This window comes from Bos taurus, chromosome X (assembly GCF_002263795.3).
Source record: "Bos taurus isolate L1 Dominette 01449 registration number 42190680 breed Hereford chromosome X, ARS-UCD2.0, whole genome shotgun sequence".
Taxonomy (NCBI): domain Eukaryota; kingdom Metazoa; phylum Chordata; class Mammalia; order Artiodactyla; family Bovidae; genus Bos; species Bos taurus.
The window spans coordinates 89,345,873-89,490,051 of NC_037357.1; the positions used below are offsets into that span (position 1 = coordinate 89,345,873).

A 144,179-nucleotide genomic window follows, 5' to 3' on the forward strand; every position below is an offset into this window, starting at 1 on the left:
GGTTGATATATGCATCAACTTGAATGAATCTTAAAGGTGTTATCTGAAGTAAAAAAAAAAAAAAGCCTGTCTCAAGAGGTTACATATTCTATACTTCCATTTAGATGATATTTTAGAAAATAATAAACTAGATTGAAAGAGAACATTAGGAGTGGGAAGGCTGTGTGACTTAGGGTATCAGGAAATTTTGGGAGTTATGGGATTATTCTGTATCCTGACTGTGGTTTGGTTACATGATCTATGCTGTACATACCATAAAAGTAATTTACTGTATGTAATTAAAAAAACCTTTTTATTTTGTTTTGGAGTATAGCTGAATAACAAACAATGGTGTGATGGTTTCAGCAGAACAATGAGGAGACTCAGCCTACTATATGTAATTTTTTTAAGTGACAATTGTCTATATACCAAGATGAAATTAATGCCCATAAAATATAATTAAATGAAAAAATAATGGTGCAAAATAATTTGTATCACATGTGTTGTTTGGTAAAAACATAAATATATATATATATATATGTGTGTGTGTGTTTATTTGCATATGTATAACATATCTTTTGGAGAAGGTAATGGCACCCCACTCCAGTACTCTTGCCTGGAAAATCCCATGGATGGAGGAGCCTGGTAAGCTGCAGTCCATGGGGTTGCTAGGACTTGGACATGACTGAGTGACTTCACTTTCACTTTTCATTTTCATGCATTGGAGAAGGAAACGGCAACCCACTCCAGTGTTCTTGCCTGGAGAATCCCAGGGACGGGGGAGCCTGGTGGGCTGCCGTCTATGGGGTCGCACAGAGTCGGACACGACTGAAGTGACTTAGCAGCAGCAGCAGCAACATATCTTTGGAAGAATAATTAAGAAATGCACTAGGTAGCTAAGGGCCAGGTATAAGATGGAGAGTTGGACTTCCCTGGTGGTTCAGTGGTAAAGAAACAGCCTACTGATACAGGGGACATGAGTTAGATTCCTGGTCCGGGAAGACGCCACATGCCACAGGGCAACAAAGCCCAATTGCCACAATGATGAGTCTGCACGACTAGAACCCACAAGCCACACCTACTGAGCCCATGTGCTCCATCTACTGAAGCCCATGCTCCACAACAAGAGGAGCCACCACAATGAGAAGCCCACTGTGTACAACTAGAGAAAGCCCATGCACAGCAATGAAGACCTAGTGCAGTCAAATTTAAATAAATAAATAGATGGAAAGTTTTTATCATATATCATTTTGTTTCTTTTATGGCAATTTAAAATTATTCTTTATATCTTTATTAAAATATATGATATATAGAAAATAATACATCTAATATATTTCCCATTCTAAACAATAGAATGGGGAAGACTAGAGATCTCAAGAAACTTAGAGATAGCAAGGGAATATTTCATGCAAAGATGGGCACAATAAAGGACAGAAACAGTATGGACCTAACAGAAGCAGAAGATATTAAGAAAACGTGCAAGAATACACAGAAGAACTATGCAAAAAAGATCTTAATGACCCAGATAACCACGATGGTGTGATCACTCACTTACAGCCAGACATCCTGGAGTGTGAAGTGAAGTGGGCCTTAGGAAACATCACCACAAACAAAGCTAGTGGAGATGACGGAATTCCAGATGAACTATTTCAAATCCTCAAAGATGATGCTGTTAAAGTGTTGCACTCAATATGACAGCAAATTTGGAAACCTCAGCAGTGGCCATGGGATTGGAGAAGGTCAGTTTTCAGTCCAATCCCAAAGAAAGGTAATGCCAAAAATGTTTCAAATTACCACACAATTACACTCATTTCACACACTAACAAAGTAATGCTCAAAATTCTCCAAGCTAGGCTTCAGCAATATGTGAACTGAGAACTTGCAGTTGTTCAAGCTGGATTTAGAAAAGGCAGAGTAACCAGAGATCAAATTGCCAACATCTGTGGGATCATCGAAAAAATAAGAGAATTCGATAAAAACATCTACTTCTGCTTCATTGACTAGGCTAAAGCCTTTGACTGTGTAGATCACAACAAACTGTGGAAAATTCTTTAGGAGATAGAAATACCAGACCACCTTAGCTGCCTCCTGAGAAACCTGTATGCAGGTCAAGAAGCAACAGTTAGAACCAGACATGGAACAACAGACTGGTTCCAAATTGGGAAAGGAGTATGTCAAGGCTGTATATTGTCACTCTGCTTATTTAACGTTTATGCAGAGTACATCACAGGAAATGCCAGGCTGGATGAAGCACAAGCTGGAATCAAGATTACCAGGAGACATATCAATAACCTCAGATACACAGATGACACCACTCTTATGGCAGAGAGTGAAGAGGAACTAAAGAGGCTCTTGGTGAAGGTGAAAGAGGAGAGTGAAAAGGCTGGCTTAAAACTCAACATTCAAAAAGCTAAGATCATGGCATCTGGTCCCATCACTTCATGGTAAATAGATGGGGAAACAATGGAAACAGTGAGAGACTTTATTTTTTTGGACTCCAAAATCACTTCAGATGGTGACTGCAGCCATGAAATTAAAAGACACTTGCTCCGTGGAAGAAAAGCTATGATAAATCTAGACAGAGTATTAAAAAGCAGAAACATTACTTTGCCCATAAAGGTCTGGATAGTCAAAGCTATGGTTTTTTCCAGTAGTCATTTATGGATGTGTGAGTTGGACCAAAAGAAGCCTGAGCACCAAAGAATTGATGTTTCTGAGCTGTGGTGTTGGTGAAGACTCTTTTGAGAGTCCCTTGGACTGCAAGGAGATCAAACCAGTCTGTCAATCCTAAATATTAATTGGAAGGACTGATGCTGAAACTCCAAAACTTCGGCCACCTGATGCAAAGAGCTGACTCATTAGAAAAGCCCCCGACGCTGGGAAAGATTGAAGGCAGGAGGAGAAGGGGATGATAGAGGACAAGATGGCTGGATGGTATCACCCACTCAACGGATGTGAGTTTGAGCAAGCTCTGGGAACGGTGAAGGACAGGGAAGCCTGGTATGCTGCAGTCCATGGAGTTGCAAAGACTGAGCAACTGAACTAACTAATTCCATTCTATTCCTCTACAAATTTAAGTGTATGCGTTTTTCCTTATTGTACTTTTTACTCTCACTGTACTTCTGTTATTTTAGTGGTAACTTCTGAATATTTCTTAATTATTTAACTTAACAATGTCTGAACTTCAAAAATATATTAACTTCTCTACCAATTTTATTCTGATCTCTATCTCTTCCTGAGTTGTATGATATTTTTGTTTAGAATCTTTGAATCACCATTTTTTCAACCCACCACTCAGTATGATTATGTTTTTAATACACACCATGTTTTTTAAATTGACATCCATGTTTATCATTTTATTTACTCTTAATTCCTTTTAGCTTTTTAGACTGTCCTTCTGGTATCATTTTCCATATCCTGGAGTACAATAGTTTTCTATCGTCTCTGTCCATCAGAAACACTTTTAAGGAGCTTTAAAAATATACATAAATGCCTGACCTCACTCCTAAGCTTTAGATTAACATTAGCTGGGATGGGGATCAGGGATTGGCATTTAAAAAAGAAGAAAGATGGAAGCTCTCCTAGTTATATTAATGGGCATCCTGAGTTGAGAACTACTGCTTTATAAAGTCCATATTTATGTTGTTTATTGTTTGTCTTCCTCACTAAAATGTAAATTACAACAGTGAAAGGACTTTTTTCCACTCTTATTTATGGTTTTATTTCTACTGCTTGGAACAGTGGCAATCACAGGATAGTTGACCATCAAATGTTTGTTGAGTGAATGAAAGTACTAAGAATAGTATACATGGCAGAAGCAGAGAAGGGGAGCAGTTGTCTGGTTTTGTTTAAGGAGTGAAACAAAGCATCAGCAGGATTTTGAGCTGACCTTTGAAAGATGAATATGAGTTAGCAGAGTGTGAAAGCACAGAGATCTGAGATCTTAGTGCAGTTTCCAAATTATAAGCAGCTGCATGAGACTTGGATTTAGGGAGAAGCTGTGTGTTGAGAGATGGAGTGAGAGAGAGACAGAGTTAGACTGTCAAGTGTTTTGTATATCATGGTTGGCATTTGGGGGAGAAACATGGAAGGTCTGAGCTAAGTGATCCTGATAAATTAGAAGTGGATGAAGTCTGTAAATGTCCAGTGAGTTTTTCTATAATGGCAACCTTCTCCCCCTTCACTACGTAATGTAACCCCGATAGTACATTCCTATCTCACTTTATTGTTGTTCAGTGTATGTCTCTTTTGTGACCCCCATGAACTGTAGCCTTCTAGGCTCCTCTGTCCATGGGATTTCCCAGGAAAAAATACTGGAGAAGGTTGTTATTTCCTTCTTCAGGGAATCTTTCCAACCCAGGAATCAGACCCTCATCTCCTGCATTGGCAGACAGGGTTCTTTACCACTGAGCCACCAGGGAAGCCCCGCTATTCCACTTACTTGGGTTATTTCTATACTTGTCACCTTTTAGCATGTATTTTCTAAAATATTTTATTATTCATGACACAAGAATGAAAGTTCTGTCAGAGCAGAAATTTTGCCCAATTTAGTCACAGTTCTATCCTCAGGGCCTGGTGCATATTAATTAATTTTTTTTTGCATGAAATAATCAAAATTTTGATTGCAGAGGGCACCAAGGAAAATGCTCAGGTTTCACTGCCTCTGGATTTATAATAATCCGTTGTTTTTTTCTTTCCAGCTCAATTCCAAACACAATTAATTCTTAATATCATAAACCCCCTCATTTTCTGTATGTGGTCACTGATCACCACAATAGCCTCTAAACCAATCTCTCTGTCTCAAGGTTGCACTTGTTGCTGTTCAGTCGCTCAGTCATGTCTTACTCTTTGCAACCCATGTACTGCAGCATACCAGGCTTCCTTATGCTTCACTATCTCCCAGAGTTTACTCAAACTCAGGTCCATTGAGTCAGTGATGCCATCCAACCATCTCTTCCTCTGTCGTCCCCATCTCCTCATGCCTTCAATTTTTCCCAGCATCAGGGTCTTCTCCAGTGAATCGGCTCTTCGCATCATGTGGCTGAATTATTGGAGCTTCAGCCTCAGCATCAGTCCTTCCAATGAATATTTAGGGTTGTCCCTTAGGATTGACTGGTTTGATCTCTTTGCTGTCCAGTTCAGTCGCTTAGTCGTGTCCAACTCTTTGCGACCCCATGAATCACAGCACGCCAGGCCTCCCTGTCCATTACCAACTCCTGGAGTTCACCCAGACTCATGTCCATCGAATCAGTGATGCCATCCAGCCATCTCATCCTCTGTCGTCCCCTTCTCCTCCTGCCCCCAATCCCTCCCAGCATCAGGGTCCTTTCCAATGAGTCAACTCTTTGCATGAGGTGGCCAAAGTACTGGAGTTTCAGCTTCAGCATCATTCCTTCCAAAGAAATCCCAGGGCTGATGTCCTTCAGAATGGACTGGTTGGATCTCCTTGCAGTCCAAGGGACTCTCAAGAGTCTTCTCCAACACCACAGTTCAAAAGCATCAATTCTTCGGCCCTCAGCCTTCTTCACAGTCCAACTCTCACATCCATACATGATCACAGGAAAAACCATAGCCTTGACTAGACGAATCTTTGTTGGCAAAGTAATGTCTCTGCTTTTGAATATGCTGTCTAGGTTGGTCATAACTTTCCTTCCAAGGAGTAAGCGTCTTTTAATTTCATGGCTGCAGTCACCAACTGCAGTGATTTTGGAGCCCCCAAAAATAAAGTCTGACACTGTTTCCACTGTTTCCCCATCTATTTCCCATGAAGTGATGGGACCAGATGCCATGATCTTCGTTTTCTGAATGTTGGGACTCTCAAAAGTCTTCTCCAGCACCAAAGCTTGAAAGCATCAATTCTTCAGTGCTCAACTTTCTTTATGGTTCAACTCTCCCATCCATATATGACTACTGGAAAAACCAGACAGATGTTTTTGTCAGCAAAGTGATGTCTTTGCTTTTAACATGCTGTCTAGGTAAGTTATAGCTTTTCTTCCAAGGAGCAACTGTCATTTCATGGCTGCAGTCACCATCTGCAGTGATTCTGGAGCCCAAGAAAATAAAGTATGTCAGTGTTTCCATTTTTTCCCCCATCTATTTGCCATGAAGTTACGGGACCAGATGCCATGATCTTAGCTTTTTGAATGTAAAGTTTTAAGCCAGCTTTTTCACGCTCCTCTTTCACTTTCATCAAGAGGCTTTTTAGTTCCTCTTCACTTTCTGCCATTAGGGTGGTATCATCTGCCTATCTGAGGTTATTGATATTTCTCCAGGCAATGTTGATTCGAGCTTGAGCTCATCCAGGCTTGCATTTCCCATGATGTACTCTGCATATAAATTAAATAAACAGGGTGACAATATACAGCCTTGATGTACTCCTTTCCCAATTTTCAACAAGGTTGCACTAGTACAACCCATTTCTATATTTTGATTTGAATCATTACTACATTTTTTCTTACTTAAAATTGTCTTTGATTTTCTGTTTTCCTCATAATTAAGCTCAAACTCCATAACATGGCATGCAAGGTTCTTCCTTGTCTGATCTCTTACATTCAGCCTTCATCTCTCATCACTGCTTCTTTCACACTATACTTCAAATCCACTATCTTTCTTCCTTTCCATTCATCCATTCCATCATGTAGTCAACATTAAACAAGTCTTCATTGAGTACCCTCTAGTATATAAGGAGTATTTTAGATTTTAATTATTCACCAATTGATGGAGTAGCCATAGTTTCAACACTGTCTTCTCTTCATCTATTATTATTGTCACATTATAGTGCTACTAGTTGTTTATGTGTTCATTTTGCTCACTGGTTGGAGGGTCTTGAAATCCAGGATTATATCTTAATCTTCTTCATATGGACAATATCAGAAACAGAACCTTACACCGAGTGGTTGTTCAAAATCTGTTGGTTGAATGACAAAACATGAGTCAAATGCTGAAATGAACTATACAAATACTAGCAAAAGTAAAGACCTTGTGCTAGCCCTTGTCATTACCCTGACCACATTTTGGTAATTTATTTATTCATTCCACAAGCATCTATAATCACCTATTTTATGCTAGACTCTTATGTGTTTAAATGTTGCCTTAGCTCCTAGGCTGTGGGCTTCTAGTGCCATGTCTCTGGGTCTAGCATAGTATTTGGTACACTTGCGAACTGGCTGAAAATAACCACAAAAGAGAAGAACTGGGGTATAGATTTTGGCCCTAGAGGAGTTTTCTGGAGGTAATAGCAATAGGTAACTCAATATTGAACTTTTAACCAAAGTAAGGCTTATTCTTATTATTGAAACTTTTTGTCATTTATCATTGTCTTCATTTGGGTGGGGGATATAAAAGTACACAAGAATGCTTTCTAAATGAGCTCACTTTCATTTGCAAATTTGAGTATGGAATGTCACTCTCTGGATACCATTTCAAGACAGAAATGATTCAGATTTAAGACTTTTTAAAGATCTTGAAAATTTTATACCAGTAATTAAAATGAACTTATTTTTTAATTCCAGAAAGCAGTTAATCAGTATGGTAAATATGTAACTGTAGACATCCGAGATTTAAGGAAGGAACAGTACTTGAAAGTCTGAATCAGCAAGGTGAGGTGACAAATAGGATACATAGAGTTTGGCAGAGATGCCTCAGTTCCTGGGATGACTAGGGCTAGTAGGATTTGTAAAAAATTACTGATTCCTTCTTCCAGACATTCTACGTCACTATCCAGGTGCGCATCTGGTGAGAGAGCCATTGAGATACAGTATTTCAAAAGCTTGCTAGAAAGGCACAGGAAGTTGTCTGGAGTGAAGGCGGAGGTGGGGGCGGGGAGTGATGAGGGCGGGGGTGAGGGTGTGGCGTCCCGGGCAAAAGCTTCCGCCAACAAAAGAAATTAGCACTTCCGGTCACGCCTTCATCTTGTCGCGGCGTTCTTCACTAAGGTGAGTGTAAAGAAAGGGATTGATAATTTTCACAAGTGAGTCCCCAAACACTTCAGGAACTCTTTCCTCTTTGTTTCATCACGAGGTGGAAAGAATTCATCTCCAGGGTACACTGAAGGATGTTTGTGACGCTTGTGGTTCTGATCTCTATCTCCACTCTCTCACTCCTCAGGAGATGGCTGGCCGTCGTCCCCTCCTTCTGACTCTTATGGTCCTTTTATGCCTGATTATTCTTCACTTCACCTCTTTATCTCGAATCCTCTTCCTGGTCTTTATGAATTTGGGTCATTCCCTGTACCATCGATTTTCTTTCCTACCTCTTACTCCCACCTTCCACCCCGCCCTCCTCTTAGCTTCAGAACTTTTGCTACCCTCTTCCCCGACTCTGGCTTCCATGATGGCTCAGACAGTAAAGCGTCTGCTGCAATGCGGGAGACCTAGGTTCGATCCCTGGGTCGGGAAAATCCGCTGAAGAAGGAAATGGCACCCCACTCCAGTACTCTTGCCTGGAATATCCCATGGACGGAGGAGCCTGATAGGCTACAGTCCATGGGGTCGCAGAGTCGGAAACGACTGAGAGACTTCTGTTTTCTTTCCCCTAGTCTGAGCCTACATTCTTCCCTTTTTTTTCCCTTTAGACCCCAGTATTTTATTCCCCCTGAAGGCTTTTGATTCTCTTTGGTCCTCCTTCTGCAGAGGACAGTGAATTATTTATTAATACTTTATAAAACCAGGTGTGGCTTCTATTTCAAGGGCAAGGCTGTTTTTGTTGTCTTTAAAAATAAGCAAAGGAGCAGAAAATTTTTAGAGCTCTCAGAGACGTAGGAACTTGTTCAGATTATGTACTTGTATTTATTTATTACCCTAAACGAAATCACATATCAGATATTGCACTGGTTTCAGCCTATGACATAAAAAAATTTTGGTATACAACTGAATCTCCAAATTTTGAGTGGCAAACATAGTGAGTTTTGCTTATAACTTGGTGTCAGCTTTAGAGGGTGGAAGCTTTCCCATCTTTAGAATTTCTCACAGGGCAGAAATGGTTGACAGATATGACATCCAATCACAAATTTATTAATTCATGTGAGTTGGGTTTATTATGTAAATATTTTCCTGGTGTTCAGTAGCAACATTGAAGAACAAGTTGACAGATTTTTAAGGCGATTTTTTTTTTTTTGGAGCTATGCGTGTATTATCTATTTGGTGCAATATGAATTTTGTCTTTTTCATTTGTTGCAATGTGAATTTATGTTTTTGCACCATTTATCGTGTGTAAACTGTCTTGCAAGACTATTCATTAATTATCACAATTTATTATTTCAATTCCAAGAGAGAAAATTAAATTTATAATGAGGGTGAGGGGTATTTCAGGTTATAAAGAGGAATTTAACTAGCAGTCTCCTTGAACAAGCAACTTATTCCCTCTTCTGTAATGTGTTAGACTTGCCAAAATAAGGGATGATTAAGTATAGTTGAGAGACAATGAGTGAATATATCATAAATATATAATAGGTTGTGATAGAGAGGGTTGTACTATGTTAGATAGGAAAGGCAGAAAGGCCTCCCTGGTATTGTGACATTTGAGCAGAAATCTAAAGGAAAAGAGGGCACAGACTATACATATATGAGTGGGAAGCTGGGATATATTTATGACAGCGGCTTTGCATTTGTTGGTCATTTTGCTTCCAGCATTCCCTCTTCTCCCCTCTACCTGTGGTCACTAGCCAATGGCAACCCACTGCAGTATCCTTACCTGGAAAATCTTATGGACAGAAGAGCCTGGTGGGCTGCAGTCCATGGGGTCGCAAAGAGTCCGGCACAACTGGGCGACTAACACTTACTTACTGCCTACTCGAATGATCTAATCTGTCCATGTAGGTTCCCCATATTGTCTTTCTCCTGGCTAGCTTCTTGCTACATTTAGGTGAATTGTCAGTTACCAGCCCCTCTGGGAAGACATGTCTGCCTCTATCCTCACCTCTTCCTCAATGTGTTAATTTGTGGTGCACTGTATGCTAACCTGCAGCATATTCGCTTTCCTCTCTCACTGCTCTTTTCTCTGCATGTTCGTAATGTTGCCCATAAATGTTTGGTGTGGTAAATTGAAATGAATTTAGTGCCTGTCTTTTATATACAACCTTTTTAATGTAGTTGGCTCCCTAATTAATGTTCAGAACCACTGTTTAAAAGTCAGTATCATCATTGTCATTTTCCTGATGACAAAACCCAGACTCAGGTGGGCAGTAACTTGCTAAATGGTGGTGGAGTTAATGGAGTTAAAGTCTGTCAGATACTCAGTCCTGGCCTGATTGTCTCTTTCTCTCTCTCTGTCTCTGTTTATTAATGAGAAGTAGAAAATACACAAAATTTTATTAGACATAGTCTGGATATAAAAATTTCATTTTGTAAGCTCTCTTTCACAAGTCTGATTATATCAGGTACTTGATTTACTTCCTAGTTATAAATGTTAAGAGCTGAAAAGTGTGATGACTTTTTACTTTATTTTTTTTCCCATTTTCAAACTTTTTATTCTTTTTTTCCTTTTTAACTTTTATTGGGGTATGAATACATAAGGGTACAGCTGAAAGCATTGTCACCACTGTGTAACCTACCACATGATCCAGCAATTCCACTCATGGTATATATCTGGAAAAAGTGAAAACACTAATTTGGAAAGATGTGTGCACTCCAGTGTTCTTAGCAGTACTATTTACAATGGCCAGGATATGGAAACGACCCAAGTGTCCATCAGCAGATGAATGGATAAAGATATGGTGTATATGTACAATGGAATATTGTTCTTTAGTCACTAAGTCGTGTCCGACTCTTTTGCTACCCCCTGTACTGTAGCTCGCCAGGCTCCTCAGTCTGGGGGATTTCCCAGCAAGAATACTGGAGTAGGTTGCCATTTTCTTCTCAAGGGGATCTTCCTGACCCAGGGATCCAACTCGCATCTCCTACATTGGCAGGCAGATTCTTTACCACTGAGCTAGCAGTGAAGCTTTGCAATTACTCAGCCATAAAAAAGAATGAAATTCTGCCATTTGTAGCAGTGTTGTATGTACCTAGAGAATATTATGCTTAGTGAAACAGAGAAATACAGATACTTTATGGTATCACTTATATTTGGAATCTAAAAAATAATACAAATGAATATATATATAGCAAAACAGAAACAGACTTGGTGATATAGAAAACAAACTAGTGGTTACCAGTAGGGAGAGGGGCAAATAGCAGGTATGGGGTTAAGAGATACAAACTACTATGTATAAAATAGATAAGCAATAAGGATATATTGTATAGCACATGGATTTATAGCTATTATATTGTAATAATTTTAAATGGAGTATAATCTGAGTCACCATGCTATACACCTGAAACTAATATAATACTGTAAATCAACTGTAAATTCATGTTGGGCTTCCCTGGTGGCTCATTGTTAAAGAATCTGCCTGCCAGTGCAGGCAATGCAGGTTCGATGCTTGGTCCTGGAAGATCCCCTGGAGAAGGAATGGCACCTTGCTTCAGTATTCTTGCCTGAAAAATCCATGGATAGAGGAGATTGCAAAAAAGTGGGACACAGCTTAACGACTAAACAACAGCATACTTCATTTAAAAAAAAGCAATTATCAGTATCTGAAATCCCTTGAATATATTTCCCTACCAGTTACAATCTAAACCTCAAATTAACCACATCTTGGCTTCTATCACTGTATAATAATTTTCCCGTTTTGGGACTTTATAAAGATTTGGTATGTTTTTGTGTGTGGTTGACTTTGGCTTAAGATTTTGTTTTTGATACTGAGCCAAGTTATCGAGTGTAGTAGTAATTCCTTCATTCTTATAGCTCTGTATTCCATTGTGTGAATATGCCACAACTGATAGGCAATTTGCAAATAGTACTATAAACATTCTACAACATGTCTTTTGGTGATATATACACAGATTTCTGTTGAACATATACCTAAGAGTAGAATTGATTAATTCATAGGTTATGGATAAGATTAGCTTTAGTACGTATTGCCAACCAATTTTCCAAAGCAGTTGTACTAAAAAAACTCCTAATAGAAAATTTTAAGAGTTCCAATGCTCTTGACTATTGCCAACACATACTGTGTTGTCTTTTTAAGGAAAAAATATGTAACCATTCTAGTGGTTATTAATAGTATCTTGTGGTTTTATTTTGCATATCTCTGCTGATAAATGTGCATCTTTTCCTGTTTGTTGGCTTAGATATCTTTTTTTCAAGGTACCTATTCAAGTCTTTTGACCACTTTTTCTCCTGGACCATCCTTTTCTTATTGTTCTGTAGAAGATCTTTCTTTAGTAAGGATGTGAATACTTTGTTAGATCTGTTTATTGCAAATTTTCAATTGCTTGCACTTTCAGACTCTTAATGGTGTCTTTTGATGAACTGAATACAACCACATTTTGGAGATATTGCAGGTTTGCTACTACCATTGCAGTAAAGTGAATATCACAATAAAACAAATCATACACATTTTTTGGTTTCAAGTGCGTTTAAAAGTCAATTTTGCACTATGCTGTAGTCAAGTAAGTGTGCAATGCATGCATGCTCAGTCGTTAAGTCTTGTCCAACTCTTTGCGACCCCATGGACTGTAACCCACCAGATTTCAGGCAAGACTACTGGAGTGGGTTGCCATTTCCTCCTCCAGGGGATCTTCCCAGCCCAAAATCTGTGTCTCCCGCATTGGCCACCTGGGAAACTCCAAGTGTGCAATAGCACTGTCTAAAAAAGAATATACCTTAATTAAAAAATACTTTATTACTAAAAAGTGTTAACCAGCATCACACAGGGTTGCCACAGACCTTTAATTTGTAAAAAATGCAGTATTTGTGAAGCACAGTAAAACAAGATATGCTTGTATCTCAATTTTAATATTGTTGAGTTCATAATTTTTCCTCTATATGGGTAGTGCTTGTTTGTCCTGGTTAAGAAATCTTTGCCTTTCTCAAAGTCATAGAGATGTTTTTCTATGTGATGTTATTGTTTAATCTCATTTATATTTCTAGTTCATTTGATACTGATTTTATTGTATGTTGCCAGTATGATATATGGATAAAGGCCCATTGTTGTTGTGTTGTTGTTTTGAAACAGACATCCAGCAATTCAATACCATTTATTGAAAAGATCATCCTTTCCCTCTAGCATCATCATCTTCTTCATAAATCAGATGATTAGGTTATATATGTGGGTTTATTTCTGAATTCATTTCATTTTGGTTTTTCTATTAGTACCACTGTCATAATTAATGTAACTTTATAATGTATCTTATATATGGTCAGTAAGTCCTACAATTTTGCTCTTTATCTTTAATAATGCTTTGGTTATTCTTGGCCTTTTGAATTCCATATACATTTAAAAAAACTAGTTAATATATTTATTTTAATTGGAGGCTAATTACTCTGCAATATTGTAGTGGTTTTTGCTATACACTGACATGAATCAGCCAGAGGTGTACATGTGTCCCTCATCCCGAACCCCTCCCCATCCCAGCCCTCTGGGTTGTCCCAGTGCACTGGCTTTGTGTGCCCTGTTTCATGCATCGAACTTGGACTGGTGATCTATTTCACATATGGTAATATACATGTTTCAATGCTATTCTCTAAAATCATCCCACCCTCACCTTCTCCCACCGAGTCCAAAAGTCTGTTCTTTATATTTGTGTCTCTTTTGCTGTCTCACGTATAGGGTCATTGTTGCCATCTTTCTAAATTCCATATATACGCATTAATGTACTATATTGGAGTTTTTCTTTCTGACTTACCTCACTCTGTATAGTAGGCTCCAGTTTCATCCACCTCATTACAACTGGTTCAAATGCATTGTTTTTAATAGCTGAGTAATATTGTATTGTGTATATGTACCACAGCTTTCTTATCCATTCATCTGCCGATGGACATCTAGGTTGCTTCCATGTCCTAGCTTCCATGTAAACAGTGCTGTCATGAACATTGGGGTACATGTGTCTCTTTCAATTCTGGTTTCCTCGATGTGTATGCCCAGCAGTGGGATTGCTAGGTCAAATGGCAGTTCTATTTCCAGTTTTTTAAGAAATCTCCACGCTGTTCTCCATAGTGGTTCTACTAGTGTGCATGCCCACCAACAGTGTAGGAGGGTTCCCTTTTCTCCACACCCTCTTCAGCATTTATTGTTGGTAGACTTTTTCATAGCAGCCATTTTGACCAGCATGAGATGGTACCTCATTGTGGTTTTGATTTGCATTTCTCTGATAATGAGTGATGTTGAGCATCTTTTCATGTGTTTGTTAGCCATCTGTATGTCTTCTTTGGAGAAATGTCTGTTTAGTTCTTTGGCCCATTTTTTGATTGGGTCATTTATTTTTCTGGTATTGAGCTGCATGAGCTGCTTATATATTTTTGAGATTAATTGTTTGTCAACTGCTTCATTTGCTATTATTTTCTCCCATTCTGAAGGCTGTCTTTTCACCTTGCTTATAGTTTCCTTCGTTGTGCAAAAGCTTTTAAGTTTAGTTAGGTCCCATTTGTTTATTTTTGCTTTTATTTCCATTCCTCTAGGAAGTGGGTCATAGAGGATCCTTCTGTGATTTATGTCGTAGAGTGTTTAGCCTATGTTTTCCTCTAGGAGTTTTATAGTTTCTGGTCTTATGTTTAGATCTTTAATCCATTTTGAGTTTATTTTTGTGTATGGTGTTAGAAAGTGTTTTAGTTTCATTCTTTTACAGGTGGTTAACCAGTTTTCCCAGCACCACTTGTTAAAGAGATTGTCTTTAATCCATTGTGTATTTTTGCCTCCTTTGTCAAAGATAAGGTGTCCGTAGGTGTGTGGATTTATCTCTGGGCTTTCTATTTTGTTCCATTGATCTATATTTCTGTCTTTGTGCCAGTACCATACTGTCTTGATGACTGTAGCTTTGTAGTATAGTCTGAATTCAGGCAGGTTGATTCCTCCAGTTCCATTCTTTTCTCAAGATTGCTTTGGCTTTTCAAGGTTTTTTGTATTTCCATACAAATTGTGAAATAATTTGTTCTACTTCTGTGAAAAATACCATTGGTAGCTTGATACAGATTGCATTGAATCTATAGATTGATTTGGTTATTATACTCATTTTCACCTGTATATATTTTTTAAAGGGCTTCCCATGTGGCACTAGTTGTAAAGAACCTGCTTGCCAATGCCGAAGACTTAAGAGATGTGGGTTTGATCCGTCAGGAACATCCAGTGGAGGAGGGCATGGCAACCCACTTCAGTATTCATGCCTGGAGAATCCCATGGACAGAGGAGACTGAAGGGCTGCGGTCTCTAGGGTTGCCAAGAGTTGGACACGCCAGAATTGACTTAGCATGCACACATTTTAGAATCAGCTTGTCAGTTTTCACAAAAATCCTTGGCATTTTGATTAAGATACCAGTTTAATAGGTCAATTTGATACTTTTCCCACAAATATCTCATTGTTCATCTCCTAATATTAGGAACACTTTGTAAATAATTTAATTGCCATCATCTTACTAAGAAAACTTAACAATAATTCCCTAATATCATATACCTACCTACTGCATTTTCAGATTTTTTTCAAACTGTCTTTTATTTAAAACTATTATCCAACCTAATGTGTTTTTATATTTCTTAAGATTTTATTGTTTTCTATATTTTATTGAACTTGTTATATATTTAGTACTTTTCAAGCCATTACTTCTTCTGTTGCTCAAACTGTCTGGTTTGGAAGTAGTCATATGAAACTCCTTCACGTTGGCTTCTGTTTTTTTTTTCTTTTATTCCTGAAATTTTCAAATAGTTTTAAAGAAGAAAGTAGTAAGCACACGCACCACACATAACCATGCATAATCCTTTCCCAAGCTTCAACAATTAATACTGTTTAACCAATTTCGTTTTATTTTTTCTCCTCACCCACTTTTCTCACTGGGGTATTTGAGAAAACGGCACTCAGCCACTATGTCATTGGACAGATAAATAACTCATTATGGATCCTTAAGTCATAGGTGTGTTAAATAAGGAACCACAAGGGGACGACAGAGGATGAGATGCGTGGATGGCATCACTGACTCAATGGACGTGAGTCTGAGTGAACTCTGGGAGTTGGTGATAGACAGGAAGGCCTGGCGTGCTGCGATTCATGGGGTCGCAAAGAGTCGGACACGACTGAGTGACTGAACTGAACTGAGGCTGTTATACTTAATAAGATTAACAGTAATGCTTTATATTATCTAATACTCAGTTCATATTCAGATTTCCATGATTGTCTGAAAAATGTCTATTTACAGTAGCTTTGTTAAATCTATATCCAAAAAAGACCATTTATTGCTACTGGCTGTTTTTCTCTTGAGTCTCTTTTCCTGTAAATCCTCTAAAGCCCCCACCCCCATGCCCTGCCAATTTTAAAGACTGTTGATTTATTGGAGAAACTAAGTCATTTGTCTGATTGACAAATGGACTTAGATGATTGCTTCTTTGATGTGGTTTTTATTGTTTTCTCCTTCCCATATTTCCTCTTCACTGGAATTTAGAGCTAGAGGCTTGATTAGCTTCAGTTTAATTATTTTTTAAAGGTAAGAATCATCTCAGGCAGTGTAATGCACTTTTTATTGCAATACCTCATGGGTGATTTTATCTTTTTAACTGATGCTGGGGTTGATTTGTGTTTTCAGGTGATCTCAGCTTGATCCCTCCATTGTAGCATTTCCTCCCAACCTTTCTCCTGTTGATTTTCAGAGCCATTGGAGATAACTGTCTAAATTCAGTATTTCAGTAGTGGTTGTAAAGTAGTGGTAGAATTCTACCAGTTATTCTGCATTTATTAGCTGGGATTATTTTATAAAGGAGAACTTTTCCTTGCCAGATATGTTTTTTTGTTCTAATTTATGTTTCATTAAAAGAAACTCAAGATTTATGAACAGAAATAGACTCACAGACATAGAAAACAAACTGACGTTTACCAAATGGGATAGTAGGATTAGGGGAGCAAGAGATAAATTAGAAGTTTGGGATTAAAATATACACTACTATTTATAAAACAGATAAACAGCAAGATCCTATTGTGTAGTACAGGGAACTGTGCTCAGTATCTCATAATAACTTACAATGGAAAAGAATGTGAAAAGCTATATATACATACACATATGTGTATATAACTGAGTCACTTTACCATACACTTGAAACTAACACAACAGTATAAATTAACTGTAGTTAAGTTAAAAACTGTTAACATTTAAAACAAAGGATAAATGCTTTTTTTCATATATCAGTTTTCAGAATTGATTTCCTAGAGACCTTCATTGCTTAATATCATTAAGAATTCATGGATTTTTATGTATTTAATGTGTATCCATTGTGATTAAAATTTTTCACGGAGGTATAGTTGGTTTACAATGCTGTGTTAGTTTCAGGTCTACAGCAAAGTGATTCAGTTACAGACATATATTTATTCTGATTATTTTCCATTAGAGGTTATTATAAGATATTGAATATAGTGCCTATGCTATACAGTAAATCCTTGTTACTTATCTGTTTTATATGTATATTAGTGTGTATTTATTAAACCCATCAGTTCAGTTCCATTCAGTCACTCATTCATGTCTGACTCTTTGTGATGCCATGAACTGCAGCACACCAGGCTTCCTGGTACATCACCAACTCCCAGAGCCTGCTCAAACTCATGTATGTCGAACTGGTGATGCCATCCAACCATCTCATCCTCTGTCGTCCCCTTCTTCTCCTGCCTTCAGTCTTTCCCAGCATCAGGGGCTTTTCCAGTGAATCAGTTCTTCACATCAGGTGGCCAAAGTATTGTAGTTTCAGCTTCAGTATCAGTCCTGCCAATGAACACTTAGGACTGATTTCCTTTAGGATTGACTGGTTGGATCTCCTTGCAGTCCAAGGGACTCTGAAGAGTATTCTCCAACACCCCAGCTCAAAAGCATCAATTCTTTGGTGCTCAGCTTTCTTTATAGTCCACCTCTCACAGCCATACATGACTACTGGAAAAACCATGGCTTTGACTACACAGACCTTTCTTGGCAGAGTAATGTGTCTGCTTTTTCATATGCTATCTAGGTTGGTCATAGCTTTTCTTCCAAGCAGCAAGTGTCTTTTAATTTCATTGTTGCAGTCTGCAGTGCAGTTCGCATCTGCAGTGATTTTTGAGCCCCCAAAATAAAGTCTCTCACTGTTTTCATTGTTTCCCCATCTATTTGCCATGAAATGATGAGACCAGATGCCATGAACTTAGTTTTCTGAATGTTGAGTTTTAAGCCATCTTTTTCACTCTCCTCTTTCACTTTCATCAAGAGGCTATTCAGTTCTTTGCTTTCTGCCATAAGGGTGGTGCTATCTGCACATCTGTTTTGCCCTGCTTCATTTTGTACTCCAAGGCCAAACTTGCCTGTTACTCTAGGTATCTCTTGACTTCCTAGTTTTGCATTCCAGTCCCCTATGATGAAAAGGGCATCTTTCTTTTGTTGTTAGTTCTAGAAGGTCTTGTAGCTCATCATAGAACCTTTCAACTTCAGCTTATTCGGCACTGGTGGTTGGGGCATAGACTTGTATTACTGTGGTATTGAATGTTTTGCCTTGGAAACCAGCAGAGATCACTCTGTCGTTTTTAACATTGTACCCAAATACTGCATTTTGGACTCCTTTGTTGAATGTGAGGGCTAGTCCATTTCTTCTAAGGGATTCTTGCCCACAGTAGTAGATACAGTGGTCTCCTGAATTAAATTCGCCCAAAGTGGGAGTATGGGTTTAATGGGGATTATTCAAGATGGTGGAGTTGAAGGATGTGCATTCATCTTCTCCTGTGAGAACTCTAAAACTGCAACTCACTCTGAACAACCATTGACAGGAGAATGTTGGATCCCACCAAAAAAGATACCCCACGTCCAAGGGCAAAGGAAAAACCCCAACAAGGCAGTAGGGAGGCAAAATCATGTTTAGAATCATACCTCACACCCGCCAGAGATGCTCAGAGGGATCAAACAAATTGTGCCATTTTAGAAATTAGAAGTAGTTTTCATTTGTTTCCTGTATCATTTGACAAGAATTCATTAGATCTTGACTTCATTGCTCTCTGATACATTTTAGGCTCATCATGTACACTGTCTGCCCCAGTGCTGGAATCAGTCATTTTGCAAGGAATCGTGTATTCTTTCAGTAAGGATTGGTACTTAGAAAACAAGATGTGAATGCTCAGGAGATTTTTTTTGTCATGTGCTCTTTTCCTCTCTATTTTGAATACATTTGAATGGCTTTATTTATGTAGTTTTTCATTCATTCAGCAAAAATTCACTTACAATGATATATATGGTGTTACGTTTGGTATAGGAGATGTGAAGGTAAATCTGACTAGTTTCTTGTCCTTGATGAAGGTTCATTATAGTGGTAATATGAATAAACAGTGACTAAAGTATGATCGGTACTCTGGTGGGCATAGGCAAGTGGGATTGACAGTCTGTGGCAGCAGAGAGTGGGCATTTGAAAATGCCTTGGAAAGAGGAGATCAGATCAGATCAGTCGCTCAGTCGTGTCCGACTCTTTGCGACCCCATGAATCGCAGCACGCCAGGCCTCCCTGTCCATCACCAACTCCCGGAGTTCACTGAGACTCGCGTCCATCGAGTCAGTGATGCCATCCAGCCATCTCATCCTCTGTCGTCCCCTTCTCCTCTTGCCCCCAATCCCTCCCAGCATCAGAGTCTTTTCCAATGAGTCAACTCTTCGCATGAAGTGGCCAAAGTACTGGAGTTTCAGCTTTAGCATCATTCCTTCCAAAGAAATCCCAGGGCTGATGTCCTTCAGAATGGACTGGTTGGATCTCCTTGCAGTCCAAGGGACTCTCAAGAGTCTTCTCCAACACCACAGTTCAAAAGCATCAATTCTTCGGCGCTCAGCCTTCTTCACGGTCCAACTCTCACATCCATACATGACCACAGGAAAAACCATAGCCTTGACTAGACGAACCTTTGTTGGCAAAGTAATGTCTCTGCTTTTGAATATGCTATCTAGGTTGGTCATAACTTTCCTTCCAAGGAGTAAGTGTCTTTTAATTTCATGGCTGCAGTCACCATCTGTAGTGATTTTGGAGCCCAGAAAAATAAAGTCTGACACTGTTTCCACTGTTTCCCCATCTATTTCCCATGAAGTGATGGGACTGGATGCCATGATCTTTGTTTTCTGAATGTTGAGCTTTAAGCCAACTTTTTCACTCTCCTCTTTCACTTTCTTCAAGAGGCTTTTTAGTTCCTCTTCACTTTCTGCCATAAGGGTGGTGTCATCTGCATATCTGAGGTTATTGATATTTCTCCTGGCAGTCTTGATTCCAGCTTGGGTTTCTTCCAATCCAGCGTTTCTCATGATGTACTCTGCATATAAGTTAAATAAGCAGGGTGACAATATACAGCCTTGATGAACTCCTTTTCCTATTTGGAACCAGTCTGTTGTACCATGTCCAGTTTTAACTGTTGCTTCCTGACCTGCATACAAATTTCTCAAGAGGCAGATCAGGTGGTCTGGTATTCCCATCTCTTTCAGAATTTTAATGTTTGATATTGGATGAATGAAGAAGTATGAAGGTAGAGGAGCTATGAAGGGTTTCAGTCAGAGGAAACTGAAAGAGGCAGAGGGATCTTGATGTATTTAAGGAAAGGTATGTATATAGTTGGTCATAACTGAAACATAAGTTTTATGTAGGGGAAGAGAGACAAAATTGGAGACCTGGATGGGGTCCAGGATGTTGAGAGCCCCAAAAGTCAGGTCAGAGAACTGAGATTTCACTCTGAAGGCTATGAAGGAGAAGTAATGAAATTGTCTAAAGCAGATAAGATATATAATCACCCCTGTGATGTACTGATGATACACTGGCTGGGTGGGGAGGAATGGGGCAGTAGGAGAATAATAAGGAGGAGAAACAGAGGAGAAAGAATGTCATGTTACAGTGAACCTCAGGTATGTGTGTAGCATGTGGGAGAAGTGTGTGTGTGTGTGCATTACAATAGGTTATAACATATATACTATAGAGTATATATATACACACGATAGATTATATATATTACACATAGAACTATATGCAACAGGTATATATAAAGTGTTTAATATATAATGTATATACATACACACACACATGACTGTCCCACACACCACACATACATATAGAATAATATATTAAAATAGATCTGTGCATACACACATAGATGTAGTGTTATGTGTTTATAATTCTGTATGTGGGTGTATATCCAGGGGCTGTCTCATTGCCATGGATGTAGACTTTAGAATATTTCAGTGGAGAAGCATTTCCCATGGAAGGCGGAGGGATGGGAAACCACAATAAAGATTCTCCTTGACCTAACATTAGTCATGCTCCTTTGAGCCCTTTTTTCAACTAAACTTTATCCTTGGGCATTGTCTTGGCCTACTTAGCTCAGTTTTAGAAAGAATCCTGCCAAGTCAATTTAGCAAGAGTCCCCCCACCCTTGCTTGATATTTTAGCACTCTGATCTGCCTTCAGCGAGAATCCCAAGTCAGTTTAGCAAAGATCAACTTAGTTCTGATGTCTCCTTTTAGTAATTTTCTATAGCTCCATGCCTGTAGATCCCCAACTGTCTTTAACTGTATTCATAGTTGAGTCCAATCTCTCCCCTGTACTGCAGTAGTCTTGACACCTATCACAGTAGTCTTTAATAAAGTCTTTCTTACCATTTTAACAAGTATCAGAATGATTTTTTATTTAACAGGCCACACCAAAACTTTGGCTTATTGTGCTTTTCCTCTTCAAAGCTCCACCAGTTGGCACTGAGGCCCAATTGTGTATCCTTAAGTAATATTGAGAATTCCTCTTCCTCCTCTCCTTGGGATTTAAGGGTATGGAGAGGGAGGGAGTGAGGTGATTTTTTTTTGGCTTCTCCTGGAGGTTAGTATGTCGCTTTAACAGTTATCTCTGGGAGAGTGAAATGATGATTGAAGATGCTTATCTCCTTTTATATGTTTCTCTGTGCCGGGCATTGCTGTATACTAAAAAACGTGTATTGCACTTCTCTTTTAAAACTACTGTCTTAAACTTTTAAAAGTATATAATGTGAAATTCATCTACATGGATATATAAGATACAGACTTGAGACGGTTCTGTTAGGTTAAGGATTTAGGGGAAGCCAGGGCAGTGAGTGTGTATCGATCTGTGTTGGTGAAGGCAGAGAGAACCAGTAATGTAGTTGGCAAAGGTGTTGATGAAGTGAATGTAGACTGTTGTCTATGAAAAGTAGAATAGATAACAAGTGGTATATGTATATTTTCAGGATGAGAAATTTGAGCATGTTTATATGCTCTGTAGTGGAGGAGCTAATAAAGTCAAAGAGGTTGTTGAAAATAGAGGAGAGAAATGGGGTAACTGGAGAAACAGGTGTGGAAAAGGTATGGTATAGTGAATATGTGGAAGAACTGGCCATGAGCAAGAGAAGGGGCATCACTTCTAATATCAGAGTTAAAGAGGGTCAGAAAGGCTTGTTTGTGAGGTTGTGGAGAGGCAAGAAATTGAGAGTTTCTTTCTTGCCCTGGTACATTCTCTGTGATAAGGTAGTAAGGGCTTTCTGGAGTGTGCGAGGGGATGAACAGGGGCCAGAGGAAGGAGGAGTAAGGTTGCACCCTTCTCTGGGGAATGGGAGAAGATTGATGGGCAGTAAGTAATAAATGCATATCTGAGCTGGAAATAAAGTGATTTTAGTCTTGTCCTTTTTTCCAGGTGTATTCAGCTGCCAAGAAGTGGGAGCAAGGAAGGCAAACGTTGAATTTGATTTTAGATTTATGAATGTGTGATGATGATTTTGAGTGGTGGGAGGTTTGAAGGGCTAAGTGGGTTGTTGAGGTTACTGATGAGGTTTGTTCAGGTTGTAGACCATGGGATCTAGTCTTATCAGGAAAGAGTGTATTCTCAGTAGGATTCTGTAGAGAAGCTGGGAAGATATGAAGCTGTATGGCAACTTCAAAGCTCAAAGAGTGGATGTTTAAAAGGTGGAATTGCGAATAAGAAATTATGGTCAGAGTAGGATATTGGAGTTTAAGATTTCAGAGGAAAAGTAGTTCTGAATGATGAGAAGGTTCTGTGGGTGGGTGAATTGGAGTGGAGGAGGTCAAGGAACTGTGAAACTGGGAGATGAACAAGCTAGCCATGGGATCATCAAAGATGGGTAAAGATACAGGGTTTAAGAGTGGAGAGGAAGGTGAGAAAGATGCTCTATTTTGTAGAAGAAGGGGTGAGTGTGGCTGAGAAGCACATGGTATGACATTGATTGGACATTGGATATGACATTGATTGGACAAAGGATAGGACATTCCTATCCTTTGATAGGAATGGAGATTTTTACAGAAGGGAGGAGGATGGAAGCAGCTTTGCACCAGATCCCTTGGGTGGTCCTGGCCTTGTTTCAACTTTGTCTTTGCTTCACAAACTTTTTTTTTTTTTTGGCCAAAAACCAGGACTAGGAAAAAACCAGTGGTAAAATCTTGAATGTAAGGGAAGCTAAGATAGCATTCTGTTCCCCGATTCCTGTGCTTGGAGGGACTTGAACAACTGCCCTTAGCAACTCTCAGGGAAATGGCACTGCTGGTAGGACCGTAGCCTGCCCGGGCTTCCCGTTCTAAGAATTCTATTATAAATGAATGTGGATAACCAGTGCCTATAGCTTTCACAAAGGGGTGGATGCTTTTTATATCATCCCTTATGAGATTGAGAACACATGCTCTTAGGGGATGCTTTAAAGGAGTTCTATATGAAGGCCCTAGATTCTTTTTTTTTTAATGTTTTTCATATTGTGTAATATAATAAAAATACCAAAAGTTGCATTAAGTGTAAAAGTACACTGAAATGAGTAATTATAAAGTAAACACCCATAAAAGAACCTTTCAACACCAAATATAGAACATTGCAAGTTATCTAGAAGCCTCAATTCTCTACCAGAGGTAATGGTTCTCTCTCAGAGGTAACCATTTATCCTGACTTGCCTTTTATGGTAATCATTTCTTCACATGTGTATACAGACACGTTTCCACATGCACACCTACTTGTGCATTCTACTACTTATGAACATTTGGATTGCTTTCAGTTTTTGGCTGTTGTGAACAGTACTGCTCCTGTTCCACATGTGCTTGAGATACATATCTGGGAGAGGGATTTGCTAGTAATAGTTTATGCATATCTTCAACTTTACTTTGTTGTTGTTCTTCAGTCACTCAGTTATGTCCGACTCTTTGTAACCCCATGGACTATAGCAAGCCAGGCTTCCCTGTCCTTCATTATCTCCCACAGTTTGCTCAAACTCCTGTCCATTGAGTTGGTGATGGTATCTAACGATCTCATCTTTTTCCCCCTTCTCCTCCTGCCCTCAATCTTTTCCAGCATCAGGGTCTTTTCTAATGAGTTCGCTCTTTGCATCAGGTGGCCAAAGTATTGGAAATTCAGCTTCAGCATCAGTCCTTCCAATGAATATTCAGGGTTGATTTCCTTTGGGATTGACTGGTTTGATCTCCTTGCTGTCCAAGGGACTCTCAAGAGTCTTCTCCAATACCACAGTTCAAAAGCATAAATTCTTCTGTGCTCAGCCTTCTTTAGGGTCCAACTCTCACATCTGTACATGACTACTAGAAAAACCATAATTTTGACTATATGGATCTTTGTTGGCAAAGTGATGTCATTGCTTTTTAACCTTAAAAGATAACTTTAAGAGATAATTAAAAGATAATGGAAAGTTGATTTTCAAAAGGATTGCACCAGTTTTGACTCCCAGTAAAAGTATATGAGGATTCATACTTTGGTTCTTTTCTCCCCTAGTTTTGAGGCCAGAATACTATGGCTTGGAGGTGATCAGAGATAGCCAAGGACTCGTGATTTGCTGTGAATATGGGGGACTTGATTACAATCTTACCTTTCTCCTGGAACAGTTGCCCTTAACTGCTTCAGTAGAGAACCTTGGTTTGGTCCTATCTTTCCCAGAATTGCTAGGCCCAAGAATTGGGCCATAGAATTCAGTGTGGTTGCTCAGCCTTTGAGGCCATTTGAGAATGCAGATAACCTGGGTTACCATCCTACAATACTCCTCTTTCTTGGATGGTCCAAACAATGATCTTAGCAATTAGCCAGGGGTTCTGTGTGTGGACTCTAACTCAGTTAACTCTTCCTCATACTCAGGGCTCAAGAACTGAAACCAGGAATTGATCAGAGATAATTAGCATATGTGGATAACAAGATATAAAGACTTAGATGACCCTGTGTCTTTGGAGGATCCTTGAATAACCGTCTTTAGCCAACTCCAAGGAGGGAGCTGGCTTGTTCCTTTCTTTCCCAGAGTCTGTCCCTTAGGGAATCTTTTCCTTAGGGAGGGCCATGGCTTGTTTGTTTCTTTCCCAAAGTCTCAACTATTGAGAACCTTGGTTGGTTTATTTCTGTGGCCAGTGTGAAGTGAAGCTGGCTGGGTAAGCATTTGGATTGCTTACCAAAGTCTGCTTACCAGACTCTCATTTTTTTTTTTTTCAGTTTCTTCTCTTATTTATTTGGGGTTTGATCTTTTCATACAATCATGCTCAACAGAAACCAAACTCTCTGGAAGATGCATATTCAACTTTAAAATGCCTTACATTTCTAATACTGGGGAAAGGCATTGTCTTCTAAATTGTCTCGGGGTCTAGAAAGTTGCTTTTAAATTTTTATTTATTTTTTAAAATAATTTATTTTTTTGTTGAAGGATAATTGCTTTACAGAATTTTGCTGTCTCCTGTCAAACCTCAACATGAATCAGCCATAGGGATACATATATCCCCTCCCTTTTGAAGCTCCTTCTCATCACCCTCCCCATTCCACCTCTCTAGAGCCCCTGTTTGAGTTTCCTGAGCCATATAGCAAATTCCTGTTGGCTATCTGTTTTACGTATGGTATGTAAGTTTCCATGTTACTCTTTCCATACATCTCACCCTCTCCTCCCATAAGTCAATAAGTCCATAAGTCAATTCTCTATGTCTGTTTCTCCATTGTTGCCCTGTAAATAAATTCTTTGGTTCCATTTTTTTAGATTCCATATATATGTGTTAGAATATGGTATGTATATTTCTCTTTCTGACTCACTTCACTCTGTGTAATAGGTTCTAGGTTCATCCACCTCATTAGTACTGACTCAAATGCATTCCTTTTTATGGCTGAGTAATATTCCATTGTGTGTATATACCACAACTTCTTTATCTATTCATCTGTCGTCGGACATCTAGGTTGCTTCCATATTCTAGCTATTGTAAATAGTGCTGCAATGAACAATAGGCTACATATGTCTCTTTCAATTCTGGTTTCCTCAGGGTATATGCCTAGGAGTGGGATCCTGGGTTATATGGTGATTTTCTTCCTAGTTTTTTAAGTAATCTCCATACTGTCTTCCATAGTGGCTGTATCAATTTACATTCCCACCAACAGTGCAAGAGTGTTCCCTTTTCTGCACACCCTTTCCAGCATTTATTGTTTGTAGACTTTTTGATAACAGCCATTCTGACTGGTGTGAGGTGATATCTCATTGTAGTTTTGATTTGCATTCTCATGAGTGATGTTGAGCATCTTTTCATGTGTTTGTGAGCCATCTGTATGTCTTCTTTGTGTGTTTAGGTCTTTTTCCCACTTTTTGATTGGGTTGTTTGTTTTCCTGGTATTGAGTTGTATGAGCTGCTTGTATATTTTGGGAATTAATCCTTGGTCAGTTGTTTCATTTGCTATTATTTTCTCCCACTCTGAGGGTTGTCTTTTCACCTTGCTTATAGTTTCCTTTGCTGTGTAAACACTTTTAAGTTTAATCAGGTTCTACTTCTTTACTTTTGTTTTTATTTTTGTTACTCTAGGAGGTGGGTTATAGAGGATGTTGCTTTGATTTATGTCATCGAATGTTCTGCCTATGTTTTCCTCTAAGAGTTTTATAATTTCTGACCTTACATTTAGGTCTTTAATCCATTTTGAGTTTATTTTTGTGTATGGTGTTAGGAAGTATTCTAATTTCATTCTTTTACATGTAGCTTTCCATTTTTCCCAGCACCATTTATTGAAGAGGCTGTCTTTGCCCCATTGTATAGTCTTGCCTCCATTTTCAAGAGTAAGTTGCCCATAGGTGTATGGGTTTATTTCTGGGCTTTCTATCTTGTTCCATTGGTCTATATTTCTGTGTTTGTGCCAGTACCATACTGTCTTGATGACTGTAGCTTTGTAGTGTAATCTGAAATCAGGAAGCTTGATTATTCCAGCTTCATTCTTTCTCAGGACTGCTTTGGCTATTCGGGGTCTTTTGTATTTCCATATGAATTGTAAAATTTTTTTGTTCCAGTTCTGTGAAAAATGCCACTGGTAATTTGATAGGGATTGCATTACATTTGTAGATTGCATTTGGTAGTATATTTTGATAGTATATTTGGTTATTTTCGCAATATTGATTCTTCCTAACCAGGATCATGGAATATCTCTCCATCTGTTTACATCATCTTTAATTTCTTTCATTAGTGTCTTATAATTTTCTGTGTACAGTTCTTTTGTCTCCTTAGGTAAGCCTATTCCTAGATATTTAATTCTTTTTTGTTGCAATGGTGAATGGGATTGATTCCTTTATTTCTCTTTCTGATTTTTCCTTGTTAGTATATAGAAATGCAAGTGATGTCATCTGCAAACAATGAGAGCTTTACTTCTTTTTTGATCTCAAATCCTTTTATTTCTTTTTCTTCTCTGATTGCTGAAACTGGAACTTCCAAAACTATGTTAAATAATAGTGGTAAATGTGGACACTCTTGTTATGTTCCTGATCTTAGGGGGAATGCTTTCAGTTTTTCACCATTGAGAATAATGTTTGCTGTAGGCTTATTATATATGGTCTTTACTATGTTCAGTTAGGTTCCTTCTATGCCCATTTTTTGAGGTTCCTTCTATGCCCATTTTTTGAAGAGTTTTAATCATAAGTTGTTGGTGAATTTTGTCAAAGGCTTTTTCTGCATCTATTGAGGTGATTATATGGTTTTTATCTTTCAATTTGTTAATATGGTGCATCACATTGATTGATTTCCATATATTGAATCCTTGGATCCCTGGAATAAACCCAACTTGATCATGGTGTATGAGCTTTTTGATGTGTTGCTGAATTGTTTGCTAAAATTTTATTGAGAATTTTTGCATCTATGTTCATCAGTGATATTGGCCTTTAGTTTTCTTTTTGTGTGTTGTCTTTGTCCAGTTTTGGTATCAGGGTGATGGTGGCCTCATAGAATGCATTGGGAAGTGATCCTTCCTCTGCCATTTTTTTATTATAAATTTATTTATTTTAATTGGAGGCTAGTTACTTTACAATATTGTATAGGTCTGCCATTTTTTGACAGAGTTTTAGAAGGATCGGCATTAGCTCTTCTCTAAATGTTTGATAGAATTCTCCTGTGAAGCCATCTGGTCCTGGGCTTTTGATTTTTGGGAGATTTTGGATCACAGCTTCAATTTCAGTGCTTGTAATTGGGTTGCTCATAATTTCTATTTCTTCCTGGTTCAGTCTTGGAAGATTGAACTTTTCTAAGAATGTGTCCATTTCTTCTAGGTTATACATTTTATTGCCATATAGTTGTTCGTAATAGTCTCTTTTAGTCCTTTGTATTTCTTCATTGTCTATTGTAACCTCTCTTTTTTCATTTCTAATTTTGTTGATTTGATTCTTCTCTCTTTCTTGATGAGTCTGGCTAAGGGTTTGCCAATTTTGTTTATCCTCTCAAACAGCCAGCTTTTAGTTTTATTACTCTTTACTATTTTTTCTTTCATTTCTTTTTCATTTATTTCTGCTTGTTCTTTATGATTTCTTCCTTCTAATTTTGGGATTTTTTCTTCTTTTTCCAGTTGCTTTAGCTGTAAAGTTAGGTTGCCTCTTCGATGTTTTTCTTGTTTCTTGAGGTAGGATTGTATTGCTATAAACTTCCCTCTTAGAACTGCTTTTGCTGCATCCCATAGGTTTTGAGTTGTCCTGTATTCATTGTCATTTGTTTCTAGAAATTTTTTATTTCCATTTTGATTTCTTCAGTAACCTGTTAGTTATTTAGAAACATGTTATTTAATCTCCATGTGTTTGGGTTTCTTACAGTTTTTGTCTTGTAATTGATATCTAGTTTCATAGCATTGTGGTCAGAGAAAATACTTGATACAATTTCAGTTTTCTTAAATTTACTGAGCTTTGATTTGTGAGCCAGGATATAGTCTATCCTGGAGAATGTTCCATGTGCCCTTGAGAAGAAGGTGTATTCTGCATTTGGATGGAATGTCCTGAAGATATCAATGAGATCCATCTGATCTAATGTATCATTTAAGACTTGTGTTTCCTTAGTAATTTTCTGTTTTGATGATCTGTCCATTGGTGTGAGTGGGGTGTTAAAATGTCCTATTATTACTGTGTTACTGTCAATTTCTCCTTTTATGTCTGTTAGTGCTTGTTTTATGTATTGAGGTGCTCCTATGTTGGGTGCATAGATATTTACAATTGTTATGTCTTCCTCTTGGATTGATCCCTTGATCATTATGCAGTGTCCTTCCTTATTTCTTGTAATCTTTATTTTAAGGCCTATTTTGTCTGATATGAGGATTACTGCTCCAGCTTTCTTTTGCTTCCCATTTGCATGGAATCTAATTTTCCATCCTGTCACTTTCAGTCTGTATGTGTCTTGAGGTCTGAAGTGGGTTTCTTGTAGACAGCATATATTGCATCTTGTTTTTGTATTCATTCAGCCAGTCTGTGTCTTTTGGTCAGAGCATTTAATCCATTTACATTTAAAGTAATTATTGACATATATGTTCCTGTTGCCATTTTCTAATTGTTTGGGGTTGATTTTGTAGACCTTTTTTCTTCTGTTGTATTTCTTGACTATGTAAGTCCGTTTAACATTTGTTGTGAAGCCAGTTTGGTGGTACTGAATTGTCTTAACTTTTGCTTGTCTGAAAAGCTTTTTATTTCTCCATCAATTTTGAATGAGATCCTTGCCAGGTACAGTAATCTTGGTTGTAGATTTTTCCCTTTCAATACTTTAAATATATCCTACCATTCTCTTCTGGCCTGCAGAGTTTCTGCTGAAAGATCAGCTGTTAAGCATATGGCGTTTCCCTTGTATGTTACTTGTTGCTTCTCCTTTGCTGTTTTTAATACTCTTTCTTTGTGTTTAGTCTTTGTTAGTTTGATTAGTATGTGTCTTGGCCTGTTTCTCCTTGGGTTTATCCTGTATGGGACTCTTTGTGCCTCTTGGACTTGATTGACTATTTCCTTTTCCATGTTGGGGCATTTTTCAAGTATAATCTCTTCAAAAATTTTCTCATACCCTTTCTTTTTCTCTTCTTCTTCTGAGACTTGTATAATTCGTATGTTGGTGCATTTGATATGGTTCCAGAGGTCTGTGAGACTGTCCTTAGCTCTTTTCATTCTTTTTACTCTATTCTGCTCTTCCGAAGTTATTTTCACCATTTTATCTTCCAGCTCACTGATTTGTTCTTCTGCTTCAGATTTTCTGCTATTGATTCCTTCTAAAGTATTTTTAGTTTCAGTAATTGTGTTGTTTGTCTCTGTATGCTTAGTCTTTAATTCTTCTAGGTCTCTGTTAATTGATTCTTGCATTTTCTCCATTTTGTTTTCAAGGTTTTTGATCATCTTTGCTGTCATTATTCTGATTATTTTTCAGGTAATTTTCCTATTTCCTCTTCATTTATTTGGACTTCTGTTTTTTTAGTTTGTTCCTTTATTTGTACAGTATTTCACTGCCTTTTCATTTTTTTAAAAGTTATTGTGTTTGAGGTCTCTTTTTCCTAGGCTTTCCTTGAAGAAGATTGAGTTCTTTCTTCGTTTTGGTTTCTGCCTTCCTCAGGTTGGTCCAGTGGTTTGTGTGAGCATTGTATAGGGTGATATTTGTGCTGAGTTTTTGTTTGTTTGTTTGTTTTTCCTCTGATGGGCAAAACTGTCTGAGGTGGTACTCCTGTCTACTGATGATTGGGTTTGTGTTTTTTTGTTTGTTGTTTGGATGAGGCGTCCTGCACAGGGTGCTACTGGTGGTTGGGTAATGCCGGGTCTTGTATTCAAGTGGTTTCCTTTGTGTGAGTTCTCATGATTTGATACTCCCTAGGGTTAGTTCTCTGGTTGTCTAGGGTCTTGGAGTCAGTGCTCCCACTCCCAATGGCTCAGGGTTTGATCTCTGGTCAGGAACAAAGATTCCACAAGTGGTTTGTTATGGCATTAAGGGAGAGTAAAACAAATATCCAAAAATGAGAAACCAAAGATGAACCCCAGACAAATGGCAGTTACAAAATCAGACAAGTGATAATTAAAATAATGGAATATACACATATACACCCATGAGCAAAGTGAAAACAGTCCAACAAAAATACAGTACAGTAGATTGATCTGGCGAACAAAGGAAAGAAAAAATTATATTTACCAGTTAACAAAACTAACTTAAGCACAAACTGGAAAACAAAAATAAAGCAAGGTGCCAAGTGGGGAATAAAGCAATGAAAACAAAACTAACAAATATGTTGAGAGGAAAGGAAAGAAAGAAAGAACAGATAAGTTAAATAGAGTGAGATAAAGAGGATTTATATACATTAAAGATTAACTACAAGGGGAAAAGAACAGTAGGAAAAGCAAAGAAAGGAATAAATTTGGAAAAAATAAAAATAGGTTTTAAAAATTAAAATGAAAAAAAGGAAAACTCCATACAACTGCAAAAGCCTAATGTAGAGGCAGAAGTTTATGACAACAATAAAAAATGTGAGTGAGAAAACAGAAAAAGCTCAAAAGTTTCATTGGATTTCTTAGTGCCAATAAAATCGACAACCACAACAGACCAGGGTGGGGGTGGCAGGGGGAAGGGGGAAAAAAATGAAAAAAAAAAATCCAAAAGAATCTACAGAACAAGTCAAAAAATAAGAATAATAAATGTTTTTTTTTTTTTTTTTGATTCTCTACTGTCAGAGTCCTTTCCCGTGCTGGGAATCACCATCCACCTTACCTCCCTAGGATGCCCTCCAATAGGGTACTGATCTTTGGACCTGCCGTCAGGGCTCTTCAGATTCTAATCTGGTCCTACTCCTGTGTGTTCTGCCTCCAATGTCCACAGCTATCACAGCCAGTGCGTTTTCTTTTGTGGGAGCTCTCAATGGCCTTTTATATATTCCATAGACACAGAGTCTGCTTAGTTGATTGTGTGGATTTAATCTGTAGCTTGTATAGCTGGTGGGAAGGTTTTGGGTCTTCTTCCTTAGCCATAGTGCCCCTGGGTTTCAATTGTGGTTTTATTTCCACCTCTATATGTGGGTTGTCCACTGGGGTTTAGCTCCTGAGGCTGCCCTGGAGGGCTTGGGTTTGCCCCTTTGAGGGCCAGGTGTGGAAGTGGTGCAGCTGCTTGGGTCACAGAGGTTCTGGCAGCACCAGGTACTCAGGGGCATTGGCGGCTAGGGCAGCAGGAAATACCATGCTTTAGAAGGGTATGGCACCCAGTGTTTGCCAATATGCTCCAGTATTCTTGCCTGGAGGACTCCTTCTCTGACAGAGAAGCCTGGCAGGCCACACTCTACAGAGTCGCAAAGAGTCAGGACCAAAGCGACCCTGAGCGCATAAACACAAGACTTTTTTTTTTTTTTTTTTGCCAGTGGCAGCTCTGCTCCAGTGAGAGTTGAGCATGAAGGTGGTACAGCTGCTTGGCTTGCAGGGACCCTGGCGGAGCCAAGTGTTCAGGGACACAAACTGCCTCCATGGCAGGAATTATGTCCCTATCAGAGTCTTTTTTCGAGCCTCTTGTAGGTGGCAATCAGAAGGCCTCTTTGGCTAGTGTTTCTCTGTAGCTCTGCCCATTCAGGCACTTAAAGGCATCCCTTGCCTGGGGTCCTTCTTTGTTGTTCAGCACATCAGGCACATAGAGGCCCCCCCACCCCCGACTGGGGTCCTACTTTATAGTTCAGTACTTAAGTCACTTAAAGGATCACCCTGGGTGGGGTCCTACTTGATCGGCCAGCCTCTCTATTATTCAGCTGCTGATGCTGGCCTATGGAGAGGGAGAGGCTATGGTGATGACTCTAGCCCCTACATGTGACTCAGCAGTATCGCCTTGCTTCGATGGCTGCCTGGCTTTCCTCCACAGGCATTTCCCACCATGATCTCCTCCCTCACATCCCCTTGATCCATCTTGCTGCAGTCAACAGCAGCCCTTGCCCTGGGATTACTCCACAATCCCTAAACTCCAGCTCCTAGCTGCTGCCACTTCCAGGACACCCGTGTTCCTGCTTACCATATGTATGGCTGCGGCAAGGACTGTCTGATTCTCATTCCATTTAGGCTGCCACAGATCAGCTGTTTCACTCTCAGCCTTAAATGTTTCTCCTCTGACTCAGACAGTTGCCCTGCGGTAGGGATTGGATCCCTGCTTCAAGTCCCCCACCCACCAAGGGTAGGTCCAGTCCTACTAATACTCCTGTTTTTTCCCCCTAGTTCCTTTGTTCTACTGAGTTTTGCATGGTTCTATACATTCTTTTGGAGAAGGCAATGGCAACCCACTCCAGTACAGTCCTCCTGTCCAGAGTCTCATTTTTTATGCTTGTTTGTTTATGGCACACCTTGAATTACCTGAGTTTAGTGGAAATACACTTACAGTGGTCAAAAATTGAGTTTATCAACTTTCAGAAAATTGACAATGTTTTATATTAAGATGTGAAATATTATGCATATGTATTATTGATTTTTTATTTTAAAACTAATAATAGAATAATAGCTCTAAACCTTAATTAAAGTTAGTATTTAATGTACTTCTTGGATCTGACTATATATAAGTTATTTCATTAATATTATAGCATATTTAAAATGGGGCTTCCCAGGTTCCACTAGTGGTAAAGAACCCATTTGCCAGTGTAAGAGATGTAAGAGACACAGGTTCAGTCCCTGGGTTGGGAAGATCCTGAGAGCATATTTAAAATTAGGAGGTGCTTATTTCATATTTTAGTTCACTGTTTCTTTACTTTTTACTGTTATTATTTCTGTTTTCTCTATGTATGTTGAGAATTAGAATTTTCAAGATATTGAAAGCAGTGGCATATTTATTGTGCTTCTCCACTTGATGTCCTTTCATCCTTTGGCTTCTGTTTGTGTCAGTCTGTTTAATGCTCTGGCTGCATTTTCATACATACTCACATGGAAAAATTATTGTAGAATAACTTTTGTTATTCTATGTTCTAGAAAACATCCTCTTTATTACCAGTTGGACACTACAGTGTAGTCCTATAGTACAGTTAGTGTAGGGGCCTGTTATCTTTTATGACACATTGGGCTTTGCTCTATTTCACAGGGCAAGCCACCTGAGAATGTCCGTCTGACAGATGTTGCTTGAGTACTATGTTATGCAGAGGTTTCACATACCAGTGTGTGTAGTTTACCAGTTGGGAATTTTGCGACCAGGGATGTGGGAGATCCAGCAGGCTCAGGCTCCGTTTATGGCTTGGAGGTGAAGGGTGTGTTCTATACATCACTGAAGGGTGTTTTGAGCTTATTTTTCAAGGAGGAGGGGATCCTGGAGATCACAAAGGAGAGATTCTAGGTGGGAAGGAGAATAGTGAACAGATAACTTCAGGAGGCAATGAGCATACCTTCCTACTTTTCATTTCCTCTATTTGTTTTCTTGGTTATTAGAAAAATATTTTCCCAAGGCCCTGGTAGACAAAAAATGTGAGTGAACAAAGGGGGAAGCCATAGTAGATGAGAGAGGAAAACGTACGTAGTCTGAGAATGTTAGAAGTGCTAGGATACCAATGGAGAAGATCAGTTGATTGCAAACCTTAGAAAAATTAGCTAGAAACTGTTAATAAAGAAAATAAATTAAAATGTAGTGATATAGATAGACTCTTTGCTGCAAAATAAGCAGGTGTAGTTGAATTAGATGTATTTTCTACTGAGTCTGGTGGGTGAGATAGACACAGGCATTGCAACAGGGAATATTCTGATGAGACCAGGGTGTGGTACTTTCAGTAGCAATATGGAGGAGGGTATCTCTAACCCATCCTGGGGCAAGGTTCAGAGAAGACCTCCTGGAAGGGCCCATGGGAAGAACTTATTTTCCATAGAAGTAGCAGTTAACCTGGCAGTGGATGAGAATCCTCTGGATGTTGGGACCAGAGAGCAGGTGGTCATCTAGACCATGTAGGTCATCTAGTCTTGAGCTTGGGAACTACCTGAAGAAATGGACAGTTGGAGGCCACTCTGGTCTAGACAAGCTAGAAAAGGGGGGCAGATAGAAATAGTTGCATAAATGGTTCAATTTATGCTATGATATTGATCACCTTAAAAAGCAGAGACATTACTTTGTCAACAAAGGTCCATCTAGTCAAGGCTATGGTTTTTTCAGTGGTCATGTATGGATGTGAGAGTTGGACTATAAAGAAAGCTGAGCACTGAAGAATCGATGCTTTTGAACTGTGGTATTGGAGAAGACTCTTGAGAGTCCCTTGGAGTGAAAGGAGATCCAACCAGTCCATCCTAAAGGATATCAGTCCTGGGTGTTCCTTGGAAGGACTGATGTTGAAGCTGAAACTCCAATACTTTGGCCACTTGGTATGAAGAGCTGACTTATTTGAAAAGACCCTGATGCTGGGAAAGATTGAGGGCAGGAGGAGAAGGGGATGACAGAGGATGAGATGGTTGGGTGGCATCACCGACTCAATGGACATGGATTTGGGTAGACTCTGGCAGTTGGTGATGGACAGGGAGGCCTGGCGTGCTATGGTTCATAGGGTTGCAAAGAGGACATGACTGAGCGACTGAATTGAACTGATTGATCACCTCAGCCTTCATGGAAGAGCAGCCACTTCCATTTCCCTATGAAATTATCAGTTTCTCTATATGCCATGGTTTTTGCATCTTTTTGAAGGAATTCTTTCTCATCGTGATTTCATAAAGGTGTTCTAGTATGCTGCTGCTGCTAAGTCACTTCAGTCGTGTCCAACTCTGTGCGACCCCATAGACGGCAGCCCACCAGGCTCCCCCGTCCCTGGGATTCTCCAGGCAAGAACACTGGAGTGGGTTGCCATTGCCTTCTCCCTGTTCTAGTATATCTTCCTATAAAATTCTTGTAATCTTCAGAATTAGATTTATGACTCACTTTGAATTCATTTTTATGTATTGTACTATGTAGAGGTCTTCATTTTTTTCTGAATGATTAATAAGTAGTTCAGGACTGTTTACTGTGTTGTCTGTTCTTTCTCCACAGATTTATAATGCTGTCTCTATAATATACCAAGTTGTTATGTATGTATATATTTATGTATCTGTTTTTAGATTTTCTGTTCTGTTCCACTGGTCTATTTGTCTCTTCTACACTAGTATTACACTGTTAATTACTGTAGTTTTATAATGTATCTGATATTTGATAGGGAAAGACCCCTTCCTTATTCCTCTCCCTCAAAAGTATGGTCTTTGCTGTTTACTTTTTCATATGAATTTTGAGATAAGGTTAATACGGTCTCTAAGAAACTGAAATTTTGATTAGAACTACATTTTAGTTATAGATTATAGATACAGAAATGGCATCTTTACAACAAGAATATAGTTTATCTCTCCTTTTATCTAGGTATTTTTAATGTCTTTGAAAAAAGTTTTATAATTTTCTCTGCAAGGGTCTCATACCTGTTTTGTTTCTTTGTATTGATAGTTTTTGTTGCTCTAGTTAATATTTTTAAATTATATTTTGTAATTTGTTGTGACTAGAGTATAGGAATGCTTGTTTCTGGTGTATGGTTTTTAGATCCATTAACCTTACTAACCTTTGTCCAGGCCCAATTGTTCGTTTGCAAATTTTATGAGTTTTTACATAATATTTATGTAAAACATACTTAGAAGTGTGTTTTATACATGAATTATACAGTTCAGTGAATCATTGGAAAATGCTTTTGGTTTGTTCATGTAATTTGTGAATAACTGCAATTGTTTTTCCCATTCAGTCCTTATACCTCTGTAAGTTGATGTCACTGTAGATAAAGTAAAGTAGAATTCTTTTGTGAAACAGTTTCACTTGAGCATCTCTTGAGGCCTCCTGCTCTAACGAGCTGTGTTTGATGTGTAAATACTGCAAAATTCATCAAAGAAAGGAAATTACCTTTATTTGGAAATTTTACCAGTACTTAATAAAAAACCCTGTTGTTTAGTCGATAAGTCGTGTCTGACTCTCTGACCCCATGGACTGTAGCCTGTCAGGCTCTTCTGACCGTGGGATTTCCCAGGCAAGAATACTGGAGTGAGTTGCCATTTCCTTCTCCAGGGTATCTTCTCAACCCAGGGATCAAACCACATCTCCCCCATTGCAGGTAAATTCTTTACCACTGAGCCACCAGATGGTAGTATTTCAGTTAAGTGACTACTATCTGGGTGGTGCTAGTGATAAAGAACCCTGCAATGCAGGAGCTCTAAGATCCTTGGGTCAGGAAGATCCCCTGGAGGGAAGGGCATGGCAACCCACTCTAGTATTCTTGCCTGGAGAATCCCATGAACTGAGGAGCCTGGCAGGCTACAGTTCATGGAGTTGTGGAGTCAGACACGACTGAAGCGACTTAGCATGCTTGCACGTCCAGGATTTGGTCTTTAGCATTTGTGAAATGCTAAAATGAAACTTGGTGATAAACAAACACAAATTAATTTACTGAGACTAAGATATATACAGAGAGAAAAGCACATATGTCTTACACTAATATTTTCTTTCTGATAGCCCAGAACACTCAGGTCCTCTTTCTAGGGCATGTCATTTGGGATACTTGGAAAGTCAAACTAAGAAAACATCATGTTGCTCATTATAAGCATGGAATTACAGAAAGAGTATCTCACAAACATGGAGTTTTTTGTGCAGCTGTGGTTTGTCTGAGGAATAGATTTAGATGTTCTACCCTCTCTTCATCACATCCCAAGTAGTTTGAGAGGCAGCAAGATGTAGTGAAAAAATATTGGACTTTGTAGCCAGTAGATAGGGATTTGAATCCTGGCTCTTTGTGTACTGACCTTAGATGTTTCATTTTTCTCACTGGTGAAATAGAAATCATTATAAATACATCCTCTCAAAGTATTTTTTACATAGTGAGTCCAGTGGAATCATGGGTTTATGTTTACCCATGCCTATGGGTAGAGAAGAAAGTGCCAATGATCCCTACCCAATTTGTCAGAATGATCTTAAAAGTATTAATCTGGTTTTAAATAGAGAGATGGCAATTTCAACTTTATCACCAGATGTATTAGTTTCCTATTGCTGCTGTAAAAATTGTGGCATAGATAATAAACACAAATTTACTGTCTTGCAGTTCTGGAGGTCAGCAGTCCTAAAATCAGTGTATTATCAGAGTTGAGCTCCCGCCTGAGGTTCTAAGGGGAAATCTGTTTCCTTGCTTTTTGCAGCTTCTTAGAGGCTTCCAGCATTCCCTTGGTTCATGGTCTTTTTCTCCATCTTTAGATCTACCCGTATATCATCTTCATCTCTCTGATTCTGACCTTCTACTTTCATGTTCATAGCTCCTTCTCTGACTGATCCTCCTGCTTCCTTCTTATAAAGACTCTTGTAATTACATCGAGTCCACCAGGATAATTCAGGATAATCTCTTCATCTCAAAATCCTTAATCTCAAATGCAGAGTTCCATTTGCTATGTAAGGTGACAAATTCACAGGATCAGGATGTGGACATCTTGGGAAGGCCATTATTTTGTCTACCATACCAGGTTAATGAATTATCAAGTAAGAATTACACGTTTCTTTTGTGGGTTATTTTCATAGAACAAAACATCAATTTCTAAAGTTGTAGAAGTCTTATCCCTTTCTTTAAATAATACTTTTAAGGAAAGATTTGTATTAACAGAGAATAGAATTAGTTGGTAGAAGTAATGAATATTCATAAGTCTCCGTATTGTAAAAGAGCACAAGATTGACATCTTATTAAAATTCTCAATTTAACATCTTTCAAATTTAGAATATTTGAAATGATTGTGAAGCAAAATGATTTCCACCCCTCCAAGGCTGTAGGGGAGTGAGTCCAGAGCCCACATCTCTTTTTGATTTTCCTTTTGTTGATTGTGAACATTTGCATTTGTAAAATTAGGTTATGGACTTTTACTAGAATATTTTTAAAGAAAAAGCAGGTCTGGAGCCCAATTTTTCTTTTAGAAATGGAAAAAGATATGAAAAGGATTTTATTTATTATCAGTGAAATTCTGTATTTTGTGTCTCATAAAGTAGTTAAGATTTAGTGTGATCACTTTTACAAAGTTCTTATACCTGCTTGGTGAGTAAGAGCAATTTGAATCTCTTACAGTCTTCTGGGGCTTTCCAGGTGACGCTAGTGGTAAAGAACCCACCTACCAATGCAGGAGTCGTAAGAAACCCAGGTTCAATCCCTGGGTCAGGAAGATTGCCTGGAGGGGGAAATAGCAACCTACTCCAGTATTCTTGCTGGAAAATTACATGGACAAAGGAGCCTGGCAGGCCACAGTCCATAGGGTTGCACAGAATCGGACATGAGTGAAGTGATTTAGTGTGCACACACCTATACTTACATTCTTCTGTACTTTCCACCTTTTGACTCTTTTTAATTTCCTCTGACTTGTCTTAAATTTTCACAAATTATTTTCCTAGTCTCCCTACTGAAGCTATTCCTTGAACTTTTCATTTAGGATATTGTATTTTTTTTTAGTTTGATTAGGTTTAATTATTATATACTAGTTATAATTTCCTGTTGCTTGGAAATATCTAAGTTTGTTATTTATCTGTGAAAAATACTTATTTATGGCTTGGGTTTGCTAATCCCAGTGTTTGAAATCTTTTCTGTTATCCTGCTGATTTGCTTCTTTGTCTAATTCAAGGTTCAAGGATCCCAGGGCAAGTCCTGTAGTTGAGCTGCAAAATGACCTCCTTCCCATCTATCCAGCTGGTTGTAGGGAGGGTCTCCTGATAGTTTTCCTACTGTAAGTAGTTCTGGGCTTTAATTTGTTTCCTTTGCCTTTCAAGACAACTGAAATGGAAGTTAAATTTGTGGGGATTGCCCTCAGGGCAGAAATTGCCTCTGCTTATATTTACTTTTCTAGGTTCCCCTTTTCTCATGGTGTTGCTTTGTTGCCATATTTTTATTGCCGTTTTTGTTGTTTTCAGGTAGTTGTTACTTCTTTTTTACCAAGATTTTTTTCAGTTGTTTTATTATGAGAGTTTGTCCAAACAAGCTGGGGGGCAATTACCAGAACTAGAAAATTTTCCTCGAACTCTTTCCTGCCTTTTTTTTTTTTTTTTGAGATAAGATTTAGGCTCAGGATGTTTCATTACCTTCAGGGTTTTATTTTCTTCATTTTAGAAAGGAAAGATCTGTTGGCTGAATTAAAATGTACAACCTAAAAGTTGGGAGTTAAGTTTGATTCGGGAACCTTACTGAGGGAGGAGACAGGATATATAGGAGGGTTTTTTTTTTTTTTTTTTTTTTCTGGGAAAAAAATGTACTCAAACCTCAAAATACTATTGTTAATCACAAAGATATACATCTCTAGTTAATGATTTTAGTGTTTATGTTTGGGAAGATGCAGGAGTCTGGGATCAATTTATTTCTTACATATGCATTTTATGACTATCTAGAGCAAGTGTCCCCAGCATAGATTGCTTCCTGTTTTTCTCTATTCCCTTCAGAATGAACCACGTGGAGGGAGGCAGGGGGTGGGGGGGTCGGGCGCGGGGGCGGGGGGTGGCGTCTCCGGTGGCTGTTGACTTGACGGTGGATAACATCTGTTGTTTACTGGAATGGCAGGCAACATTGTTTCCACACATCCAGTGCTCAAAAAAGCAAAGATACTTGCCCAAGGTCCAATAGCAAGGAAGAAACAGCATTGGGATTTTAGCCTTGCTCTGCTTAACCCTGAAGGCTATGTGCTTAACCAGTTCAGTGCACTCTAACCTTTGGATTCCAGAGTTTTTTGTTTGTGGATTATGGAACAAATCCATGAAGAGTAAATGACTTTTTTTTTTTTTTATCGAGTTTTCATTGATCAAGGTCAGTACCCTCTCCCTGGCCCTTGGAAACACAAACATTTCTATGCCTCTTTCATAAGACCTTTGCCTGGTTCTGAAACCTCCTGAGTAAAAAACGCCCTTCCACCGCCCTCCCTATACCTTTCAGAACTGAATTTAGGGACATGAAGTACCCCAATTCTAACCACAAAGTTTTGTTTCCTTTTCAACTGCAGGATTTTCCACATCAAAAGACCAAAATAAATTCCCAGCTGAACTTGGAAAGAGCTGAGGACAAAGAAACCCAGAAAGAAAGCTTCTTAGGTGAGCACAGAAAGGAAACTGAGGCAGGCAGAGGCTTGTGAACTTATACCTTTATTAGATAGTGTTAAGGTAGTTTTGGAATTTTGGTTGGTGCCCACAGGCCCCTTTGCATGGTGGGAAAACACAGGTTAAGAGCCAGGCATACTTGAATTGGCTGTCAGTTCCCCTACTTACTAATTCTAAAATACTGGTCAGTTCCCCTCTCTGACCATCCGTTTCTTCATCTATGTATTTGAAATAATATCTGTCTCTCAAGGTTTTCCATGTGAAGTACAGCCTTTCAGTGAAGTGCTTGTGCTTTTGTTATCCTTATTGTTGCAATTGTAGGGGCGGGAAATTTTTTCCTTCTTCGTTTCTAGGTTCTTTGGCTGGTCTAATAATTGACATATGACAGATTAACAGGAGAAAAACTAATTTAATTTTTAAATTAATTAATTTTAATTGGAAGATGATTACTTCACATATTGTGATGTTTTTGCCATATAACAACATGAATCAGCCATGGGCGCACATGTGTTCCCCCATCCTGAATCCCCCTCCTACCTTTTCCACAACCCTATCCCTTTGGGTTGTCCCAGAGCACCAGCTTTGAGTGACCTGCTTCATGCACCGAGTTTGCACTGGTTATGTAGTTTACATATGGTGATGTACGTGTTTCAATGGTATTCTCTCAAATCAGAAAAGCTAATTTAATTTTGTATGTACAGTAGTCCTACAAAAATGTGAAACTCAAGTGACCAGAGCAGAGCTGTTATATACCTTTTAGACAAAACAAAACCCAATAAATTTATGAAGTATCAACAAGGCATAGAGGGTTTGGGGCTAGAAGTAGTAAATAGTAAAGAATTAATAAGGTTTCTGTCCGGCCGTCTTGGGCTCTAAATTACCTGTCTCTGGTGATAAGGATGCCTTCTACCACACGGAAGATATCTTTCCCTTGAGAAACTTTTCTCCTGCTTTCAGGGAGACAAAGGAGGTCCAGAGTATCCTTGTACTAGCTGTTTCTCAAGTACCTTTAATTCAAAATAATCAATATGCGAACATGGCATATTTTGGGTGACATTCTGAACCCCTATGCCTGTCTCAAACTCTCCATCTGGTGGGGGCCACAAGACCAGGCAAAGGAGGATTTTTTCCTGTTTTCTTTGTGGCTGCCTTTTTGTTAGCATGCCCAGTTACTTCTTACTTCTCTATTGCTTCCCCTTTTTCAGTACCCTGAAAATGAATCTCTTGCTGTCTTCCTTCTTCCAAATCCTTGCTTTTCACTCTTAGCACCTCCTTTGTTCAGGTCATCTTCTGATTTCTCTACTCAGTTGAATTTCCTTCACTGTCTCTGCCACTACCTTCCAAACAAACCAGTCATCCTGACATTACTTTGCTTCTCCAAGCCTTCCTGAGTTGAGCAGCCACCTAAAAATGAGACAAAGCCAAGAAGTTCCTGGGTCTTACTTTTCTGACCAATTTTCTTTCTACCTCATTTTGGCAGCTTCATCAAGTAAAAGTTATATGATTTTTTTCTGTCAGTTCTTTTAAAATTGTTTGCTTATGGATATCTGTACCTTTTTTAAAACATATTTTGTATTAAAACTTTATAGGGAAGGAAATAAACTTGTTCATTTCATTACCCAGCTATAAATCCTATTAACTAATTGATATATTTTCTTTCAGTATATACAGTTTTGTATTCTGCTATATTAGTTTGCCATTGCCAGTACTGCCATAACGAAATACAGGGTGTTGATAGGGTTAGTTTCTTCTCGGTCCTCTCTCCTTGGCTTGTAGATAGCTATCTTTTCTTCTGTGTCATGTCTTTACATGTTCTTTCTGCTGTGTGTCTCAGTGTTCTAACTTTTTCCTGTAAGGACACCAGCCATATTGGATAAAGGCCTACCCTAATGACCTCATTTTAACTAAATTACCTCTTTAAAGGTCCTGTATCCAGATAGTCACATTCTGAGGTATTGGAGGTTAGGACTTCAACATAAGAATTTTGAAGGGATGCAATCAGCTCATACTTTCTCCTCTAAAACCTGCTTTCTTTAAAAATTATCTCATGAGAATCTCCCTTGTCAATAACAACTTTTGGCAACATTTTTGATGTCTGCATAATATCCCATCAGAAGAGTATACTGCAATTTTTTGAGTATACTGCAGTTTCCATGTTTTTGGATATTTTGTGTTTCCATTTTTTCACTAATATTAATGCTTCCTTGAGTCATTTTGTACGTGAATTTTTATTTGCAATCTGACCATTCTGTTGGATAGATTTTCTAAAGAGTGGCTCAAAAGGTACAACTATTTTTCTGACTGATAATTACACATTGGGAAGTTGTTTTCTAGAAACTGGTACCAGTTTACATTCATAACAGCAAAGACCACAATCAAACATGCACTCATATAAATTGCTTGGTGAGAATGAAAAAGGAACAGTTAACCTCACATGGTTGTTTCAATTTGTTTCAGTTATTGATGACTAATAAGGTGACGTATTTCATGTGTTTACTATCTGTTTGTATTTCCTTTTTGTGAATGGTTTACACATATTTTATACCCATTTATGTTTGAGGATCTATCATTTATAATTAAGTACGATCTACTCGATAGAGGGAAATTTCAGAAAAAGCCAAATTTCAGAGAATATTATGAATCCAGAATCTAAGACCAATTGGTCAGAGTCTCTTTTGTGGAGAAGACTAACATGTGATGACATAGGCTTCAAGAAAGCTTGGCAGGAATGAATCTAACATGTTCCCTTTTCCAGGGAGGTCTGTTGCAGGCACAACACTGCCTGCCACTTATAAAAATAATCCTACTGAAGAGAAAGGCTGAGAGTGCGATGGCTGAGAATAGGCTGAGCTAGATGTCTGCTATATGAGGAAAACCTCTAGAAGAAATAGCATAGAGTTACAGTTCCTAGGACTATCACTCTGAAAAATTTTTAGAATGTATGACACTGGGAGATTTTTGATGCACAGAAATTCTATGTGTATTTAGTGTCTGAAAGCTTTTTGATGTTGTTGTTAGTGTTCATGCTTGATGCCTCAGAATACTCTAGTAGAGAGAAATCTTATGAAGGTAATGAATATAAAGTAATTTTTAGTTATTGAGGTTGGTTTTATTTGACATCTGAGGATTCACTCCTGAGAACTTATTCATTCATGTGACTGTAAAAATGTGGGAAGGCCTTCAGGCAGAGCTCAATTCTCCTTCAACACCAGAAATTTCATAGGGTAGGGAAACATTCCCAATGTGAAAGAAATTGCAGTGAATAATCAAGCTTTTTCCAGTATATGAAGAAGCATAGTGAAGAGAAACCCTGTGAATGTATTAACTGGAAAAGACTTTAAGAAAAGCTCAGAGATTTTCTTTTGAAACATGAGAGAGAGAAGAGAATATTTGATGGGAAAAAAAATCCTCCATGCTTGTAATGCCTGTGTGGAAAGCTTTTCAGATCCAGTTCAGACCTTACTAAGTATGGAAGAATTCATGGTGCAAAGAAACCTTATGCGTGTAATGAATGTGGAAAAGAGATTTTGCTGATATCAGCCCTATAAAACATCAGAAAATTCATAGTGGAGATGGAAAGAGATCCTTCTTTATCATCGGCAAATTCATGGTGAAAAGAAACTACTAGAATGAAGAAGCCTTAAATTAGAGGCTGTCTTATCTATCATTAAATGATTCATAAAGGCAAGACCCTCTGTGTAAATAAAAATTATAAGTATGCTTTCAGCAGGATTTAGCCTTATTTGATATCAGTGAGTTCATAGTGCAGTAAATGTAGAAAGGTCTTCAGTTTGAAGTGTAATTTTACTCAGCATTAGACAATACAGGAATCGTATTAGTGTAATGCTATGGAAAGGTCTTTGTGAGAAAAATCAAATTTTGGTAGAAATGAAAAGAAGGTTTATAATAAAAGTTAATTAAAAGCTTTCCAGTTATTGCATATAATTATGCACCTACCATGTGTGAGAGTTGGACCATGTAAAGAAGACTGAGTGCCAAAGAATTGATAATTTTGAATTGTGGTGCTGGAAAAGACTCTTGAGAATCCCTTGGACCTCAGGGAGATCAAACCAGTCAATCCTAAAGGAAATCAACCCTGAATAGTCATTGGAAGGACTGATGCTGAAGCTGAAGCTCCAGTACTTTGGCCACTTTATGCGAAGAGCCAACTCTTTGGAAAAGACCCTGATGCTGGGAAAGATTGAGGGCAGAGGAGAAGGGGGCAACAGAGGATTAGATGGTTGGATGGTATCACCAACTCAATGGACATGAGTTTGAGAAACTCTGGGAGATGGTGAAGTACAGGAAATCCTGGCTTGCTGCCGTCCATGAGGTCATAAAGAGTTGGATATGACTTAGCAACTGAACAATAACAGCCATGTGCTAAGCACTATAAGAACTTTACATAGTTAGTTTAATCATTTAATTCTTACAACAGTCATAATATAGGAACTCTCATTCTTTTTTTGCACATGAAGAAACTGAGAAAAAGAGATGAAAGAATTTCCCCAATGTCACAGAGCTATCACTGGAAGAGCTAGGATTTGAATCCCAGAGAGTTTAATTCTTCTGAGTTTATAATGGCAATGTGTAAATCTTCAGAGATGTGTTAGCCTTTATTTATCACTTAGGGATTCATTCCAGAAATCACAATTCATTCTTCAGTGCAGTGAGTTTTTGTAGCATTCAGTCAGTTGTGGGATCTGGTAAATACTCCCAGAAATTGCACATCGGTCTCCAAAAAATGGAGTAAAGGTTATAAAGAGTTTATCCTATAACTCCCTTTGAATAGGGATCACCTCCAATTTTGAAAGATTTCATTAATAGCCTGATTCTCTTCTCAAATGTTCTTCATAACCACTTCTTATGGTGTAGACTCTGAAATTGGCAAAGACAGTTTTGTTGTTGTTTTTCAGTCGCTAAGTCATGTCTGACTCTGCGACCCCATGGGCTGCAGGGAGGAAAGAAGATGCTAAGTTGCTGGCTTTGATAATGAGTAAAAGAGTCATGAACTAAGAAATATAGACTCTCTGGAAGCTGGAAAAAGCAAGAAAATGGATTCTCCCCTAGAACTTCCAGAAGGAATGCAACCTTGTGAACCCATTTTAGACTTTTGACTTCTAGAATTATAAAAGAATAGACGTAATGCTGCTTTAAGTCACTAAGTTTGTGGTAATTAGTACTGATGATAGGAAACTAATACACTGCACAGGTAGCCCAGTTTGCCTGGAGGTTCCAGGCCAGTTACTTCTGGCCATGAAAAGTCTTGTCGAGTATAGCCTCGTGTCTGTACATGTCACGTTTTATATATGTGTTATGGTCTTAAGATTTGGAAACAGTGCTCCAATAAATTGTTCCATTTAAGGAAAGGGCTTTTATCCTTTTCTGTACTTTTCCCCAGAGAAGGTAATGGCACCCCACTCCAGTACTCTTGCCTGGAAAATCCCATGGACGGAGGAGCCTGGTGGGCTGCAGTCCGTGGGGTCGCTAAGAGTCGGGCACGACTGAGCGACTTCACTTTCACTTTTCACTTTCATGCATTGGAGAAGGAAATGGCAACCCACTCCAGTGTTCTTTCCTGGGGAATCCCAGGGACGGGGGAGCCTGGTGGGCTGCTATCTGTGGGGTCGCACAGAGTCGGACACGACTGAAGCGACTTAGCAGCAGCAGTACTTTTCCCAGGGGTCCTGGATGCAGAAGGAATGAAGATATGTCGATTCATGGTTTCTCCAGGTGTGATACGCCTGTTAGCTCAGGTACAGCACTTTGCTTGTTACCAGATTTCTGATCCTTAGGAATATTTTCTGAATCAGTTGAGACAAAATTGAAGTATAAATCAGAATACCAATATATGGGGTTTTGTTTCTTCTGATGATAAGATGTTTCTTCAGTGGGCAGTCTGTATGCACATGGACAGAATTTACCTCCCAGTGCCGATTTTTGGTACAACATACTGTTGAAAGAGTGTTTAGGAGATACTCTGCCATTAGTTATGTTACTTCTCCCATGCTAGTTCTCTTAGATCAACTCTTCTTATTACTTAGGCGCTCCATTGTGACAGCCTACATTCCAAGATAAATAAGTGTTTTGTGCCTATTCCAACCGATTGAAATAGGTTTTCATACTATGCTGTCTTGACAGTGATTCTGAGGTGCAAGGGGGCAACTGTTTGGCATATTACTGATATTTGCCAGAGATCGGAGACTGGCATTAGGCTGGCCTCATATACTACATCCTGATGATGATTTTTTAAAGAAATATTTTAAGTTTCTTCTCTATACCAGGTACTCTGATATATAGTTTGATAGAGATAAGCAAAAGATATGTTCCTGGTCATAGAGAAACTGATGTTAGTAAAAAGAGACATGTAAACAAATCTACACAGCAACATATCACAGATGCTTGATAAAAAGTCTATATAGAATACATTAGAGACACAAAGAAAGAAATAGTTAATTCTGCTGGGTGAGAGAGGGTTCCAGAAAAAAATTAATGCATACATCTTGAAAGGTGTGTTGTCAGTTTTAACTGTTGGATCTGAGAAATAAAGAGTCATTTCAAGCAGTGGTGGTATGAGCAAAGACACATTATATGAAATAATTCAGTGTTTACAGTATGTTTATGATATGTTAAAGATCATTAGTAAACTTGGAACATAGAGAGTGAGAGGGTATTTAATAAGCAGGAGATAGCGGCTGGATCATGGAGAGCCTTGAATGCTATACTAAGAACAGTGGGAAGACATTTGGGGATTTCAGTCAAAGAATTAACAGGGTAAGATTTGCACTTTAGAAATATCCAGTGGGTGAGATTGTGATGGATACACTGAAGAAGACAGAACTGGGTACAGGGAGACCATTTCAGAGGCTATTACAAAAGAGGAGAGATGTTGATGCCTGAGTTAAGGCAGTGGGAATGAAATTAGAATACATGTATATAAGGAATTAAGAACTTGGTGCCTGACTGGAGGATATGTGAAGGCTGATGAGAAGAAGGAATCTAGGATGATTCTCAGTTTTCTTACTGCCTTGGGTGGTTGAGATTTAAAAGCCATTCCCTGAGCTGGGGAACTCAAAATGAGGAACAGGTTTGAGGGCGAAAATGATGAGTTCAATTTTGAACAGTTGAAATCTGAAGCACCTTTGGAATGTCCAAGAGGAATTACTCAGTAAGCAACCAGCAATTTTATTCTGCTGCTGTGAAGAAAGTAGGGTTAGATAGTTTTGGAGGTCAAATGCAGAGGTGGTGATTTTAATTAAGGTATGAATGAGACTGCCCCAAGAGAATATGTGGAGTGAGAAGGGGGAGCAGGACAGAATCTCAGAAATACACGCATGTGAGGGTGAAGGGTGTGGGCAAAAAAGATGAGAATGAGCAGCAGGAAAAATGGAGGGGAACCAGGAGAAATACTGCATTCTTGTTGTGCCCTCTTGTGGCGATCTGAGTTTCTCTCTCAGAATAAATTTCCCCTCTCCTGTCTTCAGTCTCCTCTGTCCGTGACTGTTTTGGACCAGTAATTTCCAGCTCCACTCTATCTGTGACTGGAGCTACCAAGTCATATGGTGGTTCACCTTGTGATTCATCTAGCCTGGCATTTCACGTGATGTACTCTGCATAGAAGTTAAATAAGTAGGGTGACAGTATACAGCCTTGATGTACTCCTTTCCCAATTTGGAACCAGTCTGTTTTTCCATGAGCACCGAAGAATTGATGCTTTTGAACTGTGGTGTTGGAGAAGACTCTTGAGAGTCCCTTGGACTGCAAGGAGATCCAACCAGTCCATTCTAAAGAAGATTAGCCCTGGATGTTCTTTGGAAGAAATGATGCTGAAGCTGAAACTCCAGTACTTTGGCCACCTCATGCGAAGAGTTGACTCATTGGAAAAGACTCTGATGCTGGGAGGGATTGGGGGCAGGAGGAGAAGGGGATGACAGAGGATGAGATGGCTGGATGGCATCACTGACTCCATGGACGTAAGTTTGCGTGAACTCCGGGAGTTGGTGATGGACAGGGTGGTGATGGACAGGGAGGCCTGGCGTGCTGCGATTCATGCTGTTGCAAAGAGTCGGACAGGACTGAGAGACTGGACTTGATGAAGATTGAGGTCTATGTATCTTTTTGAATGAATGTTTCCATTTTCTTTGGATATGTACACAGGAGTAGAGTTGCTGAATCACATGGTAGTTCTTAGGTTTAGTTTTTTTGAGGAGCTTCCATAGTGTTTTCCATAGTGACTGCACCAATATACATTGCCACCAACAGTGTGAGAAGCTTCCCTTTTCTCTACATCCTCACCAACATTTGTTACTGGTGTTCTTTTTGATGACAGCCTTTCTGACAGGTGTGAGGTGATAGACCTCATTGTGGTATCTCATTGTAGTTTTGATTTACATTTGTCTGGTGATTAGCAGTGCTGAACATATTTTCATGTGCCTGTTGGCCACCTGTATGTCTTTGTCGGAAGAATGTCTGTTAGTGTCTTCAGCCGATTTTTTATTAAGTTGTTTGTTTTTGATACTGAATTGTATGAGCCTTTTATATTTTGGATATTAACCCCTTGTTGGTTGAGTCATTTGCACATATTTTCTCTGGTTCTGTAGGTTTTCTTTTGGTTTCATTTATGGTTTCCTTTGCTGTACAAAAGCTTTTAAGTTAATTAGGTCCCATTTGTTTATTTTTGCTTTTTCTTTTTTCTTTAGGAAAAAGATCCAAGAAAACATCGTTATGATTTATATCAAAGAATGTTCTGTGTTCTCTTCCAGAAGCTTTTTGGTTTCAGGTCTTAACCTTTAGGTTTTTAATCCATTTTGAGTTTACTTTTGTCTATGATGTGAGAAAATGTTCTCATTATTTTACATGTAGGTGTCCAGTGTTCCCAATACTACTTGATGATGATGAGACTATCTATTCTCCAATGTATATTCTGGTCTCTTTTGTCATAGATTAATTGATCATAGACGTTTGGCTTTGTTTCTGGGCTTTCTGTCTGTTCCATCGATCCGTGCCAGTGCCATATTGTTTTGATTACTATAGATTTGTAGTATAGTCTGAAGTCTTGGAGGATGATATCTCCAGTACTCTTTTTTCCTAAATATTCGACAGTTTGGGGTCTTTTGTGTTTCCATGTGAAATTTAGGATTGTTTGTTCCAGTAGTATGAAATATGTCATGGGTATTTTGATAGGAATTGCATTAAGTGTATAAATTGCTTTGGATAGAATGGCCATTTCAACAGATTAATTTTTCTAATCCAAAAGCATGGAATATCTTGCCCTTTTTTGGTATCATCTCCAATTTCTTTCATCAGTGTTTCATAGTTTTTATTTTTTTTACATAATTAATATTTTTACAATTTTCACACAACAGTAGGGTATAAATTCTTTTCAAGTTCCCATTGACTATAAGTTGGGAGACACTGGAACATATCCAGTTTATGTTTAGGGACATAAAACAAGGTGCAAAAGTTTCATGGTCTAAATGTGTTGAAGTCCTACAGAGTCTGTGCCCTTATAACTGTGGAATTATTTTAGAAACCAGTATCAAAAGATATTTGAAAATAGCCCACATATTTTCAAGTGCAATGTGACATGTACCAACAGAGATCTTTGACCTAGCCACTGAAAGCCTCAATAAAATTAGAAGACTGAAAACACACAGAGGGTGATTGGAGAGAGGAAAGCATTTAAATGAGAAATTAATATCAGAGATTTTTTTAAAACCTCATGTATTTTGAAATTAAATGCCCACTTTTAAATGGTGGCTGTGAAGAAGCCATAACAAGGAAAACTAGAAAATACTTGTAACAGAATAAAACTGAAGAGAGAATTTACCAGAATTTGTTGCAGGCAGCTGAAGGTACTCAATGCAACTAAATACTGTGTGGTATCTGGAATGAGGTGTGAATGAAAATAGTGGACACTAGCATAAAACTGTGAAGTTTGAACAAAATCTGCACTGTAGTTAATAGTGTGGCATCACATGTTAATTTTATATATTTTTAAACAATATAGTATTTCTTTATATTCTCAGAATTGAATTAGAAATTTCAAGCCTCAATAACAAATTTTTTGTAATCATTAAGGTAATAAACTTTCTAGACTTTTAGCCATAATACTAGATGCCAAAGTACATGGAACTATATCAAAGTTTTGAGTGAATATAAATTACAGATTTAGCATTCTGTTCATATTAATTCAAACAAGTGGAATCAAGATGTCATAAAATTTTCAGCTAGGCAAAAATTAATGAGTTTTCTAGAATATATATTATGCATGCTATTTATATATATATGTATACAAAAGCTTTTCTACTATGCTTAAAAAGGGCTTGAGAAGCAACTTCTGTAGCTCAATACCAGAAAAATAAATGACGCAATCAAAAAATGGGCCAAAGAACTAAACAGACATTTCTCCAAAGAAGACATACAGATGGCTAACAAACACATGAAAAGATGCTCAACATCACTCATTATCAGAGAAATGCAAATCAAAACCACAATGAGGTACCATCTCATGCCAGTCAGAATAGCTGTTATCAAAAAGTCTACAAACAATAAATGCTGAAGAGGGTGTGGAGAAAAGGGAACCCTCTTACCCTGTTAGTGGGAATGCAAACTAGTACAGCCAATCTGGAGAATAGTGTGGAGATTCCTTAAAAAACTGGAAATAAAACTGCCATTTGACCTAGCAATCCCACTGCTGGGCATACACACCGAAGAAACCAGAATTGAAAGAGACACATATACCCCAATGTTCATCGCAGCACTGTTTACATGGAAGCTAGGACATGGAAGCAACCTAGATGTCCATTGGCAGATGATAAGAAAGCTGTGGTACATACACACAATGGAACATTACTCAGCTATTAAAAAGAATGCATTTGAATCAGTTCTAATGAGGTGGATGAAACTGGAGCCTATCATACAGAGTGAAGTAAGTCAGAAAGAAAAGTACCAATACAGTATATTAACACATATATATTGAATTTAGAAAGATGATAATGATGACCCTGTATGCAAGGCAGCAAAAGAGACACAGATGTGAAAAACAGGCTTTTGGACTCGGTGGGAGAAGGCGAGGGTGGGATGATTTGGGAGAATAGCATTGAAACATGTATATTATCATATGTGAAAGAGATCGCCAGTCCAGGTTTGATGCATGAGACAGGGTGCACTGGGATGACCCTGAGGGATGGGATGGGGAGAGAGGTGGGAGGGGGGTTCAGGATGGGGAACACGTGTACACTCATGGCTGATTCATGTCATTGTATGGCAAAAACCACCACAATATTGTAAAGTAATTAGCCTCCAATTTAAATAAATAATTTTTTTTTAAAAAGGGCTTGAGAAAGAACAACAACAAAGAGATGGAGAAACTGGAAAACAAACTAAGTGAAATGGGAACACTGAATACGAAATAGAAAAAGTTAAAAAATTAGAAGTAAAAGATCATCATATAGACTAATTGTTTTTAAACATGGCTGCTCATTAAAAACACATTTGGAGCTTTGGAGAAAAAAGCAATGCCTGGGCATTTGTATTTTTCAGAAAATTCCAAGATAATTTTGATATACATCTGGAATTTAAAAAGTGGTTATGGGCTTTTCTATTAAATGGTGGTTTAAGTGATATAGAATTACATTGTTTTCTGTTGACCAATCATGATACAATGGTATTTAGCAAATAATAGTTACATAGTTGCAATAGTAAAAGATGTTTATCAATTTTCACATTCAATAACCAGACAAAAAATAAAAAGATAATTAGAATTGCAAGCCATAATGGAAATATGATTAAACTAACATCCCATGGACAGAGGCCTGGCAGGCTACAGTCCATAGAATCACACAGAGTCAGTCATGACTGAAGCAACTTAGCATGCATGAATATAAAATAATTATATACAATTTGGTGGGTTAAGTAAAATGATGTGATAAGTGGAAGTACATACATGCACCTGTTTTTATGTACTAGCCTGTCTTTGTCTTTTGGTTGATGTATTCAATCCATGTACACTTAAGGTAATTTTCTATATGCATGATCCTATTACCACTTTATTTTGGGTTTATTTTGTGTTGGTCTTTTCCTTCTCGTGTGTTTCCTGCCTAGAGAAGTTCCTTTAGCATTTGTTGTAAAGCTGGTTTGATGATGCTCAATTCTCTTAATTTTTGCTTGTCTGGAAAGCTTTTGATTTCTCTGTCAAATCTGAAGGAGAGTCTTGCTGGGTAGAGTATTCTTGGTTGTAGGTTCTTCCCTTTCATCACCTTAAATATACCATGCCATTCCCTTCTGTATAGTTTCTGTTGAGAAATCAGCTGATAACCGTATGGAAGTTCCTTTGTAGGTTATTTGTTGTTTTTTCCTTGTTGCTTTTAGTGTTTAATTTTTGTCTTTGCTTTTCATTAGTTTGATTACTACGTGTCTTGATGTGTTCCTGCTTGGATTTATCCTGTCTGAGACTCTGTGCCTCCTGGACTTGGTTGACCATTTCCTTTCCCATGTTAGGGAAGTTTTCAGCTATTATCTCTTCATATATTTTCTCGAGTCCTTTCTCTCTTTCTTTTTCTTCTGGGACGCTTAAAATGTGTTGTTGGTGTAATAATGTACCAGAGGTTTCTTAGGCTGTCTTCATTTTCTTTGATTCTTTTTTCTATATTCTGTTCTTCAGCAGTGATTTCTACCATTATGTCTTCAAGGCTGTGATTTCCACCATTCCGTCTTCCAGGTCACTTATCCGTTCTTCTGCCTCCGTTATTCTGCTATTGATTCCTTCTGGTGTGTTGCTCATCTCTGTTTGCTTGTGCTTTAGTATTTCTAGATCTTTGGTAAACGTTTCTTACATTTTCTCCATGCTTTTTCCAAGATCCTGGATCATCTTCACTATCATTCTGAATCATTTTTCTGGAAGGTTGCCTCTCTCCACTTCATTTAGTTGTTTTTCTGGGGCTTTATTTTGTCCCTTGAGCTGGGACATAACCCTCTTCTTTTTCATGCTGATTAGCTTTCTTTGATGTGGTTTTAATTCTAACAGCTGCAGGAATATAGTTCTTGCTTTTTCTGTCTGCCTTCTGGTGGATGAGGCTAAGATTCTTGTGTAAGCTTCTTAATGGGAGGGACTGGCAGTGGGAAATACTGGGTCTTGCTCTGATGGCATGCTCAGTAAAACTTAAGTCCAATTATTTGATGATGGATTTTGTCAGTTGTTTGGCTTGAGGTGACCCAGCCCTGGGTCTAGGGCTCTATAGTTGGGTTAATGGTGACCTCCAAGAGGGATTACACCAAGGGATACCTTCTAGGACTGCTGCTGCCAGTTTTCCCATCCCCACAGTGAGCCACTACCAACCTATGCTTCCACAGAAGACCCTTCAACACTAGCAGGTAAGTCTGGTTCAGTACCCTATGGGGTCATTGCTCCTTTCCCTTGGGTCTTGGTGCACACAAGATTTTGTTTGTGCCCTCCAAGAGTGGAGTCTCTTGTTCTCCCAATCCTGTGGAAGTCCTGTAATCAAATCCCACTGGCCTTCAAAGTCAGATTCCCTGGGAATTCCCAGCCCCTTTTCTGGATCTCCAGTCTGGGAAGCCTGAATTGGGGTTCAGAACTTTCACAACAATGGGAGAACTACTTTGGTATTATTATTCTCTAGTTTGTGGGTTGCCCACCTGGAGGGTAAAGAATTTGATTATGTCGTGATTGTGCCCTTCCTACCATCTTGTTGAGGCTTCTCCTTTGTCTTTGGACGTGGGGTATCTTTTTGGGGGGTTGCATTGTCTTCTCATCAATGGTTGTTCAACAGCTAGTTGAGATTTTGGTGCTTTCACAGAAGATAAGCACACATCCTTCTACTCCACCATCTCAAACCCATAGTGTGTTATAGTTTAGAGTATAGGTGTTTCACTTTCATAGTTATGTTTATTCCTAGGTATTTTACTCATTTCAGGGCTCATCAATGACTTTCATTTTATTATGTAATTGGAATTTTTTTAAGCTTTGAGATTCAGAAAGGTTTTGGTATATGTGCTGTGCTTGACTTTCCTTAGGTATTCTAAAAAGAATACCTCTTCAGTTAGGTTTTCACATATATTGTTCAGCAGTTTTATTTTTCTTTGTTTGCTGAGACATATTTTATATGTGTATTTGTTTTTATGACCACTATTGCCTCCAATGTAGGCTGTAGAGGATATATTTAGGTCAGTACCACTAGGGCACCCAACTATGTACAAGTATGAAAAGTGTTGCTATGCAAAAGAGATCACATGTAAAGTGCAGTCTGCTTTATTTCCGGAGAACAGTTCTTTACAACACAAATTGTCCTAGGGCAAAAACTGTGAAAATTCCATTATTTGGCCCTACTTACCTTGGACACAAATTGTACTCTGAAATGGTGTTATTTCAGTAATAGCAGACAAGCACAGTATTTAAGTTTGTATGCAAGGGCTTGAAAGCTAACACAAAGCTAGCTAGCAAAAGGAAAAAAAAATAGCCAAAATGACTGTCAGATCTCAATTTCCAGAGAACTTGTTAAAAAGAACATCCTATCAGAGTAAATTCTAGTTGTTTATTAAAAGGTGTTTTTATGCCTTAAGAAATGATTCACTGATGTAAAATCTGTCTTACTTTAAAAAGGCTTCCATACATTTAGATGATTATCTAACTTCCTTTCTAATATTTCACATAAAGGTTTGTCATCCTATCCCAGGAAAGAGTTATTTTGGTTATGCTCTAGTAAGACTTATCAGTGTGGCCAAGGAGGATAGATTCAGTTGGTGCTTAGTCCCCACCATCCTGATTAATTAAGTAGCACCTACTGTACTATAGTATTTCTATCCCTTAAGAATTTGAACTCCCTAATCCAGGGCAGTTGGGAGTCTAGTGGTGGTGGACATAAAGTTTCATGTTTAGATTTAATCTTCAATTCGGTTCACTTCAGTTCTGTCACTCAGTCGTGTACAACTCTTTGCGACCCCATGGACTGCAGCACAACAGGCCTCACTGCCCATCACTAACTCCCGGAGTCCACTTAAACCCATGTCCATTGAGTCGGTGATGCCATCCAACCTTCTCATCCTCTTGTCGTCCCCTTCTCCTCCTGCCCTCAATCCTTCCCAGCATCAGGGTCTTTTCAAATAAGTCAGCTTTTTGCATCAGGTGGCCAAAGTATTGGAGTTTCAGCTTCAACATCAGTCCTTCTAATGAACACCCAGGACTGATTTCCTTTAGGATGGACTGGTTGGATCTCCTTGCAGTCCAAGGGACTCTCAAAGAGTCTTCTCCAACACCACAGTTCAAAAGCATCAATTCTTCAGTGCTCAGCTTTCTTTATAGTCCAACTCTCACATCCATACATGACCACTGGATAAACCATAGCCTTGTCTAGACGGACCTTTAATTGCTGCCAAATATTTGTCTTAAGTGCTAATCAAAAACAAATTGCACCTAGAAACTTGTTTATGTTAAAAGATGGATAAAGCCAGTAAAGTGAATTTACGTGATTTTAGTGGTCTGCATCATGTAGGAGTTGTAAGGGATCAGTACACGGCATTCATTCCCATCACTTGATGGCAAATAGATGGAGAAACAATGACAACAGTGGCAGACTTTATTTTTCTGGGCTCCAAAATCTGCAGATGGTTACTGCAGCCATGAAATTAAAAGATGCTTACTCCTTGGAAGGAAAGTTTTGACCAACCTAGACAACATATTAAAAAGCAGAGACATCACTTGGCCAACAAAGGTCCATCTAGTCAAAGCTATGATCTCTCCAGTAGTCATGTATGGATATGACACTTGGACTATAAAGAAAGCTGAGTGCTGAAGAATTGATGCTTTTGAACTGTGGTGTTGGAGAAGACTCTTGAGAGTCCCTTGGACTGCAAGGAGATCCAGCCAGTCCATCCTAAAGGAAATCAGTCCTGGATATTCACTAGAAGGACTGATGTTGAAGCTGAAACTCCAATACTTTGGCCACCTAATGCGAAGAGCTGATTCATTTGAAAAGACCCTGATGCTGGGAAAGATAGAAGGCGGGAGGAGAAGGGGATGACAGAGGATGAGATGGTTGGATGGCATCACTGACTTGATGGACATGAGTTTGAGTAAACTCCGTGAGTTGGTGATGGAAAGGGAGGCCTGGCGTGCTGCAGCTATGGAGTCACAAAGAGTTGGACATGATTGAGTAACTGAACTGAAGTAAATAACACTTGTATTCCTTGCCCAGGTTCAGAATCAATTGAAATATAAATGTAAGAATCAGATAGATGGAGATCAAAACATTATCTTCATTACTCATAAAGCTGCTTGGAGAAGATGGTTTTAGTGTGAACTTCCAATTAGTGTGGACCCCAGAGTTAGGCAGACTTAGACAACTACAAAACCACAGGACTCCAGGCCAAAAGTAACCCCCTTCTTGCATAGCAAGGAGCCAGTCAGAATGCATGTTCACTGTAGACACACAAGTTACTGAAAGGGAAGCAGAGCACAAGTGCCGGAGCCAAATCTACTCAGATATTTCTCCTAAACATACTAGGCATATAACTCATTTCTTCTCCCATGGGCAGAAGAGCAGGAGTGTTAGTCTAGTTGAAGTTCTTCCACATGGAAACATGAGAAGTAAAGATTAAGTGTCCCATCTAACATAGCTCAGTGATATATTCAGTACTGCCATTTACTTGAAACTGTCTATCCTCTTCAGTACCAAAAATATCACACTTTTGCTTCCAGGTTCACACAAAAAATCTATTGGGATATTTTGGGAAGACTAAAGTATAGTGCAAATAATTGCATAGTATCATATTAAAGTCATATCAGTGGAACATTTCAAAACTTCATCTAAATGCAATAATAAAACATGAAGAAATGCTTCTTAAAGGCAAATGTACTGAAAGAAATCCATTCACAACTATCAAGTGGGAACTCTAAATATTGTAACTTTTGAGCAAGGTATGTTCTTCTAGTTACTAAAGCTCTGAAATGAGGCTTCAAGTAAGAAATTTCCGTATTATATTTGCATTCATGTAATATCCTCATATTGGGAGAGTTATGGTATGGGGGCAGGAGAAAAGAGAAAGGAAGAGGAAAAAAGAAATGAGAAAGATTGCAGTGGCTTGGCACCATGTATAAAATTGTGGATGATCTGAGCTATATATTTGATGCAGAAATGGGAAGAGTATTGAGTGACAGTGGGATAGTGTGGTGGTGAAGTGCCAGGGTTTGTGTGATCGTGGTGGCAGTGGGGACAGTACGAATAACAGTGGAGGACGATATGAGATCACTGGAAATGAAGTTGAGCAGTGTGAATGATAGTGACAGGGCAAGAGCAGAATGTATGTGGTAATGATAGTTAGGGACACAGTGTATGTCATACTGTGGAAGATGAAAATTGTGCATGTGAATGGATGTGTGAAGGAGTAGGGTGGGAGAGACAATGGTGAGAAAGGATATGAAGTTAATGAGACACTGGGATCTTTGTGTGTTTGAAAATTGTGGATGGGGCATTTCAAGCAATAATAAGAGGATGTAGACAGTGGATGGAATGGGGAAAATGTAGTGTGATGGTAGAAGATAGGTACATGGTGGAAGTGATAGGGTTAGGGCATTTGTATGCTTGTATGTGATTCGGTGGGCAATGAGAAGTGTTACCAATTTGCGGGGGCAGATAGGTAACAGTGAGCATGCCTGACAGTGGAGAATGATAACATGATCATTTGGAGCATGGAAATCATGAGTGTCTGAGTGGGGTTGTTGAATAAAGTGTATGTTGGGAAAATGCAGTTTCTGACTGTCAGGAATGGCGCAAGTATGTGTGTGAGGATGGAGGTAATGTGGATATTCATTGTGAGAGTGTATGATATGGAGATGACATGAGCATGTGGGAAAGGAGTTTTGGAGGATGATGGAGATTTTATAGTGGGGATGTGGACTCTGTGTGATAGTGGGTGTGGATAGGCGCTGTGTGATAGTGTAGGGATTGAGTAATGGTAGATGTGACTGAGTGATGGAGATGGTGTGTGTGATAATGTAAGTTGATTAGAGATAGTCGTATTTGACAATGGGTATTGTGATACTGTATGGACTCTTGTGTGTATGATAATACAGGATAGAACAATGTATGTGCAGAAATGGGAGTAATAATGACAGTTGTGTGTTAGTGTGAGAGTTTAGAGAATTGGGATAGTATATGGAGATCATAAATTAGTCATTATCATATAAGTTGTAGAAGGAATCATGTATGAATGAGATAGTATGTTAAAGACTGTGTATGTTTGTTAGAGAGATTTCATGTTTTGTGATAGGTATTTGAAATTGATATGATATGAGTAACAGTGATCTGAAAAATAAGTTGCTTATAGGGGATAGTTTTATCTTACCCAAAACAAATCCAATGGTATAAAGCCCAAGACTTCCATGATTTTCATCAATATCTTAGCTACCACATATTTTATTATTTGTTGTTCCATGACTCCTACTTAGCATGCTGTTTCCATCATAGTTGCTCAATGGCTGCTGCAAGTCTGTTCCAGGTTGGAAGATGAGGAAGAGGAGAAGGCAAAATATCTTGTCAGTAGAGTTATTCTCCTTTATACAAAGCTTTCCCCTAAATCCTACCCAACAGTTTCCACCTACATCCAGTGTCCAGTGGACAGATCTGTGACACATGACCACCAGTATCTGCAAGGTTGTCTGGGAAATATAAGTTTAGCATTGGGAACATTATCACCCATAATAAAAAAAAAAGGTTTATCTAAATAAGAAAAGAAGATGTTGGGTAGGATACAGCCAGTAGACAAAGAGAGGTTGAACATATGGAAAAGAGGGTGTAATGAATAGATTAAAATATCAGATGTGAGAGATACAGGATTCAGGGTACAGGGACACTATATAATTGGCATAATTTGAGATGCTGGGGATGATGTTGTGGTAGGCAAAAATAAACATGTTTTCTCTGTCGTCATTGACTTTTACTATCTTGTGAAGAAGGCAGACATTAATAACAAACCAAATTTTTGTGAAGTTGATACTGCTGTGGACGGGAAGTACGGGGTTCTGTGAATAGGTTTAAAGAGAGGTTGATCTACTCAGGGAGGTCAAAGACAGAGGAAGTGATGATTGAGCCGAGATCTGAAGGCAGAGTCAGAGTTAACTGGATGAAGGATGATGGATGGTTGGGATGGGGGAAAAGTGTTCCCAAAAGAGGAAACAGGATAAATGGCATTTGTGCACTGTTTTTTAAAAAAAATTTTAGCTTTAATTTAGAATATTTGCTATTGTTATGTCTTCAAGTTCACTAATGTTTTTCTAGTTAATTCCATCCAGTGTATTTTAAAATTTCAGTTATTATGGTTTTAATCACTACACCTATGATTTGCATCTTATTAATTATATATCATTTCTCTACTTAACATGACCATTGTTTTCTCTAGCTTTTTGGTCATATGGAACACATATATGTTATCTGCTAAATATAGCATCTATATAAGTTCTGTGTCAGTTTGGATTGATTTTTTTTTTTTCTCCTCATGATGGGTCATGTTATTTTGTTTCTTCATATGCCTGGGTTTTTTTAATTGGATGCCAGACATAATGAACTTCACTTTTTGGTAACATTTTGGTATATATGTTTACCTTTGGGTGCTATTTTTGTATTATTATACATATTCTTTAGCTTTATTACAAGAAGCAGTTACTTTGAAGTAATTAAATCTTTTTCAAGCCATGCTTTTTAAGACTGATTAGGCAGGACCACAGCAGTGTTTGCTAAATCATCCCAGTGTACTGAAGCAAGACTCCTCTGAATAACCCATGCCTCAGGAATTATGAGTTTTTCTGCTCTGAATGTTGGGAACAGTCCACAGACCTGTTTGAGCTTTTGACACTTGTTCCCTCTAATACTTTCAGGTGGTTCTTTTCCTAGCCTTGTATGATTTCCTTAAGTGCATTCACTAATCAGTACTCTCCTGAATACTGCAATCCTTCAAAGGTCTTTGGAGTACTCCCTAAGTGCAGCTTTCTCCTTTTTAGTATTCTCTGAACTCCAGCCACCTTGGTCTTTCTGGTCTTATCCCTGTCACCTAATAGAATCCTCTGAGGCTTGACTGCATTCTCCCTCATTGTACCACGAACTGGAAACTCCCCCAAATTGTAAAGGTTCACCTCATTTTCCTTTATCTCTTAGGGATCACTGTTTTTCACTTCCTGATGTCTAGTGTCTTTAAAAAAATTATTTCACATTTTTGGTCCTGTCTTTTTAAGTGTTTTTTGTCAGGTTGGAGTATAAATAGTCTCTAGCTTGCCTCTCAGGAAGCTATGTGGAGGAGACTTGTTAAAGAATTCTTTCCTTTCTTTCCATTTTCGTTTCCATTTCCTTTTGCTCTTCTTCTTTATTCTTCCTCTCCCCTCCTGTAAGCTGGTTGATTTCCTCACTGCTGCCATGTATCAGGTATAAGTGATGGCTGTACTTTAAAATTTGTGTTGTCAGATAAAGAGAAAGAGCCTGATCAAGAAAAAGAACTTTATTCAAAATCAAGGATTGGAGGAAGATTTTGGGTCATAGGGAATGTGACCACATATTTCAAGGGTCACTCTTCATGATTATGAATTTAAGGAGCTTCTGAGTGTAAAGACAGGTTAAAGAGGTGGATTAACTTCCCGTCAAAGGATAGATGTTTAAGCCTTGGAATAGATACTCACAGAATTGGTTCCCAACCAGAGAGCTTCCAGGACTATAGTAAGTGTTAGAGTAACTGTGCTTTAATCTCAGACTCTGTCTTATATTAGGATAAATCCATACATAGGACAGACAGCCCATGATGTAGGTCACATGATTATAGCTTCAGTCCAACTGTAGAGATCATAAGTCACCAAGAAGGTCATGATGGTGAGAAAACATGTGCAAAGAGCATTGAAGAGCCTTTAACCAGACTTCAGATATTGCTAACACCAGAAAATTCATCAGCAGAAGTAAACCTTACAAATGTAGTGATCATGGCTGATCTTTCAGCCATAGTTCAGATTTACTCAACATCGCTAGCCATTAGTTCAGTTCAGTTGCTCAGGCGTGTCTGACTCTTTGCGACCCCACAGACTGCAGCATGCCAGGCTTCCCTGTCCATCACCAACTCCCAGAGATTACTCAAACTCATGTCCATCGAGTGATGCCATCCAACCACCTCATCCTCTGTTGTCCCTTTCTTCTGCCTTCAGTCTTTCCTAGCATTAGGGTCTTTTCTAGTGAGTCAGTTCTTCATATCAGGTGGCTGAAGTAATATCAGCTTCAGCATCACTCCTTCCAATGAATATTCAGGACTGATTTCTTTTAGGATGGACTGGTTGGATCTCCTTGCAGTCCAAGGGACTCTCAAGAGTCTTCTCCAACACCACAGTTCAAAAGCATCAATTCTCTTGAGCTCAGCCTTCTTTATGGTCCAGTTCTCAAACCCATGCATGACTACTGGAAAAACAATAGCTTTGACTAGATGGACCTTTGTTGGCCAAGTAATGTCTCTGCTTTTTAATATGCTGTCTAGGTTGATCATAGCTTTCCATCCAAGGAGCAAGCGTCTTTTAATTCATGGCTGCAGTCACTATCTGCAGTGATTTTTGGAGCCCCAAAAAATAGTTTTTCACTGTGTACATTTTTTCCCCATCCATTTGCCATGAAGTGATTGGACCAGATGCTGTGATCTTCATTTTCTGAATGTTGAGTTTTAAGCCAACATTTTCACTCTCCTCTTTCACGTTCATTAAGAGGCTCTTTAGTTCTTCTTTCCTTTCTTTGATAAGGGTGGTGTCATCTGCATATCTGAGGTTACTGATATTTCTCCTGGCAATCTTGATTCCAGCTTGTGCTTCATCCAACCTGGAATTTCATATAATGTCCTGTCATATAAGTTGAATAAGCAGGGTGACAATATGCAGCCTTAACATATTCCTTTCCCGATTTGGAACCAGTCTGTTGTTCCATGTCCAGTTCTAACTGTTGCTTCTTGACCTGCATACAGATTTCTCAGGAGTCAGGTCAGGTGGTCTGGTATTACCATCTCTTACAGAATTTTTAAGAGTTTGTTGTGATCCACACAGTCAAAGGCTTTGGTGTAGTCAGTAGAGAAGTAGTAGATGTTTTTCTGGTATTCTCTTGCTTTTTTGATGATCCCATGGATGTTGGCAATTTGATCTCGGGTTCCTCTGCCTTTTCTAAATACAGCTTGAACATCTGGAAGTTCATGGTTCATGTACTGTTGAAGCCTGGCTTGGAGAATTTTGAGCATTACTTTGCTAGCATGTGAGATGAGTGCAAGTATTCAGTAGTTTGAACATTCTTTGACATTGCCTTTCTTTGGGATTGGAATGAAAACTGACCTTTTCCAGTCCTGTGGCCACTGCTGAGTTTTCCAAATTTGCCAGCATATTGAGTGCAGCACTTTCACAGCATCATCTTTTAGGATTTGAAATAGCTCAACTGGAATTCCATCACGTCCACTAGCTTTGTTCGTAGTGATGCTTCCTAAGGCCCACTTAATTTTGCACTCCAGGATGTCTGGCTCTAGGTGAGCGATCACGCCATCATGGTTATCTGGGTCATGAAGATGTTTTTTGTATAGTTCTTCTGTGTATTGTTGCCACCTCTTCTTAATATCTTCTGCTTCTGTTAGGTCCATACCATTTCTGTCCTTTATTGTGCCCATCTTTGCATGAAATATTCCCTTGGTATCCCTAATTTTCTTGAAGAGATCTCTAGTCTTTGCCATTCTGTTGTTTTCCTCTATTTGGATTGATCACTGAGGAAGGCTTTTTTTAACCTTTCCTTGCTATTCTTTGGAACTCTGCATTGAAATAGGTATATCTTTCCTTTTCTCCTTTGTCTTTTGCTTCTCTTCTTTTCTCAGCTGTTTGTAAGGCCTCCTCAGACAACCATTTTGCCTTTTTGGATTTCTTTTTCTTGGGGAGGGTTTTGATCACTGCCTGCTGTAGAGTGTCATGAACCCCCATGCATAGTTCTTCAGGCACTCTGTCTATCAGATCTAATACCTTGAATCTATTTGTCACTTCCACTGTATAATCATAATGAATTTGATTTAGGTCATACCTGAATGGTCTAGTGGTTTTCCCTACTTTCTTCAATTTAAGCCTGAATTTGGCAATAAGGAGTTAATGATCTGAGCCACAGTCAGTCCCAGTCTTGTTTTTGCTGACTGTATAGAACTTCTCCATCTTTGGCTGCAAAGAATATAATCAATCTAATTTTGTGGTGATGTCCATGTGTAGAGTCTTCTCTTGTGTCATTGGAAGAGGATGTTTGCTATGACCAGTAGGTTCTCTTGGCAAAATTTTGCCCTGCTTCATTTTGTACTCCAAAGCCAAACTTAGTTGTTACTCCGGGTATCTCTTGATTTCCTACTTTTGCATTCTTTCCCCGATGATGAAAAGGACATCATTTTTCGTGTTAGTTCTAGAAGGTCTTGTAGATCTTGATTGAAGCATTGAACTTCAGCTTCTTCAGCATTACTGGCTGGGGCATATACTTGGATTACTGTGATATTGAATGGCTTGCATTGGAAATGAACAGAGATCACTCTGTCGTTTTCAAGATTACAACCAAGTACTGTATTTTGGACTCTTTTGTTGACTATGAGGGCTACTCCATTTCTTCTAAGGGATTCTTCGCCCACAGTAGTAGATGTAATGGTCTGAATTAAATTCGCCCATTCCAGTCCAGTTTAGTTCATTGATACCTAAAATGTTGGTGTTCACTCTTGATATCTCCTGTTTGACCCCTTCTGATATATCTTTATTCATGGACCTAACATTCCAGGTTCCTATGCAATATTGCTCTTTACAGCATCAGACTTTACTTCCTCACCAGTGACATCAACAACTGGGCATTGTTTTTGCTTTGGCTCCATCTCTTCATTCTTTCTGGAGTTATTTCTCCACTCTTTTCCAGTAGCATATTGGGCACCTACAGACCTGGGGAGTTAATCTTTCAGTGTCGCATCTTTTTGCCTTTTCATACTGTTCATGGGGTTCTCAAGGCAAGAATACTGAAGTGGTTTGCCATTCCCTTCTCCAGTGGACCACATTTTGTCAGAACTCTCCACCATGACCCGTCTGTCTTGGGTGTCCCTACAAGGCATGGTTCATAGTTTCATTGAGTTAGACAAGGCTGAATGGATAAATGAGTTAGACAAGGATGAATGCATAAAGATGTAGTATACAAATACAAAGAAATACTAACCATAGAAACAAATGAAAATCTGTGATTTGTAACAACATAAATGGTCCTAGACAAATACTGTATGTTATCACTTATATGTGGAATCTGAAAAATAAGACAGATGAATGAATATAGCAAAACAGAAACAGACTCTGAGGTACAGAGAACAAGCTAGTGGATACCAGTGGGCAGAGGGAAGGAGAGAAGGGCAATGTAGGAGTAGGGGATTAAGACGTATGAACTACCATGTGTAAAATAAATAAACCACAAATTTATATTCTGCAGCACAGGGAATTTATAATTCCTTTAAATAGAATATATTCTATAAATGTATTGAATAGTATTGAATAATCTATAAAAGTATTGACCACTGTAAATGTTGTATACTTTAAATGAATATAATATTGTAAGTTAACTAAATTTCAATATAAAAAAGTTCCTAACTGTAGTTCAATGCATGGTGATGAGAAGCCATAGGCATGCACTCTAAAAGTCTTTAGGAACAAGTCAAACCTTAGTAATCATCAGAAATTCCAACTTGGAGGGATACTGTTGACTATCCAAAATGTAATGCAAAACTCCCCTCTCTTCATTTAAATAATTTTTTGGAGTATAGTTACTTTACAATGTTGTGTTATGTGCTGCTGTACAGCAAAGTGAATCAGCTATATGTATACATACATCCCCTCTTCTTTGGATTTCCTTCCCATTTAGGTCACCAGAGGGCATTGGGTAGAGTTCCCTGTGCTATACAGTAGGTTCTCATTTCTTATCTATTTCATACATAGTAGTATATGTATGTCATTCCCAGGATCTCCCAATTCATCACTCCCACTTTCCCTTTTGGTGCCCATACATTTGTTCTCTACATCTGGGTCTGTATTTCTGCTTGGGAAATAGGTTCATCCATACAGTTTTTCTAGATTGCACATATATATGTTGATATATGATATTTGTTTTTCTCTTTTTGACTTACTTCACTCTGTATGGTTGTCTCTGAGTCTATCCACATCTCTGCAAGTGGCACAGTTTTGTTCCTTTTTATGGTTAAATAGTTTTCCAGTGTATGTATGTGCTACATCTTCTGTATCCATTCCTCTGTTGATGGACATTTAGGTTGCTTCCATGTCCTGGCTGTAGTAAATAGTGCTACAATGAACTGTTGGTGGGAATGTGGTTAGGTGCAGCCGCTATGGAGAACAATGGAGATGTTCCTTAAAAAACTAAAAACAGAGCTATCATATGACCCAGTAATTCCACTCCAGGGCATATATATATATACACCCAGAGAAAACCATAATTCCAAAAGATAACATGCATCCCTTCTCTTACCTCATGCAGATTCCCCCTAATCTCTGTAAGTGGTTCTTTGGATCCCTCGTCACATGGCTTTGGGCTTCCCTGGTGGCTCACATGGTAAGGAGCCTGCCTGCAATGTGGGAGACTGGTTCTGTCCCTGGGTTGGGAAGATCCCCTAGAGAAGGAAATGGCAATCCACTCCAGTATTCTTGCTTGGAGAATTCCATGGACCAAAGAGCCTGGTGGGCTATTGGTCCATGGGGTCATAAAGAGTCGTACACGACTAAGCAATTAACACTCACATGGCTTTGGTAAGGGAATCACATGCCCTTCCCTTCTTCAAGAGAGGGAAAGATACTACCAAGCCAAGGACTCACAACACTGTAAATTGTTCTCTGATTCTTTCTAGTCTCTAAGTACATTTGATTTGGGCTGAAAAGGAATGGAATAAGTATCAGTAGCATGACTAGTCAGCCACCCCTGCCTAAGCCCTATAGGATTGTGTTCAGGACTCTGTGGTGTCTTCTTTTTAGAATATGGGGATACTTGGCATCCTTTTTTGTTTGCTTGTTTTAGCAATGCAGCTTTAACCAAAATTCTGAGGCAACTGTAGAAGTCCCATTAAATGTCCTGCTGAATTTGTATTGTGTTTTCTTACTTTATACTTCTGTAGAAGCATGCTTCTGTCATGAAAAATCATCAAAATAATTCAGAATTTTATCATTTGCACTTAGTCTTGAAAGGTAAATTACTAAGAAAGCCTTTTTAGGCCCGAAATCCACATTTCCAAATTAATTTCCAGAAAAATAAATGTCTATTTGACTTTTGGATTGCCATAAAAAAATAGACTAACAGTGGAAAAGAAAGCAATGGTTTACCTTTTTTCTTAGATCAGGAATTCATAAACAAAATTAAAAGGCAAGCTACAAACTAAAAAAAATGCAACAAATGTGCTAGGTATAAGGTCAATATCATTAATATTTAAAGAACTCTCAGGCAGAAATACACATGACTAATAAACACTGAAAGTGTGTTGCGCTTCATTAATCATGAAAGAAATACAACTTAAATCAATTAAGTATCAGTTTGTCTATCAAACTGGAAATATTTTTAAGGTAAACATTCAATACTAACACTCTCAGAGTACATGAGACCTCTTGTACATTACTAGTATTGATTAAAAATTCTTACTGGAAAACATTTTGGTAAAAGAGTTCATATACCTTTGCCTAGTAATTCCATTCCTAATAATATACCATAAGGAAATAATTTGAGATATGCATTTAAGTTTGTGGGGGAAAAGTCACCACAATGATAATCTAATGAACAAAAATAAATAGAAATAATACTTTTGTTAATTAGGCATAGGTAAATTTATATCCTTGGATAGTGCATAGTTATTATAAAGGGAGTTTGCAAGGCTTTTTAATGTCATGGAAAATATTTTGTGAAAATAATTGTGATGTAACATCACGTACTGAAAACTGTCTTAGATGGAGTACATCTATTACTATTGTGCATGCAAGTGTGGTGTACAATGTTGGCGTTGGTATGGTATTCCAGTGCTTTTCAGATGATCCTTGTTTCATAAAATGTAATCAGGAAATGCCATAAAGCTGAAGTATGTGAAGACTTGTCTAAGCCCAGATCCTTATCTGTTACAGTTGTTGTTAATGCTTCTTGATTCTCAAATTACATCTTATATTGATACTGAACATTAAGACACACATGGAGCTAAATCATATTGCAGGTATCTGAGAACGTAGATATATGTATGGATTTGCCAGTGCAAATGATAGAGAGCCTGTATGTCACAAGATACTGAGAGCCTGTGTGGCATGATCATCTGATAAAATATCAAACAAACATTCTCAAACTGTGTGGAAAGTTCTACTAGTAGGCTTCTTCCTCTTGTCTCTTCTGGTAATCTTCTGCCTATTAATGGAATGTTAGTTGTTAGGTGATGGGAAGGAGGAATTAACTGGAAGGGAAGTGGGTGGGGGTAATGAAAGAAGGCAATGGCATCCCACTCCAGTACTCTTGCCTGGAAAATCCCATGGATGGAGGAGCCTGGTGGGCTGCAGTCCATAGGGTCACGAATAGTTGGATACAACTGAGCAACTTCACTTTGATTTTTCACTTTCATGCATTGGAGAAGGAAATGGCAACCCACTCCAGTGTTCTTGCCTGGAGAATCCCAGGGACGGGGGAGCCTGATGGGCTGCCGTCTATGGGGTCGCACAAAGTTGGATACGACTGAAGTGACTTAGCAGCAACCTATTTAAGTTTATAACAAAATCATTTGATGTAATCGCAAGATGTCAGTTTGACGGCTCCCATGATGAAAATTGGCATGAAAAACACAGTAAGGTTTCTTAAAATTGTGTGTGATTGGGCTCAGTTGTTTATGTAAGACTGAGATCCATTAGTCCTTGAAAGCAGTTACTAGGTGTGTTTTTGCTCATCATTCTATCCCCTACACTTATCACAATACATAGCATCTCATAAGTATACAGGACTTTAAATTTCTATGTTCTTTTACATATGTAATGAAAGAGATGAAATCAAGTTACCTCCATTTCAGAAAACATGGAAGAGGGATTTAAGAATTCCATAATGCTCATTTTGAGGCACCATGGTGTTTTATGTTTGGGCTTTGATGTATAGTATCTTTGTAAGAGTTTCAAGAATCATATTTGTTTATTTTTAATCATAGTTTGGCCACTCATTGTGGCATGCAGGATCTTAGTTCCCTGATCAGGAATCAAACCCATGCCCCCTGCAGTGGAAGCACAGAGTCTTAACCACTGGACCACCAGAGAAATCCCTCAGAAGTCGTATTTTGAATGATTAGTTTATCATTTACTTAGAAAGGGATGTTATAATCACATGCTGTGATTTGGGTTTTTTATTCCTTGTACAGCTATCGAATTGTTTTTTGTATATTATTCTGTTTACATTATGCAAGAAACTTAATCTAAAATAATGAATCTAATATGAATATATCTTCTTTTGTTTATTGATTACGTGCCATAACTTATTTCATCCTTTTATCCTTGCTGTATGTTTGTGGTTGAGATAGTTCTTTTGTGAATTTCATGTAATTATTTAATAATGAAAAAGGTATTGCATAAATTTCCTTTTATTAAAGCATCCCCAAGATATCTGTAATTGTAGTTTGGATTTCCTCTTTGAAGGAAAGCTTCACTTATTCCCTCTCTAATGCTTTTCCTGTCTTTATATAATTCTACGTTTCTGCCCTGTGTCATTTTTCTTGTGCCTGATAAATCTTTTAACACTTCTTGTAGGGTGGATCTTCTGGTGATGAATCCCTTCAGTTTTTGTTTGTCTGAGAAAGTCTTTATATCTCCTTCACTTTTAAAGAATACTTTAGCTAGACACAGAAATCTAGGCCATTGGGTTTTATTCTTTTAACATTTTAAAGATTTCACTTCACCTTCTTCTTGCCTACATAGTTTCTGATGAAGTCTTCTGTAATTCTCATCCTTATTCTGCTATAGATTTATTTCTCCCTTGGCTTCTTCCAGTATTTTTTCTTTGCTTCTGATTTTCTGCAGTTTGAATATGATGTTCCTCAATGTAAATTTCTTAGTGTTTTTCTGCTGGTGTTCTCTATCTAAGTTTCTTGAATCTGTGATTTGTTGTCTGCATTAATTTTGGAAAAGTCTTAGTCATTATTATTTGTAATATAATGTTCCATTCCATTCTTCTGTTCCATTCTCTCTTTTTTCTTCTTCTTTTGTTCCAGTTGTGGCATATGTTGAATCCTTTGAAATTGTCTCACAATAATTGAATGTTCTGGGTTTTTTTTGTTTGTTTGTTTGTTTTTTCCTTTCTTCTGTTTATATTTGTTTGGGAAGCATCTCTGGCCATATCTTCCAAGTTCACAGATTCTCTCAGCCATGTCTAGTCTACTAATGACCCCATCAAATGCAGTCTTTATTTCTTTTATGAGATTTCTGTATTTCTAGCATTTCCTTTTGGGGGGACAGCACCCCTTGGCATGTGGGATCTTAGTTCCTGGATCAGCAATGGAACACATGCCCCCTGCAGTGAAAGCGTGGATTCTTACCAGTGGGCTGCTAGGGAAGTCCTTCTGGCATTTCCATTTGATTCTTTCTGAGGATTTCCATCTCTTTGCTTACATTACCCATTTGTTCTTGCATATTGTCTGCTTTTTTATTAGAGTCTTTGACATATTAATTATAATGTATTAAATTCCCTAATAATTCCAATAGTTCTGTCATATTTGAGTCTGTTACTTTTGCTTTGTCTCTTCAGACTTTTTCTTCTTGCCTTTTGGTGTGCCTTGTAATTTTTTTTGAAAGCTGGACAAGTAATAGGAACTGACAGAGGGGGGCCTCTATTGTGAAGATTTATGTTTGTCTTACTAGGAGTTGGGCTTCGTTTAAATTTTGCTTTAGCAATTAAATTTTGCTTTAGCAATAGGTAGCAGAGGCTTCATATTCCTTTAGTGTCCTTGATTTTGTCTCCTGTCTTGACTTTGGGCTTCTTCATTCAAATATAATCCATTATAATATACTTGAGCCCTGTTGGTATGGTGGTAGGTGCTCTCTTGCTCTGTCATGTCCAATTCTTTACAGCCCCATGAACTATAGCCCGCCAGGGTCCTCTGCCCATGGAATTTTCCAGGCAAGAATACTGGAGTGGCGTGTCATTTCCTACTCCAGGGGATCTTCCCAACCCAGAGATCAAACCCACATCTCTTAAATATCCTGCATTGGCAGGTGGATTCTTTACTACTGAGCCACCTGTGAAGCCCAAGGTATGGTATGGTATGGGGGAAAGGGAGTGTTTTGTAATATTCCAATTATATTTCAGTGTTTTAGTGGGCCTGTGACTCTGGCCTGTGGCCTTTACAAGTATTTCTATTTGTTTAGTCCTCCCCTGCCCCCACCCCTCCCACCCCTTCTCTGCCACACACACACCTTAGGTGAGACAAGAAAGGTAGAGAGGGGCTGAAACAAAGCTCTGGTAGTCTTTCCTCTTGAAAAGTAGGACTTTGTTACAGAGTAGGCTCTGGGCATATTTCACAGGTATAATCACAAAGACTCTTCCCCTGCTTATGCTGGGGCCATAGCAGGGGGTCTTTCTCAGATCTTGACTGTGAGAACCTGATGAGATTCCTGAAATAAAGCCCATGAAAATGTGCTTCCCCAACAGGACTACCACTCCCAAGAGTTTCTCACTCTCATTTTAGTCCACATTCAGCCTCTAGGAGTTTGTCACATTTTCATTTAAGAGTTCCTACAAGTTTATGGCTCTAGTGTCTTCTGCCTTAGGTAAGCAGATCTTATTTGTGACCCTTGATTTGCCTGTCCTTCAATATTACAGGATGGTGATTTGCTCTGAAACCTCATTTTTCTGTTGAGTACAAGGAAAGTCATTGACTGTTAGTTTGTTTAGCTTTTTTGTTGTTAGCACTTCTTTTCAAGACTCTCTAGCCTCACATTCACTGTTTTGTGAAGAAATGCAAAAAAAGAGTCAGTTGATATTGTGGGTTCCTGAAAAAAAAGGAGAAACCTAGACCCTGTATTCTAGTGATGGGAAGAAACCCCAGATAGGTTTGTAAGATTCTCTAACAGTGTGGCTTTGCATCTCACTTCCTGGGAAAGGCCAGGAAGAGGATGAGAACAAGACTACAAAATAGAAATGGTTGTGTGGTGTCTTTAGGCATTCTGAGCTTTGAGTCTCCTCACATAGTTTCTCTCAGCTCAGGATATCATGGAAGTATAAAAAGAGTATGTTCATCAAAGACAGCCTCACAGAGATGAAAAAGCCTCAGCATATTATAGGAGTAGCAGGGTATTTCCCATGTATATGAGTGGAATATGACACCCTCAGAGAGAGTGAGACCCCATCAGGGCTTTGTGGTAGAAATTGAGGCTCAAGTCAACAGCTACCTGTTTGGACAAACAATGGTAAACCAAATACGACATCATATCATGCTGGCATGTATATATGATACCCAACATATATCACGCATCCTCATGTTTTTGACACTGAGATACCATAATTTAGGCACAACCCCAATAAATGGGGTGAGGAGAACTTCACACTGCTGGAGTTGAGTTTCAGCCGCTCAGTAGATTGGGAAATTGACAGAATTCAAGCTAAGTTGCAGAGAAAAAGAAAACTTGCATTTCTTGTATACCTAAATTTGTCAGATGATATCCATACCTGATGAAGAACCAGCAGCAGAAAGTATGTGATAAATGCTGAGTGTGTGTGCTAAGTTACTTCAGTTGTGTCCAATTCTTTGTGACCCTATGGACTATATAGCCTGCCAGGCTCCTCTATCCAAAGCATTCTCCAGGCAAGAATACTAGATTGGGTTGCCATGCCCTCCTCCAGGGGATCTTCCTGACCCAGGGATCAAACCCATATTTCTCTCTGTCTCCTGCATTGGCAGGCAGATACTTTACTACTAGCGCCAGCTGGGAAGCTCTATAAATACTGAGTATCACAGACAAATTTATCTATTCAAAACATGGGCCACGTGGCTCTTATTGATTGAAAACCACAGTGGTCTTACCTCCAGGCAAGAGTGACATCATGTGAGAAATGACCCCTGGCACTTTGATGAGTACCAAATATAAAGGGAACTAGATATTTGAGGAGCAAAAAGAAAGAACTTCTAACATTAAGCAGTCTTTCTGCAGTGAAAGCTGCCATACCACATCACTCCTCCTCCTCCACATTTTCCCTCTTACTTCAGACACTTCTCTTTTCTCCCTAGTTATTTTCTCTACATTCCTCTTCTTTTTCTTCTTTCCCCTTGTTTATTTTCCTTTCTTTTTCATTTACCCCTAACCTGTTTTATCTCCTTCCATTTCCTTTACACACTCTTCCATTCTACGTCCCTTCTCCCTTCTGCATTCTACTTCCTTATTCTCTTCCTGCTTTTTCCATTTCAACTTAGTATCCATTGTTTCTCCATTCTCTTGTTTCTCATTATCTTAATAATTCTATTTACTTGCAATTGTCATTAATTTTTTCTTTTATTACTGTTTTCCTGTTTCTTTTTTCCTTCCTCCCTTTTCTTCCTCTTATACCCTCTCTTTTCAATTTTTCTCTCTTCATTTCTTCCTCTCTTCATGCTTCTAACAACAAGGTGATAAAAAGTAAGAGAATAGAATGGAACCAAGGTGTACTTAAAATGGTACAATCAACAGGGATAGGATTTGGGAAAAAAGACAGGAAAAAAAACATGAAAAACTGTAAGTAAAAAAGAGAAATAAACTACTAAATATGATGTTTAAAAACTACTTATAAAAAAGCAACAACATTCTAAATGGTGAAATGGTAAAGTCATTTCAAGAAAAAGAAAGGGATATTACTTATTGAGATTATTACTTAATATCTTTTTTGATGTTTCACCAAGTCATCAGAATAACTGTAATATATAACGTAAATTCAGTTCAGTTCAGTTCAGTTCAGTCACTCAGTCGTGTCCGACTCTTTGTGACCCCATGGAGTGCAGCACGCCAGGCCTCCCTGTCCATCACCAACACCCGGAGTTTACTCAAACTCATGTCCATTGGTTTGTGATGCCATCCAACCATCTCATCTTCTGTCATCTCCTTCTTCTGCCTTCTGTCTTTCCTAGCATCAGGGTCTTTTCAAATGAGTCAGTTCTTCGCGTCAGGTGGCCAAAGTATTGGAGTTTGAGCTTCAGCATCAGTCCTTCCAATGACTATTCAGAGCTGATTTCCTTTAAGGAAAATGTAGTGTACTTTTTAATGTAAATTAAGTGATCAAATTATTTTTATAGTATGATTTTACATTAGAGATCTCAATTTTTAAAAAAATACTTGACTTGGGGACTTAGACCTCCAGCAAGAAGGAATAAATGGTGTAGATGTACTCTTCCATGCTTGTCCTTGTGTGCATTCTGTATAATCTAAATGTGAAATCACGCTGAAAGGAGAAGATACGATGGTTATGGCTATAGTCTCTGGCTATGTAATTAGGCACCCAGGTCTCTTCCAGTCAGGGCAGTATTCCTACAAGCTTAATATGGAGTTGGAACTCTCATTTAGCCCTCAGTAACAAGGAGCCCCTCTCTCCCAGGTGTCAGTGGAGGCTGAGTGGGAATATGGACTTCCACTCACATGTGATAAGCCAGAAGATTAAATAAGATTCAGATCCTTATAACATGCAAAATACCTTGGATACAATTGAAAATCACTTGTCATATCAAGAAATATGATAATCACACCTTGAATGAGAGAAGACAGTCAACACATACCAACATCAAGATGATACAGATATTAGAATCATCTACAAGGGTTTTTAAACAGCCATGATAAAGATGTTTCAATGAGCAACTGTTCATAGAATACAGAAAGTCTCAGCAAAGAAATAGAAAATCTCCAAAAGAAATAGAAAGTATAAGGAGCAATCAAAAAGAAAATTAGGAACTGAAAAATCCAAAATCCAATAAATGAACTTAACTAATAATAGATGAACTCAGAAGTAGAATAAATAGAAAAATGAATTAATGAACTTAAGGTGGAATGACAGAAAGTATCATATCTGACAGGTAAAAATAGACTGAAAACCAAAAATAAACAGAGCTTTCAAGTATTTGTTGGACTACTGCAAAAGATCTAACATAGGTGTCATCATGGGAGGAGGGACTGAAAAATGTCTGAAAACTTCCCATGTTTGGAAAAAAGCATAATTGGATAGACCCAACATCATCAACCAACAGGATCTAATCGATATTTATAGAACACTCCCCCCAACAATGACAGAATACAAAAAAACTGTGATTAAGAAGTCAAAGAAAATCAAAATAAAAGGAGAGAATGCCCACAGATTGAATGCAGTTGCTATCATAATTACAGTAAGATGCTTTGTGTGTGTGTGCCCAGTCATGTCCTACTCTTTGTGACCCCCGTGGACTGTAGCCCACCAGGCTCCTCTGTGCATGGGATTTCCCAAGCAAGAATACTGGACCATTTCCTTCTCTAGGGGATCTTTCCAACCCAGGGATTGAACCCAAGATACTTTGTAGATATAAATTATTCCCAAATGTATGGGAAAGCAGAAGAACTAGAATAACAGATAAAATAATTCTGAAAAAGAACAAAATTCTATTCAACTTCAGGACTATTGTATTGCCACAGTGGTCAAGACCACTGCAGTACTGATGGAGGAGTAGACACATAGACCAGTGGAACAGAGTAGAGAACTTGAGAAATAGCCTTACACAGGTATGGCCAACTGAGCTTTTACCAAGGTGCAAAAATAACTCAATGGGAGGATTATCTTTTAACAAATTGTGCTGGAATGATAAGATGGATTTTTGTAGCTCTGCCTCTCCCATCCCCCCAAATAAAACTCAACCTAGACCTCACATCTAATTGAAAATTTAAATCCAAATGGAAGATAGACTTCCATACAAAAGTTAAAACCACAAGACTTCTGGAATATAATACATGATAAAATATTCAGATCGTTAGGGCTTGTTGAAGAGTTCTTAGAAATGACATAGATCTTTAGAAGGAGAAAAAATCAATAAATTGGACTTTCTAAAAAAATGTGCCATGTGACTCTCTTAAAGAGGATGAAGACAAAAGTTACAAACTGGGAGAAACCAGTTTGTAAACCATATATCTGACAGGGGACTTACACATAAAATACATAAATTCTTAAGACTCAACACTTAAAAAAAAAACAAGCAATTAAATTAGAAAACTGGACAAAAGACATGAAGAAACATTGCACCAAAGAGGATATATTGATGGCAAATAGGCATGTTAAAAATATTCAACATCATTAACCATTAGTGTTAGCTGCTCAGTCATGGCCAACTCTTTGCGATCCCATGGACTGCAGCCCATCAGGCTCCTGTGTCCATGAGATTTTCCAGGCAAGGATACTGGAGTGGGTTGCCATTTCCTTCTCCAGGGAATCTTCCCAACCCAGGGATCAAACCCGGGTCTCCTGCACTGCAGGTAAATTCTTTACCGACTGAGCTACAAGGGAAGCCCATAAGTTCTTATTTCTCTGGGATAAATGCCCAAGAGGGCAATTGTTGGATTGTGTAATAGGAGCATGTTAGGTTTTATAAGAAACTTGCCAAACTTTCCCAGTGATTGTATCATTTTACATTCCCAGCAACAATGTGTGAGTGGATCTATTTTCTCCAAATCCTTGCCAGCACCTGTTGTATTTTTTGTAAGCATTCTGATAGATGTGAAATACTAACTCATTGTGGTTATAATTTACATTTTCCTCATTAACCTGAGCGACTGAACTGAACTGAACTGATGACTGTTTGTGCAATAGAAGACTTGACTCGGCAGGTCTGAGGTGTTCAGACCCTGAGCATTCCAGAAAAATGTCTGCACATTCCAAAGAAAGGTCCAGCTCTTGACAAGCTCCTGGGAGATAACCTTTAAACCTTTGGCATATTATGCCTGATTAGAATCTTTTTGTTCAGCCGGGGCTTTGGGCCAACAGATGGTTTATGTTAAGAGTATGATTTATAGTGGGGCCTTGAGCCTTGTGGCATTAGTTTGACCTCAGCACAGGCTGGAGACTGAGTAGCTAAGGTTAGCCACCCAGGTGTTCCATGCCTACGTGACTAACCTCCAGTAAATTCCAGGGATCAGGTTTGTCACACATCTTGCTGGGAGAATTAAGCACTGGCCATACAGTTCCACTGAAAGGGAACAAATGGAAGCTCACCCCTGTTCTCTCCTGGACATGTGAATTATCCACCTTTTAGCTTTGTGGATTTAAATTGGTATCCTTGCATTGTAATAAACTATAGCCTTGAATGTAGCACCTATCCTGAGTTCTGTGAGTGCTTCTAGTGAATCATTGAATGCAAGGGTGGTCTTCAGGACCCTGCTGCTGCTGCTGCTAAGTCACTTCAGTCTGTCTGACTCTGTGCGACCCCATAGACGTCGACCCAGTAGGCTCCTTCAGGACCCTACCACTGGTAAATCCTAGGTCACATTCTTTTAGCTGATAAGGTGGCTCTTGCAGTTGGAACTGTTACGTAACAGAGTATACACACTGTATTACCTTACTAAAATGTGAAAAAAATACTTGCAATACATCTAGCCCTACGGGATTTCAATTAGCATCTGTAAGACTGTTCAAAGAAATCTCCAAAATAATTAAGACAAAGACAACACAAGAAAAATAGGCAAAAGACTTGCACAAGCACTTTACAAAAGAAATCCAGTAGGTCCATTGACATATGAATATGTATTCCACTACTTACTTACCAGAAATGTAAATTAAAACCACAAGGAGATACTAATAAAACACACACCAGGTTGGGAAAAAAACTGGAAAAGGCTTATGATGCCAAACACTGTCTAGTGTATTGATCTTACTCCTGGGCATCCGATGTCACAGGAATAAATATTAAGCATTAAAAGTAATGATATATGTACAGTTATTTTATTGCAGTGTTGTCAGTATGTGCTTCCTCCCCACACCAAAACACCTGAAACCAAAATGAATTACCATCAATGAGAAAATGATTTAATATATTGTGGTCCCTCTCTATCATGGAATAGTATGCAGCAGTGCAAAAGAATGAATCAGAGGTAGATTAACATTAACTGAGATAAATCAGATAGATTAAAATATATATAATATGATCTTCATTTTTGTAAAACAATAAAGGACTTTTTGAACATGATAGAATATAAAAAATGGTTTTTAAAATGCATGTCTCAGATGAGGGTAGAGGTAAAAGCAAGTGGGAGGCAGTAAGTATTAATAAAAGAATGCAATTCAAAGTAATCCCAATTATGTGAGAATATATGTACATAAAGTGTTGTATGAGAAGTTAGCAACAAACCCTTAACAGTTAACTCAAAGTGGTGAAATTTGGAGTGATGGCTACTTAATTTCTGAAATACTTAGGTAATGTTTGAATTTTTAATGACAGATATGCATTTGTGTAATGAGGAAAAGTAGGTGAATTCATCACAGGAAAGAAACAAGAATGCCTCTGAGGTTTCTTGTATAAGCAACAGAATGGATGGTGGTATTCATTCATTCATTAAACAAGTATTTTTTGAGCATATAAAATACACTAGGCACCATTTTATGTTCTAAGGATACAGCAATGAATAAAACAAAAATCCATCTCCCTAAAAGGATTCTAATGGTTGTCAGATTACAGATTTAGAATTCATAAGTCAAGACTGGAGATAATAGATATGGGATCAGAAAGCATATAAAATGGTGTTTTAGGCCTCCTTTCTTGAGTCTGATCACGTCCCACTGCAGACACTTTCCAGAGGAAGTGCTGAGAAAAAACAGGCAGCTGACAGAGGAGGTTGCTATGCAACAGATGGGGAAAGTTATCCAGCCAGGCAGAATTGATGTTGGCCCTTGGGGACCAAATGCTGCAGTACTTCCCAGCATTAGCTTCCTTTTGTATGTTGGCTTCTGGCAGGAGCTGATGCCAGAATAAATGTGAAAGGTACAAAGATGTACCTTGGATGTTTGGAAAGTATCAGTTTAGTTTGAGTCATTTCACATTTATGTAACATTTTCTGCCTTTTTAAGCCTCTCCATTCTGGAAGCACAGTTTGTGTCATTGCATAGGACCCCAGTAAGTGCTACTTGTCTTTCCCATTTTGCATGTTGAGAAGCCAGACTCAGAGAATTCCAGTGGCCTGAGTGGGCTCACACAGCTAGTGACAAACTGGCCCAGCACTCCATCCCAGGAACTGAGGCCCAGCCCTGGAAGGAACCAGGGCAAACATTCACTCTCAGTCGAGGCTTGCCATGATTCAGACACACAAGTACCTGAGCGTCCTGGCTGCTCTGGAGGGCACCAAGAAGGCCTCAGGGACATTTGTGCCACTTAGAGCAAAAGAGGCCTGACAGATCAGGGAGTGGACCCCAGAGAGCAATTTGCACACCTGGGTGGACCCACATAGAGCAGGCAGGGGTGGGGAGGGGGTGCTGGGGCCCCTTCCTGTGTTCTCCACGATGCAGAGCATGAGCTCAAGTTTGGGATGGACGTTGACAGAGTGGGGGAGGTTGAGTGAATCTGCTGCTCAAACTGAAGAAGTGAGGGTGCCTCAGTCCCTGAGCCAGCAATGGTGCAACATGGGTTTTAGGGTCTGGAAAACCAGGTCCACATTTTGCATTTTCCGTTTACTGACTGTCCTTGTCTAGTTCATGCAATATGTCTGTACCTCATTATCTTGATCTGTAAAGTGGAGATGCTGATATCCACTTTTCAGGGCTTCTGTGAGAGGAAAACAAGCCCCAGCATAGATCCTGCTGTTAAGTACAAGCTGTACCCATCCCTCCCCACCTCCCCACACAAAATAAATAGCTGGAGCTGCACAAAGGGCAAGAAAGTAGCTAATGTTTGAGTCCGGAAACTGTTGAGTGGGGAGGAGATCTTGTAGGGTCACATGGCAGGCACAGATTTTTTCTACCGCCATTAATGTATCCCTCTCTGGCCATTTTCCTAGGTGCCTAAATGGATGAGATTATTTTTAGCAGGAGCTTAGCACTTGTTGCAATTAGAGACCCTACACAGAGACCTCTTTAATAGTGACCTAAATGCTGCTAGACAAGCGGGTGGTTGATGTACGCTGACTGACAGGAGGGGCCACTAGAGGGGAGGGAAAGAACAGAGACGCATTGCGGAAAAGGTAGGGGGGCCGACGCGTGGGGCAAGGGGTGGGATCTAGAGGCACAGCGCATCTGTTTGGGGGAGGGGCCGATGCATACTGTCAACCTGGTTGGTGATGGGGTGGTGTGTTGGCAAAGGGGCGGGACTGCCTCCCACTGCACATGCTCAGCATAGCCTTCAGGGCGAAGCTTTTGTTGGGGAAGCGGGCGGGACTCTTATTTGGTCGATCAGGTCTTGCGCATGCGTACAACCATCTGAGGTGGTGGGTGGTATATTAGGCGAAGAGGCGGGGTCGTCTTAGCTGCCGCGCTGGCATTTTCTCCTGGACAAGGAGAGGGTGCGGCTGCTGAGAGCCGAAAACTGCAATCCCGATCCTCTGAGTCGTGAAGAAGGGAGGCTACGAGGGGGTTGGGGTTGGGGCCTGAGGCAAGGTGAGAATTAGCCCCCAGATAGGGCATCTTGCCCCCTGGTGCGGGCCCCCTATTTTTCATCCCGATCCCTTTATCCCGGATTCTTATCCCTTTTCCACTCCCCAAGCCCCGATTCACACCCCTCACCCGATTCTCCCTTATTCAGAATCCCTGTTCGCTGTCTAAACCCCTCCCATCGTTCAAAACCTCTACAGATTTCTCGACTTCGGTCTGTACTGTTATACGATTCTCATTATTTGAAAACTCCATTCAATTTCCCAAATGCGAATCCTAATTCAATCTGCCTGGATTCAGAATTCTTATCTGAATCCCGATTTGAAGCTTCTCTTCGTAGCTTCTCAGGATTCAGAACCTCCATCTGGACATCCATTCACTTTTCCCACTCCAGTCTGGCCCGTTCCTCTCATATTCAGCACCTCATCCGCCCCCACAATCAAACCTCAAACACCACCATCTCCCCAAATTCGTTCCTTCCCGTTTGCTCTCTAGTATAACGCTCCCCAAATTCGTTCCTTCCCGTTTGCCCTCTAGTATAACACCCAACTCCTCCTCCACACCCCCCAGGCTCTGCTCTTGCCAGAGAGACAAGAATCATGTCTGAGAAAATGGACTGTGGTGCGGGCCTCCTCGGCTTCCAGGTGAGATCTCCACTCCCCACCCCACCGTTTCCCTAGCCGACAGTTCCCCCGGGGCTCCTTTGGTTGTCCAGACGCTTGGATCTGATGTTGCCTTCTTGATGCCTAGATTCCGTCATTTTTCAAATTCCTATGGTTTAAGGTGTGTGTGTGGCGAGGGGGGCGGGTGTCATCCCTTTTCAGCCGTCAGTTCCCCTTCAGATAAAGGGGAGACCCTGTTAATAGTAAGGGCAATCTGCCCAGAGAATCCCGATTGAGTAAGGAACCTTCCCCCCGCCCCCCATAGTCCTGGCGCTTATGGAGCTCTCTGCCGCCCCCTCCCCCAACCTCCTGCCTCCACCTTCCCTTTCTCCCGCATTCCCCACCCCCTGAGACCCCCTTATTTTCCTCAACTCCTCAAGGCGGCACTCTTGTTCCACCTCCTCCTCCTGAGCTCCTACCCCAGGCTGCATTGCTCTGCTCTAACCTCACTCCTAGATCAGCAGCCCCCCTCCACACTTGTCCCCTCTCTTCATTTGGCCCCACTCCTTGTTTACCCACTGCCTCACTCAGCCCCTATCAGATGTTTTGTAACCCCTTCATGCCACTCAGGCCTCTAGATGTCTTACTCACCCTTCTCTTTTTGCATCAACCAGCCTCACCTTCCCTACACATTGTGCTCCCCACCTCACCCTTCCAACCCCACTTCGGGAGCCCAGAGATTTAATTTTTACCCCTTATTTGCAGGCTGAGGCCTCCGTAGAAGACAGCACCTTGCTTATGCAGACCCTGATGGAGGCCATCCAGATCTCGGAGGCCCCGCCTACCAGCCAGGCCACAGCAGCTGCCAGTGCACCGAATGCTAGTCCTCAGAGTTCACAGCCCCCAGCAGTCAGTGAGATGGCTGATACGCAGGCTTTAGCAACTGCCACTAAGCCTAAGACAGCCTTTAAGGTCCAGAATGCCACCACAAAAGGTCCAAATGCTGCCTATGATTTCTCCCAGGCATTTAATGCCAAGGAGACTCCCAACATTCTGCCTACAGCACACTTTAAGTCCCAAAATGCCCCCGCAAAGGGCCCAAATGCTGCCTATGATTTTTCCCAGGCAGCCCCTACCGGTGAGTTAACTGCCAACAAGTCAGACATGGCCTTTAAGGCCCAGAATACCACTACTAAAGTGGTCCCAAATGCGGCCTACAATTTCTCTCAGTCTCTCAATGCCAGTGAGATGGTCAACCCTCAGCCCAAGACAGCCTTCAAGGCTTGGAATGACACCACTACGGCCCCTACTGCTGATCCCCAGACCCAGAATGTTAACCCAGCCAAGATGGCCACTTCCCACACTGACATAGAGGCTGACCCAAGCCCAGGTATCTGTGAATCTGATGGTGCAGCTGCACAGACATCAGCGGATGGTTCCCAGGCTCAGAATCTGGAGTCCAGGACTATAATTCGGGGCAAGAGGACCCGTAAGGTGAGATCCCTGCTAGTTCTATTTTGCTTTGGGCTCTCTCCTTTCTTCTTTGAGGCGGTTCATTTGTTCTAAACAAGACAAAATTAAATATATATAACTGTATTCAGCTACATTGTAGGGGATGATAAGGTAAATATGATTCTTGTTAGTCCACAGACTAATGGGGAGATGAGACATGGACCCGTAATATATACAGTCTTTGTGTAATTCATTTTACATTTTAAAAGTAGCCATGTGTTAGATCTTGGCCTAGGCACATTCACGCAGGTTATCTCACTTACTAAATCTTCGAGGTACCTCATAGCAGCTAGGGATCATAGTTTCAGTTTTACAGAGAAGGAAAATAAGTCCCAGAGAGGTGAAGTGACTTGAGTGATTTGTCCAGGGTGGTACAAGCAGAGCCAGTGATGGACATAGGAAGAGGAGAAGCCTCAGGCCCCACCCTTGGGTTGCTCCTGGCCTGGTTCAGAGATGAAACTCCTGCCTGGAAGACAGTGAAAGACAAGCCCAGGACTCAGGGTGACCATTGGCTAGTAGGTCAGGCTGTCACTACAGGTGAGGGTTTTAGGGGGCCTTCCTGAAATAGATATGGTGAGGACATAGAAACACTTGGTAACCCTGACCTTCCTTTTCTTTGATAATGCAGATTAATAACTTGAACGTGGAAGAGAGTAGCAGTGGGGATCAGAGGCGGGCCCCACTGGCTCCAGGGACCTGGAGGTCTGCACCAGTTCCAGTTACCACTCAGAGCCCACCTGGCGCACCCCCCAATGTGCTCTGGCAGACCCCATTGGCCTGGCAGAATCCATCAGGCTGGCAAAATCAGCCAACCAGGCAGACCCCACCAGCACGTCAGAGCCCCCCAACTAGGCAGACCCCACCAGCCTGGCAAAACCCAGTTGCTTGGCAGAACCCAGTGATCTGGCCAAACCCAGTGATCTGGCAGAACCCCGTGATCTGGCCAAACCCCATTGTCTGGCCTGGTCCGGTTGTCTGGCCAAACCCACTGGCCTGGCAGAATCCACCTGGGTGGCAGACCCCACCTGGATGGCAGACTCCACCAGGCTGGCAAGGTCCTCCAGATTGGCAAGGCCCTCCCGATTGGCCACTACCCCCTGACTGGCCACTGCCACCCGACTGGCCGCTCCCCGCTGACTGGCCGCTCCCACCTGACTGGATCCCCACTGATTGGCCAGTTCCACCAGACTGGCAAAACCTGCGCCCCTCACCGAACCTGCGCCCCTCTCCTAATTCGCGTGCCTCACAGAACCTGGGTGCCTCACAGCCCCGAGATGTGGCCCTTCTTCAGGAAAGAGTAAGAACTGTAACTCCCCAGTTGCTTCTCCCCACCCACCCTCACTTCTTTTCTTTGTTGTATTTCTATCTATAATTCAATCAAGTGTTCTGTCAATATCTTATAACTTGAATGATTTCCTTTTTCCCTCTCAGGCTAATAAGCTAGTCAAGTACCTGATGCTTAAAGATTACACAAAGGTGCCCATCAAGCGCTCAGGTAGGCATTCAGTACCCTCTCCCAGAGATCTGCCCTTCCCCTCACCCCATTCTCTGTGGATATCTCTGTGCTTATATGTCCCCTCCCCTTCAATCCCCTCCTTCCATGGTTGAGTCTTCCTTTTTCACTTACTGTGCTCCCCTGGGCAGGGCTGGCAAAGATGTCACAGCTCTGTGGCCCCTGCTCAGCTCAGATGCTTCCTCCTCTCACCTACAGAAATGCTAAGGGATATCATCCGTGAATACACTGATGTGTATCCAGAAATCATTGAACGTGCATGCTTTGTCCTGGAGAAGGTGAGAAGGCAACCCTGAAGGACAGACTGATGGGGAAAGGTTTGCGAGGAGGGGCTTTGATAGATATTATGAGAAAGTCTTGGTTTAAAAGATTCATGGGATTCCTATTGGGAGTTTGATGCAAATCACAGGGAGTGAATGTGGGTATGCTTATGCTAGATTCTGTAATTTCATAGTCCGTTTTCTTGCCCCTGTAGAAATTTGGAATTCAACTGAAAGAAATTGACAAGGAAGAACACCTGTATATTCTCATCAGCACCCCTGAGTCCCTGGCTGGCATACTGGGAACGTAAGATGGGAAAGGAGGAGAGACATTGCCATTCTCAGTGGTGGTTTTTTCCTGGGAGTTTCAAGTAGATCAGGGTTCAGGATTCAGGGTCACATAGCAGGTCATGGGCAGAGTTGGGATAGAGTTGTCTCCTAGCTGAGGAATACTAGGAAAGCTGGATGGGTAAACGGCCTGGGGTGCCTGTGTAAATGGCTGCTGAAAATATGTATATATATTTTTTTTACTTCTTTAGGACCAAAGACACACCAAAACTGGGTCTCCTTTTAGTGATTCTGGGTGTCATCTTCATGAATGGCAACCGTGCCAGTGAAGGTGAGTGGCCGGGCCAGCAGCTGGGGGTTGGCTACCGCCTGATTTCCATGTTCATTTTCCATCCCTTGTCTCCCCTTGCCTCCCATTGCAGCTGTCCTCTGGGAGGCACTACGCAAGATGGGACTGCGTCCTGGGTATGATTGGGCTCTCTCATCTCTTGCCTGTTATATGATTCTTTGGCAACAGAGGATGGTTCCAGGATTGCATCAACCTGGTAGTCTAAGGGAATTGGTTTGGGGAGGTACAGAGCCCAAAGATGTGACCTGGGTGGATGGGGAAATAGTCCTGGTCTCTTCCTCTTCTCTTATCTCTGACTTCTGTGCTGGAAAACTCTTTTCTTTCCTTTGGGCAATGTCACAGTCTCTAATTATGGATCTCTCCTTTTTTTTTTTTTTTTTTTTGCTTTCAGGGTAAGACATCCCCTCCTTGGAGATCTGAGGAAGCTTCTCACTTACGAATTTGTAAAACAAAAGTAAGTGATGCCTAAGCGGCTTTGTCTTGTCCTCATGAATTCTGTGTGCTGGTCAGCCTCAGAAAGCCCTTCCCATGCTGCTCATTTCTTATATTAACTATACCTATGCATATGCACACATATATACTCAGGAGTATTTACTGAGTATATTCCTTGTGGCTAAATTTTCCTGCAGTATAGCTGTCTTGCAAGTGGAGCTTGTCCACCACGCCTACAGTAGATATTCCCAAGGCTGGGTTAGCAGAGGCTTTTCAATGGGCCTATCTGTGGTTCAGTAACAAGATTGTAAGAACCTGGAGTCAGAACTGTGGCAGAGGGGGTGAAAAAGTGTTGTCCTTTCTATGACTCTATATAAGTCATCCTCTAGTCCTAGGTGACTGGTGTAGAAACACAGGAATTTGAAGGCTTGATCATTAGAGGGTAAATAATCTGTGTTTTGGAATGAGACTGGAGGGAGTTGCTACCTGAAATCTGAGGTGTCAGAATCTCGGATTATTATGCATTGATGAACTCTGATTTTGGCTGGGTAGAAACAAAGGCCTTTCTCCTCTTTCTAAGGTACCTAGACTACAGACGAGTACCCAACAGCAACCCTCCTGAGTATGAGTTCCTCTGGGGCCTCCGATCCTACCATGAGACTAGCAAGATGAAAGTGCTACGATTCATTGCAGAGGTAATAGAGGAACAGCTCTAGACTTGATAGGTTAAGGGATGAAGTATGACTGGCTGGGAAAAGTCCAGAGCAGGAATGAGATCTTTCTTAGGTATTGCACATGGTAGGTGCCACATTATTGGTGGTATTTGTTGTTGTTACTATGTAAACAGTAGCACAAAGTAGGGTGCTAAGTATATAGTGGGTGCTTCATAAATATTAACTAATACTATCACGGGCTTTATTTTCTACTCCTCATCTCAGGTTCAGAAGAGAGACCCTCGTGACTGGACTGCACAGTTCATGGAGGCCGCAGATGAGGCCTTGGATGCTTTGGATGCTGCTGCAGCCGAGGCTGAGGCACGGGCTGAGGCGAGAACCCGCATGGGGATTGGAGATGAGGCCGTATCTGGGCCCTGGAGCTGGGATGACATTGAGTTTGAGCTGCTGACGTGGGATGAGGAAGGAGATTTTGGAGATCCCTGGTCCAGAATCCCATTTACCTTCTGGGCCAGATACCACCAGAATGCTCGCTCCAGATTTCCTCAGACCTTTGCCGGCCCCATTATTGGCCCTGGTGGTACAGCCAGTGCCAACTTTGCTGCCAACTTTGGTGCCATCGGTTTCTTCTGGGTTGAGTGAGATTTTGGGTAGGTATATCACTTTGGATTGGGCACTTAGGGTCACTGGGAGTTATAGAGTCCATGGGAATGTATTTATGTGCTCTAGCTGGGAGTTCTAGGAAACCCATGGTGATGAGATGAAGGAAGTATGGGGAAGCAGTATTTGTTATTTATATTTCTTACTACTTTTTGGTATATGCATTGATTTTTAATTTTTTTTTCTTTTTTATGTTCACAGATATTGCTAATACGTTGCAACTGTCTTTCCCCTGAGTGAGGATGAAGCCTCAGAATCCTTCTAAACGCAGCTATCTAGAGAGCCACATCCTGTTGACTGAAAGTGGCATGCAGGAAAAATTTATTTGCTGTTCCTTGTCTATTGCTTACCCCCTCCCTTGTGTGCTGTCAAGTTTTGGTATCAGAAATAAACGTTGAAACTGCAAAGTAAATTAGATGTGTTCCCTGTTTTTTTTGGGTTTAATGAAAAATCACCATGTTTGAATGGGAGAAATGGGGCCTCAGTACTAGCCTGAAGGGCAGATCCGTTTTCTAGCTAATGGATAGGGAAACAAAAGAGTGATTGATGAACATGAATGTTAAAGAGGTCTAAAAATAGGTATGGTATTAAATATCACTTAAGTGAATCATGTGATAGATATGCTGCTAGATGTTTTGGAGTGACATTGAAAGATGAAATGAGAGAGGGTGTAGGTGGTCAGACAGTTGCATTTAAGAAGACAGAGGAGGTAGAACTCCAGGTAATAATAATAGAGTTCAGAGAGTGGGTAGTTGAAGGGAAGGGAATATAGCTGTTCCTGGAGATAATGTTCTGGGGACTCAAGGGTGTTGGTTATATTATCCATGTGGAAAGTGAAATAACTCTTTGATGGGGGCAAGAATAGGAGCAGAGAACATGATGAACCAGGTGCCAAAGATTCCTGTGTGAGAAGAAAAGTCTCATACCTAATCACATTGCCTGTAAAGGAGTGGGCCCACTGATCCCCCCACTTCCATCCCCGCTGCTATCTCTGGAAATGCTGCCCAGGAATCTTCCTCTAGAAAGCGTTTGCAATTCCCTACCCCCACAGGAACAGGATCTCATCACAGAGACAACATCTTACGCATAGTGAAGGAGGCCTCACAATGGCTTCTCCCCTCCTCCAGGGAGAAAACGGAAATTATTGCTTATGTGTGCATGCTAAGTCACTTCAGTTGTGTCTGACTCTGACCCTACAGACTGTTGTCTGCCAGGCTCCTTTGTCCAAGGAATTCTTCAGGGAAGAATACTGGAGTGGGTTGTCATGCTCTCCTCCAGGGGGTCTTCCCAACCAGGGATTCAACCCTGGTCTCTTATCTCCTGCATTGGCTGGTGGGTTCTTTACCACTAGAACAACCTGGAAAGCCCCCTTTATTGCTTAGGGAACAAAAATTCAGAAAGTAAGACAAAGTTCCATGCAGAGCCAGTCAGCCTTTTGGCTGTTGTATGGGAATGGCTTGAACTGCTGGAGTCTTGCTGGAAGCAGAGTTCTCTTGCTGAGGATCAAGTTAGGTTGAGGTCATAACTTCCTCAAAGGCTTAGTGGAACCCACGCATGTGGGCAAGGTCAGATGTAGGAGCTCTTGGGACTGAAGAAAGCAAGAGCCAAGAGTTTAGCTTCCTGGGAAGGGCTCGGCAGTGGGCAAGGACAGTGTCCAAGGCTTCTTTCAGGTTCCTGGGTAATATCCATCCTCTGAGAGGAAGAACCCAGTGTTAGTTGGAAGGAGCCAGTAGTCTGGAGCCCCCACCCCTCCCTGCCTTTTGTCCTCACTGCCAGGCTTCCCTCTTTCAGCCAGGCCTGGGTCCTGACCACTTTCTTAGGCAAGCTTGGGGGAACTGTTGAATCCTGCCCCAGTCCCCTTTTACCAAGGCCACAGAAGCAGAGCCCAGAACCAAGGACACCTCCAACGCTAATTGAACCCCTTTGTAATGTTGCCAAAAGCCCCTGATCATCATTAACAAGCTTCCTGACTCCAACTTAGCCAAAGATGCCCACTCCAGTAAACACCTATAGCACCCCAACCAATTACCTAATGCCAACCTTAAAGCAGGATTTTTTCTTTGACTTGAGGCTATAAAAATCGGCTATTAACTCATGAAAACTGTTGACTCTCTTTGGCTTGTCAGGAGTTGTCAGCCTGCTGCACTTGCAGTGCCCACTTTATCTCTGATCTTTGTTCTTGATAAACTTACTCCTATCTGTGGTACTCTGTATTTGGAAATTCTTTTCCAACTCATGGTTGGACTGGCCCAACATTTGGTGGACTGTACAGGGACTACTCTCAGGGAGCTCTACCCCACTCTCCTTTTCTCTCTTATTTTTTTCTCAAACCCTCTGTGAACAGGCAAGTGGCCGTGGAAGCAATTGAGCAACTCTGGTCAGGGTTACTCTCTGGCATGTTCCAAAGGCTCCACTGCCCACGCCCCAGTATCTGCCACCCAAGTGGATGCTGCTGCTGCTGCTAAGTCGCTTCAGTCGTGTCCGACTCTCTGCGACCCCATAGACTGCAGCCCACCAGGCTCTGCCGTCCCTGGGATTCTCCAGGCAAGAACACTGGAATGGGTTGCCATTGCCTTCTCCAGTGCATGAAAGTGAAAAGTGAAAGTGAAGTCGCTCAGTCCTGTCTGACTCTTAGCGACCCCATGGACTGCAGCCCACCAGGCTCCTGCGTCCATGGTATTTTCCAGGCGAGAGTACTGGAGTGGGTTGCCATTGCCTTCTCTGCAAGTGGATGAGGGCTCTCGTTTTCTCTTTCTCCTCCTCCATTAAGCTGAGGACCAGGCCAATTAAAATTGTGTGGGTATGGGTCAGGCACTTAAAACCATTAGGGCACCTGCTGCTTGAAGACTCACATGACAGGATAAGGGGAATCACAGAACAGACCAGGCTATCAGAGCATCTGCCCCCAGCAAGACCACTTTGTGCACTGTCTCAGGCACATATTGCTTCAAGCAAAACAGCCCACTCCCCAGGTCGCTGCCTTCCCAGCAGGGCTACAAGGCAGATTCCTCAGCCTGTCCTCTCTGCTACTTTCACTTTTCCTCCCTCTGTCCAGATTAATTTACAGGAGCCTAAAAGCAGCCTCTGAGTCGTCCCAAAGAGTGCCGTCCACATTTCAGGGAATCGTCAAAAAGCATTCACAGTTGGTTCCAGGAAACTCTTTTCTGTTGTCACTGACCTTAGCCACCAGGTGTATTTTCGCAGTGTGTGCCTAGGCTTGGGCCTAACTGCATGGTTTTGTGCCACTCTGTCAAACACTCGGGTCACCTCTCACTGTCAGATGCGGTTGTTGGGACAGTTGTGCATTTGTGCCATTAGCCACATGTGGTGCCTTGTCACACGTGGAGGATTCACTGGGAAAGTTGGGATGGTTTTTGTGGCTAGTGAGCTCTCAATACTCGCATTCTAAGAATGGATTCATGGTACATGAATGGTACATCTTGAGAACCTCCCTTAGACTCACCTCTAGGCTGTATTCTCAGTAACTGGAAAAATTTGACCCTGGAAATCTTGAAAAAGCTCACATTCTTTTGCAACAAAACTTGGATCTGGTATAAATTGGGGAACCAAGAGGAATGGCCTCTTAATGGCACATTAAATTATAACACAATCCTCAACTTGATTTCTTTTGCCATTCCTTGTGCTAAAACCTTAATGGCACTTAGTCAGAATCTGTACTTGAGGGACTCATGCCACATATGTCTTTCTGTTGCCACCCCATCTCCTCAACTCCCTCTGTCTCTCCCTTTCCATCAGATCTCCTAACCCAGAACTTTTTCCTATAATCAAAAGCCTGGGGAAAACTCTTCTAACATTCTACAGAATCTGCTTCTAACTCCTATCTCCTGGGGCAGTAGAGGGTGGGGGGAGGAGAAGAAAACAGGAAAAGAACCTTCCCCTATTGCAAGTTCCCTTACTCCTTCAGATTCTTATCAAACTAAGACCCCTACCTCCCCAGATAAACAATTCTGGCTGGGAAAACAGTCAGAGTCAATCTGAACATGCTTTGGTTTAAAATTTTTAGCTATGAGACCATGACCACAGAAAAGAAAAGGACAATATAGCCAGAATATTGTTAGACTCTGGAGAAAACTGGTTAAAATGAATTTTTTTTGAAACTGCAAAACTGGTTCTTTTCACATGTGCAATTAGAAAAAGCTGGCTTGTTAAAATACTTTTTTGGAGCTCTGATCCTAATATAACAGAAACACCCCTGGGTAAAAGCCTGAAGTTAACTCTTACCATGTCCTTTAAAAAGCCTCTTGATGAAAGTGAAAGTGGAGAGTGAAAAAGTTGGCTTAAAGCTCAACATTCAGAAAACAAAGATCATGGCATCCTGTCCCATCACTTCATGGCAAATAGATGGGGAAACAGTGTCAGACTTTATTTTTCTGGGCTCCAAAATCACCACAGATGGTGACTGCAGCCATGAAATTAAAAGACGCTTACTCCTTAGAAGGAAAGTTATGACCAACTTAGATAGCATATTCAAAAGCAGAGACATTACTTTGCCAACAAAGGTCCGTCTAGTCAAGGTTATGGTTTTTCCTGTGGTCATGTATGGATGCGAGAGTTGGACTGTGAAGAAGGCTGAGGGCCGAAGAATTGATGCTTTTGAACTGTGGTGTTGGAGAAGACTCTTGAAGAGTCCCTTGGACTGCAAGGAGATCCAACCAGTCCATTCTGAAGGAGATCAGCCCTGGGATTTCTTTGGAAGGAATGATGCTAAAGCTGAAACTCCAGTACTTTGGCCACCTCATGCGAAGAGTTGACTCATTGGAAAAGACTCTGATGCTGGGAGGGATTGGGGGCAAGAGGAGAAGGGGATGACAGAGGATGAGAGGGCTGGATGGCATCACTGACTAGATGGACATGAGTCTGAGTGAACTCCGGGAGTTGGTGATGGACAGGGAGGCCTGGTGTGCTGCAGTTCATGGGGTCGCAAAGAGTCATCGATGACTGAATGAGTGAACTGAACTGAACAGGGAATGGAATTACACTTTATTAAGTGAAATGGCAGTAAATGTGATTTTACAGGTGGTTGTTCTCTGTATGGGCAAATAAGTGATGAATCAGTTCACTTCAGTTCAGTTGCTCAGTCATGTCTGACTCTTCGCGACCCCAAGAATCGCAGCACGCCAGGCCTCCCTGTCCATCACCATCTCCCGGAGTTCACTCAAAGATCAGAGATCATTCTTCAAATTTGAGAATGCACCCAAGCACTGCTTTTAGGACTCTTTTGTTCACTATGAGGGATACTCTAAAGGATTCTTGCCCACAGTAGTAAATGTAATCAAGATGGCAGAGTAGTAGGATGTGTGCTCATCTTCTCCTGTTTGAACTCCAAAATTAAAACTCACTGCTGTACAACCCAGAGAAGGAAATGGCAACGCACTCCAGTACTCTTGCCTGGAAACTCCCATGGATGCAGGAGCCTGGTAGGCTGCAGTCCTTGGGGTCGCCAAGGGTCGAACATGACTGAATGACTTCACTTTCACTTTTCACTTTCATGCATTGGAGAAGGAAATGGCAACCCACTCCATTGTTCTTGCCTGGAGAATCCCAGGGACGGGGGAACCTGGTGGGCTGCCGTCTATGAGGTCGGACATGACTGAAGCGACTTTGCAGCAGCAGCAGCAGCAGCTGTACAACCATAAATAGGAGAATGTTGTGTTCCACCAAAAAACAATACCCCACGTCTAAGGGCAAAGGAGAACCCCCAGAAAGATGGTTGGAGGGGCAAAATCACATTTAGAATCAAGACCCATACCCGCCAGAGACGTTTGAGGGCTCAAACAAAACCTTGTGTGTACCAGGACCCAGAGACCCCACAGAGACTGAGCCAGACCTGCGTTTGAGTGTTTGAGTGTCTCTTGTGGAGGTATGGGTCATCAGTGGCCTGCTGCAGGGGCAGGGACTCTCTGTGCAGCAGACCTGTATCACACAGCTTGTGCCATATGCCCTCTTGGAGGAGGTCACCATTAAATCCACCATAGAGCCCCTGAGCAGATGGCTCACAAACTGTAGGACAATTATACCAAATAAATTCTCACACAGTTAAGAAAGTTCTAGGACCCACAGCAGATTTCCCAACCTGGGGATCTGGCAAAGGGACTGAGAACCCCCAGGTAATTTGACTTTGGAGGCCAGTGGGATTTGATTACAGAACTTACACAGGACTGTGGAAAGAGACTCTTGGAGGACACAAACAAAACCTTGTGGACACCGGGACCCAGCAGAAAGGAGCAGTGACCCCACAAAAGACTGACCCAGACTTGCCAATGAGTGTCCAGGAGTCTCCGGTGGAGGTGTGGGTTGGCTGTGGCCTGCTTCAGGGTCAGGGGCACTGAGTGTGTCAGTGCGTGCATGGGACTTTTTGAAGGAGGTTGCCATTATCTTCATTACCTCCACCATAGTTTGGTCTCAGGTCAAGCAACAGCCCTGCCCATCAACGGAAAATTGGATTAAAGATTTGCTGAGCATGGCCCTGCCCATCAAAACAAGACCCAGTTCCCCCCACATCAGGAAGCTTCCATAAGCCCCTTATCCTTACCTGTCAGAGGGCAGACAGAATGAAATCCACAATCACAGAAAACTAATCAAACTGATCACATGGACCACAGTTCAGTTTAGTTACTCAGTCATGTCCGACTCTTTGCAACCCCATGAATCGCAGCATGCCAGGCCTCCCTGTCCATCACCAACTCCCGGAGTTCACTCAGACTCACGTCCATCGAGTCAGTGATGCCATCCAGCCATCTCATCCTCTGTCGTCCCCTTCTCCTCCTGCCCCCAATTCCTCCCAGCATCAGAGTCTTTCCCAATGAGTCAACTCTTCACACGCGGTGGCCAAAGTACTGAAGTTGCAGCTTTACCATCATTCCTTCCAAAGAACAGCCAGGGCCGATCTCCTTCAGAATGGACTGGTTGGATCTCCTTGCAGTCCAAGGGACTCTCAAGAGTCTTCTCCAACACCACAGTTCAAAAGCATCAATTCTTCAGCACTCAGCTTTCTTCACAGTCCAACTCTCACATTCATACATGACCACTGGAAAAACCATAGCCTTGACTAGACGGACCTTTGTTGGCAAAGTAATGTCTCTGCTTTTGAATATGCTATCTAGGTTGGTCATAACTTTCCTTCCAAGGAGTATGCGTCTTTTAATTTCATGGCTGCAGTCACCATCTGCAGTGATTTTGGAGCCCCCCAAAATAAAGTCTGACACTGTTTCCACTGTTTCCCCATCTATTTCCCATGAAGTGATGGGACCAGATGCCATGATCTTCATTTTCTGAAAGTTGAGCTTTAAGCCAACTTTTTCACTCTCCTCTTTCACTTTCATCAAGAGGACCACAGCCTTGTTTAACTCAATGAAACTATGAGCCATGCCATGTAGAGCCACCCAAGACAGACAGGTAATGGTGGAGAGTTATAACAAAACGTTGTCCACTGGAGAAAGCAATGGCAAACCATTTCAGTATTCTTGCCTTGAGAACCCCATGAATAGTATGAAAAGGCAAAAAGATATGACACTGCAAGATAAACTCCCTAGGTTGGTAGGAGCCAAATATACTACAGGAGAAGAGTGGAGAAATAACTCCAGAAAGAGTGAAGAGATGCAGCCAAAGCAAAAACAACTCCCAGTTTTGGTTGTGACTGGTGATGGGAGTAAAGTCCAATACTGTAAAGAACAGTATTGCATAGGAACATGGAATGCTAGGTCCATGATTCAAGGTAAATTAGAAGTGGTCAAACAGGAGATGGCAAATGTGAATATCAACATTTTAGTAATCAGTGAACTAAAATGGATTGGAATGGGTGAATTTAATTCAGATGACCATTATATCTACTCCCGTGGGCAAGAATCCCTTGGAAGAAATGGAGTAGCCCTCATACTCAACAAAAGAAAATGCAGTACTTGGGTGCTATCTCAAAAACGATAGAATGATCTCTGTTAGTTTCCAAGGCTGCACCTAAGGAAAGTTCTTAAATTCTTACCTATGACCTTTCTATAACTGCTAGCTATATTGTTTTCTATATTGCCTGTTTTACAGAATTGTCTCTCTCACATTATTAAATGTGTGACTGAGTTTCTAATGAAATGATGATGTATAGTTCCATATGAGATCAATGATTGTAATAATGTTACTCTACATATGGGATAAAGCAACAAGAGGGAATATTTTTCTAGACTATGAGACTACTAGTTAGACAGATATGGCCCAGGAGTTTTGCTACTTTCATAGTCCAGTAACAACATATTGCGTGACCTTTCAGAAAAATCTTCACCAGACCTGGGAATGGACTTTCACAGCACTATAGGACAAAATGGTCATAAAATACCCCCAGATCATGGTCAAATTAATGCCCATGAAGAGGCCCTGCCAACTGGAAACTGCCACTTGCTATGTGCCTCTGCATAGATTAAATTAGGAGCTGCTGCAACTGCTGACTTTGAACATCCCCTGAAAAGAGTTCATGGTAGAAATCAGGAATGAGGTACTCTGTGCTCTGGGAAAAACTGGCAGGACAGGCCTTCAGATAGTTAGATATTTTCAAGTAAAGGTTTTCATGAGCCCCAATTCTTGCATCTCCACATACCCAGAGGAAAACTTACATCACAGGCCAATGTCTGGTCCTGACTCTCTTGACTGGCCCCCCTTTTCTAGGCCCCTTGGCAGCTTTTCTGCTTCTGTTAATCTTTGGGCCATGTATCTCTAACCTTCTTGTTGAGTTTGTTTCATCTAGAATGTGATAAATAAACCTCCAGTTGTTGCTACAACAAGGATAGCAGCCTGTTAGTACACAGACTGCATTGGAACAAGTCACTTTATCATTCCACAGACTCTCATTTCCCTCTGCAAATGCACCCTGGCAGAGAGCAGGCATTGGAACCCAGGACCCCACAATGCCTCTCTCCAGAAGGAAGAAGCCAGAGTGGTCTCTGCCCCTTTTCTAATGACCTGGGTCCTCGTGACCTAAGATGAGGATAAGCAGGTAGACATGAGCAGGGTGTTAAGGGGCCAAAGATTTGGCACATTGATAAGAAGAGAGAAGAATGTAGAGTCTCGCCCAAGGCCACAGGTGTGAAGCCTTGTGCCAAGGCCACAGAAGCAGAGCCCAGAACCAAGGACACCTCCAAAGCTAACTGAGCCCCTTTGTAACATTGCCCAAAGCCCGTGATCCTCACCTAGAAGTTTCCTGACTCCAAATTAGGCAAAGATACCCACTCCAATAAACACCCTATAGTGCCCCAACCAATCACCTAATGCCAGCCTTTCAGCAGAAATTTTCTTTGTCTTGAGGCTGTAAAAATTGGCTATTAACTCACAAAAACTGTCCCTGGTCTGTCAGGAGTTGTCAGCCTGTTGCGCTCACAGCGCTCACTTTATCTCTGCTATTTGTTCTTGATAAATTCACTCCTATCTGCAGTATTCTATATCTGGAAATTCTTTTCCAACCTCTTTTAAGACTGCCACAACAGAACCTCACCCAGGCCTTTCAGGCAGGGTTGCTCTAGACCTGCATCTTATGGTACCTTGGGTCTGGACTGATGTCCTTACATTTTTTGGGTGCTGGTTATTCTACGTGTTGGTGGAAACACCCAAGCTCTGTTGGACTGGGGCTGCCTTTCTGCAGGGGATGGTGCTTTCACCACGTCCCAGCTTCAGCCACAGAGGCCCTCACCTACCCCAGGCTTCTCCCAATACTTGTTTACAGCACCCACGTTCAGGTAGATGGACTCTATTTTGCAGCCTCAGGAAAGAACAATGTGTCCATCCGTAAGCCACCCAGGTAAGCGCAGGTCTCCCCTGAGCTATCATTCCCTCTCCCCATCAACACCCACACCCCCAGCTCCAATTTGTGTGCAGATTATAGCTGACCTTTAGGGAGGGGAGCTATAGGGGCTTTTGGCAATGTTATAAAACTTCTCTTTAGACCAGCTGTGTGATGTCTGGGGATGACACCAGGCCTAAGAAGCAGGCTCTTCCCTTAATAGTCTCAGAGTTCTTTGAGGCTCCCTTGCCCAGTTGTCAATGGAAAATGACAGATGAGAAGAGATGATCTCTTCCCCCCTCCTTAGCTCTTGTCTGTGAGACATAAACCTAATCTGTGTAATAAGGATGGAACTCTGTGCATCCTCCCAGCTGTGTTAGGTGCTGAAGTGCTGGAAGAATCTTGGGATCACTGCCTTTGGACAACTAATCCCAGGTAAATTATATTTCAAGAACTATGTGGTTACTGTAGCAAGGAGAGCAGCAGTGTGCAGATGGCTCTGAACTTTCTCCACCTCTGAGGGCACTTGGAGAACTTTTCGTTCTTCTCTTACCTCGCCCACACTCTCCTTTGGAAAATAAATATGTTTAAATGTGCAGCAGAAAGATCACTGACTTTGGTGTGAGATCTGAATTTGAATCCAGCTTTCACTTATTCTTAGTGTAATACTGGTCAAGATATTCAGTCTAGAGTCAGTTTTCCTATCTGTAATATAGAGGCAGAGAGCTTGGCTGGTGGTGGGCCATGCAGGCAGCAGGTTGGCCCCTGGTCAACCAGAAGCAGCAGTGAAGTCAGGGAGCTCTCCACTTCTGAATATCCTCCAACCTTGACTCCAGCCTTCCCCAGACCTCCCAGTGACTCCAGCAGGGCCTTTGCCCAGGCCCCCAGGTAGCATGCTGACTGACACCTGGTGGCTGGTGTAGGTTTACATGGTTAATGAAGACCAGCAGTGAGACAACCAAGACACCATACATGTCACCGAGCTATGTGGAGCAGCTGAGGGGCATGTCCCTGCTAGACAGTGCCTGACAAAACGTGGTCCACTGGAGAAGGGAATGGCAAAACACTTCAGTATTCTTGCCTTCAGAACCCCATCAACTCAATGAAAAGACAGAAAGTACGACACCAGAAGATGAGCCCCCCAGGTCAGTAGGCCTCCAATATGCTACTGGGGAAGAGCAAAGAAACAACTTCATAAAAAATGAAGAGGCTGGGCCAAAGAGGAAACTTGGCTCAGTTATAAATGTGTCTGGTGGTAAAAGTACAGTCCAGTGCTGTAAACAGGTTCTCATTGCATAGGAACCTGGAATGTTAGGTCCATGTATCAATGTAAATTGGAAGTGGTCAAGCAGGAGATTGCAAGAGTGAACATCAACATTTTAGGAATCAATGAACTAAAATGGACAGGAATTGGTGAATTTAATTCAGATGACCATTTTATCTACTACTGGGGGTGGGGGCAATAATGCCTTAGAAAAAATGGAGTAGCCATCAAAGTCAACAAAAGAGTTTGAAATGTAGTACTTGGGTGCAATCTCAAAAATGACAGAATGATCTCGGTTTGTTTCCAAGGCAAACCATTCAACATCAGAGTAATCTAAGACTATGCCACAACCACTAATGGTGAAGAAGCCAAAGTTGAATGATTCTATCAAGACCTACAAGATCTTCTAGAACTAACAGCCAAAAAAGATGTCCTTTTCATCAGAGGGGACTGGAATGCAAAGTAGGAAGTCAAGAGATACCTGGAGAAACAGGCAAGTTTAGCCTTGGAGTACAAAATGAAGCAGGGCAAAGGCTAACAGAGTTTTGCCAAGAGAACACACTGGTCATAGCAAACACCCTGTTCCAACAACCCAAGAACCCAAGAAATGACTCTACACAAGGACATTACCAAATGGTGAATACTGAAATCACACTGATTATGTTCTTTGCAGCCAAAGACAGAGAAGCTCTATACAGTCAGCAAAAACAAGAGCTGGAGCAGACTGGGGCAAAGATCACCAGCTTCTTATTACAAAACTCAGGCTCAAACTGAAGGAAGTAGGGAAAACCACTAGGTCATGCAGGTATGACCTAAATCACTTCCTTTACGATTATACAGTGGAAGTGATGAATAGATTCAAGGGATTGATCTGGTAAACAAAGTTCCTGAAGAACTAGGGATGGAGGTCCTAACATTGTAAAGAAGGCAGTGACCAAAACCATCTCCAAAACAGAAACACAAGAAGGAAAAGTGGTTGTCTGTGGAGGTATTACAAATAGCTGAGAAAAGAAGAGAAGTGAAAGGCAAAAGAGAAAGGAAGAGATATACCCAACTGAATGCAGAGTTCCAAAGACTAGCAAGAGAAGATGAGAAAGCCTTCTTAAGTGAATAATGCAAAGACATAGAGGAAAACAATAGAATGGGAAAGACCAGAGATCTCTTCAAGAACATTGGAGATACTAAGGGAAGAATTCATGCAAAGATGGGCACAATAAAGCACAGAAACGACAAGGATCTAACAGAAGCAGAAGAGATTGAGAAGAGGTGGTAAGAATACACAGAAGAACTATGGAAAAAAGATCTTAATGACTCAGATAACAGCTATGCTATGATCACACACCTAGAACCAGACATCCTGGAGTGTGAACTCAAGTGGCCCTAGGAAGCATTACTACGAACAAAGCTAGTGGAGGTGATGGAATCCCAGCTGAACTATTTCAAATCCTAAAGGATGGTACTGTTAAAGTGTTGCACTCAATATGCCAGCAAATTTGGAAAACTCAGCAGTGGGCACAGGACTGGAAAGGTCAGTTTTCATTCCAATCCCAAAGAAAGACAATGCAAAGATTGTGCAAACTACCATACAATTGCACTCATTTCACATGCTTGCAAGATTATGTTCAAAATTCTTCAAGCTAGGCTTCAGCAGTATGTGAACTTTCAGATGTACAAGCTGGATTTAGAAAATGTAGAGACCAGAGATCAAATTGCCAACATCCCCTGGATCATATACAAAGCAAGGGAATTCCAAAAACTTCTGCTTCATTGACTATGCTAAAGCCTTTGACTGTGTTATTTCAGTTCAGTCACTCAGAGATGTCCAACTCTTTGTGACCCCATGGACTGCAGCACAGCAGGCTTCCCTGCCCATCACTAACTCCTGGAGCTTGCTCAAACTCATGTCCATTGAGTCAGTGATGCCATCTAACAATCTCATCCTCTGTTGTCCCCTTCTCCTCCTGCCCTCAATCTTTCCCAGCATCAGGGTCTTTCCCAATGAGTCAGCTCTTCCCATCAGTTGGTCAAAGCACAGGAGCTTCAGCTTCAGCACCAGTCCTTCCAGTGAATATCCAGGACTAATTTCCTTTTGGATTGACTGGTAGGATCTCCTTGCAGAACAAGAGACTCTCAAGAGTCTTCTCCAACACCACACTTCAAAAGCATCAGTTCTTCAGAACTCAGCTTTCTTTATGGTCCAAACTTCACATCCATACATGACTACCAGAAAAACCATATCTTTGACTAGATGGGCCTTTGTTGGCAAAGTAATGCCTCTGCTTTTTAATATGCTGTCTAGGTTGGTCATAGCTTTTCTTCCAAAGAGCAAGCATCTTTTAATTTCATGGCTGCAGTCACCACCTGCAGTGATTTTGGAGCTCCCCAAAATAAAGTCTCTCACTGTTTTCATTTTTTCCCCCATCTATTTTCCATGAATTAATGGGTCAGTTTTCATTGCAATCCCAAAGAAAGGCAATGCCATGCTCAAACTAACACACAATTGCACTCATCTCACACGTTAGTAAAGTAATGCTCAAAATTCTCCAAACCAGGCTTCAGCAATACATGAACCCTGAAATTCTAGATGTTCAAGCTGGTTTTAGAAAAGGCAGAGGAACCAGAGATCAAATTGCCAACATCCATTGGATCATTGAAAAAGCAAGAGAGTTTCAGAAAATCATCTATTTCTGCTTTATTAACTATGCCAAAGCCTTTGACTGTGTGGATCACAATAAACTGTGGAAAATTCTGAAGGAGATGGGAATACCAGACCACCTGACCTGCCTCTTGAGAAACCTGTATGCAGATCAGGAAGCAAAGGTTAAAATTGTACATGGAACAACAGACTGGTTCCAAATAGGAAAAGGAGTACATCAAGGTTGTATATTGTCACCCTGCTTATTTAACTTATATGCAGAGTACATCATGAGAAATGCTGGGCTGCAGGAAGCACAAGCTGGAATCAAGATTGCCAGGAGAAATATCAATAACCTCAGATATGCAGATGACACCACTTTTAAGGCAGAAAGTTCTTCTTCTTTAGTAAGTTCTTTTTACTAAAGAGCCTCTTGATGAAAGTGAAAGAGGAGAGTGAAAAAGTTGGCCGAAAGCTCAACATTCAGAAAACTAAGATCATGGTATCTGGTCCCATCACTTCATGGCAACTAGATGGGGAAACAGTGGAAACAGTGGCTGACTTTATTTTGGGGGGCTCCAAAATCACTACAGATGGTGATTGCAGCCATGAAATTAAAAGACGCTTACTCCTTGGAAGGAAAGTTATGACCAACCTAGACAGCATATTCAAAAACAGAGACATTACTTTGTCAACAAAGGTCCATCTAGTCAAGGCTATGGTTTTTCCAGTAGTCATGTATGGATGTGAGAGTTGGACTATAAAGAGGGCTGAGCACAGAAGAATTGGTGCTTTTGAACTATGGTGTTGGAGAAAACTCTTGAGTGTCTCTTGGACCAGTCCATCCTAAAGGAAATCAGTCCTGGGTGTTCACTGGAAGGACTGATGTTGAAGCTGAAACTCCAGTACTTTGGCCACCTGATGTGAAGAGCTGACTCATTTGAAAAGACCCTGATGCTGGGAAAAATTGAGGGCAGGAGGAGAAGGGACGACAGAGGATGAGATGGTTGGATAGCATCACCGACTCAATGGACATGGGTTTGGGCAAACTCTGGCAGTTTGTGATGGATAGGGAAGCCTGGCATGCTGCGGTTCATGGGGTCCCAAAGAGTCAGACACGACTGAGTGACTGAACTGAACTGAAATGAATGAGACTGGATGCCATAATCTTGAGTTTTTTGAATGTTGAGTTTTAAGCCAACTTTTTCAGTCTCCTCTTTCACTTTCATCAAGAGGCTCTTTAGTTCCTCTTCAGTTTCTGCCATAAGGATGGTGTCGTCTGTCATCTGCATATCTGAGGGTATTGATATTTCTCCCTGCAATCTTGATTCCAGCTGTGCTTCATCCAGCCTGGCATTTTACATGATGTACACTGCATATAAGTTAAATAAGCAGGATGACAGTATACAGTATTGACATATTCCTTTCCCAATTGGAAACCTGTCCGTTGTTCCATGTCTGGTTCTAACTGTTGCTTCTTTACATGCATACAGATTTCTCATCACAACAAACTATGGAAAATTCTTAAAGAGATGGCAATACCAGATCCCCTTACCTGCCTCCTGAGAAAGCTGTATGCAGATCAATGAAGCAACTGTTAGAATAGGACATGGAGCAACAGACTGGTTCAAAATTGGGACAGGAGTATATCAAAGCTGTATATTTTCACTCTGCTTATTTGAGTTATATGCAGAATATATGGTGCAAAATGCCAGCCTGGGTGAATCACAACCTGGAATCAAGACTTCCAAGAGAAATCTCAAGAACCTCAGATATGCAGATGATACCACTTTATTGGCAGACAGCAAAGAGGAAGTAAAGAGCGTCAAAATGAGGGTGAAAAAGGAGCATCATAGCACCCAGTTCCCTCAAAAAACGAAGTCTTGGTACCCGGTTCCAACACTTCATGCAAATAAAAGGGGGAAAAATTGGAAACATTGACAAGTTTTATACTCTTGGGCTCTGAAATCACTGTGGATGATGACTGCAACCACGAAATTAGAAGATACTTGCTCCTTGGAGAAAGAGCTATGACAAACTTAGTGTATTGAAAAGCAGAGACATCACTTTGCCAACAAAGGCCTGTATAGTCAAAGCTATGGTTTTTCTGGTAGTCATGTATAGATGTGAGAGTTGGACAATAAAGAGGGCTGAGGACCCAAAAATTGATGCTTTCAAACTGTGATGCTGGTGAAGACTCTTGACAGTCCCTTGGATAGCAAGGAGGTCAAACCTGTCAATTCTAAAGGAAATCCACCCTGAATATTCATTGGAAGGACTGATACTGAAACTGAAGGTCTAATACTTTGGCCACCTTATGTGAAGAACTGACTCATAGAAAAAGACCCTGATGCTGGGAAAGATGGAGAGCAAGAAGAGAAGGGGGTGACAGAGGATGAGATGGTTGTCTGGCATCACCGACTCAATGACATGAGTTTGAGCAAACTCCTGGAGATAGCAAAGGACAGGGAAACTTAGTTTGCTGCAGTTCATGGGGTCGAATGAGTAGGACATGGCTTAATGACTAAACAAAACATTGTGATTACTGCAAGATCATATGTGTGGAAGGCCACAAGGTAGTTCTTGGGATACTGAAGTAAGAGGAAGGTGGTGCCATTGAGACCTGGAGCTGGCAGAGGAGGCCCAATGCCTGTGGAAGCCTCTTTGGCTCCAACTCTGGATTTCACCCTAATCCTGGCTTCCGTATACCATCTGCCCTGTTCACACCTCAGAAGAGATTCAATACTTTCCCTTCTCTGCTCACAAAATTCTGGTGCAATTTGGATAGCTGACAAAATCCAAATAAGGTCTATTAATATCAATGTTACTGGTCTGGGTTTGATTATTGTACTGTTTTCTATAAGAGAATGTCTGCAACTTACTCTCAAAATATTTTAAAATTTATGTCCTTGTGTGTGTGTGTGTGTGTGTGTGTGTGTAGAGAGTGAGAGATAGAGGGAGGATAATACAAATATAGTAAAATATTAACATTGGAGGACCTAGGCTAACTGTATATGGTAATTCTTTTCATTATTCTTGCAACTCTTTTGTAAGTCTTAAATTATATAAAATAAAAATTTAAAAATTATTTTTATTTTAACAAATATTACTCAAGTTCATTTATCCAACATCTATACACACTTCTTTCCATTGCACTCTTTGAGGTTATATATGGCCTTAGGAACATGATTTCCCTGTTCAAAGGCTGATAGCCAACTTGTCAACACTATACTGAATTCCTAGTATATACTAATCTCAAGGACCAGTCAGTCAAGTACTGAGGGCATATGTTAATTAATTTGAACCCATTATATCATGGAAGAGTTAGTTAGCTTTATAATTTCTCTGCAGTAAGTGAGTATTCTAGACATGGACTTACCTTCACTGCCTGCAGTACTTCTGTCAATACCACCATCTGTGATTTCACAGAACATTTCATCCATATTACAGAAACTTCATCCATGTGAAATTTCATGAAGAATTGCTTCTGATCAAGGGATTATTTTAAACCCAAACAGTGTGGTGATTGGTTTATACCTGTGGAATTCACTGCTTTTATCATGTACTCCATCACTCAGAAATAAAAAAAAATGTCCTTATCCAATAGAATAATGACTGTATTGAAGAAAGTTATGCCACAAGTTGAGAGACAACACGTTTTGTGTTAGAGGTGCTGCCCTACAATATAATGCTATATGTCTTGAAAGTGAAAGTGAAGTCGCTCAATTGTGTCCGACTCTTTGCGATCCCATGGACTGTAGTCTACCAGGCTTCTCTGTCCATGGGATTTTCCAGGCAAGAGTACTGGAGTGGGTTGCCACTTCCTTTTCCAGGGGATCCTTCTGACCCAGGGATCAAACCCAGGTCTCCTGCATTGCAGTCAGATGCTTTACCCTCTGAGCCACCAGGGAATACTACATATGTCTTGAAGTAGCCACAAATATATATGAGGTCATCTAGTGGCTCAGTCGGAGAAGGCAATGGCAACCCACTCCAGTACTCTTGCCTGGAAAATCCCATGGATGGAGGAGCCTTGTGGGCTGCAGTCCATGGGGTTGAGAAGAATCGGACACGACTGAGGGACTTCACTTTCACTTTTCACTTTCCTGCATTGGAGAAAGCAATGGCACCCCACTCCAGTACTCCTGCCTGGAAAATCCCATGGATGGAGGAGCCTTGTGGGCTGCAGTCCATGGGATCGCTAAGAGTCTGACACGACTGAGCGACTACACTTTCACTTTTCACTTTCCTGCATTGGAGAAGGAAATGGCAACCCACTCCAGTGTTCTTGCCTGGAGAATCCCAGGGACAGAGGAGGCTGGTGGGCTGCTGCCTATGGGGTTGCACTGAGTCGGACACGACTGAAGCGACTTAGCAGCAGCAGCAGTGGCTCAGTGGCAAAGTATCCACCTGCAACGTAGGAGACGAAGATGTGGATTTGATCTCTGAGTCAGGAAGATCCCCTGGAGGAGGAAATAGCAACCCATTCCAGTATTCTTGCCTGGAGAATTCCTTGGACAGAGGAGCCTGGTGGGCTACACTCCATGGGGTAGCAAAGAGTCAGACAGGACTGAGCACGCATGCAGGCGATCAACAACCAGAATTCCTATGTCTAAGAATGGAAGAATGGAAGTTAGAGTTGCTCCTAAAGACCTATTCACAAAATGTTTTTGTTCCCTGAAACTTTGGACTCTACTGGGTTAGAAGTTTTTAGTATCTAAGGAAGGCATAGTCCTATCAGATTACTCAACAATGTCTCCATTGACTTGGAAGTTTAGATGGCCACCTGGTGATTTTGGAATTTCCGTGCCAGTAGACAAATAGGCAAAAATTGGGTCTTTTGAACTGGCTAGATGACCGATTTCTTTTTTCTTTTCAGAGTGTTAGGATTTTATTTAAAATAAGAGGTTTAGAGTTCCCTGTAGAAAGTAAAGGAAAAGATTCCCCTTCCTTCTTTTTTCATGTACTTTAGAAACCCTAAAGTTGTTAGTAATTTCTTTACATTTCTTTGAAATGTAGATAAATCCTTTCACGAACTAGATAGGTCTTTTGTCAGCTTTACAACCCAGAAATGCCTTTCTCAAAGACTGGAACCCATCTCTTTAAAATGCAAATGTCAAGGCAGATACCCCTAACTCCCATTTTCTGGGAAGTCGGGGTAGGAGTCTAACATCTGTGGGTACCGGATCCAAGCTGTACAGCTACCTTCAGTCATAAAGAGATTAGAAGTTTGTTTTACCTCTATATAAAATCAATTAGCTAACCTATATTATCACCCCAATTACTGGGTAAAATTCGTGACAAATGGTGTTGTCAAGTGCTAAGATGACTGATTTCAATCTTCAAGGGGAAGTAAGGTTGATCCTACATAATGGGGGCAGAAAGAAGTGTGTCTGGAGACCAGGAGATCTTCTAGGGTAACTTATCATGTCCCAACATGGTTAAAGTTATTACACAACTACAGCAGCCCCATAGAGACAAGGCTACCAATCTCTCAGACTCCACATAAACAAATGTTTGAATTGTTCTTCTAGATCTAGAAGCCATCCAACTGAAATGCTCACGGGACAAAAGGAAACAGGACATGAAGAGTAAAGAAAGAAAGTTTATATCAACTTTGACCTTGCAACAAGTTTTAGAAATGAAGACTGCAATAGTTAACCATATTTGATTCTTCACAACAATATGCATATAAGTATATATTTTTAGCGTGCCCCTTTATCATTCACTTTTAGCTACTATTTTATGTATGATGAGGGTTTCCCTGGTGACTCAGATGATAAAGAATCTTTCTGCGATGCAGGAGATCCAGGTTCAATCGCAGTTCAACAATATCCCCTGGAGAAGGAAATGGTAACCCATTCCAGTATTCTTGCCTGGGGAATTCCATGGACAGAGGAGCCTCGTGGGCTGCAGTCCATGGGGTCACAAAGAGTCAGACATAGCTGAGTGACTAACACTTATACATGATGAGTTAGTGGTAGATTTATTTTGTATTTATCCATTTTATTACAGAATATTGATTCAATATTTGTATTGAACCAGAAGAAGAATTGATGCCATCTGAAGATCCTGAACTTGGACCTGGATACTATGATTGGTAACACTTCAGGTTTGGCTCCCTTTGGGGATGAGCAAATACATTTCTGCTTGTATGAAGAACAGTTTCATGTTGTCATTTTCCCAGCATATGAGATGGCAAAAGTGTGTGTATATATTGGACAAATGGACTGTAAGGAATATCTGTCTTGTTGGTATCCATTCATTTTCTTAGTGGCACTCAATTTCCTCTTAGAATATTATAGTTCTTCCATTTTTGTAGTAGACAAAACTATGGTAGTTAGGATTCTAGGATGAATCACAAGATCCCCACCTCTGGTGTACATACAGCTTCTCACAGTTATTCAATAAAGCACCAATCTAGACACTGACGTGAAGAGATTTTCCACATGTAATAAAGGTCCCAAATCAGTTGACCTTAAATTGGGAAGATCATCCTGGATGGGCCTACACTAATTAGATGAGGTCTTAGGGGGACCTGTACTCTTCCTGTTAAGAGATATTTGAAGAGTGAGAAGGATTTAGTGCATGGAACTTACCCATTCCTGGATTTGAAAATTTGAGGGGCTATATGGCAAAGAATATGGGTGGCTTCTATGAACTAAATGAAGCCTTCAGTTGATAGTCAGGAAAGAAACAAGGACCGCAGACCAACAACTACAAAGACAGGAGTTCTGCCAATAGTCTGAATGTACATGGAATTGAATTCTTCCCCCAGAGGCACCATAAAGGAATGTGGACCTACTAATACTTTGATTTCAGGCTTGCCTGAACAGAGAACCCAGTCAAGTTGTGCCTAGACTTCTGACCTACAATTACTATGAGATAATAAATGGATGTTATTTTCAACTCAAATTGTAGTCAGTTGTTTTTCATTAATAGAAAACATACATAGTCTTTGTAGGATGACATGTTCAGATATGTGCCTCATCCTATTGAAATGTCATAAGCCAAATTCTTCCTCTCCCTGTCCTGCTATTGTAAAGGGGCAGGCATGCAACCTACTCTGCTCAATCACATGCCTTTCCTTTGGACTTTGAAGCTTAACTTATTGACCCAAGATGGTTTATGTGATTTTTATCCCCAGAGCAGCATCCTGATCAGACTATTCCTGTTTTTCTGCTTTGTGCTCCCTATCCAGTTCTCAGATTCCTTTTTCCAGTCTTCCTCCAGTTCTGTGAGTCTCTGACATCTTTCTAATAAAGTCAACTTCCTATTGCTTATGACCAATAACGTGCTGGGGCCAGCTTTCCCCTATGTGTACTTCATCCTGTCTTTACATTCAGTGAAACTGGTAACTTGAAATTGGTCATGGTGGAATTATGTACTCTATGAAAAGTGGCAAGGATTACGATTCAGGGATATTTTTTGTTACATTTGGAGAACCAGTTGTTAACCATTACCAGCATATCATGCTTATAATAAAAATCTTAGATGGTGAAATGTGTGAGAGCATGGAAAAGGGCTGCAATACTGTGAGCTTTGGAGGGCAGAGATAGTAGGATGTTGTAGAAAGAACTTAGATTTTGCCATCAGAAAGCCCTAGCCTCTAATTCTGCTTCCACCTATGGTGTGATTTGAGGCAAGTATTTTCTCCTTTCTGTGTTTTAGTTTACTCATCTATGAAAGTATATGACAAAGGCCATCTATGGCAAACCCACAGCAAACACCATTCTCAATGGTGAAAAAAATGAAAGTACTTCCTCTAAGGTCAGGAATAAAACAAGGATGTACACTCTTGCCACTTATTATTTGCTTCTTTGCTTTCTTTTCTTTTTTTAAAATTTATTTTTTGATTGGAAGAAAATTGCTTTATAATAATGTGATAGTTTCTGCTGTGAAAGTGAAGTGAAAGTCACTCAGTCATGTCCAACTTTTTGCAACCCCATGGACTACACAGTCCTTGGAATTCTCTAGGCCAGAATACTGGAGTGGGTAGTGTTTCCCTTCTCCACGGGATCTTCCCAACCCAGGGACTGAAGCCAGGTCTCGCACATTGCAGGTGGATTCTTTAGCAACTGAGCTATCAGGGAAGCCCATAAGACACTGCAAATTAGCCATAATTATACATATATCAAATTGCCAACATCTTCTGGATCATCAAAAAAGCAAGAGAGTTCCAGAAAAACATCTATTTCTGCTTTATTGACTATGCCAAAGCCTTTGACTGTGTGGATCACAATAAACTGTGGAAAATTCTGAAAGAGATGGGAATACCAGACCACCTGACCTGCCTCTTGAGAAACCTGTATGTAGGTCAAGAAGCAACAGTTAGAACTGGACATAGAACAACAGACTGGTTCCAAATAGGAAAAGGAGTATGTCAAGGCTATATATTGTCACCCTGCTTATTTAACTTATATGCAGAGTACATCATGAGAAATGCTGGGCTGGAAGAAACGCAAGCTGGAATCAAGATTGCCGGGAGAAATATCAATAACCTCAGATATGCAGATGACACCACCCTTATGGCAGAAAGTGAAGAGGAACTAAAAAGCCTCTTGATGACGGTGAAAGAGGGGAGTGAAAAAGTTGGCTTAAAGTTCAACATCCAGAAAACAAAGATCATGGCATCTGGTCCCATCACTTCATGGGAAATAGATGGGGAAACAGTGGAAACAGTGTCAGACTTTATTTTTTGGGGGCTCCAAAATCACTGCAGATGGTGACTGCAGCCATGAAATTAAAAGACGCTTACTCCTTGGGAGGAAAGTTATGACCAACCTAGATAGCATATTCAAAAGCAGAGACACTACTTTGCTAACAAAGGTCCGTCTAGTCAAGGCTATGGTTTTTCCTGTGGTCATGTATGGATGTGAGAGTTGGACTGTGAAGAAAGCTGAGCGCCGAAGAATTGATGCTTTTGAACTGTGGTGTTGGAGAAGACTCTTGAGAGTCCCTTGGACTGCAAGGAGATCCAACCAGTCCATTCTAAAGGAGATCAGTCCTGGGTGTTCTTTGGAGGGAATGATGCTAAAGCTGAAACTCCAGTACTTTGGCCACCTCATGTGAAGAGTTGATTCATTGGAAAAGACTCTGATGCTGGGAGGGACTGGGGGCAGGAGGAGAAGGGGACAACAGAGGATGAGATGGCTGGATGGCATCACCGACTTGATGGACATGAGTTTGAGTGAACTCCAGGAGTTGGTGATGGACAGGGAGGCCTGGCGTGCTGCAATTCATGGGATTGCAAAGAGTCAGACACAACTTGAGTGACTGAACTGAACTGAACTGATACATATGTCACCCCTCTCTTGAGCCTCCTTCTGCTCCCCCATTCCTATCCCTTTAGATCATGACAGAGCTTATGCATGGGCTCCCTGTGTTAAACAGCCACTTCTCACCAGCTCTCTGTTTCACACATGGTAGTGTATATATGTTGATGCTACTTTCTCCACTCATCCCACTCTGTCCTTCCCCCACTGTGTCCAGAAGTCCCTTCTCTATATGTGCCTGTCCATTCCTTCCTGGCAAATAGGTTCATCAGTACCATATTTTTAGATTCCATATATGTGTGTTAATATACTATATTTTTCTCTTTTACTCACTTCATTCTGTATAAAAGGCTCTAGGTTCATCCACCTCACTAGAACTGACACGAATGTATTCTTTTTTTAATGGCTGAGTAACCTTCCATTGTAATATGTACCACTCCTTCTGTATTCATTTGTCAATGGACGATGGCTTCCACGTCCTCAGTTCAGTTCAGTTGCTCTGTCATGTCCGACTCTTTACGACCCCATGAATTGCAGCACGCCAGAACTCCTTGTCCATCACCAACTCCCGGAGTTCACTCAGACTCATGTCCATCGTGTCAGTGATGCCATCCAGCCATCTCATCCTCTGTCGTCCCCTTCTCCTCCTGCCCCCAATCCCTCCCAGCATCAGAGTCTTTTCCAATGAGTCAAGTGTTCGCATGAGGTGGCCAAAGTACTGGAGTTTCAGCTTTAGCATCATTCCTTCCAAAGAAATCCCAGGGCTGATGTCCTTCAGAATGGTCTGGTTGGATCTCCTTGCAGTCCAAGGGACTCTCAAGAGTCTTCTCCAACACCACAGTTCAAAAGCATCAATTCTTCGGCACTCAGCCTTCTTCACAGTCCAACTCTCACATCCACACATGACCACAGGAAAAACCATAGCCTTGACTAGACGAACCTTTGTTGGCAAAGTAATGTCTCTGCTTTTGAATATGCTACCTAGGTTGGTCATAACTTTCTTTCCAAGGAGTAAGCGGCTTCCATGCCCTAGCTATTGATAATAGTGGTGCTATAAACATTGGGGTACATGTGTCTTTTTCAATTATGGTTTTCTCAGGGTATATCCCCAGTAGTGGGATTGCTGTGTCATATGGGAGTTTTATTCCTAGTTTCATAAGGAGTCTCCATACTGTTCTCCATAGTGATGGTATAAATTTACATTCCCACCAACAGTGCAAGAAGGCTCTCTTTTCTCCACATCCTCTCTACCATTTATTGTTTGTAGATTTTTTGATGATGGCTATTCTGACCAGTTTTGATTAGCATTTCTCTAATAATTAGTGATATTGAGCACCATTTTATGTGTTTATTAGCCATCTGTATATCTGCTTTGGAGAAAGATCTGTTTAGGCCTTCTGCCCATTTTTTGATTGGGCTGTTTGTTTTTCTGATATTGACCTATATCAGCTGCTTACATATTTTGGAGATGAATTCTTTGTCAGTTGTTTCACATGCAATTATTTTCTCCCATTCTGAAGGTTGTCTTTTAATCTTGTTTACTTTGCTGTGCAAAAACATTTAAGTTTCATTAGGTCCCATTTCTTTATTTTTATTTCCACTATCCTAGGAGATCACTCAAAGAGGATCTTGTGGTCATTTATGTCAAAGAATGTACTGTCTATGATTTCCTCTAAGAACTTTATAGTTTCTGGCCTTAAATCTTTAATGCATTTGAGTTATTTTCATGTATGGTGTTAGAAAGTGTTCTAGTTTCATTCTTTTACATGTAGCTGTCCAATTTTCCCAGTACCACTTATTGACGAGGCTATCTTTTCTCACTGTATATTCTTGCCTACTTTGTCAAAGATAAGATTCCCATCGGTGCATGGGTTTATGTCTGGGCTTTCTATCTTGTTCAGTTGGTCTATATTTCTATTTTTGTGCCAATCCCACACAGTTTTTAATGACTGTAGCTTTGTAGTATAGTCTGAAGTCACAAAGGTTAATTCTTCCAGTTCTGTTTCTCTTTGTCAAGATTACTTTGGCTATTCAAGGTCTTTTGTGTTTCCATACAAATTGTTAAATTTTTTGCTCTAGTTCTGTGAAAAATCCTATTGTTATTTTGATAGGGATTGCATTGAATCTGTAGATTGCTTTGGGGGTGTGTGTATGTTAGTCATTCAGTCATGTCTGACTCTTTGGAATCCATGGACTGTAGCCTGCCAGGCTCCTCTGTCCATGGAATTCTCAAAGCAAGAATACTGGAGTGGATAAGAATTCCCTAACCAGGGGATCTTCCCGACCCAGGGATTGAACTTGGGTCTTCCGCATTACAAGCAGATTCTTTACCCTCTGAGTCACCAGAGAAGCACAGATTCCCTTGGGTTGTTGTTCACTTGCTCAGTTGTGTCTGATTCTTTGTGACCTCATGGACTGCAGCACACCAGGCTGCCTTGTCCTTCACCATCTCCCGGAGCTTGCTCAAACTCATGTCCATTAAGTCAGTTATGCCATCCAAAAATCTCATTCTCTGTCATCCCTTTACCTCCTGCCTTCAATCTTTTCCAGCATCAGGGTCTTTTCTAATGAGTTGGCTCTTGGCATCAGGTGGCCAAAGTTTTGGAGCTTCAGTTTCAGAATCAATCTGTCCAATGAATACTTAGGATTGATTTCCTTTAGGATTGACTGGTTTGATCTCCTTGCAGTCCAAGGGATTCTCAAGAGTCTTCTCCAAAACCACAGTTCAAAAGCATCAATTCTTTAGCATTCAGCTTTCTTTATGGTCCAACTCTCACATCCATATATGACTACTGGAAAAACCGTAGCTTTGACTAGGCGGACCTTTGTTTGCAAAGTAATGTCTGCTTTTTAATATGCTGTCTAGGTTGATCATAGCTTTTCTTCCAAGGAACAAGCATCTTTTAACTTCAGGGCTGCAGCCACAATCTGCAGTGATTTTGGAGCCCAAGAAAATAAAGTCTGTCATGGTTTCCATTGTTTCCTCATCTATTTCCCATGAAGTGATGGGATCGGATGCAATGATCTTAGTTTTTTGAACGTTGAGTTTTAAGCCAGCTTTTTCACTCTCCTTTTCACTTTCCTCAAGAGGCTCTTTAGTTCCTCTTCACTGTCTGCCATAAGGTTGATGTCATTTGCGTATCTGAGATTTTTGACATTTCTCCCAGCAATCTTGATTCCAGCTTGTGCTTCATCCAGCCCAGCATTTTGTATGATATACTCTGCATGTAAGTTAAATAAACAAGGTGAAAATATACAGCATTGATGTACTCCTTTCCTGATTTGGAAGCAGTCCATAGTTCCATGTCTGATTCTAACTGTTGCTTCTTGACCTGCATACAGGTTTTTCAGGAGGCAGGTAAGGAGGTCTGGTATTCCCATCTCTTTAAGAATTTTCCACAGTTTGTTGTGATCCATACAAAGGCTTTGGCTTAGTCAATGAAGCAGAAGTAGATGTTTTTTTTCTGAAATTCTCTTGCTTTTTCAATGATCCAGTGGCTGTTGGCAATTTGATCTCTGGTTCCTCTGCCTTTTCTAAATCCAGCTTGAATGTCTGGAAGTTCACAGTTCATGTATTGTTGAAGCCTAGCTTGGAGAATTTTGAGCATTACTTTGCTAGCATGTGAAATCAGTGCAATTGTATGGTAGTTTGAATATTCTTTGGCATTGCCTTTCTTGGAGGCTTGAATGAAAACATCTTTTTCAGTCCTGCGCCCACAGCTGAGTTTTCCAAATTTGCTGATGTATTGAGTAGAGCACTTTGACAGCATCACCTTTTAGTATTTGAAATAGCTCAACTGGAATCCCATCACCTCCACTAGCTTTGTTCGTAGTGATGCTTCCTAAGGCCCACTTGACTTCGCATTCCAGGATGTCTGGCTCTAGGTGAGTGATCAGATCATCATGGTTATCTGGGTTATTAAGATCATTTTTGGTACAGTTCTTCCATTATTCTTGCCACCTCTTCTTAATATCTTCTGCTTCTGTTAGGTCCATACTATTTCTGTCCTTTATTTTGCCCATCTTTGCATGAAATTTTCCCTTGGCATCTCTTAATTTTCTTGAAGAGATCTCTAGTCTTTCCCATTCTATTGTCTTCCTCTATTTCTGCATTGTTCACTTAGGTAGGCTTTCTTATCTCTCCTTGCTATTTGGAACTCTGCATTCAGATGTGTATATCTTTCCTTTTTTCTTTGCCTTTCACTTCTCTTCTTTTCTCAGCTATTTTGTAAGGTCTCCTCAGACAACCATTTGCCTTCTTGTACTTTTTTTTTTTCCCTTGGAAATGGTTTTGATCACCACCTCCTGTACAATGTTACAAGCCTCCATCCATAGTTCTTAAATGACTCTATCAGATCTAATCCCTTGAATCTATTTGTCACTTCCACTGTATAATCATAATGGATTTGATTTTGTTTGTATCTGAATGGCCTAGTGTTTTTCCCTACTTTCTTCAATTTAAGTCTTAATTTTGCAACAAAGATGTCTTTATCTGAGCCACAGTCAGCTCCCGGTCTTGTTTTTGCTCTCTGTAAAGAGCTTCTCCATCTTCGGCTGCCAAGACTGTAATCAGTGTGATTTCAATATTGACCATTTGGTGATAGCCATGTGTAGAGTCGTCTCTTATGTTGTTGGAAGAGGGTGTTTGCTATTATCAGTGGGTTCTCTTGGCAAAGCTCTGTTAGCCTTTGCCCGGTGTAGTGTAGTCATTTTCACAGTATTGATTCTTCCAGTCCAAGAATATTATCTCTCCATCTCTTTGTGTCATCTTTGATTTCTTTCATCAGTTTCTTATGGTTTTCTGCATACAAGTCTTTTGTCACTTTATGTAGGTTTATTCCTAGGTATTTTATTCTCTTTGTTGCAATGGTGAATGGGATTGTTTCCTTAATTTCTCTGATATTTTCATTGTTAGTGTATAGGAATGCAAGGGATTTCTCTGTATTAATTTTATATTCTGTGACATTATTATATTCATTGATTAGCTCTAGTAATTTTCTGTGGCATCTTATGATTTTCTATCTATAGTATCATGTCATCTGCAAACAGTGAGAGTTTTACTTCTTTTTTTCCAATTGAATTCTTTTTATTTCTTTTTTCTTCTCTGATTGCTGTCACTAGGACTTCCAAAACTATGTTGAATAGTAGTGAGAGTGGGCACCGTTGTCTTGTTCCTGATCTTAGAGGAAATGCTTTCAGTTTTTCTCCATTGAGAATAACGTTTGTTGTGCATTTGTCATGTATGGCCTTTATTGTGTTGAGGTAGATTCCTTCTATGCCTACTTAATAGAGAGATTTCATAATAAATGGGTATTGAATTTTGTCAAAAGCTTTCTCTGTATCTTTGAAGTGATCATATGGTTTTTATCTTTAAATTTGTTAATATGGTGTATCATAATGATTGATCTTCATATATTGAAGAATCCTTGAATCCCTGGGATAAACCCCACTTGATCATGGTGGATGATCCTTTTATTGTGTTGTTGGACTCTGTTAGCTGAAATTTTGTTGAGGATTTTTGCATCTATGTTCATCAGTGATGTTGGCCTGTAATTTTCTGGGGTGTTTTGGCATCTTTGTCTGATTTGTTATCAGGGTGATGTTGGCCTTGTAGAATGAGATTGAGAATCACTTTCACCAGTTTTTTTCAACATAGTTTTGGGGCTCTTAGCCACAGCAATCAGAGAAGAAAAAGAAATGAAAGGAATCCAGGCTAGAAAAGAAGAAATAAAACTGTCACTGACAGGATACCAAATGTAGAAAATTCTAAAGATCCTACCAGAAAACACCAGAGCTCATCAATGAATTTGGCAAAGTTGCAGGATACAAAATTAATGCACACAAGTCTCTTTCATTTATATGCACTAACAATGAAAAATCAGAAAGAGAAATTAAGGAAATAATCACATTTATCATCATATAAAAAGAATAAAATACCAAGGAATAAACCTACCTAAATGAGGCAAAAGACCTGTACTCGGAAAACTATAAGATAACAATGAGAGAAATCAAGGATGGCACAAATGGATGGAGAGATATACCATGTTCTTGGATTGGAAGAATTAATATTGTGAAAATAACTATACTACCCAAAGTAATCTACAGATTCAATGCAATCCCTATCAAATTACCAATGGCATTTTTTTCACAGAATTATAACAAAAGAAAAATAATTTTTATGGAAATACAAAAGATTCCAATTAGCCAAAGCAATCTTGAGAAAGAAAAACAGAGCTGGAGGAATCAGGCTCCCAACTTCACACTATACTACAAAGCTAGTCATCTAGACAGTATGGTACTGGCACAAAAAGAGAAATATAGATCAATGGAATAGGATAGAAAGCCCAGAGATAAACCCACACACCTTTGGTCACCTAATCTCTGACAAAGAGGCAAGAACATACAATGGAACAAAAACAGCCTCTTCAATAAGTGGTGCTGGGAAAACTGGGCAGCTACATGTAAAGGAATAAAAATAGAACATTCTTTTATAGCATACACAAAAGTAAATGCAAAATAGATTAAAGACCTAAATGTAAGATCAGATACTACAAAACTTTTAGAGGAAACCGTAGGCAAAACATTCTTAACATTAATCACAGCAAGATCTTTTTTGATCCACCTCTGAGAATAATGAAAATACAAATGAAAGTAAACAAGTGGGATCTAATTAAACTTAAAAGCTTTTGAATATCAAAAAAAAAAAACCATGAAAAAATGAAAATAAAACTCACAGAATCAAGGAAAATGAAGCCATCAACAAGGGGTTGATCTCCAAAATATACAAACAGCTCATGTAGCTCAATATAAAAAAAACCCATACAAGTCAAGAAAGTGGTCAGAAGCTCTATATAGACATTTCTCCAAAGAAGACATACAGATGGCCAAGAAGAACATGAAAAGATGCTCAACATCCTCATTATTAGAGAACTGCAAATCAAAACTAAAATGAAATATCACCTTACACTGGTCAGAATGCCCATTATTAAAAAATTTACAAACAATAAATGCTAGAGAGAGTTTGGAGAAAAAGGAACCTTCCTACACTGTTGGTGGGAATGTATATTGGTATCGCCACAATGTAGAACAGTGTGGAGTTTCCTCTGTTGTTGTTCAGTCATTGTTATGTCTGACTCTTTGGGATCCCAGGGACTGCACCATGCCAGCCTTCCTTGTCCTTCACTATTTCCTGGAGTTTGTTCAAACTCATGTCCATTGAGTCAGTCATGCCATCCAATCATCTCATCCTCTGTCGCCCATTTCTGCTTCTGCCTTCAATCTTTCCCAGCATCAGGGTCTTTTCCAATGAGTCAGCTCTTCGCATCAGGTGGCCACAGTATGGAGCTTCAGCTTCAGCATCAGACCTTCCAACGAATATTCAAGGTTGATTTCCTTTAGGATTGACTGGCTTGATCCCCTTGCTGTCCAAGGGACTCTCAAGAGTCTTCTCCAGCACCATAGTTTGAAAGCATCAATTCTTTGGCACTCAGCCTTCTTTATGGTCCAACTCTCACATCTGTACATGATTTTTGCAAAAATCACAGCTTTGACTATATGGACCTTTGTCAGCAAAGTGTATTCCTTAAAAAACTAAAAATAGAGCTACCATATGATCCAGCAATCCCACTCCCAGGCATATGCCCAGAGAAAATAGTAAATTGAAACGATACACGTGCCTCAATGTTCATTGCAGCACTATAAACAATAGCCCAGAAATGGAAGCAACCTAAATGCCCATTAAAACAGGAATGGATAAAGAATATATGGTACACATATACAATGGAATATTACTCAGCCATAAAAAAGAATGAAATAATACCATTTACAGCAATGTAGATGAACCTAGAGTTTGCCATACTAAGTGAAGTAAGTCAGACAGAGAAATACAAATATATGATATCACTTATTGATGAAATCTTAAAAAATGGTACAAATGAGCTTATTTACAAAACAGAAATTGAGTCATAGATATAGAAAATAAACTTATGGTTATCAAGAGGGAAAGAGGGGAATAAATTGGGAGATTGGGATTGACATATGCACACTACTATATATATAAGATGATTAATAAGAACATACTGCATAGCACAGGGAATTCTATTTGTTCTGTAATGGCATCCCACTCCAGTACTCTTGCCTGGAAAAGCCCATGGATGGAGGAGCCTGGTAGGCTGCAGTCCATGGGGTCGCTGAGGGTTGGACACGATTGAGTGACTTCACTTTCACTTTTCACTTTCATGCATTGGAGAAGGAAATGGCAACCCACTCCAGTGTTCTTGCCTGGAGAATCCCAGGGACGGGGGAGCCCGGTGGGCTGCTGTCTATGGGGTCACACGGAGTTGGACACGACTGAAGTGACTTAGCAGCAGCAGCAATGACCTATATGGAAATGGAGTTCTAGAGTCACTTTGCTGTACAGCATAAACTAACACAACATTGTATGTCAACTGTATTTCAATAAAAATTGTTTAAAAAGAGGAACTATATGAGGAAAATTCACTATTTGGCAAACAAAAATAAAAAAATAAAAAACACGAAAACCACTTAGTCTTGTTTCTCAGCCACCTTTGCAATTTTGTTGGGATCATATGACTATTTCTAGCCAGTTGATAGAAGTAACATGTGCACTTCCAGGACAATACCTAAGAGTCCATATATCTTTGAAATAAAGTGTGCCCTGCAGACTCCTGGGGGAGGTTCCCTAGATGGATACTTGGATGTTGTGGTGGAAGTAGGACCAGTAGTAGTAGGATGAAAACATGGAAGGACTGGGGTGGCCTCTAAACCCGGGGTCTGGCCGCAACTTTCTCTGTCTCTGCCAGAGCACTGAGCTACCAAAAATTTCACACACAGAAGTAGTTGATTTTAGTTATTTGCTTTGTTATAGAGAAGGGCAAGTTAATGACATAGGTGGACTGGAGTAGGGGTCCCAATCCAAAGGGAAACAATGGAATTAGTGTAGGTTGGGGTCATATTGAAGAAAAGCCTCAAGACCAGCCTGGTCAGCTTAGATTCTCTTCTGGGGTATTAATAAGCCTTATACACGATGCCAATTTTTTCACCCACTAATTTTAGTATCCATTGATGAGTCTTGCTTCATTTGATTATTATCATGCTTATTGTCCAAAAATCACTTTGTACTTTCATCACTTTTTCTACTTTTAAAAAGTTGAATTTCTACTATTGAATTTTCGTCTATAAAGAAATTTCTTTCCCTTCTCATGTGTTATAAGAATGTATATATGCATCGAACTTGGCCTGGTGATTTATTTCACATATGGTAATATACATGTTTCAAGGCTATTCTTTCAAATCATCCCACCCTCTCCTTCTCCCACAGAGGCCAAAAGTCTGTTCTTTATATCTGTGTCTCTTTTGGTGTCTTGCATAAGGTTCAATGCATGCAACAGGGCACTCAAAGCCAGTGCACTGGGACAATCCAGAGGGATGGGATGGGGAAGGAGGTGGGAGGGTGTTCAGGATGGGGGACACATGTACACCCATGGCTGATTCATGTCAATGTGTGGCAAAAACCACCACAATATTGCAAAGTAATTAGCCTTCAATTAAAATAATTTTTTTAAAAGAATGTACGTATGTGTGTATATGTATATTAATGTTGACTCATTGTTATTCTAGCCAATGTAGTATAATACTTTACTAAGATTATTTATATATGCAAATATTTACACATTTGATAGTAGGAACCCCTTTTAGTTGACATTTGAGTTTATTTGATGCATTCCATAATTTTTTGAGTATTTCTTATGTTTGGCACAGCAACATAACACAGACTCATTTTGTATGTCTCTGGCTTCAGCCATCATACATTCCATCATGGAGGTCTTGCTTTTTTTTTTTTTCCCCCAGTGGGTGTTTATAAACCAAGACTTGGGTTCTAAGTGTGCTCACTGCTATTGAGGTATCATTGTTACTATTCCATCTCAGAAGACAGATATAGGAGATGTGTGTGTCTCCACATTTTAATCTATTTTAGATCCATTTTTTAAAATACGAGTTCATACTGCAGTGTACCCCAATCCTCACCCCCAGTAAAGGTCAAATGGAGAGTCTAGATTTCTACACTTGCATGAGTGTAAACAGGCACTCTAGACTCTGACCCTGCCAGGATGGTGTCAGAGAAAGGTGAATGGGGATCTAGGACTTCCATCCTCTCTGGGTGGCAACTAATTCCACCCCTCACCTCAGATGTCAAGACCACATGCAGCAGTAATGAGTTCTTCTTCTTCCTGACTCTGGTGATGTCAGAGAATACCTAAGTGGAGAGTCAGAAATTTCACCACCTCTAGGTTAAGGAGTCCACCTTTGTACCTGGTACTCTTGTACTCCAGTACTCTTGCCTGGAAAATCCCATGGATGGAGGAGCCTGGTAGGCTACAGTCCATGGGGTTGCAAAGAGACAGACATGACTGAGCAACTTCATTTTCACTTTGTACCTGGCAGTGTCAATGAAGACAATGTGGAGTCTGGACTTCTACACCTACTCAGAAATAATGAAGCACTCCTCCATCCCCAGTAGGGTGGTGTCAGAGAAGGTCTGTAGAGAGCCAGGACTATCACCACCCCTTATCCTTAACAAGGCTGTGTCAGTAGAGACCACATGGAGTACACTAAAAAGGCACTTCTGCCTTTACTGGCCAGGGTGATATCAGCAGAAGCCTAAGGAGGATCCTGAACTCCTGACCCTGCACAGTGATATTAAGAAGTCCCTCTTGCACTCTGGGTATCAACAGAAGTGAAGTGGAAAACCTGCACTTCCGTTCCTACCTAACAGGAATAAGGCAATTCCACCTTACAATAGTTGGAGCAGTGTCAGAGGATGCCTGCTAAAACATAGACTTTAAATAAGATATTTTTTTAAAATTTAAATAAGATTTTGACACCCATCACAAAATACACCAAATTTCCAAACTGCAATATGAAATCACTTATCAGGGTGAAAACTTAATTCGTGTTTTAAATATTTTAGTTCAATTATTTTTTATTATGGCAAAATACAAGTAACATAAAACTTAGTATCTTAAGCATTTTAAAGTGTATAGTTCAGTAATATTATATATATTCATATTGTGCAAGTATCACCATCATTCATCTCCAGAATTCTTCATCTTGCATAACTAACTCTGCACTCATTAAATAATAACTCCTCATGACTCAGGCTCTGGTAAACACCACTCTACTCTTTGTTACTACAAGTTCAGGTTTTTGTTTGTTTTTATTATTATATGTTCCACATATAAGTGAGACAATATAGTATTTTTCTTTCTCTATCTGATTTATTTCACTTAGCATAATGTCTTTAAGGTCTACTAATATTGTCACAAATGGTGAGATTACCTTTTTGTGAATAATATTCTATTACACATAATTAGCTATTATGAATAATGCTATAATGATCATGGGGTGCTGATCTCTTTGAGATAGTTGGTTACATTTTCTTCAGATATATATGTAGGAGCAGGATTGCTGAATCATGTTTTCCATAGAGGCTGTACCTGTTTATTTTCCTACCTAGAGTACATAAAAGTTTCCTTTTTTTACAGTCTCTCCAACAGTTGTTTCTTGTCTTTTTGATAATAGCCATTCTAACAGGTGTGAGGTGATAGCACATTGTAGCTTTGATTTGAATTTCCTTGATGATTAGTGAAGTTGAGCATCTTTGCATGTGCCTGTGGGCCATTTATATGTCTTTGGGGAAATGTCTGATCAATTCCCTTGCTCGTTTTTTTTTTTTTTAATAGGATCGTTTAATAATTTATTTTTTTACTATTCAGTTGTGTGCATTCTTTATACATTTTGAATATTAATCTCTTATCAGAGCGTTAGTAAATATTTTTTCTCAATCTGTAGTGTAGCTTTTAATTATATGGATTGTTTCTTTTACTGTGCAGAAGCTTTTTTGTTTCATCCAGTGCCACTTGTTTACTTTTGCTTTTCTTGTGCTTTTGATGTCATATCCAAAAAATTGTTGCTAAGACCAATTTCAAGGAGCTTTTAACCTATGTTTTATTTTAGTAGTTTTACAGTTTTGAGTCCTATGTTTAGGTTTTTATCCATTGTGAGTAAATTTTTATAAGTCGTGTAAGATGCAAATCTAATTTCTTTATTTTGCATGCGAATACACAGTTTTCCCAACACCATTTACTGTAGAGACTATCTTTTCCCCATTGAATACTCTTGGCTCTCTTATTGAATATTCAGTTCAGTTCAGTCACTCAGTCATGTCCGACTCTTTGTGACCCCATGAATCACAGCTCCTCAGGCCTCCCTGTCCATCACCAACCCCCAGAGTTCACTCAGACTCAAGTCCATCGAGTCAGTGATGCCATCCAGCCATCTCATCCTCTGTTGTCCCCTTCTCCTCCTGCCCCCAATCCCTCCCAGCATCAGAGTCTTTTCCAATGAGTCAACTCTTCGCATGAGGTGGCCAAAGTACTGGAGTTTCAGCTTTAGCATCATTCCTTCCAAAGAACACCCAGGGCTGATCTCCTTCAGAATGGACTGGTTGGATCTCCTTGCAGTCCAAGGGACTCTCAAGAGTCTTCTCCAACACCACAGTTCAAAAACATCAATTCTTCGGCACTCAGCCTTCTTCACAGTCCAACTCTCACATCCATACATGACCACAGGAAAAACCATAGCCTTGACTAGACGGACCTTCGTTGGCAAAGTAATGTCTCTGCTTTTGAATATGCTGTCTAGGTTGGTCATAACTTTCCTTCCAAGGAGTAAGCGTCTTTTAATTTCATGGCTGCAGTCACCATCTGCAGTGATTTTGGAGCCCAGAAAAATAAAGTCTGACACTGTTTCCACTGTTTCCCCATCTATTTCCCATGAAGTGATGGGACCAGATGCCATGATCTTCGTTTTCTGAATGTTGAGCTTTAAGTCAACTTTTTCACTCTCCTCTTTCACTTTTATCAAGAGGCTTTTTAGTTCCTCTTCACTTTCTGCCATAAGGGTGGTGTCATCTGCATATCTGAGGTTATTGATATTTCTCCCGGCAATCTTGATTCCAGCTTGTGTTTCTTCCAGCCCAGCATTTCTCATGATGTACTCTGCATATAAGTTAAATAAGCAGGGTGATAATATACAGCCTTGACGTACTCCTTTTCCTATTTGGAACCAGTCTGTTGTTCCATGTCCAGTTCTAACTGTTGCTTCCTGACCTGCATATAGGTTTCTCAAGAGGCAGGTCAGGTGGTCTGGTATTCCCATCTCTTTCAGAGTTTTCCACAGTTTATTGTGATCCACACAGTCAAAGGCTTTGGCATAGTCAATAAAGCAGAAATAGATGTTATTCTACCCCACTTCCGAGGTCAGGGGCAGCAGCCAAGAGGAACTACCCAGTGTCCGAGGTCAGGGGTGGCGGCCGAGAGTGCCAGGCTGCGACAGCACAGGAGCAGCTGAGAGGAGCTACCCCACGTCCAAGGAGCGGTGGCTGCGCGGGCGCAGGAGGGCCTAGAGGAGCTATTCCACGTTCGAGGTCAGGAGGGGCAGTGGTGAGGAGATACCCCTCATCCAAGGTAAGGAGCAGCCGTGAAGAGATACCCCATGTCCAGGGTAAGAGAAACCCAAGTAAGACGGTAGGTGTTGCAAGAGGGCATCAGAGGGCAGACACACTGAAACCATAATTACAGAAAACTAGTCAATCTAATCACATTAGGACCACAGCCTTGTCTAGCTCAATGAAACTAAGCCATGCCCTGTGGGGCCACCCAAGACGGGCAGGTCATGGTGGAGAGGGCTGACAGAATGTGGTCCACTGGAGAAGGGAATGGCAAACCACTTCAGTATTCTTGCCTTGAGAACCCCATGAACAGTATGAACAGTATGAAAAGGCAAAATGATAGGATACTGAAAGAGAAACTCCCCAGGTCAGTAGGTGCCCAATATGCTACTGGAGATCAGTGGAGAAATAACTCCAGAAAGAATGAAGAGATGGAGCCAAAGCAAAAACAACACCCAGTTGTGGATGTGACTGGTGATAGAAGCAAGATCCGATGCTGTAAAGAGTGATATTGCATAGGAACCTGGAAAGTCAGGTCCATGAATCAAGGCAAGTTGGAAGTGGTCAAACAGGAGATGGCAAGAGTGAACGTTGACATTCTAGGAATCAGCGAACTAACATGGACTGGAATGGGTGAATTTAACTCAGATGACCATTATATCTACTACTGTGGGCAAGAATCCCTTAGAAGAAATGGAGTAGCCATCATGGTCAACAAAAGAGTCCGAAATGCAGTACTTGGATGCAATCTCAAAAACGACAGAATGATCTCTGTTCATTTCCAAGGCAAACCATTCAATATCAAATATTAGTTGACCATATACAGATAGAGTCAGGCTTCCCAGGTGGTGCTAGTGATAAAGAACTTTCCTGCCAATGCAGGAGACATAAGAGTTGTGAGTTCAATCCCCGGGTTGGGAAAATTCCCTGGAGGAGGGCATGGCAATCCAGTATTCTTGCCTGGAGAATCTTATGGACAGAGGAGCCTGGTGAACTATGGTCCATAGGGTTTCATCAGATTTGGACATGACTGAAGCGAACTAGCACACACACATGTAGATTTTATTCTGGGCTCTTGATTCTATTCCATTGGTCTTTATGTCTGTTTTTATCCCAGTACCATGTGGTTCTGATTACTATAACTTTGTAATAAAGTTTGAAATCTGGGAGTGTGATGCCTCTGTTTTGTTCTTCTATCTCAGGGATTGCTTTGAGTATTCAGGGTCCTTTGTGGTTCCATACAAATTTTAAGATTGTTTCTTATACATCTGTGAAAAATACCATGGGAATATTGATATGGATTTCACTGAATCTGTAAATGATTTTGGGTAGTATGGGCATTTTAACAATATAAATTCTTCCCAAACATGAACGTGGAATATCTTTCTACTTGTTTGTGTCTTCCTCATCAGTTAGATAGTACTCAGTGTATACATCTTTCACCTCTTTGGTTAAATTTATTCCTAGATATTTTCTTATTTTAATTTTATTATAAATGAGATTTTTACAATATCATAAAAATAATTTTCATCTTTTCAGATAATTTGTTGTCAGCAAGTAGAAACACAATTGATTTTTATATGCTTATTTTGTATCCTGCAAATTTAGTGAGTTTGTTCTAACAGGTCTATTCTGGAGTCTTTAGGGTTTTCTATCATGTCATCTGCAAATAGAGACAATTTTATTCTTTCTTTCTGAATTTTGTGCCTTTCATTTCCTTTTCTTGCCTAATTGCTACTAGAACTTCCAGTACTATATCGAATAGGAGTAGTGAGAGTGGGGACCCTTTTCTTATTTCCTTAGCAGAAAAGCTTTAATAGTTTCACCATTGAGTATGATGTTAGCTGTGGATTTGTCATATATGGCCTTCATTATGTTGAGGTACACTCCTACTATACCCAAGCTGTTGAGAGCTTTTTGTATGAAAGGATGCTGCATTTTGTTAAATGCTTTCTCTGCATACACTGAGATTATCATATGATGTTTTTATTTCATTCTACTAATGTATGTCACATTTGTTGATTTTCGTATCCTCACATCAGAGAGATAAATCCCACTTGATCATGGTGTATGATGCTTTGAATGTATTGTTAAATTTGGTTTGCTAGTATTTTGTTGGGAATTTTTATAAATATATTCATTGGGGATATTGGCCTGTGGTTTTCTTTTCTTGTACATCTTTATCTGGCTTTGACATTAGGATAATGTTGGTCTCATAAAGTGAATTGGGGAGTGTTCCTCTCTCTTCAATTTTTTGGAAGTGTTTGAGCAGGATTGGTATTAATTTTTCTTTGAATGTTTGGTAGAATTGAATTGTGAGGTCAGCTTTTGCCTGGGAAAATTTTTATGTCTCCAATTCTGAAGCACAACTTCTATAGGTGAAGTATTTTTGGCTGGTATTTTTTTTTTCTTTCAGTATCTTGTATATACCATCCCACTCTCTTTTGGCCTGCAAGATTTCTGCTTAAAAATCCACTAATGGCATTAAGGGGTTTTCCTTGTATGTAACAAGTCACTTTTCTTTTGTCTTTCAAGATTATCTGTGTCTTAACCTTTAGACAATTTAAATAAAATATACCTCAGCATGGATCTCTTTGGATTTATATTGTTGTTATCATTTGGGTTTTCTGAATCTGGATGTCTGCTTCTTTCCCCAGGTTTGAATAAACTTCCTAACCCTTTCTCTCTCTCTTCTCTTCTGGGATACATAATTCATATATTGATCCACTTTATAATGTTGCATAAGTCCCTTAAGCTATCTTTGCTCTTTTTCATTCTTTTTTCTTTTTGCTCCTCTGATTGGAATATTTCCACTGCTTGTCTTTGAGTTCTTTGATCCTTTCTTTCACTTGATCTAATCTTATGTTGAATCTTTTAATTGAATTTTTCAGTTTAGTTACTATTTTCAGTTCTATGATTTCTGTTTGGTACTTTCAAATATCTTCTGTATCTTTCTTGAAATTCTCACTTTGTTCATGCTTTATTTTCCTGACCTAGTGAATATATTTATGACCATTATTTTGAACTCTCTGTTAAGTAAATTGCTTATTTCCATTCCATTAGGATTGGTTTCTGGAAATTTATCTTGTTCTTTTGTTTGGAATATATTCTCCCACTTGTTTATTTTCTTTGACTGTGTTGGTTTTTGGGCATTAGGTAAAACAGCTATTTCTCCTAGTCTTGACAGACTGGCCTCATGTAGGAGATGAACTTCATGAATCAGCTCAGCTTGAGCTCCTGGTTGCCTTTCAAATCTTTCTATTTGTCTAAGGTGGTATCTTTGTTCTTAGTGACTCCTGGTAGATTAATATTACCATGACTTTTCAGAATCCCAAATGCTTGGGAATGCCTACATTCTTGTTCAGGCTCCTAAAGGACTACTACTTGACTACTTCTTCAGCTTCCTGAGGCAGGCTAATTATTAATAGACGTTCAACTTTTAGGATGCAAGTGGGAATGTCAGAACCTTAGATATGCAGTTTGTCCTCTATCAGGGGGAAACCAAGAGCTGGGTGTTTGTGCTTACTCACTTAGTCCTGAGCCAGAGGGAATAGCCATTGGAATGCTTATGTACTCATATATAATCCCTCTTTATTTGTGTGTTTCCTAGGGGATTTGTGAATGCCAAGCCCCATCATCTTCCAGAAATAGGTAATTTGGAAGTTCATTCTCAGCATGGCAGCCACAACAGTTAAGATGCTATATTTATGGAAAGTTACCTTCCAAGAAGAAGCTGGATATTTGATTTTACTGTCAGAGAGAGCCAGTGGGAGAAGGTAGGAGACATGGCCACCAGCTCTTTCTGTCTCCTGAGAGGATCACAGTCAGCTCTCACATGCAGGCTGATTAGAAACCAGACCCTCAGACAACAGCTGGGAAAGTATGCAAACTTCTTTCAAGGAAAACCTGGGAAATTGGTGTTTTTACTATTCCCTTTGTGCTAAGCCTGGGGATATAGTTTCAGGAAGTGTTTATGCACCCACTTAAAAACTGATTCTTTATTTAATGTGATTAATATGGTCATGTGGGGCTAGTGAGTGCCAAGACCCACTGGCTATCAAAGCTAGGAAGACTCATCCATTTGGTGGAAGCTTTAAAAGTTGGGGTGCTGTGTGCACAAGCTCCTTCCAAGGAAAAAAAGCTAGTGACTTGGTTTTGTTTGAATAAACTTGCGAGAGAAGGTGGTAAACATGCCTACCAGTTCTTTCAGGCTTCAGGGAGCATCTCAGTCAGCTCTCAGGTAGGGGCTCATAACAACCTGATCGAAGGCTGCAGCTGGAAAAGTATGCAGTTATAACTCTTCCAGGGAAAAACTGAGATAGTGGCATTTCATTCTTGCTTCATCTGCACTGCACTAAATTTGAGTAGAAGATAGCAGCAGGATGTGTTCATATGCCCTCTAACAACTACTTCTTTCTTTGCTATGATCTTATGGGACTCAAATGCTGAGCCCTGTTGGTTCTCAGAACTAGGTGATTTGAGTGTCAGCCTTAAAAATTGAACACTAAGAGGGGATTTGGCTTCCCTGTTGGCTCAGAAGGTAAAGAATCCACCTGCAATGCAGGAGACCTGGATTCAGTCCCTGGAATGGGAGGATCCCCTGGACGAGGTCATGGCAACCCACTCCAGTATTCTTGCCTGGAGAGTCCCCATGGACAGAGGATCCTGGTGGGCTACAGTCCATAGGGTAGCAAAGAGTCGGACATGACTGAGCAACTAAGCACACAAGAGAGGATTAAGATAGCAGATTAAGAGGATGTAGGGTTCACCTCTCTCCACAAACACATCAAATACATTTACATCTGTAACAATTCTTATGAGAAACTAACTGTAAACTGGAAAAAGAATTCCCATACAACCAAGGCTGTAAGAAAGATACACACATGAGACTTCACTGGTGGTCCAGCGGTTAAGACTGTGCTTCCAATGCCAGGTGCAATCTCTAGCTGGGGAACTAAGATCCCACATGCTGTGCAGTGCAGCCAAAAAATAAAAAAATAAATAAAATAAAAATTTTAAAGAAAGAAAGATAGACATTTAATTGGGCAGGATGGAAAGACAAGCATTGGGTCAGGATTTGCCCCTGGGAGGGGACTAAGAGGAAAAAGGAGATTGCACAGGTGGACAATGGAGAGTGAGTGAGTTGAGCCACAGACTGGGTGTCCCAGTCCTAGGGACCTGTGCATGGGAGACAAACCCCCTTGGCTGCTTGGAGAATCACTGGGACAGATAAAAATGTTTAGACTCCACTCAAGAGGAGTGTGTAGGTACTGGCTTGTCACCAGACAGGGTGGAGAGAGGTGTGTCCTAGTGGCTTCTACCTCACTGCACTCCTTGATCCAAACTTGAGCAAACACTTACTCCATGCCACAGCTTAGCACAGAATCTCTGGTGGCCAGGACCTGGGAAAATACTCAGTCTAGGAACAGAGGTGGCTTAGGGGACCAAGGTGTGGTCCAGGAGAGACAGCAGTGGCCATGGTTGGTGCTTACTCAAACAGAACTGCAGAAACAGCCCAGACTTCTGACTGCCATGCAGCCATGTGAATTCCCACAATCACATGCCTGTCCCCCAGTCCCAACCAAGTGAATGTTCCAGTCAAGGCCCCTCCATGCCACAACCTAACACTAGATCTAGGACAACCACAAGATGGGAAATGATGTGATGGTTGTCTGAGTCTGAGCAGAACTACAGATATCTACACAGGCAGACCATCAGACTACTGCTGCTGCTGCTGCTAAGTCGCATCAGTCATGTCCGACTCTGTGCGACCCCATAGACGGCAGCCCACCAGGCTCCACCGTCCCTGGGATTCTCCAGGCAAGAACACTGGAGTGGGTTGCCATTTCCTTCTCCAATGCATGAAAGTGAAAAGTGAAAGTGAAGTCGCTCAGTCGTGTCTGACTCTTCGCAACCCCATGGACTGTAGCCCACCAGACTCCTACGCCCATGGGATTTTCCAGGCAAGAGTAATGGAGTGGGGTGCCATTGCCTTCTCCGCCATCAGACTACAGTAAACACACAAATCCCACTTGGGGCAAAGGCCCCAGTGCAGGAAGAAGGAAAAACACACAAAGTAAACAGAACCAGTTTGAACCTGATCTTCAGGGCTTCCATTTTAACAATTTGGGAGAAGAACCTGCCCCCAACAGTGATAACAGCCACTGAGCAGAAAGAAAATCATGCCTCACATCCTGTACAGACTCTAGATCCTCTATAATAAGACATACCCCCTACCAAAGTGATAGTGACCAGGACATGATGAGGAAAGATGTAACTGGTGTCAACATTAAATCCATTCCTCACACCAGTCTACATAGGGACACTCTCACATAAGAACAACTCTTCAAGATCACAATAGATAACTGTTTCATCTAAATTCTTAGAGACAGAGAAAGTTAAGTAGAATAAAAAGTCAGAAGAGCTACACTACATTGAAAGAGCAAGAGAAAATCTTTGAAAAAATAGTGAAACAGATAATCTTTCTTCCAGACAATAAATTTAAAATATTGATAATTAAAATGACAAGTGAATTAAGAAAAAGAATTGATCTAAGCACAGATCATTTTAAAAAATAACTTAGTAACTATAAAGAAGACCCAATCAAAAATAGATGATTCAATTCCTGACATAAAAAGCACTCTAGAAGCAATGAATGACAAAAAAGAGTGCATAAGTGATCTGGAAGATAGAATAATGGAAATTACCCAATCAGAACAGCAAACAGAAGGACAATGTTTTTTAAATAATGAAAGCAACATATGAGATCTATGGGATAATATAAAATGTGCCAAAATTAGCATCAAAGGATTTCCAGAAGGAGGAGAGAAAGGGATCGAAAACATATTTGAAGAAATTACGGCTGAAAGCTTACCAAACCTATAGAAAGAAACAGATACCCAGATACAGGAAGCATGGAGAACCCATACAGACCCACAGCAAGACACATTATAGTTAGAATGATAAGATATAAAGATAAAGAGAGAAATCTAAAGGTAGCAAGAGAATAATAAACAGTCATATTCAAGGGAATCCCCATAGCGTTATTAGCTTATTTCTCTGCAGAAACTTTGCAGGCCAGAAGGGAGTGGCATGATATATTTAAAAAGTCCTGAAAGGGAAAAACTTGCAGTCTACAATGTTCTATGCAGCAAGGTGATCATTTAGACCGGAAGGAGAAGTTAAAAAAAAATACTTCTGAGTTGAGCAACAGTTAATAAATTCAGCAATCTACCCTAAAATAAATGTTACAGGATCTTCTCTAAATGGAAAAGAAGTAAGAATCTATATGAAAGGAAAAGTCACAATAGGAAAGGCAAATATATAGTAAGAATAGAAGATCACTTAAGCCAGAACATAGATTCAAAGACAAAAAAATTGCAAAAATAAATATAACTATAACAGACAGTAAAGGTATAAGCATGAAGATGTAAAATATGACATCAAAAACACAAAATGTGGTGGAGGGGAATAAAAATGTAGATCTTTTAGGATGTTTTTGAACTTAAATGACTATCTATATGAAGCAAGTAACTATAATTATGGGTGAACATATGTGAACCCCATGGTAACCACACATCAAAAACTTCCAATAGATATAGAAAATAGATTACACAAGCACGAAACCCAAGCATACTACAAAAGAAAACAATTAAACCACAATGGGAGGGGAAAAAGATGAACCAAGAGGAACTACAAAAACAACTGGAAAACAAGTAATAAAATGGCAATAAGTACATAAATATCAACAATTACTTTAAATGTCGGTGGACTAGCTACTCTGATCAAAAGACATAGGGTAAGTTGATTGTATAAAAAAACAAGACCCTTCAATAAGCTGCCCTCAAGAGACTCACTTCAGTGTCAAAGACACACACATAGTAAAAATTAGGGGATGGAAAAAACATATTTTATGCAAACAAATGAGAAGAAAGCAGAGGTAACAATACTCAGACAAAATAGACTTTAAAACAAAAGCTACAATGAAAGACAAAAAAGAGCATTATATAATGATAAAAGAATCAATACAAGAAGGGAATATTACACTTGTTAACATATAAATACCCAATACAGGAGCACTGAAATATATAAAGCAAATACTAACAGACAAATGGAAAACTGACAATAATGTGATTATAGTAGGAAAATTTAACACTCCACTGACACTAAAGGACAGGCCATACAGACAGAAAATGCATAAGGCAACAGTTAAATGTACAGTCATTTGTAGTCGTAAATGACACAATCATATATGTAAAATAGATGCAATGTCATACATATACATATGATATACACATATATATGTCATATATATAAATATATGACATATATATATGACATTACATCTATTTTTAAAAAGCAGAATACATAATCTTTTCACATGCACATGGAATGTTCTCCAAGATAGATCACATACTAGGTTGCAAAACAAGCCTCAACAAATTTAAAGATAGAAATTATATTAAGCGTTATTTCCAACCATGACAGTATGAAACTAGAAATCAATTACAGAAAGAAAAGTGAGAAAAGAGCCAACATGTGGAGACCAAAAAATATGTTACTGAAAAAGCAACAGTCAATGACGAAATCAAACAAGAAATCAGAAAATGAAAATTGAAGCACAACTTTTCAAAATCTGTGGGATGCAGCAAAATTAGTTCTAAGAGGGAAGTTCATAGTGATACAGACCTTCTTTAAGAAACAAGAAAAATCTCAAATACACAACCTAACCTGCCACCTAAAAGAATTTTAAAAAGAAGAACAAACAAACGCCAAAGTCAGCAGAAGGAAGGAAATTATAAAGCTCAGAGAAGAAATACATACAATAGAAATTTTTTTAATTGATAAAACCAAGAGCTAGTTTTTTTTAAAAGGATACACAAAATCAATAAACCTCTAGCCAGGCCCATCAAGAAGAAAAGAGAACTTCCATAAATAAAATAAGAAAAGAAAAAGAAAAAATAACAATTGATATTACAGAGATAGAAAAAAATCATTAAGAGGACACTATGAACAATTATATGCCAACAAAGACTCAATAAGATAAAGACAACATTTCTTCTCAAGCCAGTCCATCAGTTAAGATCAGTTCAGTCATTCAGTCATGTCTGACTCTTTGCGACCCCATGAATCGCAGCAGGCCAGGCCTCCCTGTCCATCACCAACTCCCGGAGTTCACTCAGACTCACATCCATCGAGTCAGTGATGCCATCCAGCCATTTCATCCTCTGTCGCCCCCTTCTCTTCCTGCCCCCAATCCCTCCCAGCATCAGAGTCTTTTCCAATGAGTCAACTCTTCGCATGAGGTGGCCAAAGTACTGGAGTTTCAGCTTTAGCATCATCCCTTCCAAAGAAATGCCAATCCATAGGTTTAATGAAATTCCTATCAAAACCTCAGCAGGATATTTTGTAGAAATAGACAAGCTGATTCTAAGTTAATGTGGAAAGGCATTAGAATATAAAAAATAATTTTGAACAAAGAATGAAGTTTGAGGAATAAGACAATCTGATTTTAAGAATGACTATGCAGAGTTTCTCAATTTCAGTACCATTAACATTTAGACCAATTGACATTTAGCAACAGCATCACCACCTCCAATTGTGACAATCAAAATATCTCCAGCTATTGTTAAATATCTTTTAGAAGCAATATTATTTCCCACTGAGAAACACTTGGTATAGTAATGACAGTGTGGTATTGGCAAATATATAGACATAGATCAATGAAACAGAATAGAAATTTGATAAACTGAGAAACAGATACACACAAATATGGGCATTTGATTTTAACAACAGTGCAAAACAATTAAATGAGAGGACAGTATTTTCAACAAATGTTGGAGCAACTAGATATCTATGTGCAAAAAGAAAATTGAACCTGGAATTAAACTACTCACCTTATACAATATTTAAGTTAATAGAGATTATAAATCTAAATATCAATATAAAATTATAAAGAGGAGAAAACATAGAACAAATTGTTGCTTGAATTAGGCAAAGAGTTCTTAGATATAACAGCCAAAGCATCATTTGATAAATGAAAATGGGATCAATTGGACTTCATTAAAATTTAAAAGTTTTTCTTTGGGAGGGATATGGTTAAGAGAAAAGGCAGAAAAGACTGAGGGAAAATATACAAATCATATTTTTAACAAAGGGCTTGCATAAAGAGTATGTTTTTAAAACCTACAAAATTCAATACTAAAACAAACAAAAATTTTAGAAATGAGCAAGAGACTTGAACAGACACTTCAATGGACAATAATACATAGAAGACAAATAAGAATGTGAAAAGAGGAACAACATCACTGTGTGCTTAGTTGTTCAGTCGTATCCAACTCTTTGTGACCCCATGGATTGTAGCCCACCAGGCTTCTCTGTCAATGGGGATTCTCCAGGCAAGAATACCGGAGTGGGTTCCATGCCCTCCTCCAGGGGACTTTCCCAACCCAGGGATCGAACCCAGGTCTCTCACATTGCGGGCAGATTCTTTACCATTTGGGCCAACAGGGAAGCCCATGAATACCAGAGTGGGTGGTCTATCCCTTCTCCAGGGGATCTTCCCGACCCAGGAATCCAACCGGGGTCTCTTGCACTGCAGGTGTATTTTTATCAGCTGAGCTATCAGGGAAGCCCATACAACATCATTACAGTGTGTTAGTCACTCAGTCGTGCTCAACTCTTTGCAACCCCATGGACTGTAGCCTGCCAGGCTCCTCTGACCAAAGGATTTTCCAGGCAAGAATACTGGAGTGGGTTGCCATTTACTTCTCCAATACAACATCATTAGGTAAATGTAAACTAAAACCGTTATGAGCTACCACTACTTGCCTATTAGAATGTCAAAGATGTGGAGAAAATGGATCTTTCATACATGGTATGATAGAGATTTCTGTGGTGATGGAATAGTTTTGTATCTTGACTGCCATGGTTGTTACAGGAATTTATACATGTGATAAAATAGATATAACTGTACACCTTTTCCCTTTCTATTTGCCATGGAGTGATGAGACTGGGAGCCATGATCTTAGTTTTTTTTAATATTGAGTTTTAAGCTGGCCTTTTCACTCTCCTCTTTCACCCTCATCAAGAGTCTTTTTCATTCCTCTTTGCTTTCTGCCATTAGAGTTGTGTTATCTGCATATCTGAGGTTGCTGGTATCTCTCCCAGAAATCTTTATTCCAGCTTGTAACTCATCCAGCCTGGCATGTCTCATGATGTGCTCTGCATATAAGTTAAATAAACAAGGTGACAATATAAAGCCTTGTCATACTCCTTTCTCAATTTTGAACCAATCAGTTGTTCCATATAAAGTTCTGTTGCTTCATGACCTGCATATAGGTTTCTCAGAAGACAGGTAAGATCATATTAGGTCTGGTATTCCCATCTCTTTAAGAGTTTCCCACAGTTTTTTATGATCCATACAGTGAAAGGCATTAGCATAGTCAGTGAAGCAGAAGTAGATGTTTTTTCTGGAATTCCCTTGCTTTCTCTATGAACCAGCAAATACTGGCAATTTGATCTCTGGTTCCTCTGCCTTTTCTAAACCCAGCTTGTACATCTGGAAGTTCTCAATTCAAATACTGCTGAAGCCTAGCTTGAAGGATTTTAAGCATAACCTTATTAGCATGGAAAGTGAGCACAATTCTCCAGTAGCTTGAACATTCTCTAGTACTGCCCTTCTTGGGAATTGGGATGACGATTGACCTTTTCCAGTCCTGTGGCTACTGCTGGGTTTTCCAAATTGGCTGACACATTGAGTGCAGCACTTTTATAACATCATTTTTTTTTAAAGGATTTTAAATAGCTCAACTGGAATTCCATCACCTCCACTAGCTTTATTGGCAGCAGTGCTTCCTAAATCCTACTTGACTTCACACTCCAGGATGTCTGGCTCTACGTGAGTGAACACTATCATGGTTATCCAGGTCATTAAGATCTTTTTCGTACAGTTCTTCTATGTATTCTTGCCATCTCTTCTTGATCTCTTCTGCTTCTATTAGGTCTTTACTCTTTCTGCTCTTTATTGTGCCCATATTTGCATGAAATATTCCTTTGATATTTCCAATTTTCTTGAAGAGATCTCCAGTCTTTCCCCTTCTGTTGTTTTCCTCTATTTCTTTGCATTGTTCATTGAAGAATGCCTTCTTGTCTCTCCTTGATATTCTCTGGAATTCTGCATACCATAAGCTAGAGAACTATGGAGCAACTGAAAATCTCATACATTGCTGATAGGAATGCAAATGGTAAAAGCAATGTAGGATATGATTTGGAGATTTCTTATAAAGTTAAACATAAGTTTGCTATATGATCCAGCAATCACTTTTGTGTATACTTACCCTTGACAAACAAGTTTATAGCTAAACATAAACCTGTATATGAATGTTTCTACCTGCTCTATGTAAAATCTTCACAATTCTGAAAACAAGTCAAATGTCCTTAAACAGGTAAATGAATTAAAAATCTTGGGTACAGCCAATAAATGGAACATGCTTCAGCAGTAAAAAGAAGTGAACTATTGATGGATGTGATAATTTGGATGAATCTCAAAAGCATGCTTAGTCAAAGAACCCAGTTTCAATGAGTTATATAATGTATTGTTCTAGTTATAAGATATTCTCAAAAAGATAAATGTATAATAATGTAGAACACATTGTGATTATTGTCAGGAAAAGGACTGGGGACAGGGAGTGACTATAAGGCAGTGGTACATCACGATGGGAAATTATTTTTCTCCTGCCCAGGGAACATTTATTTGGCAATGACTCCAGACAGTTTTGATTGTCACTAATGGAGGAGGGGTGCTACTGGCACCTTGTGGGCATAGGTCAGGGGTGCTTCGAAGCATCTTACAATGCACAGAAAAACTCCCCACAACAAAGAATTATCCAGCTCAATATCAATGGGCTTCCCTCCTGGCTCAGACAGTAAAGCTTCTGCCTGCAATGCAGGAGACCCAGGTTCGATCCCTGGGTTGGAAAGATTCCCCTGGAGAAGCAAATGGAAACCCACTCCAGTACTCTTGCCTGTAAAATCCCTGGACAGAGGAGCCTGGTAGGTTACAGTCCATGGGGTCGCAAAGAGTCAGACATGACTGAGCAGCTTCACATATATCAATAGAGCCAAGATTGAGAAATTCTGCTATGAAGAGATGGCACAAGGGAGTTATAGAAATGATAGAATGGCTCTCTATTTTGACTATGACAGTGGTTACACCAGTGAGTGCATGTGTCGAAATTCATAGGACCCAGGGAAGAGTTCGATTTCAATGTAAGACAATTTTAAAAATACAGTGAATTAAAAATGTTATACCACCTGAGTTGCAGCCCCAAATAAAGCAGATGGGAGCTATTTAATATTGTTCTAAATATATAATAGCAATAATCAGAGGAGCAAGCCAGAAGGTACAGAATGCTGTCAAAGCATGCACAATGTTCTACAGCCCAAGTGCAGGATTTTTATGCACAATAAGTTTAGAAACATTGAACACCAGCATGCTTGGTGTTCCTTTCTACTTAAAGGACTAGTTGGCATTTCCTGTAGGCCATTTCTTGTAGTAATGAACTCCATCAGCTTTTTTTTAATGTGAGAAAGTCTTAATTTGTCCTTCATTTTTGAAGAATGGATTTGCTGTATATAGTATTCTTGGTTGATAATTTTTCCTTTCAGCACTTTGAATGTATTAACCCACTTCCTTCTGGACTGCAAGGCTTCTGTTGAGATTTCCACTGATAATTTTTAGAAGCTTCTTTATATGTAATGAGTCTTGCTGCTTTTTATATTCTCTCTTTGTCTTTGAATTTTGACAGCTTAATTATAATATACCTTATTTGGATCTTTTTTAGTTTACCTTACTTAGTTCAGTTCAGTTCAGTTCAGTCGCTCAGTCGTGTCTGACTCTTTGTGATCCCATGAATCGCAGCACGCCAGGCCTCCCTGTCCATCACCAACTCCCGGAGTTCACTCAGACTCACTTCCATCGAGTCAGTGATGCCATCCAGCCATCTCATCCTCTGTCGTCCCCTTCTCCTCCTGCCCCCAATCCCTCCCAGCATCAGAGTCTTTTCCAATGAGTCAACTCTTTGCATGAGGTGGCCAAAGTACTGGAGTTTCAGCTTTAGCATCATTCCTTCCAAAGAAATCCCAGGGCTGATCTCCTTCAGAATGGACTGGTTGGATCTCCTTGCAGTCCAAGGGACTCTCAAGAGTCTTCTCCAACACCACAGTTCAAAAGCATCAATTCTTCGGCACTCAGCCTTCTTCACAGTCCAACTCTCACATCCATACATGACCACAGGAAAAACCATAGCCTTGACTAGACGAACCTTTGTTGGCAAAGTAATGTCTCTGCTTTTGAATATGCTGTCTAGGTTGTCGTAACTTTCCTTCCAAGGAGTGTCTTTTAATTTCATGGCTGCAGTCACCATCTGCAGTGATTTTGGAGCCCAGAAAAATAAAGTCTGACACTGTTTCCACTGTTTCCGCATCTATTTCCCATGAAGTGGTGGGACCGGATGCCATGATCTTCGTTTTCTGAATGTTGAGCTTTAAGCCAACTTTTTCACTCTCCTCTTTCACTTTTATCAAGAGGATTTTTAGTTCCTCTTCACTTTCTGCCATAAGGGTGGTGTTATTGATATTTCTCCTGGCAATCTTGATTCCAGCTTGTGCTTCTTCCAGTCCAGCATTTCTCATGATGTACTCTGCATATAAGTTAAATAAGCAGGGTGACAATACAAGGTGACTTACTCCTTTTCCTATTTGGAACCAGTCTGTTGTTCCATGTCCAGTTCTAACTGTTACTTCCTCACCTGCATATAGATTTCTCACTTAGCTTCTTGTTTTTGGATATCCATGTCTTTCCTGAGATTTGAAAAGTTTTTGGATAATTATTTCTTTTAAGTTCTTGGTTCTTTTTTCTTTCTCTTCTGCTGGGATTCACATAATGCATATACTGGCCATTCAACAGTTTCTCATAACTGTTAAGGCTCTATTTTTGAGATTATATCCACTTTTCTTCAGCCTTTTTTCTTTTGTTCTTTTGACTCAGTAATTTAAATGACCTGTCATCACTGGTTTTTTTTCTTCTAGCTGATCAGATCTGCTGTTGAACCCCTCTAGTGAATTTTTCAATTCAGTTATATTTTTCTGCTCTAAATTTTCTGCTTGGTTCTTTTTAATAATTTTAACCTCCTTATTGATATTCTCATTTTATTGGTATCATTTTTCTGATTTTGTTTAGCTATCTCTCTGGGTTCTCTTTTACCTAATTGAGTATCTTTTTAAAAAATTTTTTTTTAATTTTATTTTATTTTTAAACTTTACATTTCATTTTTGGCTGTGCTGGGTCTTTGTTGCTTTGTGTGGGCTTTATCTAGATACACTGAGCAGGAATTACTCATTGTTGTGCTCAATCTTCTCACTGCAGTGGTTTCTCTTGTTGTGGAGCACAGGCTCTAGACAGTCGGGCTTCAGTAGTTGTGGCACATGGGCTCACTGGCTGTGGCTTGCAGGCTCTAGAGCATGGGCTCAGGGGTTGTGGTTCACTGGCCCAGTTGCTCTGCATGGTGTGGCATCTTCCTGGACCAGGGATTGAACCTGTGTCCCCTGAACTGGCAGGTAGATTCTTATCCACTGCACCACCAGGGAAGTCCCATTGAATATCTTTTAAAAGTTGTTTTAAATTATTTTTAAAGAATTTAAAGTCAGGTAAGTCACAGGCCTGCATTTCTTTAGGTTGATTTCTAGAGATTTCGTTCCTTTCAATGAGCCATCTTTTTCTGTTTTTTGTGTTTTTTTTTTGACTGCTTTGTGATATTTTGTTGAGATTTTGGCATTTGAAAAAATAGCCACCTCTCCAAAACTTCATGGACTGGCTTTGTGGAGGAAAAGAACTTCACTGACCAGCTTATTTTAAAGGCACATTATTCTCTTAAGCCTTTTCTGGTATTTTTTTACTGGGCTTGTGTTTTAGTTTTATTTTAGTTCTTGTTGTATAAGCTGCTTTTAAATGGTCTGATTTCCTTAAGAGTCTTACCCCTGCTTCTTTTCAGAAGCCGGTTTTCTATTGTATTCCTCTACCCTCTGGTGCCTGTGTGTCTGCAGATATCATGAGCTCTGTTGCACAGACTATTACTCTCTGTTTCCTAAACAGTTATCCAAAAAATGATAGGGGACACAAAAACTAATCCCTTGGACATATATGAACAGAGAACAAGCAAGTTACATTCCTTACCTAAGACAGGAACTGGGAACTGGGAAGTTTCTTCCCAACCATACTGTGCTGTGCTAAGGAGGAGGTAGGACAAGAGTGAACAAAATGTCATGTAATTTCCTACCATCTTAGTTGTGGCTTTTCCTTGTTTAGATGTTTGCTTGGTTGCTGCTGCTTCTCACCTGGTTTCTAGAGTTCTCAAAGCTCTTTTGGTTCATACATTTTGGTTTATTTAGTGTGTCTGTGGAAGACGGAATGCCTAGAGCTTCTTAGTTGATCTTCTTGCTGACATCACTCTCTCTTCTTTAGGCTTTTGATATGGTGGATTGTATTGATTTATTTCAGAATGCTGCACCAGCTTTGCATAATTAAAATAAATCCTCCTTGGTTATAGGGAGCAATTCTCTTTATACATTTCTGAAATTGATTTGCTGCTTTTTGTCAAGAATTTTTGCATCTATTCTCATGAAAGTTATTTATGTACAGTTTTCTGTTTTTGTACTGTTTGCCTGAATTTAGTACCAGAGTAATATTGGCTCATAAAATTAATTTGAAACTGTTTCATATCTTCCATTTTCTGTAAGAGATTTTATAAAATTATTATTAATTGTTTAATCATTTGGTTATGTTCTTGTGTGAAGACTTCTGGGCTAATAGTTTTTCAGGAGTTTTACAGAACAAATAATTTCTTTGATAGTTATATATCTCTTTTTTTCTTAATTGAATTTTGACATCTTGTAGTTTTGAGGAATTGGTCTATTTCTTCTAAGTTGTGGATTTTATGAGTGTTAAGTTGTCATGTTCCCTGTTATCCTTATAAAGCTTGCAAAATTTATAGTGTTATCCCTTATTTTATTATTAATATAGATAATTCTCATCTTCTCTTTGTATCTTTGTCAGTTTTGCTAAAGTTTTGTCAATTTTATTGATCTTCTCAATGAATCGATTTTTTATTAGATTTTCTCTATACTTTCTCTCTTTTCATTGTTATTGTTTTCTACTTTTTAAAATAATTATTTCCTTCCTTCTAATTTTTTGTGTTAACTTTCTTTTCCTAGTTTCTTGAGATAGAAATTTTAGGTAATTGATTTTAGACCTTTACTCTGTTACAACACAAGAGAAGACTCTATACATGGACATCACCAGATGGTCAACACTGAAATCAGATTGATTATATTCTTTGCAGAGCTGACTGTGGCTCAGACCATGAACTCCTTATTGCCAAATTCAGACTGAAATTGAAGAAAGTAGGGAAAACCAGTAGACCATTCAGGTATGACCTAAATCAAATCCCTTATGATTATACAGTGGAAGTGAGAAATAGATTTAAGGGCCTAGATCTAATAGATAGAGTGCATGATGAACTATGGAATGAGGTTTGTGACACTGTACAGAGACAGGGATCAAGACCATCCCTATGGAAAAGAAATGCACAAAAGCAAAATGGCTGTCTGGGGAGGCCTTACAAATAGCTGTGAAAAGAAGAGAAGCAAAAAGCAAAGGAGAAAAGGAAAGATATAAACATCTGAATGCAGAGTTCCAAAGAATAGCAAGGAGAGATAAGAAAGCCTTCTTCAGCAATCAATGCAAAGAAATAGAGGAAAACAACAGAATGGGAAAGACTAGGGATCTCTTCAAGAAAATCAGAGATACCAAAGGAATATTTCATGCAAAGATGGGCTCGATAAAGGACAGAAATGGTATGGACCTAACAGAAGCAGAAGATATTAAGAAGAGGTGGCAAGAATACACAGAAGAACTGTACAAAAAAGATCTTCACGACCCAGATAATCACGATGGTGTGATCACTGACCTAGAGCCAGACATCCTGGAATGTGAAGTCAAGTGGGCCTTAGAAAGCATCACTACGAACAAAGCTAGTGGAGGTGATGGAATTCCAGTTGAGCTATTCCAAATCCTGAAAGATGATGCTGTGAAAGTGCTGCACTCAATATGCCAGCACATTTGGAAAACTCAGCAGTGGCCACAGGACTGGAAAAGGTCAGTTTTCATTCCAATCCCAAAGAAAGGCAATGCCAAAGAATGCTCAAACTACCGCACAATTGCACTCATCTCACACACTAGTAAAGTAATGCTCAAAATTCTCCAAGCCAGGCTTCAGCAATATGTGAACCGTAAACTTCCTGATCTTCAAGCTGGTTTTAGAAAAGGCAGAGGAACCAGAGATCAAATTGCCAACATCCACTGGATCATGGAAAAAGCAAGAGAGTTCTAGAAAAGCAACTATTTCTGCTTTACTGACTATGCCAAAGCCTTTGACTGTGTGGATCACAATAAGCTGTGGAAAATTCTGAAAGAGATGGGAATATCAGACTACCTGACCTGCCTCTGGAGAAATCTGTATGCAGGTCAGGAAGCAACAGTTAGAACTGGACATGGAACAACAGACTGGTTCCAAATAGGAAAAGGAGTACATCAAGGCTGTATATTGTCACCCTGTTTATTTAACTTATAAGCAGAGTACATCATGAGAACCGCTGGGCTGGAAGAAGCACAAGCTGGAATCAAGATTGCTGGGAGAAATATCAGTAACCTCAGACATGCAGATGACACCACCCTTATGGCAGAAACTGAAGAGGAACTAAAAAGCCTCTTGATGAAAGTGAAAGAGGAGAGTAAAAATGTTGGCTTAAAGCTCAACATTCAGAAAACGAAGATCATGGCATCTGGTCCCATCACTTCATAGGAAATGGATGGGGAAACAGTGTCAGACTTTATTTTTCTGGGCTCCAGAATCACTGCAGATGGTGACTGCAGCCATGAAATTAAAAGACACTTACTCCTTGGAAGGAAAGTTATGACCAACCTAGATACCATATTCAAAAGCAGAGACATTACTTTGCCAACAAAGGTCCGTCTAGTCAAGGCTATGGTTTTTCCTGTGGTCATGTATGGATGTGAGAGTTGGACTGTGAAGAAGGCTGAGTGCTGAAGAATTGATGCTTTTGAACTGTGGTGTTGGAGAAGACTCTTGAGAGTCCCTTGGACTGCAAGGAGATCCAACCAGTCCATTCTGAAGGAGATCAGCCCTGGGATTTCTTTGGAAGGAATGATGCTAAAGCTGAAACTCCAGTACTTTGGCCACCTCATGCAAAGAGTTGACTCATTGGAAAAGACTCTGATGCTGGGAGGGATTGGGGGCAGGAGAAGAAGGGGACAACAGAGGATGAGATGGCTGGATGGCATCACTGACTCGATGGAAGTGAGTCTGAGTGAACTCCGGGAGCTGGTGATGGACAGGGAGGCCTGGCGTGCTGCGATTCATGGGGTTGCAAAGAGTAGGACACGACTGAGCGACTGATCTGATCTGATCTGTTTAATGTAAACATTTAGTGCTATGCGATACTGGATGCTTGGGGCTAGTGCACTGGGACGACCCACAGGGATGGTATGGGGAGGGAGGAGGGAGGAGGGTTCAGGATGGGGAACACATGTATACCTGTGGCGGATTCATTTTGATATTTGGCAAAACTAATACAATTATGTAAAGTTTAAAAATAAAATAAAATTTAAAAAAAAAACATTTAGTGCTATGAACTTCTCTCTCATCATCACTTTAATTGTATCCCAAATAATGTTTCATTTTTATTTTCTTTCAGTTCTTTGTATTTAAAAATTTTCCTTTGATACTTCTTTTATCCATGGATTATGTAGAAGTATCAACATTTTGTTTTATTTTTAACTATGTGTACATTTTCTGTTGTTTTTCTTCTATTGATTATTAATTTGATGGCTTTATGGTTGGTGAACATACTCTGTATAATGTCAATTTTTTAATGTTGTTGAGATTTGTCTCCAAGGTATGAGTTATCTTGTTGAAAATTCATGGGTACTTAAAAAGAATGTATTTTCTGTCATTGATGTTGTCTGTAAATACATCAATTACACTATTTTGGCTGATTGTATTGAAGAAGAAAAGTTAACATTTTACATAACCTCCTGTTCCCTCTGCCTCTGTAACTCAGCTTGCTCTTTGCAAAGTCTGGATCCCATAGGCCACATACTGGTTTCTGCAACATTTCTGGAAGCCCCAGACAGATTCCAACCGTGCCGGCCCGTTGAGCTGCCGGACTGATGGCTTGGCCAGGCTGGAGCGAAGGAACCCCGAGACGAATGAGGAGGTGCACCACCTGATAGTATTCTGGGTTCTCTTCAGACCAGTGTTCTGACTCTCTGGACAGCCAGGCCCCAGCTGTACTCATTGGAGGGACAGACCAACTCACCAGGAATGGCCACAGAATCAGGTAAGGCCCCAGGGCCAGTCCCCAGTCAGGTCCTACCCCAACGGGTAGAAGAGGAGAC

General features: G+C 40.0%; 1 protein-coding gene across 6 annotated transcripts; it reads left to right on the forward strand.

Annotated features, from left to right (window-relative positions):
- Positions 1–7,866: 7,866 nt before the first annotated feature.
- On the forward strand, positions 7,867–87,572 carry MAGED1 (MAGE family member D1). 6 transcript variants are annotated; one of them, XM_059883365.1, is made up of 16 exons: positions 7,867–7,913; positions 39,810–39,911; positions 41,172–41,259; positions 66,810–66,884; positions 81,441–81,514; positions 82,238–82,966; positions 83,613–84,281; positions 84,416–84,479; positions 84,696–84,775; positions 84,973–85,064; positions 85,297–85,376; positions 85,468–85,510; positions 85,786–85,848; positions 86,407–86,521; positions 86,765–87,150; positions 87,362–87,572. In XM_059883365.1, exons 4-15 carry the CDS (start codon positions 66,854–66,856, stop codon positions 87,140–87,142), a joined length of 2,418 nt encoding a protein of 805 aa, XP_059739348.1. In that variant the 5' UTR covers positions 7,867–7,913; positions 39,810–39,911; positions 41,172–41,259; positions 66,810–66,853; the 3' UTR covers positions 87,143–87,150; positions 87,362–87,572. The 6 variants fall into 6 exon arrangements, with proteins under 6 accessions (XP_059739348.1, XP_059739349.1, XP_024843674.1 ...); XM_059883366.1 differs by lacking the exon at positions 39,810–39,911; XM_024987906.2 differs by lacking the exons at positions 39,810–39,911; positions 66,810–66,884.
- Positions 87,573–144,179: the final 56,607 nt, after the last annotated feature.

Excerpts from the sequence above, each read along its gene's own strand:
- MAGED1 (XM_059883365.1), top strand. The coding sequence starts at position 66,854 with ATGGCTTTGGGCTTCCCTGGTGGCTCACATG. Across the intron at positions 85,377-85,467 it reads TGGCAACCGTGCCAGTGAAG|CTGTCCTCTGGGAGGCACTA; the intron begins GTGAGTGGCCGG and ends CTCCCATTGCAG. Across the intron at positions 86,522-86,764 it reads TGCTACGATTCATTGCAGAG|GTTCAGAAGAGAGACCCTCG; the intron begins GTAATAGAGGAA and ends TCCTCATCTCAG.